At 44.3% G+C, this 144,179-nt stretch overlaps 1 protein-coding gene across 1 annotated transcript; it reads left to right on the top strand.

Annotated features, from left to right (window-relative positions):
- The first annotated feature begins 73,275 nt into the window (after positions 1-73,275).
- On the top strand, positions 73,276-126,241 carry LOC142657250 (platelet-derived growth factor subunit B-like). The gene is made up of 7 exons (XM_075832303.1): positions 73,276-73,632; positions 79,973-80,069; positions 119,847-119,939; positions 120,429-120,622; positions 124,378-124,522; positions 124,629-124,804; positions 125,414-126,241. The coding sequence occupies exons 1-6, from the start codon at positions 73,576-73,578 to the stop codon at positions 124,763-124,765; spliced, it is 723 nt and encodes a 240-aa protein (XP_075688418.1). The 5' UTR covers positions 73,276-73,575; the 3' UTR covers positions 124,766-124,804; positions 125,414-126,241.
- The last annotated feature ends 17,938 nt before the right edge of the window (positions 126,242-144,179 follow it).

Genomic DNA, 144,179 nt, shown 5'->3' with positions numbered 1-144,179 from the left:
GGGGATGAGCCCCTTCTAAAAGCGTATTCACACACTGACTTGGCAAATGGCAATGAATGAGAATTTCTAGCAGCCACGCCGCGGTGCACTCAGGGAATGCTGGGCATTCTAGTAGTACTACAAAGGCTGCCTGTATTGCAAGTTGGATTGTTATTTCTTATGTTAACAGCCGTGGATGAGCCCCTTCTAAAAGCGTATTCACACACTGGCTTGGCAAATGGCAATGAATGAGAATTTCTATCAGCCACGCCGTGGTGCACTCAGGGAATACTGGGCGCTGTAGTAGTACTACAAAGGCTGCCTGTATTGCAAGTTGGATTGTTATTTGTTATGTTAACGGCCGGAGATGAGCCCCTTCTAAAAGCGTATTCACACACTGGCTTGGCAAATGGCAATGAATGAGAATTTCTATCAGCCACGACGCGGTGCACTATGGGAATGCTGGGTGTTGTAGTAGTACTACAAAGGCTGCCTGTATTGCAAGTTGGATTGTTATTTGTTATGTTAACGGCCGGGGATGAGCCCCTTCTAAAAGCGTATTCACACACTGACTTGGCAAATGGCAATGAATGAGAATTTCTAGCAGCCACGCCGCGGTGCACTCAGGGAATGCTGGGCGTTCTAGTAGTACTACAAAGGCTGCCTGTATTGCAAGTTGGATTGTTATTTCTTATGTTAACAGCCGTGGATGAGCCCCTTCTAAAAGCGTATTCACACACTGGCTTGGCAAATGGCAATGAATGAGAATTTCTATCAGCCACGCCGTGGTGCACTCAGGGAATTCTGGGCGCTGTAGTAGTACTACAAAGGCTGCCTGTATTGCAAGTTGGATTGTTATTTGTTATGTTAAAGGCCGGGGATGAGCCCCTTCTAAAAGCGTATTCACACACTGGCTTGGCAAATGGCAATGAATGAGAATTTCTATCAGCCACGCCGCGGTGCACTCAGGGAATGCTGGGCGTTGTTGTAGTAATACTACAAATGCTGCCTGTATTGCAAGTTGGATTGTTATTTGTTATGTTAACGGCCGGGGATGAGACCCTTCTAAAAGCGTATTCACACACTGGCTTGGCAAATGGCAATGAATGAGAATTTCTATCAGCCACGCCGCGGTGCACTCAGGGAATGCTGGGCGTTGTAGTAGTACTACAAAGGCTGCCTGTATTGCAAGTTGGATTGTAATTTGTTATGTTAACGGCCGGGGATGAGCCCCTTCTAAAAGCGTATTCACACACTGACTTGGCAAATGGCAATGAATGAGAATTTCTATCAGCCACGCCGCGGTGCACTCAGGGAATGCTGGGCGTTGTAGTAGTACTACAAAGGCTGCCTGTATTGCAAGTTGGATTGTTATTTGTTATGTTAACGGCCGGGGATGAGCCCCTTCTAAAAGCGTATTCACACACTGGCTTGGCAAATGGCAATGAATGAGAATTTCTATCAGCCACGCCGCGGTGCACTCAGGGAATGCTGGGCGTTGTTGTAGTAGTACTACAAAGGCTGCCTGTATTGTAAGTTGGATTGTTATTTGTTATGTTAACGGCCGGGGATGAGCCCCTTCTAAAAACGTATTCACACACTGGCTTGGCAAATGGCAATGAATGAGAATTTCTATCAGCCACGCCGCGGTGCACTCAGGGAATGCTGGGCGTTGTAGTAGTACTACAAAGGCTGCCTGTATTGCAAGTTGGATTGTTATTTCTTATGTTAACAGCCGTGGATGAGCCCCTTCTAAAAGCGTATTCACACACTGGCTTGGCAAATGGCAATGAATGAGAATTTCTATCAGCCACGCCGTGGTGCACTCAGGGAATACTGGGCGCTGTAGTAGTACTACAAAGGCTGCCTGTATTGCAAGTTGGATTGTTATTTGTTATGTTAACGGCCGGAGATGAGCCCCTTCTAAAAGCGTATTCACACACTGGCTTGGCAAATGGCAATGAATGAGAATTTCTATCAGCCACGACGCGGTGCACTCAGGGAATGCTGGGTGTTGTAGTAGTACTACAAAGGCTGCCTGTATTGCAAGTTGGATTGTTATTTGTTATGTTAACGGCCAGGGATGAGCCCCTTCTAAAAGCGTATTCACACACTGACTTGGCAAATGGCAATGAATGAGAATTTCTAGCAGCCACGCCGCGGTGCACTCAGGGAATGCTGGGCGTTCTAGTAGTACTACAAAGGCTGCCTGTATTGCAAGTTGGATTGTTATTTCTTATGTTAACAGCCGTGGATGAGCCCCTTCTAAAAGCGTATTCACACACTGGCTTGGCAAATGGCAATGAATGAGAATTTCTATCAGCCACGCCGTGGTGCACTCAGGGAATACTGGGAGCTGTAGTAGTACTACAAAGACTGCCTGTATTGCAAGTTGGATTGTTATTTGTTATGTTAACGGCCGGGGATGAGCCCCTTCTAAAAGCGTATTCACACACTGGCTTGGCAAATGGCAATGAATGAGAATTTCTATCAGCCACGCCGCGGTGCACTCAGGGAATGCTGGGCGTTGTTGTAGTAATACTACAAATGCTGCCTGTATTGCAAGTTGGATTGTTATTTGTTATGTTAACGGCCGGAGATGAGCCCCTTCTAAAAGCGTATTCACACACTGGCTTGGCAAATGGCAATGAATGAGAATTTCTATCAGCCACGCCGCGGTGCACTCAGGGAATGCTGGGCGTTGTTGTAGTAGTACTACAAAGGCTGCATGTATTGTAAGTTGGATTGTTATTTGTTATGTTAACGGCCGGGGATGAGCCCCTTCTAAAAATGTATTCACACACTGGCTTGGCAAATGGCAATGAATGAGAATTTCTATCAGCCACGCCGCGGTGCACTCAGGGAATGCTGGGCGTTGTAGTAGTACTACAAAGGCTGCCTGTATTGCAAGTTGGATTGTTATTTGTTATGTTAACGGCCGGGAATGAGCCCCTTCTAAAAGCGTATTCACACACTGGCTTGGCAAATGGCAATGAATTAGAATTTCTATCAGCCACGCCGCGGTGCACTCAGGGAATGCTGGGCGTTGTAGTAGTACTACAAAGGCTGCCTGTATTGCAAGTTGGATTGTTATTTGTTATGTTAACGGCCGGGGATGAGCCCCTTCTAAAAGCGTATTCACACACTGGCTTGGCAAATGGCAATGAATGAGAATTTCTATCAGCCACGACGCGGTGCACTCAGGGAATGCTGGGTGTTGTAGTAGTACTACAAAGGCTGCCTGTATTGCAAGTTGGATTGTTATTTGTTATGTTAACGGCCGGGGATGAGCCCCTTCTAAAAGCGTATTCACACACTGACTTGGCAAATGGCAATGAATGAGAATTTCTATCAGCCACGCCACGGTGCACTCAGGGAATGCTGGGCGTTGTAGTAGTACTACAAAGGCTGCCTGTATTGCAAGTTGGATTATTATTTGTTATGTTAACGGCCGGGGATGAGCCCCTTCTAAAAGTGTATTCACACACTGACTTGGCAAATGGCAATGAATGAGAATTTCTATCAGCCACGCCGCGGTGCACTCAGGGAATGCTGGGAGTTGTAGTAGTTCTACAAAGGCTGCCTGTATTGCAAGTTGGATTGTTATTTGTTATGTTAACGGCCGGGGATGAGCCCCTTCTAAAAGCGTATTATCTATCCAGAAAGTCCAGCAGCACCGGAAAGATGTGGGTGCAAGCCAGCACTGGAGAGCAGACCAAGATCCCAGCTATACAGTAATCCAAAAAACAGGCAGCACACCGTAGTGGAAGTGTAAAAAATTAGGGTACTTTATCTCCCCATGTGCGACGTTTCAGCTCTATCCTCTAGAGCCTTTCTCTTTGCTTGAGAAAGGCTCTAGAGGATAGAGCTGAAACGTCACACATGGGGCAATAAAGTACCCTCATTTTTTACACTTCAACTACGGTGTGCTGCCTGTTTTTTGGATTACTATCTATCTATCTATCTATCTATCTCATATCTATCTATCTCATATCTATCTAGCTATCCTCGGCCGAAGCTGTGGCCGGGGATTCCGCTCCAGGAGAATTCCCTAACTTCACTGTCCCTATATGTATATAATCCCCGGCCACAGCTTCGGCCGATCATAGATAGATAGATAGATAGATAGATAGATAGATAGATAGATAGATAGATAGATAGATAGATAGATAGATAGATAGATAGATAGATAGATAGATATTCAAAAAATAGGCAGCACTCCACAGCATAGTAGTCAAAAAAGTGAAAAACTTTTATTCACCCATATGTCAGATTGCTGCTTGAGAAAGGTCCAGATTGGGACTGAAACGTAGCAATCTTACATATGGGTGAATAAACGTTTTTCACTTTTTTGACTACTATGCTGTGGAGTGCTGCCTATTTTTTGAGTTCCTAAATTTGGAATAGTGGTAGTGGTCTGAAGGCTTGCACACACGAAACCCCTGATAGAGGTGATTATTTCAAGATTCGTGGTGCGGTTCTTCTTTGTATTTCCTAGATAGATAGATAGATAGATAGATAGATAGATAGATAGATAGATAGATAGATAGATAGATAGATAGATAGATACAGGGGCGTAACTAGGAAAGACTGGGCCCCATAGCAAACTTTTGACTGGGGCCCCCCTTCCCCCGGGTGTCACACAAACCCCCTTGTAGATAGTGCCTTTTTTACAAACCCCCTTTTGATAACGCCATACAGCCCCCCTGTAGATAACGCCATACAGCCCCCTTTGTAGATATCTACAGAGGGGGATGTATGGCGTTATCTACGGGGGGCTGTATGGCGTTATCTACGGGGGGGGGGGGGCTGTATGGCGTTATCTACGGGGGGACTGTATGACGTTATCTACAGGGGGACTGTATGGCGCTATCTCCACTGGGGCTGTATGGCGTTATCTACAGGGAGACTGTATGGCGCTATCTACAGGGGGGACTGTATGGCGCTATCTACAGGGGGGCTGTATGGCGTTATCTACAGGGGGACTGTATGGCGCTATCTACAGGGGGGACTGTATGGCGCTATCTACAGAGGGGGCTGTATGGCGTTATCTAGAGGGGGGACTGTATGGCGTTATCTACGGGGGTGGGGCTGTATGGCGTTCCCTACAGAGGGGGCTGTCTGGCGTTATCTACAGGGGGGACTGTATGGCGTTACCTACAGGGAGTCTGTATGGCTTTCCCTACAGGGGGGGTCTGTAGGGAACGCCATACAGCCCCACCCCTGTAGGGAACGCCATACAGCCCCCCTGTAGGGAACGCCATACAGCCCCCCCCTGTAGGGAACGCCATACAGCGTCCCCCCCTGTAGGGAACGCCATACAGCGTCCCCCCCTGTAGGGAACGCCATAGAGCCCCCCCCTGTAGGGAACGCCATACAGCGTCCCCCCTCCCAAAAAAAGGCGAAATACAGTGTGATAAAGACTTTACAGACCTAATAAAATACATGTATCCCCTATCCACAGGATAGGGGATACATGTGTAATGGCTGGCATTGATAGGGAGAACGGGGGACTGAAAGTCCCCCAAGTTCTCCATGACTAACCTCTGACTTCCGGCGTCTGTGTCGGCAGCTCACTAAAAATGAAAGGAGCGCTGGTCACGCATGCGCACAAGCGTGACCGGCGCTTCATTCATTTCTCCGGAGCTGCCGACACAGACCCCGGAAGTCCGAGGTTTGTGATGGAGAACTTCAGGGGACTTTCAGTCCCCCGTTCTCCCTATCGCTGCCAGCGATCACACATGTATCCCATATCCTGTGGATAGGGGATACATGTCTTTTGTTTAATGGCAGAGCGGGGAGATACCTCCCTGCTCTGCCGTACTGTTCAGTGGTGTCCCGCTGTAGCAGCCATAGCGGCTGCTAGCGGAGCCTGCGGCCATGGTGGGGGCCCGTGCCGGCGGGCGACATGGGCCCCCTCATTCCGCGGGCCCCGTAGCAGCCGCTACTGCTGCTACGGCGGTAGTTACGCCACTAGATAGATAGATAGATAGATAGATAGATAGATAGATAGATAGATACAGGGGCGTAGCTAAAGGCTCATGGGCCCCGATGCAAAGACTCTTCTTGGGCCCCCCCCAATACTTCTCAGGGCCGATGGCCTGCAGCTTTCAGCTGCATCGCTGGGTCTCCTAAGTGATCCAACAATGCAGCACTAGCAGCCAGGGGCATCACTAAGGACTTAAAACATCAGGGGGAATAGCCCCAATACATATGTGTCCCGTCCCCTCGAAAAAAAAACATGTGTGTGTATGAATACGTGCATCTATCTATCTATCTATCTATCTATCTATCTATCTATCTATCTATCTATCTATCTATCTATCTATCTATCTATCTATCTATCTATCTATCTTCTATCTATCTATGAAACAGCATATCTATAGCACTATGACCCTAAAGATATGGATAAGATTAGATACAGCGGCTCAGGAGACAGTATCAGACATTATAGGATTAGATACAGTGGCTCAACAAACAGTATCACACATGATAGTATTAGACACAGTGGCTCAGTAGACAGTATCACTCATGATAGGATTAGATACAGTGGCTTAACAAACAGTGTCACACATGATAGGATTAGACACAGTGGCTCAGCAGACAGTATCACACATGGTGGGATTAAATACACAGCTCAACAGAGAGTATCACATATTATAGGATAAGATATAGGGCCCAGCAGACTGTATTACACATGATAGGATTTAGCAAACCGAGCAATGCCCCAAATTGTGCCGATGGTCACAGTGACTAATATAATAAACCAGAAAAAGAAGAAAAGTCACGACCAAGTATTTGCAAAATTACAAACAATCTTTATTTCAGTCAAAAATACACAGAAAAAACACATTACAATTATACACAATAAAAAGAATGAACCCTCATAAAGAGATGAAATCCGAACATGAAAGCAGCCTGGTCCCCCAGTTGTTAAAATGGTCAAAAGATCCCACAAAAAGCATAAATCAATATTTTTAGGCAGGTGCTAAGCATAGTACATTTGCACAGATAGATACCTAATAAAATACATGCAAAGTGCAGTCATAGGCAAACTAATGAGCAGTATACCTACACCTACATAGTGGAAAATGAGCAGGAAATCAGGACCGGGAGGGGAGACCGCTGCCAGACCCGACGCGCGTTTCGCTGGTGCTACGTCAGGGGTGATAGGATTAGATACAGTGACTCAGCAGACAGTATCACACATGATAGGATTAGATATAGGGCCCAGCAGACAGTATCACACATGATTGGATTAGATATAGGGCCCAGTAGACAGTATCACACATGATAGGATTAGATATAGGGCCCAGCAGACAGTATCACACATGATAGGATTAGATACAGCGGCTCAGCAGACAGTATCACACATGATAGGATTAGACACAGTGGCTTAGCAGACAGTATCACGCATGATGGGATTAGATACACAGCTCAACAAACAGTATCACATATTATAGGATAAAATATAGGGCCCAGCAGACAGTATTACACATGATAGGATTAGATATAGGGCCCAGCAGACAGTATCACACATGATAGGATTAGATATAGGGCCCAGCAGACAGTATCACACATGATAGGATTAGATACAGTGACTCAACAGACAGTATCACACATGATAGGATTATATGCAGTGGCTCAGCAGACAGTATCACACATGATAGGATTAGATATAGGGCCCAGCTCGCTGACATTGCAGCTCCAGCGCTGGACCCAGGAAAGGTAAGAATAATAATTATTTTCCTTTCTGACGTGATACTAATTAATTTTGTCTGTTTGTTTTTTTACAGGTTCGGTTGTTGGACTACTTCAGATTCGGGGACGACTTCGATAACTGTGTTTTTTTTTTATTCTCAATAAAATGGATAACGAGGGTTGTGTGGAATTTTTATTTCAATAAAATATTTTATCTATGTCTTTGTATTTGTTTAAACTTTATAACTACTGCCCTAGTAATTGTTTCTGGCTGATTCACAACGCCCATTACTAAGGGGGGACTTAATGTTAGACATGAAGAGGTTAACACTAATCCCCATTATTACCCTGGTACCCAGCGCCACCAGTTAGAGCCGGGTATGATCTAGTACCCGACCATCTGTAGTGACAGAGGGGCACTGGGGTGGCCGCAGTCTGGTATTATTAGTGTAAAGGATCTGCCAGGCACTACGTCTGTGGTTACTCCCAGGATTAATCAATCGACACCTGAGGCCGGACCTCTTAGACTGACTCCGGCTCCCACCAATCAGGGTGGCAGACTCAGGAGTGGGAGAGCCTATCGCGGCCTGGTCAGTCGGAGTTAGCTCCGCCGCCTGTCCATTTATACCTGCCGTTTTCTCTTCCTCATTGCTTGTGATTCTTCCTGGTTTCCTGGCCCTGCTACAGCCTTGCTCCAGCCTGCTACTGCCTTGCTTCAGCCTTGCTACAGCTTCCGCTTATCCTGCTTCGCTCTGACCCCGGCTTGCTTCCTGCTCCTTGCTCTGCGTTCGTATACTTCGTGACATCCTGATTCTGACTGGCTCGTGGACCACTCTGGTTTCCTCACGATGTTCCGTGGGCTACTGCCCCTTCCCTTGCTTGTTCCCTGTTTGTATTCCCTTGCACTTAGTCAGCGTAGGGACCGCCGCCCAGTTATACCCCGTCGCCTAGGGCGGGTCGTTGCAAGTAGGCAGGGACAGGGCGGTGGGTAGATTAGGGCTCACTTATCCGCTTCCCCTTCTTCCTGCCATAACATAATCACAAGCCTATACCTAGTCTACCCTTTCTTCTACTCTATCATGGACCCCCTTGAGACCCTGACCCAGCAGATGCAGGGCCTCTCCCTACAGGTCCAGGCCCTGGCTCAGAGGGTCAACCAGCCTGACGCTGCCATAGTAGTACCCCTCGCCTCACCTCTAGAACCTGACCTCAAGTTACCTGACCGGTTCTCAGGGGACCGTAAGACTTTTCTCTCCTTTCGGGGGAGTTGCAGACTTTACTTCCGTCTAAAACCTCACTCCTCAGGTTCCGAGAACCAGCGGGTGGGAATCATTATATCCCGACTCCAGGAAGGGCCCCAAGAGTGGGCCTTCTCCTTGGCTCCTGACGCCCCTGAACTTTCCTCCGTTGATCGTTTTTTCTCTGCCCTCGCACTCATTTACGACGAGACTGACAGGACTGCCTTGGCCGAGAGTCAGCTGGTGACCTTACGTCAGGGTAGGAGACCTGTTGAGGAATACTGTTCTGACTTTAGAAAGTGGTGCGTAGCTTCTCGGTGGAATGACCCTGCCCTAAGGTGCCAGTTTAGGTTAGGCTTATCTAACGCCCTGAAGGATCTGCTTGTTAGCTACCCCTCTTCTGACTCCCTAGACCAGGTTATGGCATTAGCAGTACGACTTGACCGACGTCTCAGGGAACGACAGCTTGAACGTTTCAGTGTTTTCCCCTCTGACTTCCCTGCGATTCCCCCCGAGGTCCTGTCTCCTCGCTCTTCCACGGAAGACTCGGAGGTACCTATGCAACTCGGGGCCTCCGTGTCCCCCCGACAACGTAGAGAGTTCCGCAGGAAGAATGGTCTCTGCTTCTATTGTGGGGATGACAAGCATCAACTGAACACCTGTCCCAGGCGCAAGAATAAGCAGCCGGAAAACTTCCGCGCCTAAGTGATCATCGGGGAGGTCACTTGGGCGCACAGGTATTTCCCGTTAATATGAAACACAATAAAATTTTGCTTCCCTTTCAGGTCTCGTTTGGTGGTCGGTCTGCCACCGGCAGTGCCTTCGTGGATTCAGGCTCATCTGCTAATATCATGTCTGTGGAATTTGCTATGTCTCTAAAAATGCCTTTTATTGATTTGCCTAATCCTGTCCCGGTAGTGGGTATCGACTCCACTCCTCTTGCTAATGGTTATTTTACTCAGCATACTCCTGTTTTTGAACTCCTTGTTGGCTCCATGCATTTGGAGCAGTGCTCTGTACTGTTGATGCAGGGATTATCGTCCGATCTGGTATTAGTTCTTCCCTGGTTGCAGTTGCATAATCCCACGTTTGATTGGAATACTGGGGATCTCACCAAATGGGGTAGTGAATGCCTGATGTCATGTCTTTCGGTTAACTCTATTTCTCCCCGTGAGGAGGTAAACACGCTACCTGAGTTTGTTCAGGACTTCGCTGATGTTTTCTCTAAGGAGGCCTCCGAGGTGTTGCCCCCTCATAGAGATTACGATTGCGCTATCGATTTGGTACCAGGTGCTAAGTTTCCTAAGGGTAGGATATTTAATCTTTCATGTCCTGAACGTGAAGCCATGAGGGAATATATCCAAGAATGCCTAGCCAAGGGTTTCATTCGCCCATCTACTTCTCCTGTAGGTGCTGGCTTCTTCTTCGTGGGGAAGAAGGATGGTGGTCTTAGGCCGTGCATTGACTATCGTAACTTGAATAAGGTCACTGTAAGGAACCAGTATCCCCTTCCTTTGATTCCGGATCTTTTTAATCAGGTTCAGGGGGCCCAATGGTTCTCTAAGTTTGATCTACGGGGGGCGTATAACCTTATCCGCATTAAAGAGGGGGATGAGTGGAAGACTGCGTTCAACACGCCCGAAGGTCATTTCGAATACCTGGTCATGCCCTTTGGGTTGTGTAATGCCCCTGCTGTCTTCCAGAATTTTATTAATGAAATTCTGAGAGATTACCTGGGAAATTTTCTTGTAGTGTACCTTGATGACATACTGGTGTTTTCCAAGGACTGGTCCTCCCACGTGGAGCATGTCAGGAAGGTGCTCCAGGTCCTCCGGGAAAATAATCTGTTTGCGAAAACCGAAAAATGTGTGTTTGGGGTACAGGAGATACCATTTTTGGGTCAAATCCTCACTCCTCATGAATTCCGCATGGGCCCTGCCAAGGTTCAGGCTGTGGCGGAATGGGTCCAACCTGCCTCCCTGAAGGCGCTACAGTGTTTTTTGGGGTTCGCTAACTATTACAGGAGATTTATTGCCAACTTCTCGGTCGTCGCTAAGCCTCTTACGGACCTCACTCGCAAGGGTGCTGATGTCCTCCACTGGCCTCCTGAGGCCGTCCAAGCTTTTGAGACCCTTAAGAAGTGCTTTATCTCGGCCCCTGTGCTGGTTCAGCCCAACTAAAGGGAGCCATTTATCGTGGAGGTTGACGCGTCCGAGGTGGGAGTGGGGGCTGTCTTGTCCCAGGGTACCAGGTCCCTCACCCATCTCCGCCCCTGTGCTTACTTCTCCAGGAAGTTTTCGCCCACGGAGAGTAACTATGATATTGGCAACCGCTAACTTTTAGCCATTAAATGGGCTTTTGAAGAGTGGCGTCACTTCCTGGAGGGGGCCAGACACCAGGTAACGGTCCTTACTGACCACAAGAATCTGGTTTTCCTAGAATCTGCCCGGAGGCTTAATCCGAGACAAGCTCGATGGGCGCTATTTCTTACCAGATTTAACTTTTTGGTTACCTATAGGGCTGGGTCCAAAAACATTAAGGCTGATGCACTGTCACGTAGTTTCATGACCAATCCTCCTTCGGAGAAGGATCCTGCTTGTATTTTACCCCCTGGTATAATCGTTTCTGCCACTGATTCTGATTTAGTCTCTGATATTGCGGCTGATCAAGGTTCAGCTCCTGGGAACCTCCCTGTGGACAAGCTGTTTGTCCCCCTGCTAAGGGTACTTAGGGAAAACCATGACTCCGCACTATCTGGTCATCCTGGCATCTTGGGTACCAAACACCTCATTACCTTAAACTATTGGTGGCCTGGGTTGCCTAAAGACGTTAAGGCTTACGTCGCCGCTTGTTAGGTTTGTGCTAGGTCCAAGACCCCTAGGTCCCGACCTGCGGGCTTACTACGTTCTTTGCCCATTCCCCAGAGACCTTGGACCCATATCTCCATGGATTTTATCACCGATTTGCCTCCATCTCAAGGCAAGTCGGTGGTGTGGGTGGTAGTAGACCGCTTCAGCAAGATGTGCCACTTTGTGCCCCTTAAGAAACTACCTAACGCCAAGACGTTAGCGTCTTTGTTTGTTAAACACATTCTGCGTCTCCATGGGGTCCCAGTCAATATAGTTTCTGACAGAGGGGTACAATTTGTTTCTTTATTTTGGAGAGCCTTTTGTAAAAAGTTGGAGATTGATCTGTCCTTCTCCTCCGCCTTCCATCCCGAAACTAATCGCCAAACGGAGAGGACTAATCAATCCCTGGAACAATATTTAAGGTGTTTCATCTCTGACTGTCAATTTGATTGGGTCTCATTCATTCCCCTCGCCGAATTTTCCCTGAATAACCGGGTCAGTAACTCGTCAGGGGTCTCCCCGTTTTTCTGTAATTTCGGGTTTAATCCACGGTTCTCCTCCGTTTCTCCTGGTATTTCCAATAATCCCGAGGTAGAGGTCGTTCATCGGGAACTGTGCACAGTCTGGGCCCAGGTTCAGAAGAACCTAGAGGCATCCCAGAGCGTACAAAAAATTCAGGCTGATAGAAGACGTTCTGCTAACCCCCGGTTTGTCGTCGAGGATCTGGCTTGGTTGTCGTCTAGGAACTTGCGCCTTAAGGTCCCGTCCAGGAAGTTTGCTCCCCGATTTATTGGGCCTTATAAGGTCATTGAAGTCCTCAACCCTGTATCCTTCCGTCTGGAGCTGCCCCCATCCTTTCGCATACACGAGGTCTTTCATGCCTCCCTCCTTAAACGCTGCTCCCTGTCCTGGTCCCCCTCGAGGAAACCTCCTGTTCCCATTCTCACCCCTGAGGGGGTGGAATTCGAGGTGGCCAAGATTGTGGACAGTAGGATGATCCAGGGCTCCCTCCAGTACCTGGTCCATTGGAGAGGATACGGGCCGGAGGAGAGAACTTGTGTACCTGCTCGAGATGTTCACGCTGGGGTATTGGTCAGGAGGTTCCACCTTCTCTTCCCCACTAAACCAGGTCCTCTTAGTAAGGGTCTGGTGGCCCCTCATAAAAGGGGGGGTACTGTAAAGGATCTGCCAGGCACTACGTCTGTGGATACTCCCAGGATTAATCAATCGACACCTGAGGCCGGACCTCTTAGACTGACTCCGGCTCCCACCAATCAGGGTGGCAGGCTCAGGAGTGGGAGAGCCTATCGCGGCCTGGTCAGTCGGAGTTAGCTCCGCCCCCTGTCCATTTATACCTGCCGTTTTCTCTTCCTCATTGCTTGTGATTCTTCCTGGTTTCCTGGCCCTGCTACAGCCTTGCTCCAGCCTGCTACTGCCTTGCTTCAGCCTTGCTACAGCTTCCGCTTATCCTGCTTCGCTCTGACCCTGGCTTGCTTCCTGCTCCTTGCTCTGCGTTCGTATACTTCGTGACATCCTGATTCTGACTGGCTCGTGGACCACTCTGGTTTCCTCACGGTGTTCCGTGGGCTACTGCCCCTTCCCTTGCTTGTTCCCTGTTTGTATTCCCTTGCACTTAGTCAGCGTAGGGACCGCCGCCCAGTTGTACCCCGTCGCCTAGGGCGGGTCGTTGCAAGTAGGCAGGGACAGGGCGGTGGGTAGATTAGGGCTCACTTATCCCCTTCCCCTTCTTCCTGCCATAACAATTAGGCTGGGAAAGGCCAAAAACTGTGACCCTTCCCACCCTGGTAATGCTAGGCTGCTGCTGCTATGTTGTATCTGGCTGGTTATAAAAATGGGGGAACCCAACATCGTGCTGTCCAATTATTTATTTTAAAAAAAATGACGTGGGGTCCCCCCAATTTTTCAGAACCAGCCAGATACAATAAAGCAGCAGCGGGCTAGCATTACCAGGGTGGGAAGGGCCACTGTTTTTGGCCTTTCCCAGCCTAATAATACCAGCCTGCGGTCACTCCAGTATCCGACCATCACTACAGATGGTCGGGTCCTGGATCGTACCCGGCTCTTCCTGGTACCCCTGGTGGCGGTGGGTACCAGGGTAATAATGGGGGTTAGTGTTAGCCTTTTCACCGGCTAACACTAAGCCCCGCCTTAGTAATGGACGCTGTCAATCTGTCAGCGGCCATTAGTAAGTTGGCAGCAATAAAGTTAAAAAAAATACAGAGACATAGAAAAAATAGATTTATTGAAATAAAACACCCCCACACAACACTCATTAACCATTTTATTGAGAATAAAAAAGCCGTCATCTAAGAAGTCCTCGAATCTGACGTAGTCCAACAACCGAACTTGTAAAAAAACACAAAAAAAAACCCATTAGTAAGGGCCTGTTCACATCGTGGGGTTAACCCCTCAACAGAAAGGCAAACTGAAACCTAAGCTTCAGTTTCCCTCACCATTGATCTCAATGGTGACAGAAACGTTGCTAAAGATTTCCGTTTCTCACCGCTGAGGCAGGGTTCCGTTGTTTTGCATTGTCGACTGCGCTATTGATTCCGCCAAAACAACGGAACCCGTTCACAACGGTGACAAACAGAAACCATTAGCAAAGTTTCCATCACCATTGAGATCAATGGTGATGCAAACGGAAGCGGAAGCTAAGGTTTCCGTTTGCCTTTACGTTGAGGGGTTAACCAGACGGAAACTTCTCAAAGGAAGGGCAGCAATGATGTGAACAGGGCTATGATACAGGGCCCATGTGCATGTGTGATACTGTTTGTTGGACCCTGTATCTAAGCCTATTGTAGGCTTAGATACAGGGTCCAGCAGACAGTATTCTTAGGCAGTATAAGCTGGGGCCCTGTATCTAAACCTAACACACGGTAGGCTTTAAAGGTTGTCCAGTCCCTAAACATTGATGGCCTATCCTCAGTATAGGCCATGAATAGCTGATGGGTTGGGGTCAGACACCCGGGACCCCCGCCAATCAGCTGCCTTTTAGGGGGTGCAGAGCGCTTACGAGTGCTGCTTCCCCTTCATTTCCCTAACTTGCTCACACTGTGAATTGCTGACAAGCCCGTGTTGGCGATTCAGTGTGAGAAAGTGACCGGAATGAAGGGGAAGTAGCACTCGTACGAGCGAGAGAGAGATAGATAGATAGATAGATAGATAGATAGATAGATAGATAGATAGATAGATAGATAGATAGATAGATTGATAGATAGAAGAGGCCGTACTGCAGACAAAAGAACAGAATAAGGGGAGGCCTCCATGACTGAAATAGATGGGAGGGGTAACGAGTTGGTTTGGCCTATGGGGGTTGGGGATAAGCTAGTAGGAGGGCTAGTAAGGAAAGGGGAGGGGGGAAGTAAGGGGACGTACCTTTCCCTGTGCTTTCTCTCCCTCTCTTCGCCAGGACGCTGAAGCAGGAACATGTCCCCGCCCGCCCTATTGTGGATTGGAGGGTCTCATCGAGGTTGCTGGATGGTGTTTTGATGGCTGGTGGTTTCCAGCCTGGAGGGTCGAAGTTTTATATATATATATATATATATATATATATATATATATATATGGTGGGATGGACACTGGTGTGAAGAAGTTCAAGTGTTCATCCTGGTTTTGTCATTGCAGCTGCGGGGGGGAGTCCTTGAAGTAGGTCGAAAAATGTGGTGGGGGGGGAATGCATCACGGGATGCACCCCCCAATTTTGTTGGAAATCGGCTTCTTAGGGTGTTACCCCTTTTGAAGGCTGTGACATATATGGTGGAGGTCATCTGCAAAAAGGTAATCGGTGCCCCCGAGTCGGGTTACGGCTGGGGGTAAGGTATTGGTGGGAAGATAGCCTGTAAATACAAAATATTGGTGGCTTCAAGGACTTGCCCCTGTCATTCTTTTGTTGACCCGGAGAGGGTCATATGTTTAAGTATGTTATGTTGAATTCCTCGGAGGGGAATTCAAAAAAGTTATGTTATATGGTTATTTAAAAAGTTATGGTTATTTATGATAATAATAATAAACGGCTGCTGTGGCCATTAAATTCCAACTCTGTTTCAGTGTCTGCTTTATAAAAGGGAAATAAAGGGGGGTACACGACTCGACTTATTTGAGTCTAGATAGATAGATAGCAGTGGCGTAGCTATAGGGGTCGCAGCGGTCGCAGTTGCGACCGGGCCCCTAAGCCTGGGGGGCCCACGGGCCCCCGTTGCCATACAGCATGTTTCCTAACAATCTTCTGTGCCGTGAAGCCGGCACTTCCTGGCTACGGTCACATGGTGTACCATGTGTACCATAGTGTACCATGTGACCGTGTTGTCACCTGACACGGCTTCCAGACGGAGCAGAAGAGTCGGTGCGGAGGACTCCAGGTAAGCTGCAGTGTAATGTTATGTATTGTAATGTAATGTTATGTATTGTAATGTAATGTATTGTGTTGTGATGCCTTGTAATGTATTGTGTTGTTTGCGGTGGAGAGGGGGGGGGGCGTTAAATAACAGCCCCCCCCTCCTCCACCGCAAACTGCACAATACAGAATAGTACACATGACTGAGAGCGGGGCTGCGGCTGTGTAATACAGTCACTGCCCCGCTCCTGAGTCCTGACATGTGCGCGCCGTCAGGATGATTCGATGCGGCCGGCGCTGCACTAATGATCTGCGGCACTGAAGACAGAACATGGCGGGCGCGCTACAAAACACCCCCATGTTCTGTCTTCAGTGCCTGCACCGCCGCTCATTAGTGCAGCGCCGGCCGCATCACCTCATGCTCACCGCGCGTGCACTTGTTGTCAAGAGCGGGGCAATGACTGTATCACACAGCCGCAGCCCCGCTCTATAACGGCGGAGATCAGAGAAACCTCTCATCTCTGCCGCTATTCTCCTGGATGCTGCGATCAAAGCTGACTGCAGCATTCAGGGGAAAATGAGAAGGGGGATGCCCCTGGATCGCGTCACGGGGAATTCCTGTGACGCGATTGAGGGACATACCATATATGGGCAGACAGCCCAGGGTCTATTGACGGACCCCAGGGCTGTCTTACCATATTTCCTGTTGTTAGGGCATACTGAGGTATGTCCTAACAACTGCCTGTGTACTATACATACACAGGCTAATGTACTGGCTTATAGATATAGGCCAGTACATTGAAGTTTAAAAATAAAGTAAAAACAAAGTAATGTTAAATAAAAAAAATACACATTCACCTTTTTTACAATAAACATTAAAATAAGTCTCAATACATAAAACATACACATAATCGTATTGGCGCGGCCGTAATAACCTGCACAACTATTTTTTTGCATCATTTATGTGTACTCTGTAAAAAAATAAAATAAAAATTGCTTTCTCTCACTTAGGCCCCATTCACACGACCGTGCCCGCAATCACGGCCTGCGATTGCGGGCACGGCCGGCCGCCGACTGCCACCCGCATTTTTGGGCCATGCTCCCATTCAAAGTATGGGAGCACGGCCCGAAAAATGCAAATGGACGGACATGTTCCATAATTTTCGGAACATTTCTACGGCACGGTCACCCATCCGTAGCGCTACGGAAATGTGTCCGCGCTCAATGAAAGTGAATGGGTCTATTTTTGCAGACCGCAATTGCGGTCCGCAAAAACGGAGGTTATCTAAGGTCGTGTGCATGGGGCCTAATTGTGAGACGCGAGGTGCGATGATGAATTTAACCTCCATGTGCCTCACATTAATAGTAATTAACCCCATCATGTACCTTACACATTAACCCATTATGACTGAGAAACATGATGGGGTTAATTACTATTAATGTGAGACATTCAAAATTCATCATCGCACCTCGTGCCTAACATTAGAAAACTAAAGAACTTTTTTTTTTTTTATTACTGTTGGCAGAGTAAACGAAGTATCGGTATCGAAGTCCAAATTTTGGTATCGTGACATCCCTACACTGTGGGTCGCGTCCCCCTGGGGGTTCGTGAGTCACTCACCGAGGTCCCGGTTCCAATCAATGCTGGAGCAAGGAGCTGACATCTCCTTGATCCAGCATTCCCTGTGCCCTGAGCGGCTCGACGCAGGCAGGCGGGATGTAGCGACATCATCGCGCCTGTCTGCGCTGAGTCACTCATACCACACACCGGAGGAGGCGAAGGATCCTCCACTCGACGTGGGAATGGGGATAGGTAAGTAATTATCCACATATGGGGGCATTATACTGTATGGGGGGGCTGATATTGTGGGGGGGGGCATTATACTGTATGGGGGGCTGATATGGGGAGCATTTTACGGTATGGGGCTGTTATGGGGGGGCATTATACTGTGTGGGGGCAGCTATGGGAGCATTAACTGTGTGGGGGCATTATACTATGGGGGCTGTTGGGCAAGGCGTCTGGGCATAGGCGCGCGCAGGGGTCTGATGATGATGTTGGTGCTGGGGAGGGGTAGGGGGGCCCAAGCTGAATTCTTGCACCCGGGCCCATGAGCCTTTAGCTACGCCCCTGATAGATAGATAGATAGATAGATAGATAGATAGATAGATAGATAGATAGATAGATAGACAGACAGACAGACAGACAGACAGACAGACAGACAGACAGACAGACAGACAGATAGATAGATAGATAGATAGATAGATAGATAGATAGATAGATAGATGGATATTAGATAGATGGATATTAGATAGATAGATAGATAGATAGATAGATAGATAGATAGATAGATAGATAGATAGATAAATAGATGGATATGTGATAGATAGATAGATAGATAGTGTCGGGATGCTGTGCGCAGCGCATAGCATCGTGACGTTATGCGCTGCGCACAGCGCTGTGATGTCAGAACCTCCGATGCGCTCCAGGAAGAGGAGGGGTAAGTACTGTCAGTTACTATAGTAACAGGGGCCCGTGTAGTTTATTACATAGGCCCCAGTTACTATAGTAACTTTTTATTGATGTGGTGCGGGGGGCTGCGGGCCCCCCTGGCTTCTGGGCCCGCTGTGACCCCTATAGCTACGCCACTGGATGGATAGATAGATAGAGAGAGATAGATAGATAGATAGATAGATAGATAGATAGATCTGGTTTCTACCATCCCCAGATATATATGTAGGCTTAGTCCCAGTTCTGGGTGTATGTGCTGAGTAGTTCCCCACCTTACAGAGGTCGCCTTGTCGTGGCAGGTGGGCAAACACTTTTTGATCAAAATGTGCACTAAGAACCTCCCTATTTGTAAGTAGATTCAGCAGTAATGCATATTTATTTATATTTAGTGGCTTAGGTGGCATTAGTGTTCGCAGTGTGCTGTCGCCATTTCTTTTTCTGCTAGATAGATAGATAGATAGATAGATAGATAGATAGATAGATAGATAGATAGATAGATAGATAGATAGAAGAGGCCGTACTGCAGACAAAAGAACAGAATAAGGGGAGGCCTCCATGACTGAAATAGATGGGAGGGGTAACGAGTTGGTTTGGCCTATGGGGGTTGGGGATAAGCTAGTAGGAGGGCTAGTAAGGAAAGGGGAGGGGGGAAGTAAGGGGACGTACCTTTCCCTGTGCTTTCTCTCCCTCTCTTCGCCAGGACGCTGAAGCAGGAACATGTCCCCGCCCGCCCTATTGTGGATTGGAGGGTCTCATCGAGGTTGCTGGATGGTGTTTTGATGGCTGGTGTTTTCCAGCCTGGAGGGTCGAAGTTTTATATATATATATATGGTGGGATGGACACTGGTGTGAAGAAGTTCAAGTGTTCATCCTGGTTTTGTCATTGCAGCTGCTGGGGGGAGTCCTTGAAGTAGGTCGTAAAATGTGGTGGGGGGGGGAATGCATCACGGGATGCACCCCCCAATTTTGTTGGAAATCGGCTTCTTAGGGTGTTACCCCTTTTGAAGGCTGTGACATATATGGTGGAGGTCATCTGCAAAAAGGTAATCGGTGCCCCCGAGTCGGGTTACGGCTGGGGGTAAGGTATTGGTGGGAAGATAGCCTGTAAATACAAAATATTGGTGGCTTCAAGGACTTGCCCCTGTCATTCTTTTGTTGACCCGGAGAGGGTCATATGGTTAAGTATGTTATGTTGAATTCCTCGGAGGGGAATTCAAAAAAGTTATGTTATATGGTTATTTAAAAAGTTATGGTTATTTATGATAATAATAATAAACGGCTGAGGTGGCCATTAAATTCCAACTCTGTTTCAGTGTCTGCTTTATAAAAGGGAAATAAAGGGGGGTATACGACTCGACTTATTTGAGTCTAGATAGATAGATAGATAGATAGATAGATGATAGATAGATAGATAGATAGATAGATAGATAGATAGATAGATAGATAGATAGATAGATAGATAGATAGATAGATAGATAGATAGATAGATAGATAGATAGATAGATATTAGATAGATAGATAGATAGATAGATAGATAGATAGATAGATAGATAGATAGATAGATAGATAGATAGATAGATAGATAGATGATAGATAGATAGATAGATAGATAGATAGATAGATAGATAGATAGATAGATAGATAGATAGATAGATAGATAGATAGATAAATAGATGGATATGTGATAGATAGATAGATAGATAGATAGATAGATAGATAGTGTCGGGATGCTGTGCGCAGCGCATAGCATCGTGACGTTATGCGCTGCGCACAGCGCTGTGATGTCAGAACCTCCGATGCGCTCCAGGAAGAGGAGGGGTAAGTACTGTCAGTTACTATAGTAACAGGGGCCCGTGTAGTTTATTACATAGGCCCCAGTTACTATAGTAACTTTTTATTGATGTGGTGCGGGGGGCTGCGGGCCCCCCTGGCTTCTGGGCCCGCTGTGACCCCTATAGCTACGCCACTGGATGGATAGATAGATAGAGAGAGAGAGAGAGAGAGAGAGAGAGATAGATAGATAGATAGATAGATAGATAGATAGATAGATCTGGTTTCTACCATCCCCAGATATATATGTAGGCTTAGTCCCAGTTCTGGGTGTATGTGCAGAGTAGTTCCCCACCTTACAAAGGTCGCCTTGTCGTGGCAGGTGGGCAAACACTTTTTGATCAAAATGTGCACTAAGAACCTCCCTATTTGTAAGTAGATTCAGCAGTAATGCATATTTATTTATATTTAGTGGCTTAGGTGGCATTAGTGTTCGCAGTGTGCTGTCGCCATTTCTTTTTCTGCTAGATAGATAGATAGATAGATAGATAGATAGATAGATAGATAGATAGATAGATAGATAGATAGATAGATAGATAGATAGATAGATAGATAGATAGATAGATAGATATGAGATCGATGGATATGTGATGATAGATAGGTAGATAGATAGATAGATAGATAGATAGATAGATAGATAGATAGATAGATAGATAGATAGATAGATAGATAGATAGATAGATAGATAGATAGATAGATAGATAGATAGATAGATAGATAGATATTTCCAAACGAATAGGCAGCACAACACAGGTTCCAATTCAGTGAAAAAAAGATTTATTCACCCATCTGTCAGTGCAACGTTTCAGCCCACATGGGCCTTTCTCAAGCATTTTTCTACTAGATAGATAGATATGAGATAGATAGATAGATAGATAGATAGATAGATAGATAGATAGATAGATAGATAGATAGATAGATAGATAGATAGATAGATAGATAGATAGATAGATAGATAGATAGATAGATAGATAGAGAGATAGAAAGTCCACAGTCCAGCAGCACCAGTCAAAGTTGTGGATGGGTGCGCGCCCTGGGAGCTTGATCACTGCTCCAAATCCAAGTATAGTCGTCCAAAGACAGGCAGCACTCCAAGTTTTAGTGAAAAAATGGCTTTTATTTAGCCCTTGTGCAACGTTTCGGCACAGCGTATGGAGCCTTTTTCAAGCATACAAAAAGTGTGTAAAACAGTGGTATTGTAATGACAGGGATTGGGAAACAGACAAGTGAGCCCTAATCTACCCGCCACTCAGTCCCTGCCTACTTGCAACGACCCGCCCTTGGCGACGGGGTACAACTGGGCGACGGTCCCTACACTCAATAAGTGCACGATAGACAACCAGACAAGGGAGCACAGAACAAAAGGGAAACGGGGCGGTTTCCCACGGCAACACCGTAAGCAACAAGAGTAGTAAACGAGCCGAGTCAAACCAGGAGAGTACGAGGTGCCAAACGCAGAGCAGGAGAGTAGTGAACAAGTCGAGTCAAACCAGGAGAGCACGAGGTACCAAACGCAGAGCAGGAGAGTAGTCAGCAAGCCAGGGTCAATACGAAGCAGGGACAAGTAGTTCAAGAAGCTGCAGCAGGGCCAGGAAACAAACAGAGAAGAATCACAAGCAAGGAGGAACAGGAAAGGCAGGTATACATAGACAGAGGGCGGGAGCTAGCTCCGTCTGACCAGGCTGTGATAGGCTCTCCCACTCCTAAGCCTGCCATCCTGAGTGGTGGAAGATGGAGTCAGTCTCACAGACATAGAAGCAGGTACAGTCTGATTACCTATGGGCATTGATACAGAAGCTGTGCCTGGCAGATCCTTTACAGGTATATATGGGGATCAGACACATGATCCCATTAACAGGTGATTAGCATAAACAGTAGATAAAAAACAGTAATACAATCATTACAATTTAAAAAAGCATACATGTGAATACATAGTGATCAATGTACAGAGTAAACCAGACGAATATAAATATCGCTGGATGTATAAGGAGCATAAGTGTTAATTGGTAAGCATACTATTAAACCCTCACATTTGTAAACCATAGGAAATAATTAAAAACAATATCAGGTGGTACTGTGGATCCGTTAAAGTGTGTATCCGGCATTCTAAAAGTTGATGGGGGTTTGTCAGTGACGCTGGTCCATGTATTTCCATGTGTCAGCGGCGCATTTCCGCGCATGCGTATCACGGTCTCGAAGCCAGCAGTGGCCATCTTGGTGAAGAAATCTACATAATGGTTTATTGTAGTATATCAGCGACGCACGCGCAGAGCGCTTCGAACGGCGAATTCCTCGCAACTGGGCATACATAAAGATAACTCCCTGAATGGGATCTATCACAATTTATCAAAATTATAAACAATTCAAAGCTAGATTTATTCTGTATATAAAGAGGATTGATTAAAGAAATACTCAATGATATTTCTATAGATGTATAATTTTACTTTGTTTAGAAGGGATATATTTCATAGGTATAAGTGTAAAAAATAAATACACCAAATTCCTGAAAAAACGCTGTGAAAAACGCACCATGTGCACAGTGACATAAGACACTGACAAATGCGTTAAGAAAAAACAAATATGCAAAATTAGCCATTTCAAAGACATTCAATGGTATTTCTATAGATATATGATTTTACTATGAATAAAGTAATAAATTTCATAAGTATAAATGTAGATAAGGACAATACCAAATTCCTGAAAAACCGCTGTAAAAAACGCACCATGTGCACAGTGACATAAGATACTGACATATGTGTTGGGAAAAGGCAATTTGCGAATTTTTACAAAATTCCTGAAAAACCGCTGTAAAAAATGCACCATGTGCACAGTGACATAAGATACAGGACAGACCGGACATTGGCCAAAGGACTTAAGGGAGGCCAGCATGACCAGGGGTGTAGGTAGGGAAGGGGTTAAGAAAATAGGGGAAGAAGAGAAGAAGAGAAGAGGAGGGGTGTGTTGGAGGGGTGGATATGGGCGTGAAAAGGGTGGATTATAAGGGGAGGCAGGGAGAGGCAGCGCCATTAACGGCTGAGACGGTGTAGGAAGTTGCCGCAGCCGACTTACCCGATGGATGCTTTACTGGTGCAGCTGCAGTGAGCGGTCAGGACTAGTGGGACCGGCAGGCAACATGGCTCCCGTCACTTCCGGGGCTCCAGCAGTGATTGCATCCTCTGTGAGGCGGCGCTCCCGGTGGTTGCGGCCTCCAGAAAGACTGAGCCCCGAAGACCTGCCGAGAGTCAGGCGTCGGGTACGGAGCCCCTCTAGGGACCCTCCAGGGTGGAGTCCCCGCCCTACTGCCAGGGGTCGGCGGGCTTCCTCTGTGAGGAATCCGAGATGCCGGCCTGACTCTGCGGAGACGGGGGGAGGGGATCCCTTGCCTCTGGGACCACCTCTCATCTCCTGTATGAATGTGCGTGGAGCTGCGGCAGGCTGTCTTGGCGATGCTCCGGTCGAGCAGCCCGCAAGACGTCATGAGGTCGGTGAGCCTGGTCGCAGGCGCGTGCCGCACTCGGCGGTGACGCAGAGGACTTCGGGTGGGCGGCGCCCCACTAGTGGCGCGGAGAGGGAGGTCCAGGACTATCGGGCGGAGAGGCCCAGGTCGTCACCCGTGGCTCAAGCGGTGTCCGGGGCGGGTCACAGCTGCAGATCGTGTGGCGCCGGTCCAGGTCTGGATGCGGCAGGCCAGGGGGATTTCGAGGAGACCGACAGACGTCCGGATGATTCCTTCGCCCCGGCTGGTGGGGATACAGCACCTGCGCAGCCCGGTGAGTCGCTTTCACCTACATTTTCGTTGCCTGCGATTTTTAGGTCCACAGGGGCGACGGGTGGTTCCCAAGGGGAGGCCGGTTTAGGTCTGGGGGGTAGTGCTGAGGTGCTGGCTGGAGGTACTGGGAGTGAGGTTCAGTAGTTGCTGGGTTGCGTCCGGGAGCTTCTGGCGCGCTGTGGGGGGGGGGTTGGCGGGCTCCCCGTCGCCGCTTCCCGCGTGGGTTCCGGCACCCAGGGGCCGGTGGTGGCTAGTAGCTCTGGGTTGGCTTCTAAGGAAGGGGGAGTGACGGTGTCGGTACAAACGGAGAAGGACAAGGAAGTGGACTGAGTGCGCCTGGACAATAAGGCAAAAGGGGAAGTGTATGTCTGTTTTGAAGGGGCATTGGGTGCGCACATGAAAGTGGAGGTTAGGGAAAAAATTTGGAGGGACGAATATGTGGAGATATTCTCGCTACTTCCGCTAGAAAAATTTAACTTAGATAAGGGGAAGCGTTTTGAGAGCAAGAAAGAGGAAGAGGAGAAGCGGCATTTGCCAATTGGCTACAAGCGTTTGCCCTTTTGGCAAGTGTTATTGGTGAGAAGGCGCCGGTGCATTGTTCCGCCCTCTTCGGGTATATGGACGCAATTGGGGAGGCTCATAGGGTTTACGGCGGCCAGACGTGGCTGCGGTATCACGACCAATTCCGGCAGCATAAAGCGGTGCGTCCTAATATTAGGTGGGACAACAAGGACATAGGATTATGGTTGCGTGTAATGGCGCTGGTTCGTTATGGTCAGTCCTTTCAGGGTGGGGCCGGTGCTGCCGGCCCCGCGACAATCCCTGGGCAAAGTGGGGGGGGGGGGTGTGTCAGGCAGTAAGCCAGGTTTCTGTTGGCAATTTAATGAGGGGCAATGTAAATATGGCCCGGGTTGTAAGTTCACGCATAGTTGCTCCTCCTGTGGCGGGACTTCACACGGGTCCGCCAAATGTTTCCGCAAAGGAAAAGGAAAGGGAGCAGGGGGCACTAGTCATGGGCCTGACTCCAGTGAGCTGGGAAAGGATGGAGCCATACTTAAATAGGTTTCCTGATAGGTCGTGGGCGGTGTTATTGCTTGATGGTTTTCGTTTTGGTTTTCATATTCCTTCCCCCCTCCATGAGGTCCCCTTTTCGTTCCGGAATTTACGTTCGGCCCTGCTGTATCCAGATGTGGTTTGGGATAAGTTGAGCAAGGAAGTGTCGCTGGGGAGGATGGCAGGCCCCTTTGGGGAAGTTCCTATTCCTGACTTGATTGTCTCCCCGCTCGGGGTGGTTCCTAAGAAGGAGAGGAATACGTTTAGGTTGATCCATCACCTTTCACACCCACGGGGGTTGTCGGTCAATGATGGCATTGCGTCGGAACTCTGTTCGATGGTATATACGTATTTTGATGCGGCGGTGGACTGGGTGCGGCGGTATGGGAGGGGTTCTCTCATGGCAAAAACCGATATTGAGTCGGCTTTCCGGCTCCTCCCGGTGCATCCTGACAGCCAACGGTTGCTGGGGTGCTATTGGGAGTGGGCTTATTTCATAGATAGATGTCTCCCAATGGGGTGCTCCATTTCCTGTGCTTATTTTGAAGCTTTCAGCTCTTTCCTTCAATGGGTAATTTGTGAGGTGGCAGGGGCCTCGTCAGTTATCCATTATCTGGACGATTTTCTCTGTGTTGGGCCAGGGAGTTCCCCGTTATGTGCTACGTTGCTGCGGACGGTGGAATGGGTTGCAAAGCTGTTTGGGGTCCCGTTGGCCCCTGACAAGACGGAAGGTCCGTGCTCATGTCTCATTTTTCTGGGAATCACCATTGATTCCGTTAAAATGGAGTGCCGTCTTCCTGCAGACAAGCTGGAGTCGTTGCGGGGGGAGGTTTGCCGGGCGCGCCATTTACGAAAAATCCCACTGAGAGAGTTGCAGTCGTTACTGGGCAAACTTAACTTTGACTGTCGGATTATGCCCATGGGGCGGGTCTTCTACAGGCGGTTGGCAGGGGCGACGGCAGGGGCAAGGGCCCCTCATCATTTTGTCCGGCTGACAGGAGAACATTGGGCCGGACTTGGGAGTCTGGGCACAGTTTTTACGGTTGTATAATGGGCGGTCGCTGATCATGTCCCCACTGGTGGATAGTTTTGATTGGGAATTATTTACGGATGCGGCCGGGGCAGGGGGGTTCGGGGCTTTCTGCAAAGGCCAGTGGTGTGCGTCGCGGTGGCCCTCGGCTTGGGTCGAGCTGGGGTTGGTAAAAAATCTTGCGCTCCTGGAGTTGTTTCCTATTCTGGTGGCGGTGGAGATTTGGAGTGAGAGGTTTCGGGATAGCAAGGTTCGTTTTTATTGCGACAACATGGGAGTGGTATTGGCTATTAACAACGTGACGGCTTCTTCTCCCCCGGTGGTAAGGCTTCTACGGCATTTGGTGTTGCGTTGTTTGTCGCTGAATGCGTGGATAGTGGCGGTGCACGTTCCTGGAGTACAGAATGATATAGCGGATGCTCTTTCTCGCTCACAGTGGGATAGTTTTCGTTTCCTGGCTCCAGAGGCGGACGTGGAGGGGACAGCTTTCCCGGCGTGGCTATGGGAGTTGCCTTACGAGCTTCAGGACATTTGATTCAGTCGGCACTGGCGCCTGGTACGCGGTCGGCTTATGAGGCAGCTTGGAGAGACTGGGAGGTGTGGTTAGCTGGTATGCCAGCGGTTGAGGGCGAGGAAGGCAGGGTGGTGGCGTTGTTGGGGTTTTTGGGACAGGCTTTGATTGCGGCCTGGTCGGTTTCCCGGGTGAATCGTTTTGCGGTGGCCCTGGCATTTGGTTTTAAACTCCGGGGGTGCAGGGATGTCACGAAGGATTTTCTGGTGGGCCAGGCCCTGAGGGGTTATCGTAGGGGTAGAGTCCGATCTGATGGTCGGCGTCCCATTTCTTTCGCATTGCTTGAGCGTCTGTGTGGAGTATTGGATGGTGTTTGTTTTTCGCTGTTTGAAGCGGTGTTATACCATTTGGCTTTTTCGTAGGCATTTTTTGGGGCCCTCAGGATCGGGGAGTTAGTCGCGCCTAGCACCAGGAAGGCTGGGGGGCTGCGAGTTGAAGATGTGTTGGTGTCGGGCCGGAAGGTGGCGTTTTGGATTAGACGATCGAAGACTGACCAAGCGGGTCGTGGTAGGAGAGTGGTGCATATGTGTCCGGTGGAATGTTTGGTACGCTACCAGGAGGTTTATCAGAGCGTTCATGGGCTGTTGCTGTGTCATGCGGACGGCTCTTATTTGTCGCGGTATCAGTTCACATGGGTGTTGCGCCGCTGTTTGGGGGTGTTGGGGCACGAGGGGGCCCGGTTTGCACCTCATTCATTCCGGATAGGGGCAGCAACGGAGGCGGTGGCTTGTGGATTGGGACCTGACGTGGTCAGGCGCATAGGTAGGTGGGAGTCCGGTAGTTTCCAGTCATATGTTCGTCCTCAATCTTTATAAGGTCAGGGGAATAGTGTTAGGTGTACCTGTGGTAGGCGTATAGTCGCTCACCTTTACCCCCCCCTCCCCCCTTTTTTCTTGTTTTAGGTTCAGCTTGGCGTCTGGTGTGGATAATCGGCCATTCTTATGTGCATTGGGGGCGGTTAGGGCCGACGTCCGCCCCAACGGGCAACAGTTGGGGTTTCCACGGATTGAGGTCTTAGTCCGCTGGCTCGGGCGCAGAGGTATGGTTTGGAGGCGGGTTCTGCCCGATTTCGATCGATTCGCGGAACTGGACAGGGCCCCGGACGTTTTGGTACTGCATATTGGCGGAAATTATCTGGGGGTGCGCCCGTTTAGAGAGCTCATGAGGGATATTAAATTTGACCTTTTACGACTGTGGGCTGTCTTTCCAGGGGTAGTGGTTGTATGGTCTGAAATTGTTCCATGGAAGTCTTGGCGGCATGCACGTTCGGTGCCGCGTATCAACAAGGCGCGTGTTAAGGTGAATCGGGCCGTGTCAGCTTTCGTGGTAAGGCATGGGGGAGTTTTTGTGCGGTACTATGACTTCGAGGATGGTCAGGGATGTTATTGGTTGGGTGATGGGGTTCACCTGAATATTGTGGGTATTGATCTTTGGGCACTTTGGATTCAGGAGGGGGTGGAGCGGGCTCTGTTGCTGGGTGGGGGCTCGCATACTTGAAGGTTTTCGAAGAGTGTTCGTGTGGCGGATTGGGGGTCTTTGGAGTTGGTGGTAAATTGTGTGGGGGGGATTCATCGTGGGTATGGTCCCTCCCGAATTATAGAATTGGTCTGGCTCAATTTGGGCTCCTGCTGGGTGGTGTCCCGGGGAGTGGTGGCATTTAAGAACAGCCAACTGCAGTTATAAGAGTGCCCCTGAGCTGGTGGGAGACGGCTGGGGACAAAAAATATGCAGATGGGAAAATGGTTGGGGGCCAGATTTTTGTAGCACCAAAGACCTCCTTTCCATGTTCAATTTATATGCTGATATGGTTATTGTTATTTATGTTTGTTAATAAAATGGCTGCTGTGGCCAAGATTTATCCAAACCAAAGTTGTCTCTGTTTTATGGGAGGGGTAAACACAGGGTTGGGTATTAGTGGCCATAAAGGAGGGAGAAAAAGGTTAAGAGGAGTGGAGAAAAGGGGGGGGGGGCTTAGTCTTTAACTGAACGATCTCTACAATCCCAGGGTCATGACATATGTGTTGGGAAAAGGCAATTTGCTAATTTTTACTAAATTTGCAAAATCAGCCGTTCAAGGACATTTAATGATATTTCTATAGATGTATAGTTTTACTATTTGTAAAAGTAATGTGTTTCATAGACATAAGTGTAAGTAATGAATACACCAGATTCCTGAAAAAAACGCTGTAAAAAACACACCATGTGCACAGTGACCTAGGACACTTACACAAGTATTAGGGTGGAAAAAACAAATATGCAGAATTAGCTGTTCAGTGTGGGTTCGATACTAAGACATAACTTCATAGAACATAATGTTTAGGAGACAAAAATAGCGCATAAACACCGTTAAGAAGGTGGAACAATATTAGTCGTTTTTTCACACCGGAAAGGAAGATCCAGAGTAGACATAGTAATCGCTTGTGAAGAAATTAATACAAATGATCTGAAAGAAATACGTAAAATGTTATATAAATTTTATACACTCAATCTTATACACAGTGAGCTTATAGCCCACGTATCCTTGCCTGTGGAAAGGTACATTTCTAGATCACACCAGATGTAACAAAATCAACATTGAGTCCGTTAGGTCTCAATGTATGTAGTCTCTCTATCCACTGTAGTTCCTTATATTTAAGTCATTTTATGCGATTGCCACCCCTACGTGGAATCGGTACGTGGTCTATCAGATAAACACGTATTTCCCTCTCCGTACGTCCTGCCTCTGTATAGTGTTTGGATACCGGGAGATCCAACCGTTTTTTTCGGATGGTATAACAGTGTTGGTTTAAGCGTGTCTTAAATTCAAGGGAGGTTTCTCCAACGTACAGGAGATTGCAGGGACATTCAAGAATATATATGACATGGTTAGAGATACAATTTGGATAAAACCTTATGTCATAGGACCGTTTAGAGCATGGATGAACAAATTTTGGTCCTTTTTGTATCAAAGGACAATTAATACAATTTAGACATGGGAAGCACCCAGTATTGCCATTGGTAAGGTAGGTCTGTCTGTTTGTTTTAGCGGAACCTATATCAGAGTTCAGCAATCGATCTTGTACAAGGGGGCTGTGTGGCACTACCTACAGGGGGTGTAATATCGGGGTAGGGAAACAGACAAGTGAGCCCTAATCTACCCGCCACTCAGTCCCTGCCTACTTGCAACAACCTGCCCTAGGCGACAAGGGTAGAACTGGGCGACGGTCCCTACACTCAATAGGTGCACGACAGACAAACAGACAAGGGTACAAAGAAGCCAGGGAAATGGGGAAGTTGCCCACGAGAACACCGTGAGCAACAAGCGAGGTGAACGAGCCGAGTCAAACCAGGAGATTAGCGAGGTACAAAAACGCAGAGCAGAAGTGAGGTCAGAAAAGCCAAGGGCAATCACAAGCAGAGGATCAGTAGTTCAAGAAGCTGCAGCAGGGCCAGGAAACCAACAGAGAAGAATCACAAGCAAAGGAGGAACAGGAAAGGCAGGTATAAATAGACAGAGGGCGGGAGCTAGCTCCGTCTGGCCAGGTTGTGATAGGCTCTCCCACTCCTAAGCCTGCCATCCTGGGTGGTGGAAGATGGAGTCAGTCTAACAGACATAGAAGCAGGTGCAGACTGATTACCTATGGGCGTCGACACAGAAGTTGTGTCTGGCAGATCCTTTACAGTACCCCCCCTTTTATGAGGGGCCACCGGACCCTTTCTAGGTGGACCTGGTTTACTGGGGAAACGAAGGTGGAACCTCCTGAGCAATACCCCAGCGTGAACATCCCGGGCGGGTACCCAAGTCCTCTCCTCAGGCCCGTATCCCCTCCAATGAACCAGGTACTGGAGGGAGCCTTGGACCATCCTGCTGTCCACAATCTTGGCCACCTCGAATTCCACCCCCTCAGGGGTGAGAACAGGGACCGGAGGTTTCCTCGAGGGAGCCAAGGACGGGGAGCAGCGTTTAAGGAGGGAGGCATGAAACATGTCTTGTACTCGAAAAGACGGGGGCAACTCCAGTCGGAAGGAGACAGGGTTAAGGACTTCAATGGCCCTATAAACCGGGGAGCAAACTTCTTGGACGGGACTTTAAGGTGCAAATTTTTTGACGATAGCCACACCAGATCCCCGACCACAAACAAGGGGTTAGCAGAACGTCTTCTATCTGCCTGAGTCTTTTGTATGCTCTGGGACGCCTCTAGGTTCTTCTGAACCTGGGCCCAGACTGTGCACAGTTCCCGACGAACGACATCTACCTCGGGATTGTTGGAACTACCAGGTGAAACGGAGGAGAACTGTGGATTAAACACAAAATTACAGAAAAAGTGGGAGACCCCTGACGAGTTACTGACCCGGTTATTAAGACAAAATTCGGCGAGGAGAATGAATGAGACCCAATCATATTGACAGTCAGAGATAAAACACCTTAAATATTGTTCAAGAGACCGATTAGTCCTCTCAGTTTGGCCATTAGTTTCAGGATGGAAGGCAGAGGAGAAGGACAGATCAATCGCCAACTTTTTACAGAAGGCTCTCCAAAACAATTAAACAAATTGTACCCCTCTGTCAGAAACAATATTGACAGGGACCCCATGGAAACGCAGGATGTGTTTGACAAACAAGGTAGCTAACGTCAGTTTCTTGAGGGGCACAAAGTGGCACATCTTACTGAAGCGGTCTACTACAACCCACACCACCGACTTGCCTTGAGATGGAGGCAAATCGGTGATGAAATCCATGGAGATATGGGTCCAAGGTCTCTGGGGAACGGGCAAAGAACATAGTAAGCCCGCTGGTCGGGACCTGGGAGTCTTGGACCTAGCACAAACTTCACAAGCGGCGACGTAGGCCTTAACGTCTTTGAGCAACCCAGGCCACCAATAGTTTCTGGCAATGAGGTGCTTGGTACCCAGGATGCCTGGATGGCCAGATAGTGCAGAGTCATGGTTTTCCCTAAGTACCCTTAGCCGGAATTGCAGGGGAACAAACAGCTTGTTCTCAGGAAGGTTCCCGGGAGCTGAACCTTGATCAGCCGCAATTTCAGAGACTAAATCAGAATCAATAGAGGAAATTATTATACCTGGAGGCAAAACACAAGCAGGATCTTCTTCCGAAGGAGGGCTGGCCATGAAGCTATGCGACAGTGCATCAGCCTTAATATTTTTAGACCCAGCCCTATAGGTGACCAAAAAGTTGAATCTGGTAAAAAATAACGCCCATCGAGCTTTTCTCGGGTTTAGCCTCCGGGCAGATTCTAGGAAAACCAGATTCTTGTGGTCAGTAAGGACCGTTACCTGGTGCCTAGCCCCCTCCAGGAAGTGGCGCCACTCTTCAAATGCCCATTTAATGGCTAAGAGTTCGCGGTTGCCAATATCATAGTTACTCTCAGTGGGCGAAAACTTCCTGGAGAAGTAGGCACAGGGGCGGAGATGGGTGAGGGACCTGGTACCCTGGGACAAGACAGCCCCCACTCCCACCTCGGACGCGTCATCCTCCACGATAAATGGCTCCATTTGGTTGGGCTGAACCAGCACCGGGGCCGAGATAAAGCACCTCTTAAGGACCTCAAAAGCCTAGACAGCCTCAGGAGGCCAGTGGAGGAGATCAGCCCCTTTGCGAGTGAGATCCGTAAGAGGCTTAGCGATGACCGAGAAGTTAGCAATAAATCTCCTGTAATAATTAGAGAACCCCAGGAAGCACTGTAACGCCTTCAGGGAGGCAGGTTGGACCGATTCCGCCACAGCCTGGAACTTGGCGGGGTCCATGCGGAATTCATGAGGAGTGAGGATTTGACCCAAAAATAGTATCTCCTGCACCCAAAACACACATTTTTCGGTCTTAGAAAACAGTTTGTTTTCCCAAAGGGCCTGGAGCACCTTCCTGACATGCTCAATGTGGGAGGACCAGTCCTTGGAAAACACAAGTATGTCATCAAGGTACACTACAAGAAATACCCCCAGGTAGTCTCTTAAAACCTCATTTATGAAATTCTGGAAGACCGCGGGAGCATTACACAACCCAAAGGGCATGACAAGGTATTCGAAATGACCTTCGGGCGTGTTAAACGCAGTCTTCCACTCATCCCCCTCTTTGATGCGGATAAGGTTATAAGCCCCCCATAGATAAAACTTAGAGAACCATTGGGTCCCCTGAACCTGATTGAAGAGATCAGGAATCAAAGGAAGAGGATACTGGTTCCTTACAGTGACCTTATTCAAGTTTCGGTAGTCAATGCATGGCCTAAGACCACCATCCTTCTTCCCTACGAAGAAGAAGCCAGCACCTACAGGAGAAGTAGAGGGGCGAATGTAACCCTTGGCCAGGCATTCCTGGATATACTCTCTCATGGCTTCACGCTCGGGACAAGAGAGATTAAATATCCTACCCTTAGGGAGCTTAGCTCCTGGTACCAAATCAATTGTGCAATCGTATTCTCTATGAGGTGGTAACACTTCGGAGGCCTCTAGAGAAAACATCAGCGAAGTCCTGAACAAACTCAGGTAGAGTGTTCACCTCCTCAGGGAGAGAAATAGAATTAACAGGAAAACATGACGTCATGCATTCATTACCCCATTTGGTAAGAACCCCAGTATTCCAGTCAAAAGTGGGATTATGCAATTGCAACCAGGGAAGGCCTAAAACCAAATCGGACGATAATCCCTGCATCACCAGTACAGAGCACTGCTCCAAATGCATGGAGCCCACAAGGAGTTCAAAAACAGGGGTATGCTGTGTAAAATAACCATTAGCAAGAGGAGTGGAGTCGATACCCACTACCGGGACAGGTTTAGGCAAATCAATCAATGGCATAGCTAGAGACATAGCAAATTCCACAGACATAATATTAGCAGAAGACCCTGAATCCACGAAGGCACTGCCGGTAGCAGACCTACCACCAAATGAGACCTGAAAGGGAAGCAAGATTTTATTACGTTTCATATTTACGGGAAATACCTGTGCGCCCAAGTGACCTCCCCGATGGTCACTTAGGCGCGGAAGTTCTTCCGGCTGCTTATTCTTACGCCTAGGACAGTTGTTCACTTGATGTTTGTCATCCCCACAGTAGAAGCAGAGACCATTCTTCCTGCGGAACTCTCTACATTGTTGGGGGGACACGGAGGCCCCGAGTTGCATAGGTACCTCCGAGTCTTCCGTGGAAGAATGAAGCAACGGAACCTCGGGAGGCATCATGGGGGAGTCAGAGGAGAAAACACAAACACGTTCAAGTCGTCGTTCCCTGAGACGTCGGTCAAGTCATATCGCTAAAGCCATAAACTGATCTAGGGAGTCAGAAGAGGGATAGCTAACTAGCAGGTCTTTCAGGGCGTTCAACAGACCCAATCTAAACTGGCACCTTAAGGCAGGGTCATTCCACCGAGAAGCTACGCACCACTTCCTAAAGTCAGAACAATACTCTTCAACAGGTCTCTTACCCTGACGTAAGGTCACCAGCTGACTCTCGGCAAAGGCAGTCTTGTCAGTCTCGTCATAAATGAGCCCGAGAGCAGAAAAGAAAAGATCGACGGAGGAAAGTTCAGGGGCGTCAGGAGCCAAGGAGAAGGCCCATTCTTGGGGCCCGTCCTCGAGCCGGGACATCATTATACCCACCCGCTGGCTCTCAGAACCAGAGGAGTGGGGCTTTAAGCGAAAATAGAGCCTACAACTCTCCCGAAAGGAGAAAAAAGTCTTCCGGTCCCCTGAGAACCGGTCAGGCAACTTGAGGTGGGGTTCAAGAGGTGAGGTGAGGGGCACTACCAGGGTAGCATCAGGCTGGATGTCCCTCTGAGCCAGGGCCTGGACCTGTAGGGAGAGGCCCTGCATTTGCTGAGCCAGGGTCTCAAGGGGGTCCATAGTAGTGTCAGGGACCAGGGTAGACTAGGTATATGGGCTTGTGATTATGTAATTTCGGGGTAGGGAAACAGACAAGTGAGCCCTAACCTACCCGCCACTCAGTCCCTGCCTACTTGCAACGACTCGCCCTAGGCGACGGGGTACAACTGGGCGACGGACCATACACTTAATAGGTGCACGACAGACAAACAAACAAGGGTACAAAGAAGCCAGGGAAATGGGGAAGTTGCCCATGGGAACACCGTGAGCAACAAGCGAGGTGAACGAGCCGAGTCAAACCAGGAGATGAGCGAGATACAAAAACGCAGAGCAGAAGAGTGGTCAGAAAAGCCAAGGTCAATCACAAGCACAGGATCAGTAGTTCAAGAAGCTGCAGCAGGGCCAGGAAACCAACAGAGAAGAATCACAAGCAAAGGAGGAACAGGAAAGGCAGGTATAAATAGACAGAGGGCGGGAGCTAGCTCCGTCTGGCCAGGCTGTGATAGGCTCTCCCACTCCTAAGCCTGCCATCCTGGGTGGTGGAAGATGGAGTCAGTCTCACAGACATAGAAGCAGGTGCAGACTGATTACCTATGGGCGTCGACACAGAAGTTGTGTCTGGCAGATCCTTTACAGAGGGGCAGTGTGTGGCACTACCTATAGAGGGCAGTGTGTGGCACTACCTACAGAGGGCAGTGTGTGGCACTACCTACAGAGAGCAGTGTGTGACATTAGCTACAGATGGGAGTATGTGGCATTAGCTACAGAGGGAAATGTGTCATTAGCTACAGAGGGCAATGTGTGGCATTAGCTACAGAGGGCAGTGTGTGGCATTAGCTACAGAGGGCAATGTGTGCCATTAGCTACAGAGGGTACTGTGTGGCATTTGCTACAGAGGGCAGTGTGTGGCATTTGCTACAGAGGGAAGTGTGCAAAAAATAGTTTTTATCTGCCGACACTCAGACCCTGTCATGTGAATAGAGACAGGATTTAAGCTGCTTTACAACTTGTAGACTTTTAAGAAATCTAATTTCAGCTGGTCTTAACAATCTTAACCCCTTCCCGACATTTGCCGTAAATGTACGTCATGGAAAGCATTGACTTCCGGCATCTTTCCGTACATTTACGCCGAATGTTTGGGACCAACTCAGAAGCTGAGCCGGTGCCATCATCACCGGATCTCAGCTGTATCTTACAGCTGACATCCGGCTATAACGGCGGGGACCGAAATTAGTTTCGATCCCCGCCATTAACCCCTTAAGTGCAGCGCTCAAACGCGATTGCTGCACTTAAGGTGTTTGCAGCTCATCGGAACCCCAGTAATGAAATTTCCGGGGTACCGGTGGCTGCAATGGCAACTAATACTGGCCTCCCGGTCTGCCTAGCACCGAAGCCGGTCAACATCCGCCCGGCGGCGGAGCCTGATCGGCTTCCGTAGCTGCCGGCAAGATGGCGCCGGGTCAGGAGCTGATCCGGGGTCATCAGCGGTGGAAGTCAGCTGTACTGTACAGCTGACATCCACCTGTAACAGCAGTAACCGGAGATATCTCCGATCCCTGCCATTAACCCCTTCGATGCAGCAATCGAAAGCGATTGCTTCATCGTAGCGGTTACTAGCAGATCGCCAGCCCTGACAGGCAATCGGGACTGGCGACTGCTGTTATGGCAACAGGAGACACAATGGTCTCCTGCTCTGCCATTACGGAAGCCGATTTAGGCCCCGCCGGGAGGCAAAGCCTAATCGGCTTGCTGTCAGTGAATGACTGACAGATCTAATACATTGCACTACATAGGTAGTGCAATGTATTAGAAAAAAAAAAATATGACCATTGGACCTTCAAGTCCCCTAGTGGGACTTGAGAAAAAGTGTAAAAAAAGTATAAAAAAGTGTAAAAAAAAGTGCAAATAATAAAAGTTTGAAAACAATAAGAGTTTCAAGTAATCAAATAAAACACAATCCCCCTTTTACTCTTATCAAGTCCTTTATTATTGAAAAATAATAATAAACCATATGTATTTGGTATCGCCGCGACCGTAACGACCTGAGGTATCAAAATATTATATTATTTATTGCACGCGGTGAACAGCGTAAAAAAAAAACGTAAAAAACTTTATCAGACTTTCTGTTTTTTGTCATTTTGCCCTACAAATGTTAGAATAAAAAGTGATCAAAAAGTCGCACGTATCCAAAAATGGTACCTATAAAAACTATAGCTCGTCCCGCAAAAAACAAGCCCTCATACACCTCCGTCGACAAAAAAATTAAAAAGTTATGGTTCTCACAACTTGACGACAGAAAAAATACATTCTTTTTACAAAAGTAATTTTATTGTGCAAAAAGTTGTAAAACATAAAAAAGTCCTATAAAATAGGTATCGCCGGAATCGTACTGACCCGCAGAATAAAGTTAACATGTAATTTATAACGCATGGTGAACGCTGTATAAAAAAAACGAAAAAAGCTGTGCCAGAATTGCGTTTTTTTGTTTACCTGGCATCCAAAAAAATAGGATAAAAGGTGATCAAAAAGTTGCATGTACCCCAAAATGGTACCAATAATAACTACAGCTCATCCCGCAACAAACCAGCCCTCATACCGCTACGTCTATGAAAAAAAAAATTAGTTATGGCTCCAATAAGTCAGGAAATAAAAAAATATGCAGTTGTGCCCGAGGGGAGCATTTCTTCTGTTTGAAGAGGCGATTTATCAAGGACCTAAAATTAGGGAACCAGGAAAGGGAGGGCCCAAACATATCCGCTGGAAGCGACGGTGCCCGTATTATACCAGGACAACACTTCCTAGCAAAATTCCCCAAACTACAAAGGCGCGGAGTGTGGATCAAAAGGGGGATAATAAAGGACGCCAGCGTAACACACATCTATGGATCATTTTATTGTTTTTTTTTTACCCCATTATTATACCACCTGACTATGCCCCTTATATACTCCGCCCGGCTTACATATGCCCTACATTGTAAACGGAAACACCAGTAAGACTCCAAACAAAACTACTACCAAGCAAAATCCACGCTCCAAAAGCCAAATGGCGTTTCCTCCCATCTGAACCCTACAGCGTCCCCAAACAGCAGTTTCCCTCCACATATATGGCACCGTCATACCCGGGAGAACACTTTTAGCAATTTTTGGGGTGTGTGTCTCCAGTGGCATAAGCTGGGCACGACATATTTGCAACTGAATGGCATATCTAGGAAAAAATATAAATTTCTAATTTGCACAATCCACAGCGCATTCATTTATGGAAAAGACCTGTGGGGTGAAAATGCTCACTACACCCCTTAATAAATGCCTTGAGGGGTGCAGTTTCCATAATGGGGTCACTTCCCAGGGGTTTATTTTTATTATTTCACATCTGAGCCTCTGCAGTTGTGATCCAATACTTTGTAAATCGCCAAATTAGGCCTCAATTTGACATGGTACGCTTTCACTCCTGAGCCTGGTCGACTGTCCAGGCAAGAGATTAGGGCCAGATGTAGGGTGTTTCTAAAACCAGGAAACCCAGCATAATAATTAGAGAGCTTTCTTGTTATGGTGGCACAAGCCGGGCACCACATATTGTCCACATATCTGTGGAAAAAATCCCATTTTCACTCTGCAACATCGAGTTCACACTAATTTCTACAAAACACCTGCAGGTTTAACATGCTCAATACACCCCTAGGTAAATGCATTGAGGGGTGTAGTTTCCAAAATTGGGTCACTTCTGGGGGGTTTCCACTGTTTTGGGCCCACAGGCGCCCAGAAATCAATCCAGCAACATCTGCACTCCAAATGGCGGTCCTTCCCTTCTGAGCCCTGCCGTGTGCCCAAACAGCAGTTTATGACCACATATGGGGTATTGCCGTACTCGGGAGAAATTGCTTTACAAATTCTATGAAACATCTGTAGGGTCAAAATGCTCACTACGCCCCTAGATGAATTCCTCAAGAGGTGTAGTTTCCTAAATGGTGTCACTTTTTGGGCGTTTTCATAGTTTTTTCCCCTCAGGGGCTTTGCAAATGTGACATGGCCGCCGCAAACCATTCCTGCTCAATGTGATCTCCAAAAGCCAAATAGCGCTCTTTCCCTTCTAAGCCAAGCCGTGTCTCCAAACAGCCGTTTATTACCACATGTGGGGCATTGTTTTACTTGGGAGAAATTGCTGTACAAATTTTGTGGTGCTTTTTCTCCTTCAGTCCTTGTGGAAATTAGTAAAAATAAGCTAAACCTACATTTTCTTTGAAAAAATGTTGATTTTTATTTTCAGGGCCTACTTCCAATAATTTCTGCAAAAAAACTGTGGGGTCAAATCGCTTACTATACCCCTAGATAATTTCCTCAATGGGTGTAGTCTCCAAAATGGGGTCACTTGTGGGAGGTTTCCACTGTTTTGTCTCCTCAGGGACTTCGTAAATGTGACATGGCCTCCGCAAACCATTCCTGCTAAATGTGAACTCCAAAAGCCAAATGGCACTCCATCCCTTCGAAGCCCTGCCGTGTGTCCAAACAGCTGTTCATTACCACATGTGGGGTATTGTTTTACTCGGGAGAGACTGGTTTACAAATTTTACGGTGCTTTTTCTCCTTCAGTCCTTGTGGAAATGAGAAAAAATTAGCTAAACCTACATTTTCTTTGAAAAAATTTAGATTGTCATTTTCAGGGCCTACTTCCAATAATTTATGCAAAAAACCTTTTGGGTCAAAACGCTCACTATAACCCTAGATAATTTCCTCAATGGGTGTAGTTTCCAAAATGGGGTCACTTGTGGGGGGTTTCCACTGATTTGTCCCCTCAGGGGCTTTGTAAATGTGACATGGCCTCCGCAAACCATTCCTGCTAAACTTGAGCTCCAAAAGCCAAATAGCGCTCTTTCCCTTCTCAGCCCTGCCGTGTCTCCAAACAACCGTTTATTACCACATTACTCGGGAGAAATTGCTTTACAAATTTTACGGTGCTTTTTCTCCTTTAGTCCTTGTGGAAATGAGAAAAAAAATCGCTAAACCTACATTTTCTTTGAAAAAATGTCGATTTTAATTTTCACGTCCTACTTCCAATAATTTCTGTAAAAAACCTGTGCGGTCAAAATGCTCACTGTACCCCTAGATAATTTCCTTGAGGTGTGTAGTTTCCCAGATGGGGTCACTTTTGGGGGAGTTTGACTGTTTTGGCACCGCAAGAGCCCTTCAAACCTGACATGGTGCCTAAAATTTATTCTAACAAAAATAAGGCTCCAAAATCCCCTAGGTGTTCCTTTGCTTCTGAGGCCGATGCTTCAGTCCAGTAGCACGCTACGGCCACATGTGGGATATTTCCTAAAACTGCAGAAACTGGGCAACAAATATTGAGTTGCATTTCTCTGGTAAAATCTTCTGTGTTATAAAAAAAATTGTACTAAAAATGTATTTCTGCAAAAAAATATGAAATTTGTAAATTTCACCTCTACTTTGCTTTAATTCCTGTGACATGAGTAAAGGGTTAAGACATTTTCTAAATGCTGTTTTGAATACTTTGAGGGGTGAAGTTTTTAAAATGGGGCGACTTTTTGGGGGTTTCTAATATATAAGGCCCTCAAAGCCACTTCACAACTGAACTGGTCCCTGTAAAAATGGCCTTTTGAAATTTTCTTGAAAATGTGAGAAATTGCTGCTAAAGTTCTAAGCCTTGTGATGTCATAGAAAAATAAATGGATGTTCAAAAAACAATGCCAATCTAAAGTAGACATATGGGGGATGTTAATTAGCAACAATTGTGTGTGTTATAACTGCCTGTCTTATAAGCAGATACATTTAAATTGAGAAAAATGCTAATTTTTGCAATTTTTCGCAAAATTTGGGTGTTTTTCACAATTAAATACTGAACATATCGAGCAAATTTTGCCAGTAACTTAAAGTCCAATGTGTCACGAGAAAACAATCTCAGAATCGCTTGGATAGGTGAAAGCATTCCGGAGTTATTACCACATAAAGTGACACATGTCAGATTTGAAAAATGACTCTCGGTCAGGAAGGTCAAAAGTGGCTAAAGAGGGAAGGGGTTAAAATATTGAAAGGAATTGTATTTATCCTGATTATCAACCCCTGTGATAAAGTATCACTTTAAAATGTCTATTTAAAGTGTTAGGGTATGTTTACACGGCCTATTTTCGGCTGTTTTTAAGGCCGTAAACGCCCGAAAAATTACCGAAAAATCGGAAGCAGAACGCCTCCAAACATCTGCCCATTCATTTCAATGGGAAACCGGCGTTCTGTTCCGACGGAGCATTTTTCGCTGCGTTTTTTACGCGTAAAACAACAACCGCGAAAAAGAAGTGCAGGACACTTCTTGGGACGTTTTTGGAGCCGTTTTCCATAGAATGTATTGAAAAAAGCTCCAAAAAACGGCCGTAAAAAACGCAGCGATAAACGCAGCGAAAATCGCGAGTGACCCAAAAAACGTTTGAAAATCAGGAGCTGTTTTCTCTTGAAAACAGCTTCGTATTTTGAGACGCTTTTGACTCTGCGTGTGAACATACCCTTAATCCCCATAACCACTCATCCACTCGTGTTATTTATGACACTCTCCTCTTTTGTCTGGTTATAAAAGGAAAAAAGAAAAGAAAAAAGGTGAATTAAGGAGATCAGAAAGGAAAAGCATGACATATGGACCTAACAGACGAATGTAACACAGCTCAACAGTCTAAGGCTACATTCTCACGAACATAGCACACCTCGGACCCGTGGACCACTGCAGGCCGTGATGTCACGGATCCCCCATAGACTACAGTCTATAGAGGGATGCATGACATGCAATAAAATAGGACATGTCCTATATTGCAACGGAGCGTTCACACGCTCCGTTGAAACAACGGTCGTGTAAACGGCCGCATTGAAATGCATGGGTCTGTGTGACATTGTTTTAACGGCCGTCACACGGATGAGATTCACGTTTGTGTGAATGAGCCCTAATAATGTAGAGCTTGTTGGGAATGTCAATGTTCGTTAAAACCTCAGTAACAGTGATCACTATATAGTTATATTTTACCTATACTTTAAAAACAAACACAGGCTGGGAGGGCAAAAACACTTACTTCAGGGGCGTAGCTAGGGCGGGGCAGGTGGGGCATGTGCCCCGGGCGCAGTTCAGAGGGGGCGCCAGCGCCACCTCCTCCTGCACTATAATTGTACGTGTGTCGCAAGGACACAGGTACAATTAGAAGCAATGAATGACCGGGCACGTTCCGTGCCCGGCCATTCAGCGCCTTTCCACGAATGAAGCAACTGGTACCTTTTGTACCAGTGAAGCTTCCGTCGATGAAAGGCGCTGACTGACTGACAGGGAAAGTCATCCTGCCCAGCCAATCAGCGCCTTTCATAGACGCTGTGTTCAACCCCTGGAGACCTGCGCAGAAGAGAGCAGGTCTCCATGGCTGCCGGACGGCGTGGGAGCGGGAATAAGGTGAGTTTGAATATTTTTAAATTGTAATAGAAGTGTGTGGCTGTATCTGCGGGGGGGGGGGACGACGACGACGACACGGGGGGCCTTTATCTACAAGGGGGACATTATCTACGGGGGGTGTCTATCTACAGGGGGACTATATCTACAGGGCTGGGCTATATACAGGGGGACTATATCTACAGGGCTGGGCTATATACAGGGGGACTATATCTACAGGGCTGGGCTATATACAGGGGGACTATATCTACAGGGGGGCTATATACTGGAGTGGGCTGTCTATAGAGCACCATATACAGGGGTGGGCTATATCTACAGGGGGCTATATAGTATATAGCCCCCTGTAGATATAGCCCACCCCTGTATATGGTGCTCCATAGATAGCCCACCCCAGTTTATAGCCCCCCCTGTAGATATAATCTCCCTGTAGATATAGCCCACCCCTGTAGATATAGCCCACCCCTGTAGATATAGCCCCCCTGTAGATATATTCACCCTGTATATAGCCCACCTCTGTAAATATAGCCCCCCTGTGTATAGCCCACCCCTGTAGATATAGCCCCCCTGTGTATATCCCAGCCCTGTAAATATGGTCCCCCTGTAGATATGGTCCCCCTGTAGATATGGTCCCCCCGTAGATATGGTCCCCCTGTAGATATGGTCCCCCTGTAGATAGCCCACCCCTGTATATAGTCCCCCTGTAGATATAGTCCCCTTGTAGATATAGCCCCCCTGTAGATATAGCCCCCCCCCTGTATATAGTCCCCCGGTAGATATAGCCCACCCCTGTATATAGTATCCCACAAATAGCTCCCCTTATAGTGCGCCACAGAAAGCCCACCCCTGTATATAGCCCCCTTGTACATATAGTCCACCCCTGTATATAGTGCTCCACAGATAGCCCACCCTTGTATATAGTATATACAGGGGTGGGCTATCTGTGGAGCACTATATACAGGGGTGGACTATCTAGTGGAGCACTATATACAGGGGTGGACTATATGTACAAGGGGGGCTATATACAGGGGTGGGCTATCTGTGAAACACTATATACAGGGGTGGACTATACAGTGGAGGAAATAAGTATTTGATCCCTTGCTGATTTTGTAAGTTTGCCCACTGTCAAAGTCATGAACAGTCTAGAATTTTTAGGCTAGGTTAATTTTACCAGTGAGAGATAGATTATATAAAAAAAATAAAAAAATCACATTGTCAAAATTATATAGATTTATTTGCATTGTGCACAGAGAAATAAGTATTGGATCCCCTACCAACCATTAAGAGTTCAGCCTCCTCCAGACCAGTTACACGCTCCAAATCAACTTGGTGCCTGCATTAAAGACAGCTGTCTTACATGGTCACCTGTATAAAAGACTCCTGTCCACAGACTCAATTAATCAGTCTGACTCTAACCTCTACAACATGGGCAAGACCAAAGAGCTTTCTAAGGATGTTCGGGACAAGATCATAGACCTGCACAAGGCTGGAATGGTCTACAAAACCATAAGTAAGATGCTGGGTCAGAAGGAGACAACTGTTGGTGCAATAGTAAGAAAATGGAAGACATACAAAATGACTGTCAATCGACATCGATCTGGGGCTCCATGCAAAATCTCACCTCGTGGGGTATCCTTGATCCTGAGGAAGGTGAGAGCTCAGCCGAAAACTACACGGGGGGGAACTTGTTAATGATCTCCAGGCAGCTGGGACCAGAGTCACCAAGAAAACCATTGGTAACACATTACGCCGTAATGGATTAAAATCCTGCAGTGCCCGCAAGGTCCCCCTGCTCAAGAAGGCACATGTACAGGCCCGTCTGAAGTTTGCAAATGAACATCTGGATGATTCTGAGAGTGATTGGGAGAAGGTGCTGTGGTCAGATGAAACTAAAATTGAGCTCTTTGGCATTAACTCAACTCGCCGTTTTTGGAGAAAGAGAAATGCTGCCTATGACCCAAAGAACACCGTCCCCACTGTCAAGCATGGAGGTGGAAACATTATGTTTTGGGGGTGTTTCTCTGCTAAGGGCACAGGACTACTTCACCGCATCAATGGGAGAATGGATGGAGCCATGTACCGTCAAATTCTGAGTGACAACCTCCTTCCCTCCACCAGGACATTAAAAATGGCTCGTGGCTGGGTCTTACAGCACGACAATTACCCGAAACATACAGCCAGGGCAACAAAGGAGTGGCTCAAAAAGAAGCACATTAAGGTCATGGAGTTGCCAAGCGACAGCCTCGAAATCTTAATGATTTACAGATGATCTGCAAAGAGGAGTGGGCCAAAATTCCATCTAACATGTGTGCTGATGATGCAGAAAAAAAGAGTCTCCAGGGGCGCTGCTGCACTTAAGAACGCAAATAGGCATAGAAGGTGGATAATATACAGGATGATTTATTAAGTACAAGAGGCCTTAATAAATCATCCTGTATATTATCCACCTTCTGGCGGCAGCAGCAACTGTTCTCTCAATTGTTTGTCGTCCTTATACCCTAGGTGAGCACCGATTTGGATATTTGGTATTTGTACCTCATTTGCCCGGGTAATCTACACTATGTGGCGCTGTGTTTTCTATTTCCTATCTATCTAACATGTGTGCAAACCTCATCATCAACTACTAAAAATGTCTGACTGCTGTGCTTGCCAACAAGGGTTTTGCCACCAAGTATTAAGTCTTGTTTGCCAAAGGGATCAAATACTTATTTCTCTGTGCATATAATTTTGACAATTTTGGCGATTTTTTTTTATATAATCTATCTCTCACTGGTAAACTTAACCTAGCCTAAAAATTCTAGACTGTTCATGCCTTTGACAGTGGACAAACTTACAAAATCAGCAAGGGATCAAATACTTATTTCCTTCACTGTATGTGGAGCACTATATACAGGGGTGGGCTATTTCTATAGGGGGCTATATACAGGGGTGGGCTATCTGTAGAGCACTATAGGGGGAGTTATTTGTGGGACACTATATACAGGTGTGGTCTATATGGGGGCACTATCTACAGGGGCTCTATGGCAGGCACTATCTACAGGGGGCTCTATGGCAGGCACTATCTAGAGGGGGCACAGTGTGTGTGGGTGTGTGCGTGCGTGTGTGTGTGTGTGTGTGTGTGTGTGTGTGTGTGTGTGGGACATGGTGTATGGTGCTATTATAATTAGAGGTGCAGTGTATGGTGCTATTATATTTAGGGGCGTAGTGTGCGGTATAATGATAACTTTATATTTATTTATAGGTGCAGAAATGTTGTAAAAGTGAGAAGCTGAAGACATGTGAGCGGCAAACTGCAGAAATGGGCTGTGACCGGGAGAAGTCATCATAGAGGTCTGGACCGGATGGAGAAAAAACTAGAATCTGAGACGTCACCGGTGAGTTACTTAATGTAAATGTTTATTCTGTCTCTAATCAGCACTGTAGTCACTGTATGATCTGCAGCGAGATGATGGGTGATATGATTATGATAGGATTTATTTTTTGTGAAACGGCATCTCCCAGCATATCCTTACCGTTGTTCGGGCCATGCTGGGAGCTGTAGTTTTACGCCGTACACACCTATACAGCAGGGGTTTCACTAAATTGAGCTGTATTTGTGCTGGTGTTGTATATATGTAGTGAGCTTGGTTCTGGTGTTGTGTATAGAACCATATTGCTTGTGAAATGTACAAATATTTTTATGCTTGCGTTCCATAAAAAGAAATGACATGTCGATTGGTAGAGAAAACAAACACGGCGAAGGGGAAGGAGATGTCGGGAAAGAGGTTGGGGGGGGGGGGCTCCAAACTGAATCTTTGCCCCGGGTGCTGGAGAACCTGGCTACGCCTCTGCTTACTTTTAAGAAGGCCAATTTCCCCAGGATGAGGGCTACAATTCAGGATATATATATACTGGACAGAACTAATGTCAAATAATAGTACAAATGATAAATGGGAGATTTTCAAATCTACTTTGGGTAATTATAGTGCAAAATGTATTCCTATAGGTAACAAGTATGAACGACTTAAATTGAACCCACATGGCTTACTCCTTCTGTAAAAAGGTCAATTCATGACAAAAAAAAGGGCATCTGAAAAATACAGATCTGAGGGTACAGCTGTAGCCTTTGTAAATTATAAAGAGCATAATAAAATCTGTAAAAAATTAATAAAATAAAAAAATACAAAATGAAAGGCAGGTGGCAAAGGAAGGATAAAACAAAGTAAAACAAATCCCCAAAAAATGCTTCAATATGTAAATGCAAAAAAGCCAAGGTCTGAACATGTAGGACCCCTAGATAGTGGTAATGGGGAGTTGGTTACAGGGGATCAAGAGAAGGCAGAGTTGCTAAATGGGTTCCTTAGCTCAGTATATACAACAGAAGAAAGAGCAGCTGATGTAGCTGGTGCCAGTGCTGTTAATACATCAATTAATATACTGAATTGGCTGAATGTAGATATGGTCCAAGCTAAACAAAATAAAATAAATGTGCACAAGGTCCCAGGACAAGATGGTCCCGACATTTGTCCTAAGTATACGTCACGGAAAGCCAGTGATTCCCGCAGAATGTTGTATATTTTCGACAAACGGGAAAACGGTTATAGTAAAAAATAATATCGTTTTGAAGTAAAGATGGCTGCTGTTCATAACAACAGGCTGCTGAGCTCCGATCAGTGACTGCCATCACTGCTCAGTATCTGTGCTCAATTTTTGGTGCAGGGTTTTTAATTTTTGGCCATATTTTTACTGCACCATCTTTTTCTGTGCGCCCTGCGGCTACTGAGTGCTGAGTCTATAATCAGCCTCAGTGGTAATTTGTTGATGCAGGCTTTTTTTGGGCCTCTTTTTTTTTATTTTATAAAACTGTAAAAAAGAGAGTAACATTAGGGCTTTAGAGTAGCAGACGTGTGCTGACATTCGTCTTGTAAAAAAAATATATAGCAAAAGTTTTAGCTATATATTTTTTGTACAGTATTAGTGTAGATTTACAGCTTATATTTAGCGTCAGTTAGTGATGGACTGACATTTCCATGGCTGCGGGCCGTCAGGTTCACTCACCTATAGACTTTGACCTGATCCCTGTTGGCCAGCTGCCATACCGCCAAGGCGGTACGCCCAGTGTGTCCACGAACCCTACGTGACAGTACGCTCAGGACATGGACCGCACTGGTCGATCCAAGACCAAGACTCCTGCAGGCCTTGAACATTCTCGCACATCGGCAGGAAGCACGAGCTGCCGTTCCTCCTACTACACTTACTGGCAGTACTGATCCTCAGACTACACCTCCTGGCAGTGTTGATCCTCGTTTTTCTTTGCCGCTTCCTGACCGCTATGAAGGAGACGCAGGTACCTGTCGTGGATTTTTTAACCAGTGCCAGATCCACTCCAGAATTTATCCTAGGGCATTTTCGTCTGATGGCACAAGGGTCACTTTCATCATCTCTCTTCTTATTGGCAAAGCCCTTGCATGGGCAAACCCTATCTGGGAGAGACAAGGCCCAGAGACCCGTGACTTCCAGGGGTTCCTCCGGACATTTCGCACGGTGTTTGAGGAGCCTGGACGAGTCTCCTCTGCTGTGTCTTCCTTGCTGAACCTACGCCAAAGAGACATCTCTGTGGGCGAGTACGCCATCCACTGACGCACTCCGGTGGGAAAACTGTTGTGGAACAATGAGGCCCTGGTGGCTACATTCTGGCATGGACTGTCTCCTAAAATTAAGGACGAACTTGCCGCTCGAGACCTGCCATCCACCCTGGATGACCTTATCCTTCTGGCTGCCCGGATTGATAGAAGGCTCCGAGAATGTCTCCAAGAGGTTCGTCAAGAGGGAGCTCTTCCTAGTCCAGTCCCTACCTTGCAGCAACCCCTGCCGTCCTCAGATGCCGATCCTCCTAAGGAGTCTGTGAGGATGGACCAATGTAAGCTATCTCCCCAGGAGAGACAACGCAGGCGCACTTCGGGACTCTGTCTTTAGTGCGGCCTCGGAGGCCATCTTGTGCGTCTGTGTCCCCAAAAGCCCCAAAGCCTAGGGTTGGTAGGAAAGACAACCTTGGGTAAAGAAGGACTCCCGTGTAAATTGTCCATACCCGTGACCTTAGTGTCTGGTGAGAAAACTCATCAGGTCTCTGCGTATCTGGACTATGGATCAACTGCTAATTTAATTTGTAGAGACCTGGTGGACCTTCTTCAATTACCCACTACCCCTCTGGAGAGACCGTTGATGGTTGCATCGGTAAATGGATTACCTCTGCCAGACCCAGTTATAGCTATAATCAAGCCTCTGAGGCTCCAAGTAGGGGCTCTCCACTCCGAACGTCTGTCGTTTTATGTCCTATCCAAAGCCGTTAACCCTGTGCTGCTGGGCCTGCCTTGGCTCCGACTACATGCCCCAGTCCTGGACTGTAACTCTGGAGAGGTTCTCCAGTGGGGCCCTGAGTGTCACAGTCGATGCCTGGCGCAGATTCGTTCGGCTCAGCCTTCTCTCCCTCGGTCACTGGCAGGATTGCCTGGTCTTTATGCTGCATTTTCGGATGTCTTCAGCAAAAGGGAGGCAGAGACACTGCCCCCACACCCGGCGTTTGACTGTCCTATCGAGCTAATTCCTGGTGCATCAGTTCCCCGTGGTAGGGTATATCCTCTCTCCTTGCCAGAGACTCTATCCATGTCCGCCTATGTTAAAGAGAACTTGGAGAGGGCCTTCATACGGAGCCGGGTTCTTCTTTGTCAAAAAGAAGGATGGCTCCCTGTGTCCTTGTATTGACTACCAGGGTCTCAACCAAATCATGGTGAAGAATAAGTGTCCGTTGCCACTGATCTCTGAATTGTTCCATCGTATACGTGGTGCCAAGATTTTTTACAAACTAGACCTGCGTGGGGCTTACAATCTAATCCGGATTCGCCGGGGTGACGAATGGAAGACTGCATTTAACACCCGTGATGGACACTATGCATATCTTGTAATGCCCTTCGGCCTGTGTAATGCTCCCACGGTCTTCCAGGAGTTCGTTAATGACATTTTCCATGACCTCCTCTATGTTTGTGTTGTGGTTTATCTTGATGACATCTTGATTTTTTCTCCAGATCCTATGACGCATCAGAGACATGTCCGTCAAGTTTTGCTGCGGTTAAGGGAGAATCGTCTGTACGCTAAGTTGGAGAAGTGCGTGTTTGCAAAAGATGCTCTACCCTTCATGGTCTAAATTGTCTCGAGTAGAGGTCTCAAGATGGATCCTGAAAAGGTAAAGTCTGTCCTGGAATGGCCACGCCCTCAAGTCTTGAGGGCCATACAGCGCATTCTGGGATTCGCCAATTTTTACAGACAGTTTATTCCAAACTTGTCCTCACTGACTTCTCCTTTCTCTAACCTCACTAAGAAGGGCATGAACGCCAAGGTGTGGACTCCTGAGGCAGAGTCCGCATTCGATAGCCTGAAGAGTGCCTTGATGTCAGCCTCTATCCTCCATCATCCAGATGTTTCTCTACAGTTCTCGTTGGAGGTGGACGCATCCTCTGTCGGTGCTGGCGCACTCCTGTTCCAGAGGGGTTCCAAGGGCAAGTCAATGTTATGTGGATATTTCTCTAAGCTCTTCTCTTCTGCAGAGCGCAACTACTCGATTGGGGATCGGGAGTTACTGGCCATCAAATTGGCTCTGGAAGAGTGGAGACATCTACTAGAGGGCGCAGCTCATCCCATCCTTATTTTTACGGACCACAAGAACCTCACCTATCTTCAGACGGCCCAATGGCTGAACCCTCGTCAGGCCAGGTGGTCACTGTTCTTTACCAGGTACCAGTTTGAGCTCCGTTATCGCCCGGCCGACAAGAATGTGAGGGCCGATGTCTTGTCCAGGTCTTTCGAGACAGAATACACCATGGAAATTCCACAGAACATTATTGATCTGTCTTGCATTGTATCTTTCAATCCCCTGCAAGTTGGGGACATTCCTCCAGGGAGGACCTTTGTGCGCCTGGCTGACAGAGGGAGAATCCTCCACTGGGGACACTCCTCTAGACTGGCAGGTCACGCAGGGACCCGTAAGACCCGGGATCTGATTGCCCATCATTTCTGGTGGCCCACGCTGCTCAAGGACATTATGGACTTTGTTTCTTCTTGCTCAGTGTGTGCAGCTAAGAAGGTCGCTCACTCCAGACCTGCTGGCCTGCTCCAGCCATGGCCTGTGCCCGATGCTCCCTGGCAGCATATAGCTATGGACTTTATCACTGACCTGCCTCTCTTTGCTGGATGCAGTACTGTCTGGGTGGTGATCGATCGGTTTTCGAAGATGGCCCACTTCGTTCCTCCTTCTGCTCCTCAACTGGCCAAGTTTTTCATCCAACACATCTTCCGCCTGCACGGCTTGCCGCAGCATATTGTGTCTGATTGGGGGGTTCAGTTCACCTCAAAGTTCTGGAGAGCCCTCTGCAGACTCCTAGGTGTAAAGTTGGACTTTTCCTCGGCCTACCATCCTCAGTCCAATGGTCAGGTCGACAGGATCAATCAGATCTCTACTTACGCCACTTCATTTCCAAGCAGTATGATGACTGGGTGCAGTTGCTCCCGTGGGCTGAATTCTCCTACAATAATCACAGCAGCAAGTCCACGAGGAATACACCGTTCTTTATAGTCTATGGCCAACACCCAGGAATTCCTCTACCGGTGCCTGATAATTCCGAGGTACCAGCTGCTGATACTGCTTTTAGGGACTTTCTGCAGATCTGGCAGCAGACTCGATCCTTCATCCTGCTGGCGGTCGACCGCATGAAATGGAAGGCGGATACAAGGAGAAGAGAATATCATCAATTTCTTCCTGTCACAAGGGTCTGGCTGTTCTCCAGGAATATTCGACTGAGGGTGCCATCATACAAATTTGCTCCCAGGTTCCTTGGACCCTTCGAGATCCTGCTGCAGATCAACGCTGTCGCCTACAAGCTTCAGCTGCCTCCTACCCTCAGGATCCGTATCTCCTTTTATGTCTCTCTCCTGAAACCAGTGGTTCTGAACCACTTTACCAAGACTCCTAGCCCTGCGGTTGCCTCCAGTGGTCCTGGGAGCCAGAGGGGAACCTCAGTTCTCCTACCCTTCTGAAGTTTCTCTCTGGCCCTGAAAAGAGGGGGCGTAAGAGGTGGGATACTGTCATGTCCATGGCTGCGGGCTGTCAGGGTCACTCACCTCCTGACAGTCGCAGCCATGGGTCGGCGAGAGCCGGCCCCAGTCTTCTCCTCAGGAGATGCCAGCGCTCACTTCCACTCACCTCGGCAAGGTCCTGTAGGGTACGCGCGCACGCTCGTGCCTGCTCTTAAAGGGGCCACACGCGCAACGGACTTTAATGCTAAATTAGCCCATGAGCCCCCTGAACAATAAGAAGGGCCCAGCCCCTTCCTGCAGTGCCTGAGCGTTGTTTGTTGCACCCTAGTTTGTCTAAGCAAATGGTCTCCCAGTGTTTTCCAGTTCCCAGTGTATCCTGTATCCTGTATCCCGTGCTATCCTGGTCAAGTGCCGTGCTGTGGTAGTGCTGTGCTTTATTCCACGTCTGTCCTGCTACTCCATGCCTGACGTCTATCCGCTGCCTAGAGTTTAATGCTAAATTAGCACATGAGCCCCTGGACTAAAAGAAGGGCCCAGCCCCTTCCAGCAGTGCCTGAGCGTTGTTTGTCGTATCCTAGTTTGTCTAAGCAAATGGTCTCCCAGTGTTTTCCAGTTCCCAGTGTATCCTGTATCCCGTGCTATCCTGGTGAAGTGCCGTGCTGTGGTCGTGCTGTGCTTTATTACACGTCTGTCCTGCTACTCCACGCCTGACATCTACCCGCTGCCTAGTCCCAACCGAGCCTGCTTTGATACTGTCCGAGCTGCCACAGGTACCCTATACAAACTATAGACTTTGACTTGATCCCTGTTGGCCAGCTGCCATATCGCCAAGGCGGTACGGCCCAGTGAGTCCACGAACCCTACGTGACATGGACATTCATTTTTTTTTAACTTAAGTTCATTGACTAAATTTTTGATAGCGTCGAGACAGTTTTAGCATAAATTTACAGCGTTATAGTTAGCGTCAGTTAATGACAGACATTTAGTTTTTTTTTAACTGAAGTTCGTTCACTAAATTTTTGATAGCATAGCGACAGTTTTAGTATAAATTTACAGCACATTCAGGTTTTTATTTAACTGAAGTTCGTTCACTAAATTTTTACAGCTTTAAGGTTCATTTGTTATTGTTAGGTAGCCAGGAATTTTTTACAGTTTTATATTGGACGTTCAGTAAATTTCTTTCTCCTAAATTTTTATCTTATTCTTTTCTTCTTTTTCTTCTTTTTCTTCACTTCCTTTTTTTTTCCTTTCTATAAATCACTACATACCCTTCTAATAAAAATGTCACAATCATTCCAAAGGGTCTACTCAGCCAAGGAGGCATACGCCATCCTGGCCTCTGACACTAAATGGGCCAACGAGGGAGAAGAGGAAATTACCCCATTCCTCTTGATTTCCTCCACCTCACCACCATCCTCATCCAGTCATGTGGAACCCCCGCAAAGGCGCCCCAGGACATGAGCTTAGGCAACCCCCCAAATGAGTGATACCATGTGGAACCCGCCCCCTGAGAATTATGAGCCTCACTTTCCGGATTTCACATGGAGCTCAGGAATTCGGTTAGAGACTGCAGGCCTCACAGAAATTGACTTTTTCAAGGTCTTTTTCTCTGAGGATTTTGTTAATTTAATGGTGACCCAGACAAATTAATACGCCCATCAATTTTTAGTCCAAAACCCCATGTCATCGTTTGCTAGGTGGACCCGCATCTCCGCAGCGGAGATGATGAAATTGTGGGGCCTTGTGCTACATATGGGCTTAGTAAAAATGACAGAGTTTAAGCAATACTGGAGTACGGACGTTTTATACAGCATCCCATTTAACCGCATGGCAATGACTCGGAATAATTGAAATAATTAAAAATGTTTTGCATTAAAGATAATGCACAGTGCCCGCCCCTTCATGACCCCACATATGACCGCCTATTCAAAATCAGGCCAGTCTTTGATCATTTCTGCACCAAACTTTAAGATGCTCACACCCCCGAAAAAAACATTGCAATAGATGAGTCCCTTGTACATTTTGAGGGGAAACTAAAATTCCGCCAATACCTGCCAAGCAAGGGGGCGAGGTACGGAATTAAGCACTCCGGGATAGAACCTCCAGGATTCCTCCCTGTCCAGGGAGTTAGTGGGAAAATAGTGTGAGATTTGGTGCACCCACTGCTGGACCAGGGTTACCACCTTTACGTGGATAACTTCTACACCAGCATCCCATTATTTAACTGCAGCATGCAGCACCGTGTGCAAAAGCCAGAGAGGCCTCTCCAAAAATCTGATTGGGCAACCCCTAAGAAAGGGAGAAAGCAGGGCACTAAACAGCTAGAACATGTTCCTGGTCAAGTATAAGGACAAGAGGAATATCCTTATGTTGACTACAATACACGGTACCAGCAGCGTCCCTGTCCAAGGTAGCACTACAATGACCCCCAAGCCAGATTGCATCCTGGGCTACAATAAGTACATGGGAGGGATTGATCTCTCTGATCAAGTACTAAAGCCATACAGTGCCATGGGGAAAACAAAGGTTTGGTACAAAAAGCTGGCCATGCACATGGTACAGATGGCATTGTATAACGCTTACGTGCTATACCAATGTGCAGGCAGGACACGGACATTCCTTAATTTTCAAAAGGTGGTTATCAAGGCCTTTGTATTTGGGAACCGGGAAGGGGAGGGCCCCAGTGTTTCTTGAAGCGATGGTCCACGTATTGTACCAGGACAACACTTTCCCAGCGAAACCCCCTCCACTGGTAAAAAGGGAAGTACTATAAAAAGGTGCAAAGTGTGTTACAAAAGGGGGAGAAGAAAATACACCATTTATCAGTGCGAAACCTGCCCCGACAAACCTGGCCTGTGTATAAAGGAGTGCTTCAAAGTTTATCACACATACATGGATTTTTTAATTGGATCATTTATTTAAATGCTCACTATGGGACTTTGCAAATGTGACATGGCCTCTGCAAACCATTCCTGCTAAATTTGAGCTCCAAATGGAGCTCATTCCCTTCTCAGCCCTGCCGTGTGTCCAAACAGCTGTTTATGGCCACATATCAGATACTGTTTTACTCGGGACAAATTGCTTTACAAATTTTGTGGTGCCTTTTCTCCTTTAGCCCTTGTGGCAATGAATTTTTTTTAGCTAGAACTACATTTTATTTGAAAAAAATTAGATTTTCATTTTCACTGCCTACTTACAATAATTTCTGCAAAAATCCTGTGCGGTCAAAATGCTCACTATACCACTAGATAATTTCCTCAAGGGGTGTAGTTTCCAAAATGGGGTCACTTGTGGGGGGTTTCAACTGTTTTGTCCCCTCAGGGGCGTTGCAAATGCGACAAGGCCTCCGCAAACCATTCCTGCTAAATTTGAGCTTCAAATGGCGCTCATTCCCTTCTCAGCCCTGCCGTGTGTCCAGACAGCTGTTTATTACCACATGTGGGATACTGTTTTACTCAGGAGAAATTGCTTTACACATTTTGTGGAGATTTTTCTCTTTTAGTCCTTGTGGAAATAAAAAAAAATTGCTAAACCTACATTTCATTGAAAAAAATTTAGATTTTCATTTTCACGGCCTACTTACAATAATTTCTGCAAAAATCCTGTGGGGTCAAAATGCTCACTATACCCCTAGATAATTTCCTCAAGGGATGTAGTTTCCAAAATGGGGTCACTTGTAGGGTGTTTCCACTGTTTTGTCCCCTCAGGGGCTTTGCAAATGCGACATGGCTTCCGTAAACCATTCCTTCTAAATTTTGGGCTCCAAATGGCGGTCTTTCGTGTCTCTGCCCTACCATGTGTCCAAACAGCTGTTTATAATCACATATGGGGTACTGTTTTACTCGAGAGAAATTGCTTTACAAATTTTGTGGATATTTTTGTCCTTTAGTCCTTGTGGAAATGAAAAAAAAAATTATATAAACCTACATTTTATTTGAAAAAATTTAGATTTTCATTTTCACAGCCTACTTCCAATAATTTCTGCAATAAACCTGTGGTGTCAAAATGCTCACTATACCCCTAAATAAATTCCTTGAAGAGTGTAGTTTCCCAAATGGGGTCAATTTTGGGGTATTTCTACTGTTGTGGCCCTACAAGACCTCTGCAATCCTGACGTGGTGCCTAAAATATATTCTAATAAAAAGGAGGCCTCAAAATCCACTAGGTGCTCCTTTGCTTCTGAGGCTGGTGCTTCAGTCCATAAGCACGCTAGGGCCACATGTGGGTTATTTCTTAAAACTGCAGAATCTTGGCAATACATATTGAGTTTCATTTTTCTGGTAAAACCTTCTGTTACAAAAATGTTTTATAAAATATGAATTTCTGCAAAAAAAAATAAATTTGGAAATTTCACCTCTACATTGCTTTAATTCCTGCAAAATGTCTAAAAGGTTAAGAAACTTTCTAAATGCTGTTTTGAATACTTTGAGGGGTGCAGTTTTTAAAATGGGTGACTTATTGGGGGTTTCTAATATATAAGGCCTTCAAAGCAACACCACAACTGAACTGGAACCCGTAAAAATAGCCTTTTGAAATTTTCTTGAAAATGTGAGAAATTGCTGCTAAAGTTCTAAGCCTTGTAACGTCCTAGAAAAATACAAGGATGTTCAAAAAATTATGCTAATCTAAAGTAGACATATGGGGGATGTTGATTATCGACTATATTGTGTGGTATAACTGCCTGTCTTACAAGCAGATACATTTAAATTTCGAAAAATGCTAATTTTTCCAATTTTTTTCTAAAGTTTGGTGTTTTTCACAATTAAATATTGAAGGTAACGGGCAAATTTTGCCAGTACCATAAAGTCCCATGTGTCACGAGAAGACAATCTCAGAATCACTTGGATAGGTAAAAGCATTCCGAAGTTATTACCACATAAAATGAGACATGTGAGATTTGAAATATGAGGCTTTGCCAGGAAGGTCGAAAGTAGCTGCAGCAGAAAGGGATTAAAGAGCTTAGTTCAGTTATTTTCTGTCCCCCTGTTCGTAATATTTAGAGATTCTATAGTGACTGGTATAGTACTAAGGGACTGGCGCAGGGCAAATGTGGTGCCTATATTCAAAAAGGACTCTAGGACTTCCCTGAGTAATTATATACCCGTTAGCTTAGCATCAATCGTGGGAAACATGTTTGAGGGGCTTTTGAGGGACTATATATACAGGATTATGTGACAAAAAATAGTATCATAAGTGACAGCCAGCACGGTTTTACTAAGGACAGAAGTTGTCAATCCAACCTGATTTGTTTATATGAAGAGGAGAGTAGAAGCCTAGACAGAGGGGCCGCTGTGGATATAAAGTTTTTGGACTTTGCAAAGGCATTTGACACTGTCCCTCATAGACGTCTAATGGGTAAATTAAGGACTATAGGTTTAGAAAGTATAGTTTGTAATTATATTGAGAATTGACTCAAGGACCGTATCCAGAGAGTTGTGGTCAATGATTCCTACTCTGAATGGTCCCCAGTTATAAGTGGTGTACCCCAGGGTTCCGAGCTGGGACCACTATTATTCAACTTATTTATTAATTATATAGAGAATGGGATTAATCGCACTATTTCTATTTTTGCAGATGACACCAAGCTCTGTAGTATTGTTCAGTCTGTAGAAGATGTTCGTAATTTGCAAGCTGATTTGGACACACTAAGTGTTTGGGCATCCACTTGGCAAATGAGGTTTAATGTAGATAAATGTAAAGTTGTGGATCTGAGTACCAACAATCTGCATGTATCATATGTCCTAGGGGGAGCTACACTGGGGGAGTCACTAGTTGTGGAGGATCTGGGTGTGCTTGTAAATCATAAACTAAATAACAGCATGCAATGTCAATCAGCTGCTTCAAAGGCCAGCAAGATATTGTCATGTATTAAAAGAGGCATGGACTCGCGGGAAAGGGATATAATATTACTACTTTACAAAGCATTAATGAGGCCTCATCTAGAATATGAAGTTCAGTTCTGGGCTCCAGTTCACAGAAATGATGCCCTGGAGTTGGAAAAAATACAAAGAAGAGCAATGAAGCTAATAAGGGGCATGGAGAATCTAAGTTATGAGGAAAGATTAACAGAATTAAACCTATTTGGCCTTGAAAAGAGATAACTAAGGGGGGGATATGATTAACTTATATAAATATGAAAGGCACATACAAAAAATATGGTGAAATCCTGTTCCATGTAAAACCCCCTCAAAAAACAAGGGGGCACTCCCTCCGTCTGGAGAAAAAAAGATTCAATCTGCAGAGGCGACAAGCCGTCTTTACTGTGAGAACTGTCAATATATGGAATAGCCTACCACAGGAGCTGGTCACAGCAGGGACAGTAGATGGCTTTAAAAAAGGCTTAGATGATTTCCTAGAACGAAAAAAAAATATCAGTTCCTATATCAATGTGTAGAATTTTTTCCGTTCCCTTTTCCCATCCCTTGGTTGAACTTGATGGACATATGTATTTTTTGAACCGTACTAACTATGTAACGATGTTGTTTCACAGAGTCTGAGATACTGATCTATTTAGAATTGTTTCTAGTATATGACACATAAGGATTACACAAAAATAACAATAAAGGAACATATATAAATTCTAACATTAATTCCCTCATTCTGAATTGTTACCAGCCAGTGTTTCAGTCTCAGTGTTTAAAGGTAAAATAAAAAAGACTGGGATGTTCTAAAGAACTCACTGAATTCAAGGATGGTACTGAAACAGGATGCCACCTGTAAAGGATCTGCCAGGCACAGCGGGGTTAACTCCCAGAACTAATCAGTCAGCACCTGAGAATACATCCCTGAGACTGACTCCTGCTTCCACCATTCAGGCTGGCAGGCTTAGGAGTGGGAGAGCCTATCGTAACCTGGCCAGACTCAGCTAGCTCCCGCCCTCGGTCTATTTAAGCCTGCACTTCCTGTCCCTCGGTGCTTGTTATTGCTTTTGTTTCTTTCCTTGTGGTTCCTGGCCCAGCTACAGCTCCTGCTATTTTTGATCCTGCTCCATACCGACCCTGGCTTACCGACTACTCTTCTGCTTTTCGTTTTGTACCTCGCACACTCCTGGCTTGACTCGGCTCGTTCACCACTCTGGTTGCTCACGGTGTTGCCGTGGGCAACGGCCCCTTTTCCTTGCTTGTGTTCCTTGTATGTTTGTCGTGTTTGTCGTGCACTTACTGAGCGCAGGGACCGCCGCCCAGTTGTACCCCGTCGCCTAGGGCGGGTCGTTGCAAGTAGGCAGGGACAGAGTGGCGGGTAGATTAGGGCTCACTTGTCCGTCTCCCTACCCCCTGCCATTACATAATAACAAGCCCATACCTAGTCTACCCCTGGTCCCTGACACCATTATGGATCCCCGTGAGACCCTGGCTCAGCAAATGCAGGGTCTCTCCCTACAGGTCCAGGCCCTGGCTCAGAGGGTCAACCAGCCTGATGCTACCCTGGTAGTTCCCCGCACCGCACCTCTTGAACCCCACCTCAAGCTGCCCGACCGGTTCTCAGGGGACCGGAGGACTTTTCTCTCCTTTCGGGAGAGTTGTAGGCTTTACTTTCGTTTAAAGCCTCATTCCTCAGGTTCTGAGAGCCAGCGGGTGGGTATAATTATGTCCCGGCTCCAGGAAGGGCCCCAAGAGTGGGCCTTCTCCTTGGCTCCTGACGCCCCTGAACTTTCCTCCGTTGATTGTTTCTTTTCTGCTCTCGGACTCATTTATGACGAGACTGACAGGACTGCCTTTGCCGAGAGTCAGCTGGTGACCTTAAGTCAGGGTAAGAGACCTGTTGAGGAGTATTGCTCTGACTTTCGGAAGTGGTGCGTAGCTTCTCGGTGGAATGACCCTGCCTTAAGGTGCCAGTTTAGGTTGGGTCTGTCGAATGCCCTGAAAGACCTGCTAGTTAGCTATCCCTCTTCTGACTCCCTAGACCAGGTTATGGCTTTAGCGATACGACTTGACCGACGTCTCAGGGAACGACAACGTGAACGTTTATGTGTTTTCTCCTCCGACTCCCCCATGATGCCTCCCGAAGCTCCGTTGCTTCGTTCCTCCCCGAAAGATTCAGAGATACCTATGCAACTCGGGGCCTCCGTGTCCCCCCAACAACGTAGAGAATTCCGCAGGAAGAATGGTCTCTGCTTCTACTGTGGGGACGACAAGCATCAAGTGAACAACTGTCCTAAGCGTAAGGTTGCAGCCAGAGAACTTCCGCGTCTAAGTGATCATCGGGGAGGTCACTTGGGCGCACAGGTATTTCCCGTAAATATGAAACGTACTAAGATCTTGCTTCCCTTTCAGGTCTCTTTTGGTGGTAGGTCTGCTACCGGCAGTGCTTTCGTGGATTCAGGGTCCTCTACTAATATCATGTCTGTGGAATTTGCTATGTCCCTAGCTATGCCTCTTATTGATTTGCCTAAACCTGTCCCGGTAGTGGGTATCGACGCCACTCCTCTTGCTAATGGTTATTTTACACAGCATACCCCTGTTTTTGAACTCCTTGTTGGCTCCATGCATTTGGAGCAATGCTCTGTACTGTTGATGCAGGGATTATCATACGATTTGGTTCTAGGTCTTCCCTGGTTGCAGTTGCATAATCCCACGTTTGACTGGAATACTGGGGAGCTAACCAAATGGGGTAATGAATGTTGTACGTCATGTTTTTCTGTTAATTCTATTTCTCCCCCTAAGGAGGCGAATACGCTACCCGAGTTTGTTCAGGACTTCGCTGATGTTTTCTCTAGGGAGGCCTCCGAAGTGTTACCTCCTCATAGAGAATACGATTGCGCTATCGAATTGGTACCAGGAGCTAAGCTTCCTAAGGGTAGGATATTTAATCTTTCTTGTCCCGAACGTGAAGCTATGAGAGTGTATATCCAGGAATCCCTGGCCAAGGGTTACATTCGTCCCTCTTCTTCTCCGGTAGGTGCTGGCTTCTTCTTCGTGGGGAAGAAGGATGGTGGTCTTAGGCCATGCATTGACTACCGTAGCCTGAATAAGGTCACGGTAAGGAACCAGTATCCCCTTCCTTTGATTCCTGATCTCTTTAATCAGGTTCAGGGGGCCCAATGGTTTTCTAAATTGGATCTACGGGGGGCGTATAACCTTATTCGCATCAAAGAGGGGGATGAGTGGAAGACTGCGTTTAACACGCCCGAAGGCCATTTCGAATACCTCGTCATGCCCTTTGGGTTGTGTAATGCCCCTGCGGTCTTCCAGAATTTCATAAATGAGATTTTGAGAAATTACCTGGGGATTTTTCTGGTAGTGTACCTTGATGACATACTGGTGTTTTCCAAGGACTGGTCCTCCCACGTGGAGCATGTCAGGAAGGTGCTCCAGGTCCTTCGGGAAAATAAACTGTTTGCCAAAACCGAAAAATGTGTGTTTGGGGTACAGGAGATTCCATTTTTGGGTCAAATCCTCACTCCTCATGAATTCCGCATGGACCCGGCCAAGGTTCAGGCTGTGGCGGAATGGGTCCAACCTGCCTCCCTGAAGGCGTTACAGTGTTTTTTGGGGTTTGCAAATTATTACAGGAGATTTATTGCTAACTTCTCGGTCATCGCTAAGCCCCTTACGGACCTCACTCGCAAAGGTGCTGATCTCCTCCACTGGCCTCCTGAGGCTGTCCAGGCTTTTGAGGTCCTTAAGAAGTGCTTTGTCTCGGCCCCGGTGCTGGTTCAGCCCAACCAAATGGAGCCATTTATCGTGGAAGTTGACGCATCTGAGGTGGGAGTGGGGGCTGTCTTGTCCCAGGGTACCAGGTCCCTCACCCATCTACGCCCCTGTGCCTACTTCTCCAGGAAGTTTTCGCCAACTGAAAGTAACTATGATATTGGAAACCGCGAACTCTTAGCCATTAAATGGGCATTTGAAGAGTGGCGCCACTTCCTGGAGGGGGCTAGGCACCAGGTAACGGTCCTTACCGACCACAAGAATCTGGTTTTCCTAGAATCTGCCCGGAGGCTAAACCCGAGACAAGCTCGATGGGCGCTATTTTTTACCAGATTCAATTTTTTGGTTACCTATAGGGCTGGGTCTAAAAATATTAAGGCTGATGCACTGTCGCGTAGCTTCATGGCCAGCCCTCCTTCGGAGGAAGATCCTGCTTGTATTTTGCCTCCAGGTATAATCATTTCCTCGATCGATTCTGATTTAGTCTCTGAAATTGCTGCTGATCAAGGTTCAGCTCCCGGGAACCTTCCTGAGAACAAGCTGTTTGTTCCCCTGCAATTCCGGCTAAGGGTACTTAGGGAAAATCATGACTCCGCACTATCTGGCCATCCAGGCATCCTGGGTACCAAACACCTCATTACCAGAAATTATTGGTGGCCTGGGTTGCCTAAAGACGTTAAGGCCTACGTCGCCGCTTGTGAGGTTTGTGCTAGGTCCAAGACTCCCAGGTCCCGACCAGCGGGCTTACTGCGTTCGTTGCCCATTCCCCAGAGACCTTGGACACATATCTCCATGGATTTTATCACCGATTTGCCTCCATCCCAAGGCAAGTCGGTGGTGTGGGTGGTGGTGGACCGCTTCAGTAAGATGTGCCACTTTGTGCCCCTCAAGAAACTACCCAACGCCAAAACGTTGGCTACCTTGTTTGTCAAACACATCCTGCGTCTCCATGGGGTCCCTGTCAATATTGTTTCGGACAGAGGGGTACAATTTGTTTCATTGTTTTGGAGAGCCTTCTGTATGAAGTTGGGGATTGATCTGTCCTTCTCCTCTGCCTTCCATCCTGAAACCAATGGCCAAACGGAGAGGACTAATCAGTCTCTAGAACAATACTTAAGGTGTTTTGTCTCTGACTGTCAATTTGATTGGGTCTCTTTCATTCCCCTCGCCGAATTTTCCATTAATAACCGGGTCAGTAACTCGTCAGGGGTCTCTCCTTTTTTTTGTAATTTTGGGTTTAATCCACGGTTCTCCTCCGTTTCACCTGGTAGTTCCAACAATCCTGAGGTAGAGGTCGTTCATCGGGAACTGTGCACAGTCTGGGCCCAGGTTCAGAAAAACCTAGAGGTGTCCCAGAGCGTACAAAAAACTCAGGCTGATAAGAAACGTTCTGCTAACCCCCTGTTTATGGTCGGGGATCTGGTGTGGTTGTCGTCTAGGAATTTGCGTCTCAAGGTTCCGTCCAAGAAGTTTGCTCCCCGGTTTATTGGGCCGTATAAGGTCATTGAGGTCCTCAATCCTGTCTCCTTCCGGCTGGAGTTACCCCCGTCTTTTCGGATACACGACGTGTTTCATGCCTCCCTCCTCAAACGCTGCTCCCCGTCCTTGGCTCCCTCGAGGAGACCTCCTGTTCCCATCCTCACCCCGGAGGGGGTGGAATTCGAGGTGGCCAGGATTGTGGACAGCAAGATGGTCCAAGGCTCCCTCCAGTACCTGGTCCATTGGAGAGGATACGGGCCCGAGGAGAGGACTTGGGTACCCGCCCGGGATGTTCACGCTGGGGTATTGGTCAGGAGGTTCCACCTGCGTTTCCCCAGTAAGCCAGGTCCACTTAGAAAGGGTCCGGTGGCCCCTCATAAAAGGGGGGGTACTGTAAAGGATCTGCCAGGCACAGCGGGGTTAACTCCCAGAACTAATCAGTCAGCACCTGAGAATACATCCCTGAGACTGACTCCTGCTTCCACCATTCAGGCTGGCAGGCTTAGGAGTGGGAGAGCCTATCGTAACCTGGCCAGACTCAGCTAGCTCCCGCCCTCGGTCTATTTAAGCCTGCACTTCCTGTCCCTCGGTGCTTGTTATTGCTTTTGTTTCTTTCCTTGTGGTTCCTGGCCCAGCTACAGCTCCTGCTATTTTTGATCCTGCTCCATACCGACCCTGGCTTACCGACTACTCTTCTGCTTTTCGTTTTGTACCTCGCACACTCCTGGCTTGACTCGGCTCGTTCACCACTCTGGTTGCTCACGGTGTTGCCGTGGGCAACGGCCCCTTTTCCTTGCTTGTGTTCCTTGTATGTTTGTCGTGTTTGTCGTGCACTTACTGAGCGCAGGGACCGCCGCCCAGTTGTACCCCGTCGCCTAGGGCGGGTCGTTGCAAGTAGGCAGGGACAGAGTGGCGGGTAGATTAGGGCTCACTTGTCCGTCTCCCTACCCCCTGCCATTACACCACCGTTCCAAAAAGTAAGTTTGTGTAGTTTCTTCCCTCCAAGATATTCCACGATCAACTGTGGTATTTTTGCAAAGTGGAAGTGTGTAGGAGTCAGAGCAATTCAGTCACAAAGTGGCAGACCATGTAAAGTTAGAGCGGAGTCATCGATTGCTGAGGCGCATAGTGCATAGGTCGCCAATGTAATGCTGACTCAATAAATGCAGAATTCCAAACCTCCTCTGTCATTACATCCACAAAAATTCTGTGCGCCTGACGCTTAATGGCATGGATTTCCATTTCCAAGCACCTGCATGAAAGCCTTACATCACCAAGCATATTGCCAAGCTTTGGATAGAGTGGTGTAAAGCAAGCTGTCACTTGACTCTGGAACAGTGGATATGTATTCTGTGGAGTGACGAATACCGTTTCTTTATCTGGCAGTCTGATTGACGAGCCTGGGTTTAGCGAATGCCAGGAGAACGTTACCTGCCTGACTGCACTGTGCCAACTGTACGATGCAAAAGTTTGGTGGAAGAGGTGTAATGCAATGTTTTTTTTTCAGAGGTTGGCCTAGCCCCTTAGTCCCAGTGAAGGGAAATCTTAATGCTTCAGCAAACCAAGACATTTTGAACAATTGTATGCCTCAAACTTTGAGGGAACAGTTTAGAGAAGGCCCTTTTCTGTTCCAGCATTACTGTGACCCAGTGCATAAAGCAAGGTCCATAAAGACAAGGTTGGGTGAGTTTGGTGTAGAAGAACTTGACTGGCCCGCACAGAGCCCTGACCTCAACACCATCAAACACCTTTGAGATGAACTAGAAGGGAAATTAAGAGTCAGGCCCTTTCATCCAATATCAGCGTCTGACCTCCCAAATCCTCTTCTGGATGAATGGGCAAAAATTCCCACAGACACACTCTAAAATCTTGAAGAAATTCTTCCCAGAAGAGTGGAAGCTGGTTAAGCTGCAAAGGGGGGACCTTAAAGGGTTAAATACATATTGGATTGTTTGTCTGATTGCTGGGACTTTCTTATGTCTATATCCTTTTTTATAAGCCTTTGCCTTGAAAACCTGCCAGTTGTGTACTGAACCATGGCCTTCTTGGTTGAGGCTGACTACAGCTATGCAATGACAAAATTGATAACATTATAAACTCTTGTGCTTTAAAATGAATGATCACTTTTTAAGGTTTCTATGCATAGATAGACATTGGTACAGAAAACTGTGTCCAGGCCCGCCATCAGGAATTTCTGGGCCCCATACAGCCAAAATGTCTGAGACCTCCTCCATTACCGGGGGTAGACATCGGAAAGTGTGGCGCTCATTTTTGTATATTATACGCGTTAACCGATGTTGGTGCTGACGTCAATTACAGTGAGCGAAACCATGGAGCAGGCAGTGACCAGGAGACGGGCTCCTAGCATCATAGTTATGTACGATGCCAGGAGTCCCTGCCTCGCTGCGGGAATACTGTCCCGTACTGTAATCAAATTTTCAGCACAGGACATTAGTGTGTTTGGTGCAACTTTGCTATTACATTTTATTAATAATAATTTTAACTTTTTAAGATACAGCTGCTTTGTGTACTGCATACAGATCAGCTGTATCATGCGTTGAGTCCAGTATCCGTCAGATCAGCGGGACTGATGGTTTCAGTGTCTGCGGGTCCGGCGTGTCTCTGACACGCAGGATCGAGCTGTTAGGGACGGATACGCTGCATAGAAATCGTGGGAACCCGGCCTTACCGATCACATCTAACTTATGTACAAAGATGTGATCGATAGCATCTTGATCCGACCGCTGTCACTGGACTTGTCAGTCCCGCTGACCTGATGAATTCAGGTCTCAGTGCACAATACACCTGCTCTGCATACAGGAAACAAAGCAACTGTATTTAAAAAAGTAAAAATACATTTTGAAAAAATGTTATTACAAAGTTGCACCAAACACACTGAGAGACATTTTTATATATATATAATTTTCAAATGTGTACATAGCCTTTAACCCCTTAAGGACACAACCAATTTTGGCCTTGAGGACAGAGCAATTTTTTTACATTTCCCTCTTTGCATCCCGATGCTCATAACTCTTTTATTTTTGTACGACGTAGTTGTATGAGACTTTGTCTTTTGCGGGACGAGTTGTACTTTATGTAGGTACCATTTTTTGGTACAAATACATTATCGTTAAATTTCTATACATTTTTATTTTGGCGAAAATGCAGAAAAAAAGCAGTTGCGCAGCAGGTCTAATATTTTTTTTTTTACACCATACACCGATCATCATAAATAATGTTATACATTTGTTGTACAGGTTGTTACGGTACCAAATATGTCTATATTATTTCATGTTTTGGGACTTATATTTTAAAAAGCTTATTTATTATAAAAAATTTGTGTTTCTGTGTATTTTTTTTTTACATTCATTTAACTTTTTTTTTTAATCCCATAAAGGGATTTATCATTTTTATTTTTATTTTGTAACTGTAATGTACTGGCATAGATCTATATACCAATACATTAGCCTGTTACTGATTGTACACAGGCAGTTGTTAGGGCATACCTCAGTAGCGGGGCCGTGGCTGTGTATTACAGCCGTTGCCCCGCTCTCGATCGCACGCAGAGACGGCTGTCACACAGGACGAGTATGCTCGTCCTAATGCGCGAAGTGCTCGCCGATCAGGACGAGCATACTCATCCTGTGTCGGCAACCAGTTAAACAGAATCTCCTCACCCCATACATAATATTTAGGGTCAGTTCACAGGTTGCGTAAATACTGCGGATTTTCCGAAACAGAATTCGTTGCGAAAAATCCGCAGGCAGTACAGTAAAGGGTACCTGAGGCAATGTAGACAGTAGCGGTGATTCAGGCTTAGGATGAGGCTCCGGTAGCAGACAGACACCTGGCGGGTGTGACATAGTAGATGCAGCGGAAGACGCAACTCGACTTCAACTCTAGATGGAACAGAGGCACGGTAGCACAGAATACAGGGTACAGGAAGCAGGAACGGGTAACACAGGGAACTGGAAAACACTAGGAGACCATTTGCAAGACAAACTTTAGGTAACACAACAATGCTCAGGCAATGAACAAGAGGGCAGAGCCCTTTTTATAGTCCAGCAGCATTCTGGGCTAATTGCAGATTCTCTGCAACTGGACGCGCACTGGCACTTTAAGGCTGTGCACGTGCAGGGGTACACGCCCTGCGGGAGACAGTCTCAGAACCAGGAAGTGAGTGCCGGCGTCTCTCAGGAGGGAGATGCCGCCGAGTACTCACACATCCACGGCCGCAGCCGTCAGAGTGTAAGTCAGAACGACGGTCCGCGGCCATAGAAGTTACACCCCCCTTCCCCCACAAAAACGTTTTACACAAATCCACTCCCCCACATATAGCATTTACAGCTAAGTCCCCCCTACCCCACAAAAAACTTTTACACAAATCTCCTCCCCCACATACCGTTTTTGTAGGGGAGGGGGTCCCCTACAAAAACGTTTTGTAAATAATCCCCCTTCCCCCACACATAACGTTACAGTTTCTTACCTGCCCAGAGCAAAATCTTTATCAGCTGCCTGGTAAAAGTTGCAGGCAGGAGGGGAGGAGAGCGGTGTGTCACTGCTCCTCTCCTGCTCTTCTTCCTCCGTCCTCCCTCACCTGGTTAAAAGGAGCTGTCTGGTGGGCAGCTCCCTCCACACGGAGCTTCTGTTTCCTGCTCATGCAGCATCTTCCTCTCAGGGCCCCAGCGTAAGTTACTTCACAGAACGGCCGGTTGCATTGCAGGGTCCGTTCCTTTCTCATTTAATTATTATTATTACTGTTCTCCCTCTCATGACATCGTGCCGGTAGAGGTTGAAGTTACAGCAGGTCTGCGGGCGCCTGCGAGGTAGGTGCCGCCAGTCCGGCGGGCCACTTTTTTTTTTTAGCCATGTGGCCGGGCCCCGGACAGCAGTACCACTAGTACTGTACTGATCGCTGCCCTGACTGTGAGATACAGGCCATCTAGTTACCGACGCGTAGCAATGTGTAGATGCTGTACGAGATACAGCAAGTTAGAAGTACATTTCAATCCCCTTTGCTGTTTTAGAATGGACTTGGTATGAAGACTAATTGAACAATTCTATGTGTCACTTCCAATATTAATCTCTTTTGTATCTTTATCACCATGTATTGTATTACAGTAAGCACTTCTGGATGCATGCAGAATTATTTCTATGTTTTTTCTCCTTAACAGCCATTATCTGAAGAAAATAGCAACAAAAGACAAGAATACAAAATGGTAATTCTCAAATTGGTAAATTGGTGTATGATCATGGATATGTACCAAAAATGTCAGTTGTATGAACGAAATACTGTGCCGAATAATGTTCTGGCAGCCATGTGACAGTCTCTCTGAAGATATTACCTTAAAGGGGTTGTCCGGTTTCAGAAAGTTGATGTTATTTTTTTGTATAATTAAGAGTTATGAAATTTTCCAATGTACAGTGAAGGAAATAAGTATTTGATCCCTTGCTGATTTTGTAAGTTTGCCCACTGTCAAAGACATGAACAGTCTAGAATATTTAGGCTAGGTTAATTTTACCAGTGAGAGATAGATTATATAAAAAAAAAAAAAGAAAATCACATTGTCAAAATTATATATATTTATTTGCATTGTGCACAGAGAAATAAGTATTTGATCCCTTTGGCAAACAAGACTTAATACTTGGTGGCAAAACCCTTGTTGGCAAGCACAGCAGTCAGACATTTTTTGTAGTTGATGATGATGTTTGCACACATGTTAGATGGAATTTTGGCCCACTCCTCTTTGCAGATCATCTGTAAATTATTAAGATTTCGAGGCTGTCGCTTGGCAACTCGGATCTTCAGCTCCCTCCATAAGTTTTCGATGGGATTAAGGTCTGGAGACTGGCTAGGCCACTCCATGACCTTAATGTGCTTCTTTTTGAGCCACTCCTTTGTTTCCTTGGCTGCATGTTTCGGGTCATTGTCGTGCTGGAAGAACCAGCCACGAGCCATTTTTAATGTCCTGGTGGAGGGAAGGAGGTTGTCACTCAGGATTTGACGGTACATGGCTCCATCCATTCTCCCATTGATGCGGTGAAGTAGTCCTGTGCCCTTAGCAGAGAAACACCCCCAAAACATAATGTTTCCACCTCCATGCTTGACAGTGGGGACGGTGTTCTTTGGGTCATAGGCAGCATTTCTCTTTCTCCAAACACGTCGAGTAGAGTTAATGCCAAAGAGCTCAATTTTAGTCTCATCTGACCACAGCACCTTCTCCCAATCACTCTCAGAATCATCCAGATGTTCATTTGCAAACTTCAGACGGGCCTGTACATGTGCCTTCTTGAGCAGGGGGACCTTGCGGGCACTGCAGGATTTTAATCCATTACGGCGTAATGTGTTACCAATGGTTTTCTTGGTGACTGCGGTCCCAGCTGCCTTGAGATCATGAACAAATTTGCCCCGTGTAGTTTTCGGCTGAGCTCTCACCTTCCTCAGGATCAAGGATACCCCAAGAGGTGAGATTTTGCATGGAGCCCCAGATCGATGTCGATTGACAGTCATTTTGTATGTCTTCCATTTTCTTACTATTGCACCAACAGTTGTCTCCTTCTCACCCAGCGTCTTACTTATGGTTCTGTAGCCCATTCCAGCCTTGTGCAGGTCTATGATCTTGTCCCTGACATCCTTAGAAAGCTCTTTGGTCTTGCCCATGTTGTAGAGGTTAGAGTCAGACTGATTAATTGAGTCTGTGGACAGGAGTCTTTTATACAGGTGACCATTTAAGACAGCTGTCTTTAATGCAGGCACCAAGTTGATTTGGAGCGTGTAACTGGTCTGGAGAAGGCTGAACTCTTAATGGTTGGTAGGGGATCAAATACTTATTTCTGTAAAGGATCTGCCAGGCACAGTTTGCCAAAACCGAAAAATGTGTGTTTGGGGTACAGGAAATACCATTTTTGGGTCAAATCCTCACTCCTCATGAATTCCGCATGGACCCCGCCAAGGTTCAGGCTGTGGCGGAATGGGTCCAACCTGCCTCCCTGAAGGCGTTACAGTGTTTTTTGGGGTTCGCTAATTATTACAGGACATTTATTGCTAACTTCTCGGTCATCGCTAAGCCTCTTACGGACCTCACTCGCAAAGGAGCTGATCTCCTCCACTGGCCTCCTGAGGCTGTCCAGGCTTTTGAGGTCCTTAAGAAGTGCTTTATCTCGGCCCCGGTGCTGGTTCAGCCCAACCAAATGGAGCCATTTATCGTGGAAGTTGACGCATCTGAGGTGGGAGTGGGGGCTGTCTTGTCCCAGGGTACCAGGTCCCTCACCCATCTCCGCCCCTGTGCCTACTTCTCCAGGAAGTTTTCGCCAACTGAGAGTAACTATGATATTGGCAACCGCGAACTCTTAGCCATTAAATGGGCATTTGAAGAGTGGCGCCACTTCCTGGAGGGGGCTAGGCACCAGGTAACGGTCCTTACCGACCACAAGAATCTGGTTTTCCTAGAATCTGCCCGGAGGCTAAACCCGAGACAAGCTCGATGGGCGTTATTTTTTACCAGATTCAATTTTTTGGTTACCTATAGGGCTGGGTCTAAAAATATTAAGGCTGATGCACTGTCGCGTAGCTTCATGGCCAGCCCTCCTTCGGAGGAAGATCCTGCTTGTATTTTGCCTCCAGGTATAATCATTTCCTCGATCGATTCTGATTTAGTCTCTGAAATTGCTGCTGATCAAGGTTCAGCTCCCGGGAACCTTCCTGAGAACAAGCTGTTTGTTCCCCTGCAATTCCGACTAAGCGTACTTAGGGAAAATCCTGACTCCACACTATCTGGTCATCCAGGCATCCTGGGTACCAAACACCTCATTACTAGAAACTATTGGTGGCCTGGGTTGCCTAAAGACGTTAAGGCCTACGTCGCCGCTTGTGAGGTTTGTGCTAGGTCCAAGACTCCCAGGTCCCGACCAGCGGGCTTACTGCTTTCGTTGCCCATTCCCCAGAGACCTTGGACAAATATCTCCATGGATTTTATCACCGATTTGCCTCCATCCCAAGGCAAGTCGGTGGTGTGGGTGGTAGTAGACCGCTTCAGTAAGATGTGCCACTTTGTGCCCCTCAAGAAACTACCCAACGCCAAGACGTTAGCTACCTTGTTTGTCAAACACATCCTGCGTCTCCATGGGGTCCCTGTCAATATTGTTTCGGACAGAGGGGTACAATTTGTTTCATTGTTTTGGAGAGCCTTCTGTATGAAGTTGGAGATTGATCTGTCCTTCTCCTCTGCCTTCCATCCTGAAACCAATGGCCAAACTGAGAGGACTAATCAATCTCTAGAACAATATTTAAGGTGTTTTGTCTCTGACTGTCAATATGATTGGGTCTCATTCATTCCCCTCGCCGAATTTTCCTTTAATAACCGGGTCAGTAACTCGTCAGGGGTCTCCCCCTTTTTCTGTAATTTTGGGTTTAATCCACGGTTCTCCTCCGTTTCATCGGGAACTGTGCACAGTCTGGGCCCAGGTTCAGAAGAACCTAGAGGCGTCCCAGAGCGTACAAAAAACTCAGGCTGATAGAAAACGTTCTGCTAACCCCCTGTTTATGGTCGGGGATCTGGTGTGGTTGTCGTCTAGGAACTTGCGTCTCAAGGTTCCGTCCAAGAAGTTTGCTCCCCGGTATAAGGTCATTGAGGTCCTCAATCCTGTCTCCTTCCGGCTGGAGTTACCCCCGTCTTTTCGTATACACGACGTGTTTCATGCCTCCCTCCTTAAACGCTGCCCCCCGTCCTTGGCTCCCTCGAGGAGACCTCCTGTTCCCGTCCTCACCCCTGAGGGGGTGGAATTCGAGGTGGCCAAGATTGTGGACAGCAAGATGGTCCAAGGCTCCCTCCAGTACCTGGTCCATTGGAGAGGATATGGGCCCGAGGAGAGGACTTGGGTACCCGCCCGGGATGTTCACGCTGGGGTATTGGTCAGGAGGTTGCACCTGCGTTTCCCCAGTAAGCCAGGTCCACTTAGAAAGGGTCCGGTGGCCCCTCATAAAAGGGGGGGTACTGTAAAGGATCTGCCAGGCACAGCTTCGGGGTTAACTCCCATAATTAATCAGTCAGCACCTGAATCTACATCCCTGAGACTGACTCCAGCTTCCACCATTCAGGCTGGCAGGCTTAGGAGTGGGAGAGCCTATCGCAACCTGGCCAGACTCAGCTAGCTCCCGCCCTCGGTCTATTTAAGCCTGCCCTTCCTGTCCCTCTGTGCATGTGATTCTTTTCGTGTGGTTTCCTTGCCCAGCTACAGCTCCTTCTATTTTTATCCTGCTCCATACAGACCCTGGCTTACTGACTACTCTTCTGCTCTTCGTTTGGTACCTCGCACACTCCTGGCTTGACTCGGCTCGTTCACCACTCTGGTTGCTCACGGTGTTGCCGTGGGCAACTGCCCCTTTCCCTTGCTTGTATTCCCTTGTATGTTTGTCGTGTTTGTCGTGCACTTACTGAGCGCAGGGACCGCCGCCCAGTTGTACCCCGTCGCCTAGGGTGGGTCGTTGCAAGTAGGCAGGGACAGAGTGGCGGGTAGACTAGGGCTCACTTGTCCGTTTCCCTACCCCCCGTCATTACAATTTCTTTGTGCACAATGCAAATAAATCTATATAATTTTGACAATGTGATTTTCTTTTTTTTTTTGTGTATAATCTATCTCTCACTGGTAAAATGAACCTAGCCTAAAAATTCTAGACTGTTCATGTCTTTGACAGTGGGCAAACTTACAAAATCAGCAAGGGATCAAATACTTATTTCCTTCACTGTATATCCTGTATTAATTCTTAACTGTTTTCAGGTTCTCTGCTTGTTGTTGTTCAGTAGGAACATTTATAGTTTATTTTAGTGGATAAAATTCTGTCCATGGTCATGTAATGGACACACAGGTGCTGGGATTGTTAGACGACACAGCTCTAATATACATACTGTAACTGCAACGAGCCGTGCACCTGTGTGTCCATCACATGACCAGGACAGAATTTTATCCAGTAAAAGTAAACAATAAATGTTCCTACTGAATGACAACAAGCAGAGATCTTAAAAATCTGTGAGGAATTAATACAGATAGTATATTGGAACATTGTGTAACTTTTAATTATACATAAAATAATAATAGCTTGCTGAAAGTGGACAACCCCCATTAAATGCTCTGGTCTATTGTGAACATTACTGCTTAAAGGGGTTGACCACTACCAGACAAGTGATGACCTATCTACCGGATAGGTCATCAGTACATGAACTGTGGGGGACCGACACCCGGACCCTGCACGGTTAAGCTGCTCCGGCTACCGGACGTCCGGGCCGGAAGCACATAGCTCCGATCATGGAATAGCGGCCGAGCTGCAGTACTGCAGCTCTGCTCCTATTCAAGTTAATAGGAGCAGAGCTGCAGTTCGGCAGCACAGCCCCTATGTTATGTATGGAGCCAACTGCTTCCGACGCCGAACATTTTATAATGTGCAATAACATCCGGTGCCCACAGGCCACCGAAGCAGCTGAACGGTGCGGGGTTCTTGTGTCGGACCCGCACCGATGATATACTGAAGACCTATCCAGTGGATATGTCATCAACTGTCCAGCAGCGGACAACCTCTTTAACACATTGATATACATGCCCCGAGTCTGCCATGCTGAGCGTGCTTTCAACAGCATAAATGCTTTACAATGTACTGCAGCTCTGTGAAGCAGCAACCATGCAATGTGTGAGCTACTGATCATTAGCACAGTAGCAGCAGATGAAGGATTTGTAAATGATTTTCCCTTATCATTCCTGTACATGTTGTGTCTGCACCGTTAAAGGGTGTTGACTGTCCCTCCTACTTGTAGAGACATCACTCCATCCTACAACACCTTTCCATACAGTTCTGACTATACCACCCCCCCCCCCCCCTTAGTAGCCGGCCCTTCCCCTCTAGCACACGCCTCTTGACTGGGACAACTAAAGAAAACTGCACACTTAGAATTTGTGTCAGTGGCTTTGGTTCAGCTCTGAGCATCTGATCTGGAAGGAAACCCTTGACCTACATGACAGTCTGTGTCACCCTGCTGGAATACTAATGCCACCTATCACCTTCCAAATTTTGTTTCTCTCTTTCTACATAAGACCTTAGAATTCTACCTGAAACAACAATATCAACCCTACAGACTTTGGAATAAGGAGACCTTTTTTGGGGGAGGGGTATCCCCTACTAGGAGGGTGCCAGCCTTCCTGCTATTCACTATCTGAGAAGATCTGACATCTGCTATATACATGTTCCACATATTCTCCCTTGGACTACAGGATGAATCTTGGGGGTCTGCTAATGTCTATTTGGCTTCTACATGTGGTTCGTGCTGAGGTAAGAATCAGAACTGATAGGATTGTGTTTACACCTTCAGACTATGAACAATGAGACACATGTAAATATTTATCCCTTTTAAAGGTTTTTTTGGAGACAGTTCTTGAACCTATCAATTCTGAATCTATGGAATAGTCTACCGCAGGAGCTGGTCACAGCAGGGACAGTAGATGGCTTTGAAAAAGGGTTAGATAATTTCCTAGAACAAAAAATATAAGCTCCTATGTGTAGAAATGTTTACCGTCCCTTTTCCCGTCCCTTGGTTGAACTTGATCGACATGAGTCTTTTTCCAACCGTACTATGTAACTATATAACTATGTAATATTTGAAATTCTTTTCATCGCTAATTCCCAAACATTCAAATCAGATGGATGCACAGAAAAAGCAGAATCCTCAAGAATTTATTTACCACTACTTGGCGATCATCATGTAGCTTCAGGATTATCAGTCCCTTTTATTCCTCATTAAAACAGAGAGCAATAATGAAATCCAAGAGATGTTTATAGCCTGAGAATTGCCGCCTTGTAGCTGGAGCATTTCATGCAGTTATATATATAAGCAAGATTTTATGTATTACCTGGAAACTACAGACTATGCACTGCGCTTATTACAATTCCTGTCCATGTGCCACCTGAGCACTAACCCTGGGAAGGGCTGTAACATGGGGAGTGTTGTGTGGTATTGGATGCCACTTGTAGAGGTGACCTGCCAGCAGTGCCTGTGTGTATGCGGAAGGTGTATGGCCAGATGCCTGGAACACACAGTATTTGCAGCCTCAGGGAGAGTGAAGGGGACAGGTCACATTACAACACACGCACATGTCTGTCAGGCAGGGAGAGAGCAGCATGGAGGGAGGAATACACATGTACAAGAGGAGAGGTTGCAATATAGGAGAGAGGGAAAAATATCTGAAAGACACAATTAGGTGTGCACTTGTCATGGGGTAAACTGTCTGTTTCTCAATGCAGCAGAGCTGAGTTTGTCATTTTTCCAATAAAGTATCCTACTGTTGAAAATCGTATCAATTGGTGCAAATGACAGAAATTAATAGTTACTTTGTGGAAAAAATCTAAAATCTTCGTTTCTGATCAAGTTGTTTAACCACCTTTTATTTTCAATTCTGAAAAAGTTCTATAAATAGAAAAAAAAATCATTACTTTCTATATCCAAGTAAAATAAATCTGTGTGTTGTTTGAGAATCAACCTTAATTTTAGGAGCGCATTCCATGTGCCCCACCATATACCAATGTACAGGACCACTAACTATAAATACATTCTGACACCAAAAAGGAGACAGGGTCGGACTCCCCATCTCTTCAGGAATTCTAGCTCGACTCTATGCACTAGCTGGCAGAATGTAAACATGGGGCAGTAGTGATGCATGTTCTTTGGATGACTTCCAATACAGGTGCATTATGTCAGGCTGTCTGGACCTCCTGTCTACTCAAGCCTTCCTCTTTGTTTCTTTGTTCATTGAATGTTTACTTTAAAACACACACACACACACACACACACACACACACACACACACACACACACACACACACACACACACACACACACACACACACACACACACACACACACACACACACACACACACACACACGCACACCTTATATATATACATAGATGTACATGTATATATATAGATATATATGTATGTGTGTGTGTGTGTGTGTGTGTGGCACATTGCAATATGGTACTTTATCTAAAGCAAAGAGGTTACTTTTATCTGGCCCTTTCCACTCTTGCAATGTTTTAGTCTCTATGTCCACTGCTATTTGTCAAGCTTCTCACTTTCTCCGCTCAGCCCTCTCACCTCTCTCCACAAGGGGACTTTGTTTTTTTTGAAGAACAATAGTTGCATCTCTCCCTACAGTGCCGCTATTTCTTTCCTAGAAAGGTTGCCTGCCAACATTTTCTTTGTCCTAGCCTGCTTATTCTCTAGGTTGGGATTTTCTCTCTGAGAGAATTTAGTATGTTGCTCTAACCACCTTATTAAGGCTATGTTCACACAGAGTTTTTTTGCAGGTGGAATTTCTGACTCAAAATTCAGTTTGGAATTTTGAGGAAGATTTTCCTCTCCCTGCAATGGGAGGTCAGAGGCGTAAACGCCCGAAGATAGGGCATGTCCCTTCTTGCTCCCGCGAGACGGTTTTACTGCTCTCGGGAAAAAGACGCCTCCGTATCCAATTGAAATCAATGGGAGGCATTTTCAGGCCATTTTTGATGAGTTTTGCGGCGCGGTTTCCGCTTCAAAAAACTCGTCAAAATAACTCTGTGTGAACGTAGCCTAAAGTGGAGAATGGTCTTGAAAAATGTGGTGTTAATAAATGTTATCTTGGTCATGAACTGCAAACCAGAGTAATATTTCCTCACTTCAGTCTGTGTCTCTCAAATGTGCTGATATTAAAAAGAAAAGTTTAAATTGACTTGGAATGTTTTGGTTTACAAAAGTCAGAGGCGTGGCTAGGGGGAGGCAGGCGGGTTATGTGCCTTGGGCACAACTAAGAGGGAAGTTGGGGGGCGCCAGGGCTACACCGTCCTGCTGCATCTCTGAGGGGGCGGCGGCGCCAATGAAACCAGACGCCGTCACACGCTCCTGCACTATAGGCGATAAACGGCCGGGTACGTTCCGTGCCCGGCCATTGAGCACTTTAAACAACTCAAGCAGGGCGGTTACTGCTTTCTGCCGCTTGAATCTTTGAAAGGTGCTAATTGACAGGGCAAGTCATGGTGCCCTGCCAATCAGCGCCTTAAATAGATGCAAGCGGCGCGATGACATCATCGCACCGCTTGCGTCATTCAACCCCAGCAGACATGCTCAGAAGAGAGCAGGGCTGCATTGCTACCGGACGGCGCGGGAACGGGATTAAGATGAGTATGTAATTTTTTTTTTTTATTCTAATAAAATTGTGAGTGACATTGTCTACACAGGGGGCTCTATCTACCAGGGGGTGCTATATACAGGGGTGGGTTAGATGTGGAGTACTATAGAGGGAACTATATGTGGATCACTATAGGGGGAGCTATATGTGAGGCACTATATACAGGGACGGGCTTTATGTGGAGCACTATTTATAGGGGGAGATATATACAGGGCACTATCTACAGGGGTGGGCTATATGTTGGACACTATATACAGGGGGGCTATATACAGGGGTCGGCTATATATGGATTGCTATAAGGGGAGCTATATGTGAGGCACTCTATACAGGGGTGGGCTATATGTAAAGCACTATTTATAGGGGGATATATATTCAGGGCACTATCTACAGGGGTGGGCTATATGTTGGACACTATATACAGGGGGGCTATTTACAGGGGTATATAGAGCACTATAGGGGTAGCTATATGTGAGGCACTATATACAGGGGTGGGCTATATGTGGAGCACTATTTATAGGGGAGATATATGTAGGGCACTATCTACAGGAGTGGGCTATATGTTAGACACTATATACAGGGGTGGGCTGTATATGGAGCACTATCTACATGGGGGCTATATGTGGGGCACTATCTATAGGGGGGCTACATGTGGGATACTATATACATGGGGCTATATTTGTGGCACTATCTACAGGGGTGGCTATATGTGGGCACTATCTACAGAGGGCTGTATGTGGGGCACTATCTACAGGGGCTCTATGGGGTCACCATCTATAGGGGGCACTATGGGGGGGGGGGCTCTACCTACAGGGGGCACATTGTGTGTGTGTGTGTGTGTGTGGGACACAGTTTATGGTGCTATTATAATTAGAGGTGCAGTCTAAGGCGCTATTACATTGTATATTTAGGGGCAAAGTGTCTGGCACCATGAGAACTTCTCTTTGTTTATAGGTGCAGAAATGTTTGAGAAGTGAGAAGCTGCAGACATCTGAGTTGCAAACTGCAGAAATGGCCTGTGGCCTGAGAGAAGTCATCATAGAGGTCTTGACCGGATGGAGAAGAAGAGAGAAAAAGAACTAAAATCTGGCATCGTCTGTGAGTCATCTAAATGTTTATTCTGCCTCTAATCAGCACTGTAGTCACTGTATGATCTGCAGCGAGATGATGGGTGGTGTGATTTTTTATGTTGGTAAACCGCATCTCCCAGAATATCCTTACCATTGCATTGCTGGGAGCCGTATACAATTTAGTGCAAACCTATAAGGCAGGGGTTACACTAAATTGAGCTGTATTTGTGCTGGTGTTGTATTTATGTACTGAGCTTGGTTCTGGTACAGTATATATGTATGAGCTTTGTTTTGGTGCTGTATGTATGTACTGAGCTGGGCTCTGGTACTGTATATATGTATTGAGCTTTTTTCTGGTACTGTATATATGTATTGAGCTGGGTTCTGCCACTGTATATATGTACTGATCTTGGTGTAATGGCAGGAAGGAGGTGAAGGGAAAGTGAGCCCTAATCTACCCACCGCCCTGTCCCTGCCTACTTGCAACGACCCGCCCTAGGCGACGGGGTACAACTGGGCGGCGGTTTCTACGCTGTCTAAATGCACGGGAGAACAAACAGGGAACGCGCAAGGGAAGGGGCAGTAGCCCACGGAACGCCGCGAGGAAACGGAGCGGTGAATGAATAGTCAAGACCAGGATGAAGTGGAGTATACCAACGTGAGCACGGAGAAGGAAGCAAGCCAGGGGCAAAGCGAAGCAGGTTAAGCGGAACTGCAGCAAGGCAGAAGCACGGCAGAAGCAGGCTGGAGCAAGCAGCAGTGGGGCCAGGAATCCAGAAGAATTACAAGCACTGAGGAAGAGAACACGGCAGGTAATAAAGGACAGGGGGCGGAGCTAACTCCGACTGACCAGGCCGCGATAGGCTCTCCCACTCCTGAGCCTGCCACCCTGGTTGGTGGGAGACGGTGTCAGTCTAACAGGTCTGGCCTCAGGTGTGGATTGATTAATCCCAGGAGTATACCTAGACGTAGTACCTGGCAGATCCCTAACACTTGGTTCTGGAGCTGTATATATGTACTGAGCTTTGTTCTGGTGTTGTATTTATGTACTGAGCTTTGTTCTGATGCTATATATATGCACTGAGCTTTGCTCTGGTGCTGTATATATGTATTGAGCTTGGTTCTGGAGCTGTATATATGCACCGAGCTTTGTTCTGGTGCTGTATATATATACTGAGCTTGGTTCTGCTGCTGTAAATTTGTAATGAGCTTGATTCTGGTGTTGTATATATGTATTGAGCTTTGTTCTGGTGCTGTATATATATAATGAACTTGGTTCTGGTGTTGTATATAGAACTATAATGCTTGTAAAATGTACAAATGGCTTTATGCTTGAGTTACATGAAAGAAAATGACACCTCATTGATTGGTAGAGAAAACAAACATGGTGAGAGGGAAGGCGATGTCGGGAAAGAGGTTCAGGGAAGGGGGGCGCCAAACTGAATCCTTGCCCTGGGTGCTGGATAAGCTAGCTACGCCTCTGTACAAGTGTTTCCATGGTGTTGGGACTTTCTAATGCTTTGCAAATCTGCAAATCTACAGACATATGTTATATTTAGCTGAACAAAATCTGGTATGAAGCGATCATTCCTGAATTTGACAGATCTCATGATACATATATATATTAAATACTTCATGCGGTTGTTGGTGTTTGCTTTTAATATGTAGACTTGATACATTTATACTAGTTGTCTGTGATTGTTAAAATAATAAATACTGACATTAATGCTAATTGTTACATTGCTTTCAATGATACAATGCTCTATGCTTTGTTCGAGTGCAGCACATTTATACACTCACATGCATTTAGCAAGCATCACTTGAAAGGATGACAGCTGCAATGATGATGTATTCATTTTGTAAATAAAATAGTAAATACTACAGTTAAAAGTAATAGGGAGCTATGACAAAAAGACAAGTACGGAATGCATATTCCATAAAAAAAAAAAAACTATAGGACATGAACAACTATTTAAACAGGGTTTATAACAAATCTATAGTACCTGTACTGTATATCCGTGGAATACAGTATGATGGGAAATTAGTAACAGACTATCTCCTATCCCAGTGGACCCATTGAGGGCCATTGGAGGCTATAAAGACAAAATATACTGGACTATGAACACAACCCCCTTGGGGCAGTAAATATGATGTATTGGTATGGTTTATAGACGTTTAGTCCAGTTCATCCACTAAAATATTCCAAGAGTAGGAATAATTTGTTGGTGAACGAGATTGTGAATATGCAAGATGAGTACTCTAATGTTTGATATTGTAATTTTAGAATACGTGATCATTTTGTTCATCTAATGCCATGTCTGTCACACATTGGCTGTTCTACCTACGCTATTTCATAATATTTGTGGTTCGTCTATTACTAGGGGGACCCCATTCCAAGTGAGATGTACGAGAAGATCACAGGAGGATCTGTCAAGTCTATAGCAGATATAAGAAGGTTGCTGCAGATAGAATCCATAGGTAAATCTCTACAGAATTGCGTCTGATGTTGACCATTACAATATGCTATACACTAAGGTGTACTATCAGGGCCGTATTTAGAGTTGATGCTGGCCTAGGCACTTTTAGTGCCAACACCCCCGATAACTCCCGAAGTTATGGAAACAGCGTAGCTCGCTGACATTGCGGCTCCAGTGCTGGACCCAGGAAAGGTAACTAATAATTTTTTTGATTTTTTATGTGTTACTAATGTTTTTTTGTGTTGGATTGTTGTTTTTAATATAGGTTCGGTTGTTGGACTACTTCGGATTCGAGGACTAATTAGATTACGGTGTATTTATTTTCAATAAAATGGTTAATGAGGGTTGTGTAGGTTTTTAATTTCAGTAAAATATTTTTTCTGTGTGTCTATGTTTCTTTTTAATTTTATTACTACCGCCTTAGTAATGGCTGCTGGCTGATTGACAGCGTCCATTACTAAGGCGGGGGTTAGTGTTAGCCTGTCAAAAGTCTAGCAGTAACCAACCATTATTACCCTGGTACCCACCGCCACTAGGGGTACCGGGAAAAGCCGGGTACGATCCAGAAGTGGTGGTTGGGTACTGGGGCAGCCGCAGGCTGGTATTAGGCTGGAAATCACAAAAATAGTGGCCCTTCCCACCCTGGTAATGCTAGGCTGCTGCTATGTTGCATCTGGCTGGTTATGAAAAATAACCCCATGTTGGTTTTTTCAATTATTTATTTGAAAAAATAAAAAACGATGTGGGGTCCCCCCCCCATTTTTCATAACCAGCCAGATATAACATAGCAGCAGCAGGCTAGCATTACCATGGTGGGAAGGGATCCTTTTTTTTGGCTTTCCCAGCCTATTAATACCAGCCAGCGGCCACCCCAGAGCCCGACCATCGCTGCAGATGGTTGGGTATTGGATCATACCCGTCTCTTCCCAGTACCCCTGGCGGCGGTGGGTACAGGGGTAATAATGGGGGCTTACTGCTAGTCTTTTCACCAGCTAACACTAAGCCCCGCCTTAATAATGGAGCCATTACTAAGGCAGTAGTAATATATTTTTTTAAAAAAAGCATCAACACATTAAACATATTTTATTAAAATAAAACCGCACACACAACCCTTATTATCTTATTGAAAATAAAAACGCAGTCATAGGAGTAGTCCTCGAATCCGAAGTAGTACAACAACCGATCCTGTAATAAAACACAAAAAAGAAACACCAAAAAAACTTTATACTAATAAATGAATAAGAAAAACAATTATTATACTTACCTTCTTGGGTTCGTGACAGTTAAATAAGCAGTGACAGCTTTAAGCTGTCATTGGTTAGTTTACATCACTAGGTCCCAGGTTATCCCTGGGTCATTCTCCTACTTTTAAAAGCAGGCCAATGAATTTAGGTAACTGGTCACCATGTGATGTAAACTATCCAATGGCAGCTTATAGCTGTCACTGCTTAGTTTACTGAGCCTTGTAAGTGGCGCAGGATCACACGAGATGCGCCAGAATTTTGTTGCATCTCGGGTGCGTATGCCACTATAAACCTAGTCCTGGACTCCTTTAGATACAAAGGAACCCTCACGCTAGGAGTTACTAGCATCTGCTCGGGATCACCATTTACGTATGCTGTTGATGCAGGCCGGGTCTCTTCTGATCGGGCCTGCTCCAGTGGAATGATGCCAGATGGTGCGATGACTTAATCACGCCCCCTCGCCACAAGAAAAGTGCCAAATGGCGAGGTGGGGAACTGATGGTTCACTTGCCTCATCTGCGCTTTTAATTAAATTTGTGTCCTAAGGACGCAGATACAATTGAAGCAACCCTCTGGTCCCGGGGACTGTGACATAACTACATAGTTACATAGCTTGAAAAAATACATAGGTGCATCAGGTTCAACCTTTCTCAATAAATTCCCATCATTCATTGCTTATTACCCGTCATTCATTACTTGATTAATTATAACCCTCAATGCCATTCGTAAGTAAGTAAGTAAGCGATGTGCAGCCACATAAACAGAGATTAACGTTAATCAAGTGTCCTGATAATGAATACACATGATCATCCAGCCTGGACATCATGTGTATTCAGAATCCTGACACTTCTGACTCTTTTCTTTGAGATTTCTAGCAAGAGAAACGAAATCTCGCGAGATTACGGAGATTTCGTTTCCCTTGCTGCAAATCTCACAGAAAAGATTCAGAAGTATCCTGATAATGAATGCACATGATCATCCAGCCTGGACGTCATGTGTATTCAGAATCCTGACACTTCTGAATCTTTTCTGTGAGATTTGCAGCAAGGGAAACAAAATCTCGTTTACCTCTGTAATCTCGCGAGATTTCGTTTCCCTTGTTAGAAATCTCAAAGAAAAGAGTCAGAAGTGTCAGGATTCTGAATACACATGACGTCCAGGCTGGATGATCATGTGTATTCATTATCAGGAGTCAGGACACTTGATTAACGTTAATCTCTGTTTATGTGCTGCACATCGCTGCTGTGTAAATCAATGGAGATGAGTGTATGATGCTGACTGGTCACTGATTGGTCAGCGTCATACACGTAAACACGCCCAGTTAAAAACACAATACACGCCCAGTTGTCCATTTCAAACCTCATTTGCATATATATATATATATATATATATATATATATATATATATATAAAATAGCTCATAACTTGGCCAAAAATGTTACTGTTATCTACATTGCAGCACCGATCACATGCAATAGGAGATAGGGATTTGAGAATCTGGTGACAGAGCCTCTTTAAATATTGGTACAACATCAGCCGTCCTCCAATCCTGTGGCACTGATCCTGTTACAAGAACGTCTAAGAAGATGAGATACAATGGTCTGTCCAATACTGAGTTTAATTCCCTTAATACTCGTAAATGTATGTCGTATGGGCCAGGGGATTTATCAATATTTAATTTGCTCAGACGTAGCTATACTTCCTCCTGTGTTAAGCAGGTAATATTGGGTGGGGAACCTTTCCCCCTGAATATCTGGTACTGGCAGCTCATTAGAGAACACAGAGGAAAAGTATGTGTTTAATGTCTTAGTCCTCCCTTTATCATCTACAATTGCATTTCCATGCTCATTTTTAAGAGGGGCAATATTATCAGATTGTAAAATAATACATACCTTAGCTGGTGCCCTCCAGTTGTGCCGTGGATCCGCTGTTTCCCTCAGTTCTGTCCACAAATGGCTGCAGCACTACTTAAACTATAAGTCTGAGCAGGGCCGGCTTTAAAGAAGCACTCCACTTGTTTTTTAATTGCACCCTTCATTTGTACATTGGTGTTTCATTTGGGTGCAGAAATACTTACTGATCCCCGTATCTTGACGTTTTTCGGGTCCATCGCCGCTTACATGATCTTCATTCTGACCTGGTCTGGAATCGCTGCTTTTCAGAAAACCGGCAGTAAGGCTCTCAATGCATTCCTATGGAGCCTCGTTCTGGCTCCCATAGGAATGCATTGAGAGCCTGAATTCTAGTTTACTCAAGAGCACAGTGACTCCAGAAAAGTCAGAGGGAAGATCACGTCCGAGGCGCTGGACCCGAAAAAGACAATATGCGGGGATCGGTAAGTATTTCTGCACACGGCACCCCACTGAAACACCAATGTACAAATGGAGGGTGCAATAAAAAAAAGTGGAGTGCTTCTTTAAGTTGGATGGCGCCCTATGCAGAACTCTCTATTGCTTCCCTACACAAATCAAAAATTAACCACATATATACTGAACGGATGTTGCCATCTCTATCTTGACTCTGATAACTTGCTCCAGGGTGATATCACACAACAAAAGCCATTGTAAATCAATTTAAAAAGTCAAGTTAAAGTTGCTTGACACTGTGTGTTTAATGCGTTTAAAGTAAAGATATAGGTGGCTACATCTGTACATACATAAAGGCACATATTTAGACATTGCATATAGACACACATATGTACACACACATGCACATAAATATACACATACTGGAACATATACAAACACATAATTGAAAAAATGTACACACATAGGAACACATGTACACATACAGACCTATATATACCCACAAAGGCAGACATATACACAGTACAGATAGTGTAGTAGACATTGCCTGCAGTCCTATGTAACACCACAGATAATACAGTGATAACTCTGATTACAGATAATGTAGTAGATGTTACCTGCAGTCCTATGTAACACCACAGATAACACAGTGATAACTCTGATTACAGATAATTTAGTAGATGTTACCTGTAGTCCTATGTAACACCACAGATAACACAGTGATAACTCTGATTACAGATAATATAGTAGATGTTACCTGCAGTCCTATGTAACACCACAGATAACACACTGTAGGGGCTAGGCAATTAATCAAATTAATTTGATTAATTCATCCTTTGATCGAAGCATGATTCTGATTCTAATCAGAGTCGTCAAATTGATATTAGACCTGACCCTATGGCAGCGGCTTCTCATTATGGTAGGCGGGGGCGCTGGAGGAAGAAGCCGCTAGAGCAGCAGCGACTCCAGCTCCAGCAGGCTCTCCGAACTTAAACCCTCCTGACCTCGAGCTGTTTAGCATCAGCTTCCTCTGACGTCTTCCATCTCCTCGGCGTATAGCACAAACACGATGTGAATGTGGTCTAAGGCCACACGCACACGACCGTAGCCATGTGCGCGGCCGTGATTTTCGGGTCGACTGGCCACGGAGTGTCAGCCGCAAGCCGCCCATTATTTTCAATGAGCCCGAACCGTAATAAGGCTTGCCCGTTCTTTCTGCGGTCCGGGCTCTGGGGCAATGCACGGAGCGTGGAAACCACGGTCGTGTGCATGGCCCCATAGGAATGAATGGGGCCGCAATTCTCCCGTGGATTTTCGAGGGAATTGCGGCCGCAAAAGCACGTTCGTGTGCATGGGGCCTTAGTAGTAGGAGTAAAACACAGTGATAACTCTCTGAGTACAGATAATGTAGTAGATGCACATACAGAAATATATACACATACAGACACATATATAGGCACTTAGACACACAAATACACACACAGAGACACATATACACACATACTAGAACTTATACACATACACACACACAGAGACATACATAGTTACATAGTTACATAGTTAGTACGGCTGAAAAAAGACACATGTCCATCAAGTTCAACCAAGGGACGGGAAAAGGGAAGGAATACATTTCTACACATAGGAGCTAATACTTTTTTGTTCTAGGAAATTATCTAACCCTTTTTTAAAGCCATCTACTGTCCCTGCTGTGACCAGCTCCTGCGGTAGGCTATTCCATAGATTCACAGTTCTCACAGTAAAGAAGGCTTGTCGCCTCTGCAGGTTGAACCTTTTTTTCTCCAGACGGAGGGAGTGCCCCCTTGTTTTTTGAGGGGGTTTTACATGGAACAGGATTTCACCATATTTTTTGTATGTGCCATTAATATATTTATATAAATTAATCATGTCCCCCCTTAGTCGTCTTTTTTCAAGGCTAAATAGGTTTAATTCTTTTAATCTTTCCTCATAACTTAAATTCTCCATGCCCCTAATTAGCTTAGTTGCTCTTCTTTGTATTTTTTCCAACTCCAGGGCAACCTTTCTATGAACTGGAGCCCAGAACTGAACTGCGTATTCTAGATGAGGCCTCACTAATGCATTGTAAAGTGGCAATATTACATCCCTGTCCCGCGAGTCCATGCCTCTTTTAATACACGACAATATCCTGCTGGCCTTTGAAGCAGCTGATTGACACTGCATGCTGTTATTTAGTTTATGATTTACAAGTACACCCAGATCCTTCTCAACAAGTGAATCCCCCAGTGTAGCTCCCCCTAGGACATATGATGCATGCAGGTTGTTGGTACCCAGATGCATAACTTTACATTTATCTACATTAAACTTCATCTGCCAAGTGGATGCCCAAACACTTCGTTTGTTTAAATCTGCTTGCAATTCATTACCATCTTCCATAGACTGAACTATATTACATAGCTTGGTGTCATCTGTAAAAATAGAAATAGTGCTATTAATCCCATCCTCTATATCATTAATAAATAAATTGAATAATAGTGGTCCCAGCACTGAACCCTGGGGTACACCACTTATTACCGGGGACCATTCAGAGTAGGAATCATTGACCACAACTCTCTGGATACGGTCCTTGAGCCAATTCTCAATCCAACTACAAACTATATTTTCTAAACCTATAGTCCTTAATTTACCCATTAGGCGTCTATGGGGGACAGTGTCAAATGCCTTTGCAAAGTCCAAAAACACTATATCCACAGTGGCCCCCCTGTCTAGGCTTCTGCTCACCTCTTCATAAAAACAGATTAGGTTAGTTTGACAACTTCTGTCCTTAGTAAAACCGTGCTGGCTGTCACTTATAATGCTATTTTTCGTCACATAATCCTGTATATAGTCCCTCAATAGCCCACATAGACAAATAGAGGCACAAACAGCAGACAGATTGAGCACTTACCATCTCCTTCCTCAAAGACTTCTTGCAGGACGGGCTGTGAGCAGAGCTTCCTCCTCTTGCTTCTTCTGCTGTGTATCCTCCATGCCGGCATGTGTCAGAAACACTACAACTGTTCTTGGACTGGATACAGTTGCTAATGTGAGCAGTTCTGTCCAATCCATGAGCATAGGGCGTGTCTCAAAAGCGCTGGGGTAGCCACCCCCACTGCTCCTACCCTGTGAGTGATCTGACCACTGGTCAGTCAGGTCACAAACTTTATTTTCTTAGGAAAAAAAAAACTATCCTGGAGACTTCCCGTCCCGTGCTTGACGCCCTAGGCTCTGCACCCACAGTAGTATCACGGAGTGGGAACTCTACATAAAACATAACCTTTAGGGTATGTTCACACGGCCTATTTACGGACGTAAATCGGGCGTTTTTGCCCCGAATTACGCCCGAAAATAGCGCCTCAATAGCGCTGACAAACATCTGCCCATTGAAAGCAATGGGCAGACGTTTGTCTGTTCACACGAGGCGTATATTTACGCGCCGCTGTCAAATGACGGCGCGTAAATTGACGCCCGCGTCAAAGAAGTGACCTGTCACTTCTTTGGCCGTAATTGGAGCCGCTATTCATTGACTCCAATGAATAGCAGCGCTAATTACGGCCGTAATTGACGCGGCGTTCAAGCGCCTGCACATGCCGGTACGGCTGAAATTACGGGGATGTTTTCAGGCTGAAACATCCCCGTAATTTCAGCCGTTACGGACCCCCGCCGTGTGAACATACCCTTATTCATTATTAAGATTAAAATACTCTGGGTAATTCTTTTGAATGCAAATACCCTTGATACAACCAGGGTTGAATCAAATAAACAATTCACAGTAACCACCTGCAGTATCCAGAAAATGATATCTAGAAGGCATCTTAATAATGAATAAAGGTTATGTTTTATGAAGAGTTCCCACTCTGTGATACTACTTGTTTCTTTGAGGAACCCACATATTTATTTCAGTGATAATACTGCACCCACAGTGCCTAGTGGCAAATACGGGGCTTTATACTATGGATATTACTCCAAACAAGGGTTTGGCGTTATAGGGTCTTTAGGATTATAATACAGTATTCAATTTCATATAAGTGGTCCAATGATTCTTTACTTTTTATATATGCACGTTTTACCAATGATAAATGCCAGTTTTACATATTATTTATATAATAAGCGTGGGAAGATTATCTCTACAAATGTCCTTTGTGGTTGGCATTCAACCAATATTCACACATTTAAATGAAATCTAAAATAATATGTTACATTATGTTGGTATATTTACATTTATAGGCCAGGTTCCCACGGGTCGGATACACTGCGTAAAAACCACGTAGCAGGTCCAACCTTGAACCCGCAGTACATTCTGGCCGAAAAAATCTCACCATTGTGGTGCGGTTTTTCGGACTGAGTTTCCGCTGTGGGAAGCAGCGGTTAAAAAAAAAAATGTTTTACCCCCTCCCTCTTCTTTGTGCGTAGTCTGGCCTCCTACAATGACGTTGCAGGCCATGTGACACTGCAGCCTGTGATTGGCTGCAGCGGTCACATGGGATGAAACAACATCCCAGGAGGCCAGACTGCTGGAAGAAGGAGGGCATTCTGGGTCAATATGATTTTTTTTGTTTTCCATAGTTGCAATTTTTGTGGCATAATCGCTGCGCTTACGCCACAAAAGTCGCAGCACTTGACTTTTTGTTGCAAGTTTTGCATCCCCATTGAATTCAATGAGAAAAAGCCACAACAGAAAATCAACAAAAACGCAGCATAAATTGACATGTTTTCTAATTAAATTCCGCACCGCAGGTCAATATATTAACTTTTACGCTGCATTTTTTTTCCACAGCGTGGACATGACATTTTCTAAATCTCATCCACTTTGCTGCTACTGTAAAGTCTGCGGAATTTTTCACTGCGTGGGAAACCGGCCATAGTCAACCTTCAAAAACATCTCACATGGTGCACAATACATATCTTAGCTCCATAAATAATTCAGCACAGATATTGTTGGCAACATCCCAGGAGAATTTCGAATTTTACGCAACGGGCTGCTGATGTTAACATTAACCATAATTCAGTCATGTTCTGTACATACTGTATGTTATTGGCTTTTTATCAGCATGTTAGTGCATGAATATTTCAAAGAACCAGGTGTCTACAATTATTTGCAAGTTACAATATGCAGTCTTAAACATACAGGAATGTACTCGGCTAAATTATAATGTAGATGTGTTTGGGCAATGGTTTTCACCTTAGTGTAGGGGTTAATCACCATACACATAGAGCTGGCCTGAGTGTGCATAAAGTCAGAGTTTGCTATGTTTACTGCAACCTCCCTCCTTGCTATTGTCTCCTTGCACACGTCAGACTCCTGCACTCCGCTCTCTGTGTCTGGACACAACTTCCCCTCTTTGTTTCATGTGCCAGTCTCAAACTCTGGCTTGTGCTTGAAAAGAATTCCTTGCAAACCCACCCCTTTGCAAAACCCGCCCTCTAACTTTCCAGACAACATCCTGCTTCTGCAGCTGTATGTTCTATTAATACCCACCAAGCACATCAACCTTCAACCTGGCAGTTCAAGTCGGTTGTGAAGTCGGTTGTGAATAGGAATTTTTTAGCATTGGGAACACTAGCATTGTTTGTATACCTCAACACTAGGAGCTTCCGGTGCGGTTATCACGGACTCTAGTGTGAATTAGGGTCAAGACTATTGTTATGCCCATTTTTCAAATGCTGATTCCGTATTGATATTCTTGTTGAACACTGAGCTATAGTAGGTTCACAATTGAATTAGAACTCAGAGTTTATTATTTAATACGTTTTTATACACACGGTGGGGCTTTTTCACAGTGGTGATTGTACCCCTGTTTTTAGAGAGTTATAAATAAATGTTATATTTTACTCATATATCACACCAGTGAATCCTTTAAAATTGTTATGTTGTGGGAGCACAATTGAATGTATCTTTGAAATACAGTGAATTCATGAAATTGTAAAACCTGGCATGTAATGGTACCGGAGGCCATATAAGTTAGGTGAGGGTACCTTTTGTGTTTCCAGATTTTCAAAAGATCCATTTATATTAGGGAATCAGAAATAATCGAGTTAAAGAGGCTCTGTCACCACATTAGAAGTGCCTTGTCCCTACATAATGTGATCGGCACTTTAATGTATGTGACAACAGTGGTTTTTATTTAGAAAAACAATCATTTTTGAGTAAGTTCCAAGCAATTTTAGATTTATGATAATTACTTTCTTAATGCCCAACTGGGCGTTTTTTAATTTTTGACCAAGTGAGCGTTGCAAAGAGGAGTGTATGACGCTGACCAATCAGCGTCATAAACTTCTCTCCATTCATACTCAGCACAGCGTGAGCTAGCGAGATCAGTCTGTGCTGTCACATACACCTACATTAACTTTACTGAAGTGTCTTGACAGTGAATAGACATTGCCTCCAGCCAGGACGCAATGTCTATTCACAATCCCGACACTTCGGTAAAGTTAATGCACTTACAATGTGGTGACAGAGCCTCTTTAACCGGTTAAGGACTAGGCTGTTTTACAGCTAAATGACCAGAGCAAATTTCACAATTTTGCTATGCGCTTCTTTAGATGACTATAACTCAGCAGGTGAATAAAGTTCATCTTTGAATTTTACACTCTTTTTAAAGGACAGATAGGGCTTTGTTTTAGTGGCATTTGTCAGTATATATCATTTTTATTTTTTTCTCTAAAGTGGGCAAAATTGGAAAAAAATGCAAGAATTTAGCAATTGCGCCAGTTTATGCTAGCATTTTTCACACACGGTATGGACCACGGCCAAAATTAATCTCCTTTCACATTCTTCCACTTCTCCCGTGCATGGGGATACCAAATATGTGAGCCTTATTCACTGTGCGGGCATGTGCCAGGGCTTGGCATAAAAGGAGGCTTTTTGGCCTTTTCGGTCCAGGAATTTTGCATTTGATTTTATAGCCGTATACTGTTTTCTGGGGGTCCTAATGCTGCTGAAACATTAGAAACACCCGATAAATGACTTCATTCACACAAGTAGACCCCACAAGGTTTCCTTCAAGGGGTTTATCATATTTTTAGCAAGTCCAGTTTTCTTCTGAAAGTTTCTTGAATAAGATGGAACAAAATAAAATCAGGACTTTTTTAGCAAATGCGTCAGTTTAGGCTAGTATTTTTCACACACGGTATAGTCCACGGCCAAAATTCATCTCCTTTCATGTTCTTCCACTTCTCCCGTGCATGGGGATACCAAATATGTGTGCCTTATTCACTGTGCGGGCATGTGCCAGGGCTTGGCATAAAAGGAGGCTTTTTGGCCTTTTCGGTCCAGGAATTTTGCATTTGATTTTATAGCCGCATACTGTTTTCTGGGGGGCCTAATGCTGCTGAAACATTAGAAACACCCCATAAATGACTTCATTCACACAAGTAGACCCCACAAGGTTTCCTTCAAGGGGTTTATCATATTTTTAGCAAGTCCAGTTTTCTTCTGAAAGTTTCTTGAATAAGATGGACCAAAATAAAATCAGCACTTTTTTAGCAAATGCGTCAGTTTAGGCTAGTATTTTTCACACACGGTATAGACCACGGCCAAAATTCATCTCCTTTCACGTTCTTCCACTTCTCCCGTGCATGGGGATACCAAATATGTGTGCCTTATTCGCTGTGCGGGCATGTGCCAGGGCTTGGCATAAAAGGAGGCTTTTTGGCCTTTTCGGTCCAGGAATTTTGCATTTGATTTTATAGCCGCATACTGTTTTCTGGGGGTCCTAATGCTGCTGAAACATTAGAAACACCCCATAAATGACTTCATTCACACAAGTAGACCCCACAAGGTTTCCTTCAAGGGGTTTATCATATTTTTAGCAAGTCCAGTTTTCTTCTGAAAGTTTCTTGAATAAGATGGAACAAAATAAAATCAGGACTTTTTTAGCAAATGCGTCAGTTTAGGCTAGTATTTTTCACACACGGTATAGTCCACGGCCAAAATTCATCTCCTTTCACGTTCTTCCACTTCTCCCGTGCATGGGGATACCAAATATGTGTGCCTTATTCACTGTGCGGGCATGTGCCAGGGCTTGGCATAAAAGGAGGCTTTTTGGCCTTTTCGGTCCAGGAATTTTGCATTTGATTTTAGAGCCGCATACTGTTTTCTGGGGGGCCTAATGCTGCTGAAACATTAGAAACACCCCATAAATGACTTCATTCACACAAGTAGACCCCACAAGGTTTCCTTCAAGGGGTTTATCATATTTTTAGCAAGTCCAGTTTTCTTCTGAAAGTTTCTTGAATAAGATGGAACAAAATAAAATCAGCACTTTTTTAGCAAATGCGTCAGTTTAGGCTAGTATTTTTCACACACGGTATAGACCACGGCCAAAAAAAAATCTCCTTTCACGTTCTTCCACTTCTCCCGTGCATGGGGATACCAAATATGTGTGCCTTATTCTCTGTGCGGGCATGTGCCAGGGCTTGGCATAAAAGGAGGCTTTTTGGTCCAGGAATTCTGCATTTGATTTTATAGCAGCGTACTGTTTTCTGGGGGGCCTAATGCTGCTGAAACATTAGAAACACCCCATAAATTACTTCATTCACACAAGTAGACCCCACAAGGTTTCCTTCAAGGGGTTTATCATATTTTTAGACAGTCCAGTTTTCTTCTGAAAGTTTCTTGAATAAGATGGAACAAAATAAAATCAGCACTTTTTTAGCAAATGCGTCAGTTTAGGCTAGTATTTTTCACACACGGTATAGACCACGGCCAAAATTCATCTCCTTTCACGTTCTTCCACTTCTCCCGTGCATGGGGATACCAAATATGTGTGCCTTATTCGCTGTGCGGGCATGTGCCAGGGCTTGGCATAAAAGGAGGCTTTTTGGCCTTTTCGGTCCAGGAATTTTGCATTTGATTTTATAGCCGCATACTGTTTTCTGGGGGTCCTAATGCTGCTGAAACATTAGAAACACCCCATAAATGACTTCATTCACACAAGTAGACCCCACAAGGTTTCCTTCAAGGGGTTTATCATATTTTTAGCAAGTCCAGTTTTCTTCTGAAAGTTTCTTGAATAAGATGGAACAAAATAAAATCAGGACTTTTTTAGCAAATGCGTCAGTTTAGGCTAGTATTTTTCACACACGGTATAGTCCACGGCCAAAATTCATCTCCTTTCACGTTCTTCCACTTCTCCCGTGCATGGGGATACCAAATATGTGTGCCTTATTCACTGTGCGGGCATGTGCCAGGGCTTGGCATAAAAGGAGGCTTTTTGGCCTTTTCGGTCCAGGAATTTTGCATTTGATTTTAGAGCCGCATACTGTTTTCTGGGGGGCCTAATGCTGCTGAAACATTAGAAACACCCCATAAATGACTTCATTCACACAAGTAGACCCCACAAGGTTTCCTTCAAGGGGTTTATCATATTTTTAGCAAGTCCAGTTTTCTTCTGAAAGTTTCTTGAATAAGATGGAACAAAATAAAATCAGCACTTTTTTAGCAAATGCGTCAGTTTAGGCTAGTATTTTTCACACACGGTATAGACCACGGCCAAAAAAAAATCTCCTTTCACGTTCTTCCACTTCTCCCGTGCATGGGGATACCAAATATGTGTGCCTTATTCTCTGTGCGGGCATGTGCCAGGGCTTGGCATAAAAGGAGGCTTTTTGGTCCAGGAATTCTGCATTTGATTTTATAGCAGCGTACTGTTTTCTGGGGGGCCTAATGCTGCTGAAACATTAGAAACACCCCATAAATTACTTCATTCACACAAGTAGACCCCACAAGGTTTCCTTCAAGGGGTTTATCATATTTTTAGACAGTCCAGTTTTCTTCTGAAAGTTTCTTGAATAAGATGGAACAAAATAAAATTAGCTTTTTTTTTTAACAAATGCGTCAGTTTATGCTAGCTTTTTCACACACAAAATGGACCACGGACAAAATTCATCGCATTTCACATTCTTCCTCTTCTCCCGTGCATGGGGATACCAAATATGTGTGCTTTATTCATGGGCATGTGCCAGGGCTTGGCATAAAAAGAGGCTTTTTGGCCTTTTCAGTCCAGGAATTCTGCACTTGATTTTATAGCCGCATACTGTTTTCTGGGGGGTGTAATGCTGCTGAAAGATTAGAAACACCCCATAAATGACTTCATTCACACAAGTAGACCCCACAAGGTTTTCTTCAAGGGGTTTATCATATTTTTAGACAGTCCAGTTTTCTTCTGAAAGTTTCTTGAATAAGATGGATCAAAATAAAATTAGCAATTTTTTAGCAAATGCGTCAGTTTATACCAGCATTTTTCACACACAGCATAGACCACGGTCAAAATTAATCTCCGTTCACATTCTGCCACTTCTCCCGTGCACGGGGATACCAAATATGTGGCCTTATTTATCACATAGAGATGTAGGAGGGCGGAGGATAGAAGAAGATTATTTCACATATCGCTTTTTTTCAAAGCTGGTTTTACAAAACTCAACAGAGTTTCTATAACACTTCCAAAATATCTGCTCTTGAAGCAGAAATCCCAAAATATTCATCTAGGGGTATAATGGGAATTTATTTTTTGGGGTTTTCTAAAATAAGAAATTGCAGGTTAATGCAAATGGAGCTCTCTAGCAGATGAACTTTAGAAAACATCAAACATGACATCCACCCCCCACCCATTCCCTCCCTCACCCTTGGAGTAAAATCATGGGAAAAATAAAAACGTAATGTAGGGCAAATATATTTTCAACAAATTAACTAAAATCTAATAATTCAGAACAGTGTGGTATTTTTTAAAACATGGCTCAATGCACAGGCCTGGTTGCGAGGGACATGAGGGACAGAAATATCGGGAATCTTTGCGGTGCCCGTCTTTTCTGCAGACGCGGCACTTTTTCTGGGGGTTGCTTCTGGTTGCTGTTGGGGGAATCCGACTGATGAAGTGTCTTTCAGTCAGTCGCGTGACATCCTCAGACTGGGGGCATTCTCGGGTGTCCTGAACATCAAAAATGAGGCCTTCAATAATTTTTTCCTGGAAATCCAGGTATGTGTCTCTGCCTCTGTTTTTTTTATACAGCACAAATGAATTGTGGATTGCCACCTGTAACAAATAAATGGCCACTTTTTTGTACCAGGTTTTAGTTTTGCGTTTTACTAAATAGGGCTGTAAAACCTGGTCGCTTAAATCCACCCCCCCCATGTACTTGTTATATTCGGACACGCTCACTGGTTTGTGCTTGTCCGATGTTGCCCCCCTTTCCCTCACTGCCACTGTTCCTGTGGTATGAATCGTGCTTAGCACATACACATCTTTGCGATCCCTGAACTTGACCGCCAGCAATTCTTCAGATGCATAAGCACAGGAGTTCCCCTTTACCATGCGCTTCCCCACTAATTGCTGTGGAAAACCAATTCGGTTTTTGCGCATGGTACCACATGCCCCAGTCCTTGCAGCATGCAAATGCCTAAACAGGGGTACACTAGAATAAAAATGATCACAGTACAGGTGGTACCCTTTGTGAAGCAGAGGCTGCATTATCTCCCACACAATCTTACTGCTGGTGAAAAGATCAGGGGGGCATCCAGGAACATTACTTGTACGGTCCCGCCCTTCATAAATCCTGAAGGCGATGGTATATCCTGACCCGCTTTCACACAATTTGTAGAGCTTAACGCCATATCTTGCCCTTTTGGAAGGTAGATATTGGCGAAAGCTAAGTCTGCCATGAAAGTTGAGGAGGGATTCGTCCACACTTACATTCTGCTCAGGGGTGTAGAGTTGCAGAAATAAATTATTCAGGGAATTTATTAGCGGTCTTATTTTGAACAACCGATCCCGGTTTGCATCGGTACTTGGGGGGGCCTGTGCGTTGTCATTGAAGTGGAGGAACCTCATTATTGTCTCATAACGAGACCTGGGCATTACTGCAGAATATACTGGGGTGGCTTGGGCGGGTCTTGTTGACCAGTAAGACCTAATGGAGGGCTTTTTGACAATACCCATATTTAGGGTGAGCCCCAAAAAATTTTTTAATTCCTGCAAATTGGTGGGCGTCCAATCTCTGGCATGGGTGGATGAAGGTTTCTGCCTTATATATTGCGTGGCATATAAATTTGTTTCGTGGACAATCTGATTTAGGATGTCGTCCGTTATAAATAAATGGAAGTAATCCATTTGGACAAAATTTGTATTGTCCACGGTTATGCCAGGAGTGGCCGTAAATCCGTGGATTCTAGGCCCAAAAGATGGGGCAGGTGCCCATACAAGAGCCTGGACTGGAGGGACCAGGCTGTCCCGTGCTACAGCGCTACTTGGCCCTGCGCTTTCATGTTCTGCAGATTCGACTGCATCAGGGACAACGTCCCCTGAAGATGAACCTGAAGTGACGCTGTCATCGTCACTACCTAAAACAGGTTCCATCTCGGACGCCATCTCTGATGCGGTCTCCGACTCAGACCACAGCATGGCGTATGCCTCCTCGGCGCTAAACAACTTCCTCGCCATAACGTAACTAACACTAACACTAACTAAACAAATTTTTTTTTTTTTTTTATAAAACACACAAACTAACTGCTATATATATCTACACTACCGCTAACAAAAAAATAAACCGCTATTGCTATATATATTATATATATGTGGATATATATATAATTATATACTCCCTACCTGCCTATTCTAATAGAATAAAAGAAAGAAAGGTAGATAGATAGAAAAAAAGATAGATGGATAGATAGATTGTATAGATAGATAGAAATCTATCTATACAGAGAATGTTTTAGAGTGTAACTGTATTTTTTTGTAACTGTAATCTTCTGGCAGCAATTCTCTCGAGTCTCTTCTTCTCCTCAAACTGAAACAATGTTTGAGGAGAAGAAAAGAGGCAGGAGATTTACTGCCAGAAAAGTCAAAATAAAACAAATGTGGTCGCTGTGATAGGTTTTCACAGCGACCACATGTTCAGGGACCATCAGATTGGTCCCTGATACTCTGCCCAGTGCCCAGAGCTGTTGGTAACAGCGTGGGCACAGGGCTGTGTGCACGCGATCGCGTGCACACTGTTTTATAAGCAGGAATGCATGTGATCGCTGTGATTGGTTGTCACAGCGACCACATGTTCAGGGACCATCAGATTGGTCCCTGATACTCTGCCCAGTGCCCAGAGCTGTTGGTAACAGCGAGGGCACAGGGCTGTGTGCACGCGATCGCGTGCACACTGTTTTCTATGCAGAAATGCATGTGATCGCTGTGATTGGTTGTCACAGCGATCACATGTTCAGGGGCCAAAAGATTGACCCCTGACATTCTGCCCAGTGCCCATGGCTGTTAGCAACAGCCAGGGCATAGAGCTGTGTGCACGCGATCGCGCGTGCACAGTCTCTGAAGTGCGGCCGTATATATACTATACGCCGGACTTCAGAGACCCTGACCGCTGGCCGTATATTTACGGCCAGCGGTCGGGAACCTGTTAAAGATATTGTTAGAAAGGCAATACTTTTGTTCTTATGTTCTCTTGTCATTTATATTATGTAAACAGGGTAGTTTTGTCAAATGATCATCACAATCTTCCCTTAACCCCTTCCCTCTTTAGCCACTTTTGACCTTCCTGACCGAGCCTCATTTTTCAAATCTGACATGTGTCACTTTATGTGGTAATAACTCCGGAATGCTTTCACCTATCCAAGCGATTCTGAGATTGTTTTCTCGTGACACATTGGACTTTATGTTACTGGCAAAATTTGCTCGATATGTTCAGTATTTAATTGTGAAAAACACCAAAATTTAGCGAAAAATTGCAAAAATTAGCATTTTTCTCAATTTAAATGTATCTGCTTGTAAGACAGGCAGTTATACCACCCAAAATTGTTTCTAATTAACATCACCCATATGTCTACTTTAGATTGGCATCGTTTTTTGAACATCCTTTTATTTTTCTATGACCTCACAAGGCTTAGAACTTTAGCAGCAATTTCTCACATTTTCAAGAAAATTTCAAAAGGCCATTTTTACAGGGGCCAGTTCAGTTGTGAAGTGGCTTTGAGGGCCTTATATATTAGAAACCCCCAAAAAGTCACCCCATTTTAAAAACTTCACCCCTCAAAGTATTCAAAACAGCATTTAGAAAATGTCTTAACCCTTTACACATGTCACAGGAATTAAAGCAATGTAGAGGTGAATTTTAAAAATTTCATATTTTTTTGCAGAAATAAATTTTTAGTACAATTTTTTTTATAACACAGAAGGTTTTACCAGAGAAATGCAACTCAATATTTGTTGCCCAGTTTCTGCAGTTTTAGGAAATATCCCACATGTGGCCGTAGCGTGCTACTGGACTGAAGCACCGGCCTCAGAAGCAAAGGAGCACCTAGTGGATTTTGGGGCCTTATTTTTGTTAGAATATATTTTAGGCACCATGTCAGGTTTGAAGGGCTCTTGCGGTGCCAAAACAGTCAAAATCCCCCAAAAGTGACCCCATCTGGGAAACTACACACCTCAAGGAAATTATCTAGGGGTACAGTGAGCATTTTGACCGCACAGCTTTTTTACAGAAATTATTAGAAGTAGGCCGTGAAAATTAAAATCAACATTTCTTCAAAGAAAATGTAGGTTTAGCGATTTTTTTTCTCATTTTCACAAAGACAAAAGGAGAAAAAGCACCGCAAAATTTGTAAAGCAATTTCTCCCGAGTAAAACAATACCCCACATGTGGTAATAACCGGTTGTTTGGAGACACGGCGAGGCTGAGAAGGGAAAGAGCGCTATTTGGCTTTTGGAGTTCACATTTAGCAGGAATGGTTTGCGGAGGCCATGTCACATTTACAGAGCCCCTGAGGGGACAAAACAGTGGAAACCCCCCACAAGTGACCCCATTTCGGAAACTACGCCCATTGAGGAAATTATCTAGGGGTATAGTGAGCGTTTTGACCCAACAGGTTTTTTGCATAAATTATTGGAAATAGGCCCTGAAAATGACAATCTAAATTTTTTCAAAGAAAATGTAGGTTTAGCTAATTTTTTCTCATTTCCACAAGGACTGAAGGAGAAAAAGCACCGTAAAATTTGTAAACCAATCTCTCCCGAGTAAAACAATGCCCCACATGTGGTAATAAACGGTTGTTTGGAGACACGGCAGGGCTGAGAAGGGAAAGAGCGCTATTTGGCTTTTGGAGCTCAAGTTTAGCAGGAATGGTTTGCGGAGGCCATGTCACATTTACGAAGTCCCTGAGGAGACAAAACAGTGGAAACCCCCCTCAAGTGACCCCATTTTGGAGACTACACCCATTGAGGAAATTATCTAGGGGTATAGTGAGCTCTTTGACCCCACAGGTTTTTTGCAGAAATTATTGGAAGTAGGCCCTGAAAATAAAAATCAACATTTTTTCAAAGAAAATGTAGGTTTAGCTTATTTTTACTCATTTCCACAAGGACTGAAGGAGAAAAAGCACCACAAAATTTGTAAAGCAATTTTTCCCGAGTAAAACAATACCCCACATGTGGTAATAAACGGCTGTTTGGAGACACGGCTTGGCTTAGAAGGGAAAGAGCGCTATTTGGCTTTTGGAGATCACATTGAGCAGGAATGGTTTGCGGCGGCCATGTCACATTTGCAAAGCCCCTGAGGGGAAAAAACAATGAAAACGCCCAAAAAGTGACACCATTTAGGAAACTACACCTCTTGAGGAATTCATCTAGGGGCGTAGTGAGCATTTTGACCCCACAGATGTTTCATAGAATTTATTAGAATTGGGCAGTGAAAATAAAAACAATACTTTTTCTTCAATAAGACGTAGCTTTAGCGCAAATTTTTTCATTTTCGCAACAAATAAAGGAAAAAAAGAACCCAACATTTGTAAAGCAATTTCTACCGAGTACGGCAATACCCCATATGTGGTCATAAACTGCTGTTTGGGCACACGGCAGGGCTCAGAAGGGAAGGACCGCCATTTGGAGTGCAGATGTTGCTGGATTGGTTTTTGGGCGCCTGTGGGCCCAAAACAGTGGAAACCCCCCAGAAGTGACCCCATTTTGGAAACTACACCCCTCAATGCTTTTACCTACGGGTGTAGTGAGCATGTTAACCCTGCAGGTGTTTTGTAGAAATTAGTGTGAACTTGATGTTGCAGAGTGAAAATTGGATTTTTTCCACAGATATGTGGACAATATGTGGTGCCCAGCTTGTGCCACCATAACAAGACAGCTCTCTAATTATTATGCTGGGTTTCCTGGTTTTAGAAACACCCTACATGTGGCCCTAATCTCTTGCCTGGACATTCAACCAGGCTCAGGAGTGAAGGGGTACCATGTAAAATTGAGGCCTAATTTGGCGATTTACAAAGTAATGGTTCACAACTGCAGAGGCTCAGATGTGAAATAATAAAAATAAACCCCTGGGAAGTGACCCCATTATGGAAACTGCACCCCTCAAGGCATTTTTAAGGGGTGTAGTGAGCATTTTCACCCCACAGATCTTTTCCATAAATGAATGCGCTGTGGATGGTGCAAATTAAAAATTTATATTTTTCCTTAGATATGCCATTCAGTAGCAAATATGTCGTGCCCAGCTTATGCCACTGGAGACACACACCCCAAAAATTGCTAAAAGGGTTCTCCCGGGTATGACGATGCCATATATGTGGAAGGAAACTGCTGTTTGGGGACGCTATAGGGTTCAGATGGGAGGAAATGCCATTTGGCTTTTGGAGTGTGGATTTTGCTTGGTAGTAGTTTTGTTTGGAGTCTTACTGGTGTTTCCGTTTATAATGTAGGGCATATGTAAGCCGGGCGGAGTATATAAGGGGCATAGTCAGGTGGTATAATAACGGGGTAAAAAAAAACTAGGGCTTGTTTTTTGCGGGACGAGCTATAGTTTTTATAGGTACCATTTTTGGATACGTGCGACTTTTTGATCACTTTTTATTCTAATATTTGTAGGGCAAAGTGACCAAAAAACAGAAACTCTGGTAAAGTTTTTTACGTTTTTTTTTACGCTGTTCACCGCGTGCAATAAATAATATAATATTTTGATACCTCCGGTCGTTACGGTCGTGGCGATACCAAATACATATGGTTTATTATTATTTTTCAATAATAAAGGACTTGATAAGAGTAAAAGGGGGATTGTGTTTTATTTGATTACTTGAAACTTTTACTGTTTTCAAACTTTTATTTTGTGCACTTTTTTTTACACTTTTTTATACTTTTTTTACACTTTTTCTCAAGTCCCACTAGGGGACTTGAAGTTCCAACGGTCAGATTTTTTTTTTTCTAATACATTGCCCTACCTATGTAGTGCAATGTATTAGATCTGTCAGTCATTCACTGACAGCAAGCCGATTAGGCTTCGCCTCCCGGCGGGGCCTAAATCGGCTTCCGTAATGGCAGAGCAGGAGACCATTGTGTCTCCTGTTGCCATAACAGCAGTCGCCAGTCCCGATTGCCTGTCAGGGCTGGCGATCTGCTAGTAACCGCTACGATGCAGCAATCGCTTTCGATTGCTGCATCGAAGGGGTTAATGGCAGGGATCGGAGCTAGCTCCGGTTCCTGCCGTTACAGTTGGATGTCAGCTGTACAGTACAGCTGACTTCCACCGCTGATGACGCCGGATCAGCTCCTGACCCGGCGCCATCTTGCCGACAGCTACGGAAGCCGATCAGGCTCCGCCGCCGGGCGGATCTTGACCGGCTTCGGTGCTAGGCAGACCGGGAGGCCAGTATTAGGCCTCCGGTTGCCATTGCAGCCACCGGAACCCCGGCAATTTCATTACTGGGGTTCCGATGAGCTGCAAACACCTTAAGTGCAGCGATCGCGTTTGAGCGCTGCACTTAAGGGGTTAATGGCGGGGATCGAAGCTAATTTCGGTCCCCGCCGTTACAGCCGGATGTCAGCTGTAAGATACAGCTGAGATCCGGTGATGATGGGACCGGCTCAGCTTCTGAGCCGGTCCCAAACATTTGGCGTACATGTACGGCAAGATGCGGGAAGTCAGTACTTTCCATGACGTACATGTACGGCAAATGTCGGGAAGGGGTTAACCTAGCGACACATTCCCTTTAACCTCTTAAGGACGCAGCCTTGTTTTGGCCTTAAGGCTCAGAGCCCATTTTTCAAATCTGACATATTTCACTTTATGTGGTAATAACGTCGGAATGCTTAAACCTATCCAAGCGATTCTGAGACTGTTTTCTTGTGACACATTGGGCTTTATGTTAGTGGTAAAATTTGGACGATATATTCAGCGTTTATTGGTGAAAAATTGCAAAATTTAGAGAAAATTTATTTTTCAGAATTTAAATGCATCTGCTTGTAAAACAGACGGTTATACCACCCAAAATAGTTACTAGTTCACATTTCCCATATGTATACTTTAGATTGGCATCGTTTTTTGAACATTCTTTTATTTTTCTTGGACGTTACAAGGCTTAGAACATAAACAGCAATTTCTCATATTTTTAAGAAAATGTCAAAAGCCTTTTTTTTTAAGGTACCTGTTCAGATCCTTAGTGGCTTTGAGGGGCCTATGTATTAGAAACCCCCATAAAATACCCCATTTTGAAAACTAGACCCCTCAAAATATTCAAAACAGCATTTAGAAAGTTTATTTAACCCTTCAGGCATTTCTCAGAAATTAAAGCAAAGTAGAGGTGAAATTTGCAAATGTAATTTTTCTTGCTGAATTTCAATTGTATTCAATTTTTTTTCTGTAACACAGAAGGTTTTACCCGAGAAACACTACTAAATATGTATTGTCCAGATACTGTAGTTTTTAGAAATGTCCCACATGTGGCTCTAGTGTGCTTGTGGACTAAAACACAAGCCCCAGAAGCAAAGAAGCACCTAGTACATTTTGAGGCCTCTTTTTTATTAGAATATATTTTAGGCAGCATGCCAAGTTTGAAGAGGTGTTGAGGTGCCAAAGCAGTAGAAATCCCACAAAAGTGACCCCATTTCGGAAACTACACCCCGCGAGGAATAAATTTTTGGTTGTTGTTACCATTTTGACCCAACAGTTTTTACACAGCACGCATTTGAATTGGCCTGTGAAATTAAAAAAAATGACATTTTTTCCAATAAGATGTCATTTTTGATAAAAATGTCTTATTTTCACAGGGAACAAAATACCCCATTTTGTTGCCCAATTTGTCCTGAGTGCAGCAATATTCCATTTGTGGTGATAAACTGCCGTTTGGGCCCATGGGAGGGCTCAGAAGGAAAGGAGCGCTATTTGTTCTTTGGAGTCCAGATTTTGCTGGATTGGTTTTCGGGTGCCATGTCGCATTTGCAGAGCCCCAGAGGTATCAAAGCATGGAAACCCACCAGAAGTGACCCCATTTTGGAAACTACACCCCTCAAGGAATTCATTTATTGGTGTTGTGACCATTTTGACCCCATAGTTTTTTCACATAACTTATTTGAATTGGTCTGGGAATTCAAACAAAATTTATTTTTTCCAATAATATGTCATTTTGGCTGAAAATTTCTTATTTTCACAAGAAATAAAATATCTCAGAAGGAAACGACCACCATTTGGCCTATGTGGGATTTTCTGATGCTAAGTCATGTATGCAGAAGCCCCTGAGGTACCAGTACAGTTGAAACCCCCAAAAAGTGACCCCGTTTTAAAAACTACACCCCTTAAGGCATTCATCTAGAGGTGTAGTGAGCATTTTTACTGGAGACATACACCCCATAAACTGTAATGTGGGTACTCACGGGTATGGCAATACCCTACATGTGGCTGTTATCAGCTGCCTGGGCACACAGCAGGGCTCAGAAGGGAAGTTGAGGGGGATAAGATGTGCGGAGGGCATCAGGGTAAGTAAAACTGGGGTAGATTAAAAATCAAGGGATGTATGATACATTTTGAAGCACTCTTTCATACGGAGCCTTAGTTTTTCGGGACACGTGTCACATTGATATATTGTGTCCTCCCTTATCCCCCTCTTATAGCAGACTTTGTACCTCTTTTGTCTTTTTCCTTTCTTGCCAGTTTGGGGAACTTCTCCTGGAAAGTGTTGCCCTGGTACGATGCGTGTGGCCCCGCTTCCAGAAGTACTGGGTGCCCCCCCTTCTTGGTCCCTAAAAATTAGTTTCTTGATAACCACCTCTTGAAATTCCAGGAAAGTTCCCGTCTGGCCTGCCCATCGACGTAGCACGTACACATTGTACAATGCCATCTGTATGATGTGCACGGCCAGTTTCTTATACCACACCGCATGGCGCTGTAGGGCTTCAGGACTTGATCTGACAAGTCCACCCCTCCCATGTACCTATTGTAGTCCAGGATGCAGTCTGGTTTGAGGGTGACTGTACTGGTACCTTGTACAGGTACATGGGTACTGGTGTGGGCATCTCTCTTGTCCTTGTACTTGACACACAATATGTTGCTGCTAGATTGTGCCCGGCTCTCACCTCTTCAGTGCCGCATGCCTCAGGACTTCTGGAAGCGAGGCACTTGAAGAGTGGGACGCTGGTATAAAAATTATCCAGGTAGAGGTGGTAACCCTGGTCCAGCAGTGGGTGCACCAAATCCCACACAATTTTTGCATTAACTCCCAGTAAGGGGGGGCATTCTGGGGGCTGAGCACTGGTGTCCTTCCCTTCATATATCCTAAATTTGTAGGTATACCCTGATGCACTCTCGCACAGCTTATACATCTTCACACCATACCTTGCCCTCCTACCCGGAAGGTACTGGCGGAATTGAAGCCTCCCTTTAAAATGTACCAAGGACTCATCAATAGAAATACACTTCTCGGTGGTGTATGCTTGGGAAAACCGGGCACTGAAACGGTCTAATAAGGGTCTCCGTTTATACAAACGGTCAAAACTGGGGTCATCTTGGAGTAGGCAATGCTCATTAGGAGAAGCGAAGTATTGCCTCATCTTTATTTTTTTTAGGTTCCAGTTCAGTTCTGAAGCTGCTTTGAGGGGCCTATATATTAGACACCCCCATCAAACACCCCATTTTAGAAACTAGACCCTTCAAAGTATTCACAACAGCATTTAGAAAGTTTATGAACTCTTTAGGTGTTTCACAGGAATTTAGAACAAAGTAGAGGTGAAATTTACATATTTATTTTTGTCATAAAATCCTTTTTATACCATTTTTTTCTATAACACAAAAGGTTTTACCAGAGAAACGCAACTTAATACTTACAAATGGACACAGCCAGGTCAGAAACGCTGATGAATGGGTGAGCAGGTGTTTTAAATAATAATAGCCACTCCCACTGGTCTTGAGGGGAGTGGTGTGTGGTGCATGGGATGTGTAGTAAGAAATAATAAATGAATAGTGTGTGTGCAAGTGTAATACTATAAGTGAAATATAGGGGGCAGTAATGAGTGAAGTGCCTCAATAGAAATAAATGGATAATGGGGTGCAGGTGAGTGAAACATGGAGGGATAGTGTGTACGTCATGAGGCACAACGTGTATAGCCAGGTAGAAGCCTATTTGTGACGCCTTGATAATTCATAGAGCGGGCTACCCTGCTTGCTATGCCAAACAACAACACACCATGCTCTCCCAGCATCAAAGACCCGGCTGTGTCCAAGAGAAGCGAATATACATAATAATGAAAAATACCTGGGGTATTGGTAATCATTTTGGCCAAAAGGACGCAAGCTTGCAATCCACGACAAGGATCCCCAGACTTGCGAGTCCCTAACTCCTAAACTGGAACAGAACGTTCCTGAGGCACAAACAGAACCGATAAAAACAAGGGGACATATACAAAAACACCGAAAAAGGCCATACTTACAAATGGACACAGCCAGGTCAGAAACGCTGATGAATGGGTGAGCAGGTGCTTTAAATAATAATAGCCACTCCCACTGGTCTTGAGGGGAGTGGCTCCATTGTGTGGTGTCCAGTTGCCATAGTTACAATCACCGGCAGCTATCGTGTAGCAGGCCGGCGATTGTAACTTGACCCCTAAAAAGCCGCAATCTCTATTGAACGCGGCTTTTAAGGGGTTAATCAGCGGGGACACAGCGATCGGTCCCCGCTGAAAGAGCTGCGGCAGCTGCTGTATGAGACAGCAGCTGTCACAGCTCCTGTATGTGTCGGGAGGACGGCCGAAAGCCGTTACTCCCGAGATATACTATTAGGTTATGGAGCGCGAACGATACAGCTACCATGACCTAATAGTACATCCAGGAGCGGGTAAAGGTTAACCCCTTTAGGACGCAGCCTGTTTTGGCCTTGTGGACACAGATGATTTTTTCAAATCTGACGTGTCGATTTATGTGGTAATTGCCTTGGAATGCTTTAAACTATCCAAGCGATTCTGAGACTGTTTTCTCGTGACATATTGTACTTTATGTTAGTGAAAAAATGTGGTCAATAAATTCAATATTTGTAAAAAAAATTCACATTTTTGAGAAAATTTGCAAAAAGTAGCATTTTTCTAAATTTAAATGTATCTACTTGTAAAACAGATAGTAATACCACACAAAATAGATACATTACCCATAAGTCTACTTTATGTTTTTATCATTTTTTTCACGTCCTTGTATTTTTCTAGGACGTTACAAGGTTTAGAACTTTAGCATCAATGTCTCACATTTTCAAGAAAATTTCAAAAGGCTATTTTTTCAGGGACCAGTTCAGATGTGAAGTGACTTTGAGGGCCTCATATATTAGAAAGTCCCCATAAATAACTCCATTTTGAAAACTGCACCCCTCAAAGTGTTCAAAACAGCATTCGGAAAGTATTTTAACCATTTAGGCGTTTCACAGGAATTAAAGCAAAGTAGAGGTGAAATTTAAAAATACAATTTTTTTTTGCTTAAATTCATTTGTAATAAAAAAAATTCTGTAACACAGAAGGTTTTACCAGAGAAACGCAACTCAATATTTATGGCCCTTTTTTTAGGAATATATTTTATGCACCATGTCAGGTTTGAAGTGGTCTTGTGATGCCTAAACAGTCGAAGTAACCTCCCGCAATGACGTATAGTTACTGAGTGGGACGGGTAGGGTTTAAGTGGACTAGTTGTCACGTTCACGACGCAGCCCCATTTTTCAAATCTGACGTGTCACATTGTGTGGTAATAACTTTGGAATGCTTTTACCTATCAAAGCGATTCTGAGATTGTTTTCTCGTGACACATTGGACTTAGTTACTGGTAAAATTTGGTCGGTACATTCAGTATTTAGTTGTGAAAAACACCAAAATTTAGCGAATAACTGCAAAAATGTGCATTTTTTTCTAAATTTAAATGTATCTGCTTGTAAGACAGGCAGTTATACCACACAAAATATTTTCTAATTAACATTTCCCATATGTCTACTTTAGATTGTCATCGTTTTTTGAACCTCCCTTTATTTTTCTAGGATGTTGCAAGGCTTAGAACTTTAGCAGAAATTTCTCACATTTTCAAGAAAATTTTAAAAAGGCTATTTTTACAGGCATCAGTTCAGTTGGGAAGTAATTTTGAGGGGCCCATACAATACAAACCCCCATAAATCACCCCATTTTAAAAACTGCACCTTCAAAGTATTCAAAACCGCATTTAGAAAGTTTCTTAACCCTTTAGTTTTTTCACAAGAACTAAAAGCAATGTAGGTGAAATTTACAAATTTCATTATTTATTTTTTGCAGAAATTCATTTTTAGTCCTTTTTTTCTGTAACACAGAAGGTTTTACCAGAGAAACACAACTGAATATTTATTTCCTAGATTCTGCAGTTTTACTGAAGCACAGGCCTCAGAAGCAAAGGCGTACCTAGAGGATTTTGGGGCCTCCTTTTTATATATTTTAGGCACCATGTCCGGTTTAAAGAGGTCTTGTGAGGCCAAAACCATAGAAACCCCCCAAAAAAGACACCATTTGGCATACTACACCCCTCAAGGAACTTATCAAGGGGTATAGTGTGCATTTTGAGCCTACAGTTTTTTTGTTGAGTTTAGTAGAATGAGGCCGTGAAAATAAAAATCTAAATATTTTCCAATAAAACGTAGACATTTTCAAAGGCATAAAGGGGAAAAACACCCCAACATTTGAAAAGCAATTTCTCCCAAATATGAAAATACCTCATATGTGGTAAAAAACTGCTTTTTGGAGATACGAGAGGGCTCAGAACAACACCATTTGGCTTTTGGAGCTCAAGTTTTGCTGCAATGGTTTTCGGGTGCCATGTCGCATTTGCAAAGCCCGTGAAGGACCAAATTAGTGTAAACACCCCAGATTTAGCTCAGAGTTTTCAATTTTCACAATAAATAAAGGAGGAAAAGCACCCCAACATTTGTAAAGCAACCTCTTCTGAGCATAGCAATACCACATATGTGGTAATAAACTGCTGTTTGTACCCACGGCAGGGCTTAGAAGGGAAAGAGCACCATTTGGCTTTTGGAGCTCAAATTGTGCTGGAATGGTTTGTGGCGCCATGTCACATTTACAAAGCTCCTGCGAGACCAAATCAGTGGAACCTCCCCAAAAGTGACCCCATTTGGGAAACTACACCCCTGAAGGAATTTATCATTGGGTATAGTGAGCATTTTGACCCCACAGGTTTTTTGCTGAATTTAGTGGAATGTGGCCATGAAATTGAAAAGCTAAATTTTTTCAGATAAAATGTGGACACTTTCAATTTTAACAAGGAATGAAGGAGAAACGGCACCCCAACATTTGAAAAGCAATTTCTCCCGATTACGGCTATAACCCATATGTCGTCATAAACTGCTGTTTGGACAAACGGCAGGGCTCAAAATGGAAGGAGCACCATTTGGGGGTCAAATTTAGCTGGAATGGTTTTCGGGAGCCTTGTCACATTTGCAAAGCGCCTGCGGGCCAAATCAGTAGGAACCCCCCAAAAGTGACCCCATTTTGGAAACTACACCTCTTAAAGGGGTTGTCCACTTTCTGAAACTAATGACCTATCCACCAGATAGGTCATCAGTATATGATCGGTGCATGTCCGACACCCGGACCCTGCACCAAACCGGCACTCCGGCAGCCTCCGGGCTACGGACGATGTTGCCGGAAGCAGCTGGCACCAGTCAAAGAATAGAGGCCAAGCTGCGGCTCCGGCTCCCACTACTGCATACCGTTCTAAACAGCCGGAGTTGTGGATCGGTGCGGGGTCCGGGTGTCGGACACGCACCGGTCATATACTGATGACCTATCCGGTGGATAGGTCATCAGTTTTCAGAAAGTGGACAACCCCTTTAAGGAATCTATCTAGGGTATAGTGAGCATTTAGACCCCACTGGTCTTTTGCAGAATTTATTGTAATTGTGATGGCTTATTTCTTGCTGGACAATCTGTAGTTTTCATTAGTACAGTTTTCGGGTACATGCAATTTTTTTGATCACTCGTTATTCAATTTTTTGCCATGCAAGGTGACCAAGAACCAACAATATTTTCTGTTCTTTCTTTTATTCCACAGTGTTTACCGTGGGCTATAAATGACAATTTTACTTTATTCTGGGGGTAGATACGATTACGGAGATACTAAATTTATATAGCTTTTTCTGTTTTGCAGCGTTTGCACAATAAAATCACTTTTTTTATTTTATTTCTTTTTTTGTCACCATATTCTGAGAGCCAAAACTTTTATATTTTTCAGTCAAAAAAGCTGTGTAAGGGCCTTTTTTTTTTGTGGGACAGGTTGTAGTTTTTATTGGTACTGTTTTGGGGTACATGCGACTTTTTGATCACTTTTTATTCTTTGTTTTGGACGGGGTGGTGACCAAAAAATAGTGATTCTGGCATTGTTTTATTTTTTTTTTTGTGGTGTTCACCATGCGGGACAAATAACATTATATTTTTATAGTGTGTGTCGTTACGGACGTGGTGATGCCAAATATGTGTACTTTTTTTTTAACATTTTCATTTTTCTCCTATAATAAAAACTTATTATTGGATAAAAGGAGGTTATTGTTTTTATTAACTTGAAACTTTTATTTTGACACTTTTATTTAACGTTTTGTAACTTTTTTTTTTTGTCCCACTAGGGGACTTGGCACCTCTGATCTTTACTGTAATACAATGTACTACCCACGTAGTGCAATGCATCAGAGCTGTCAGTCATTCACTGATGGCAATATATAACCTACAAAATACCTCCAAGCTCAAAACACAAAAAAGGACCTCTCAGTAGCAAGTAGACAACATATACAAAACCAGAAAAGGAGCACAAAATAGCAAAAATATCAAATCTTTATTATACAGAGATCAAACATATCTATACTAAAATATATATGAAACTGTTGAGCCCTTTGGGGCGAAGCCATTTTTTATTTATTTTTTTCGTTTTTCACTCCACGCATTCCAAGAGCCATAACTTTTTTTTATTTTTCTGTCAATAGAGTGGTGTGATGGCTTATTTTTTGCGGAAGAAGTTTTAGTTTCTTTTGGTACCATTTATAGTTCCTTATAATGTACTGGGAAACTGAAAAAAAATTATTTGCGGGCTGAAGTTAGAAAAAACTGTGATTTTTTGGGTTTCGTTTTTACAGCTTTCACCGTCCAGTAAGAACAGCAGCTTATCTTTATTCTGTGGCTCGATACGATTACGTGATACCAAATTTATATACTTTTTTTTAAGTATTTTCCTATTTTTATTGATAATAAACTTTTTGTTAAAAAAAAATGTTTTGTGTCGCCACATTCTGAGAGTCCTAACTTCTTTATTTTTTCACAGATTGAGCGGCATGATGGCTTATTTTTTGCGGGACAAGCTGTAGTTTTTATCAGTACCATTTTTTTGTATGTAGAACTTTTTGATCACTTTGTCTTAAAAAAATTTGTTAGAGTTAAGTTGACCAAATTTTCTTTTGTTTTTACGGCGTTTACCGTGCACGTTAAACAATGCTATATTGTAATGGTTCAGACTTTTATGGATGCAGCGATACCAATTTTGTTAACTTTTTTTATAGTGTTTATATAGTATGTGCAGATTGATGAATCACTCATATAAAGTGTATGTGTATAAAAAGTGTATATATGTAGGCAATTATTATATATATATGTTTTGCAAAAAAGCAAGTTGCAGATAAATAGTGAATACAAAAGAGATATATATACGAAGAATTATAATAAAGACATTTAAAAAAAGTATATCTAATGACGGATCGACAATAGTTTCGTAGACAGCAGAAGAAAGGGCATCACTAGGCTCCATTGGTCCTCATCAGAGAGAACGGTGAAAAGTTGAACTATCAACAAATATTAATATTTTATTAATAAAAGATAAAAAAACAAAAGACAAAACCCCAAGGATAATTAAAATTCACACTAGCTGTAGAATTACAAAAAGGCTTGAAGCTAGTAGCCTCGTTCAGATCGAAAGGTGCAGTGGTATTAAGTAAAGTTATCCATTTAATTTCCTTACGCAACAAAGCTATGCGGATGTCACCACCTCTACATCCCAACATAACTTTATCTATACCCCGAATCTTAAAACCGATGGGATTACAGGAGTGAAGATCACGAAAATGACGGGGTATAGGTTGAAGTTCATCCAGTTTAACATTGGCAGCAGATTTAATCTTACTGACATGTTATAGCACCCTAACTTTGAGGGATCTACTAGTCAACCCTATATAGATAAACTCACAGGGGGCATATTGCGAAATACACCACAGCTTCTGTATTACACTAAATGTAAAACACAGCTGACATCTGCAGTGTATGGAGCGGGCTCAGCGCGTGAGCCCGCTCTTCTCCAAACATCATCCCCTCCATGATGTGCCGACACATCACATGTCGGGAAGGGATTAAGTAAGAAGCGGTCAGGGGGCCCGGCGCTGCCGGGTGCCTTGACTGCCGACTATAAGAGGCAGGGACTTTTTAGCAGGATTTATTACTAAAAATAAAACTGTGTCTTATAGCCTGAAAAATATGGTATGTCGTCGCCTGGTCAATTTCTATTTAGATAGGGTCATATAATGATTTGTGACATGTGCTGTGTAAGGCTATATTCACACTACACGTCATCGCGCTGCCTTCGCAGATCCCGTGAAGATGAGAGACTACACCTGAAGAAGACGGCGGTGCATCGGTGAATATGTAGGGCAGACGAAAATTAAAAGGAGTGTATTGTTGCGCTCACTACATTGTTCATAGTGGTCAACTGTAATGAATTTTCCGGGACTGTCCAGAATTTACAGGGACAGTCCCTGAAAATTCCTACAGGGAGGGGGGAGGGTGTTTGTGGCATCATCTACAGGGGGTCTGTGTGGCATCATCTACAGGGGGTCAGAGTGGCGTCATCTACATCGGGGCTGTGTGGCATCATCTACATCGGGGCTGTGTGGTATATACATGAGATTTGTGTGGCATCATCTACAGGTGGTCTGTGTGGCATCATCTACAGGGAGGCTGTGTGGCATCTACAGGGGGGCTCTGTGGTATACACAGGGGGGCTGTGTGGCATATACAGGGGGTCTGTGTGGGATCATCTACAGGGAGGTCTGTGTGGCATCATATACAGGGAGGCTTTGTCATCATCTGCAGGGGGTCTTTGTGGCATCATCTACAGGGGGTCTGTGTGGCATCATATACAGGGGGTCTGTATGGCATCAACTACAGAGGGGCTATGTGGCATATACAGGGGGTCTATGTGACATCATCTACAGGGAGGCTGTGTGGCATCATCTACAGGGAGGCTGTGTCATCATCTGCAGGGGGTCTTTGTGGCATCATCTACAGGGGGTCTGTGTGGCATAATATACAGGGGGTCTGTATGGCATCATATACAGGGGGCTGTGTGGCATCATATACAGGCGGTCTGTATAAATGGAAATAGGAAAAAGAGAAAATAGTGTCTAGGTGAACATGTGACCTTCCTTTGGGTGTTTTCAGGGGGTTGGGACAAAGAAAGCGTGACCAATGAAATTCATCAGTTTTTTTAACGACCATGAAAAACGGATGTGAAACGGCCATTAAAAACTGACAGACGGACTGGAAATGGATGAAAATTTAGAGACACACTGATGCAAAATGGCTATGAAGAACTGACAGTTAATCAGTTTTTAATGCCCATTTTTTTTCACTGTCGTGTGAATGTAGCCTAAGGCCTCATTCACACGACAGTGAAAAACGGCCATGTGATGGCCGTCCTTTTAACGGCTTTCAGATGGCCGTTTTCAGAACAATGATATTCTATGGGTGCATTCACATGGCCGTTTTTTTAACGGCCCGTGAATAATGGGCGTCAAAAAATAGGACATGTCCTATTTTTGGCCGTTTTAACGGCCTGACGGCCCCCATAGAAGTCAATGGATCAGTTTTTAACGGCTGTCAATACATGTAACAACCGTTAAAAACGGATCTGTTACATGGGGATTGGCAAGGGAACTACTAGTTCCCTTGCTGGCTATCGTTGGCATACTCACGTTTGCGGCGCTTCTTCAGGTGTGGTCACTCGTCTTCACGGGTTTGAAGGCGCTTCGATGACGTCACCCCCCTGTTGCGCTGCCTTGCCAGATCCCGTGCCCGACGCGTGACCACACCTGAAGAAGACAAGAGACGGCGCTGCTCTCGTGAGTATGTGGCACGATCTACAGGCAGGCTGGTGTGGCATCTACAGGGAGGCTGGTGTGGCATGTACAGGCAGGCTGGTGTTGCATCTACAGGCAGGCTGGTGTGGCATCTACAGGGAGGCTGGTGTGGCATCTACAGGGAGGCTGGTGTGGCATCTACAGGGAGGCTGGTGTGGCATCTACAGGCAGGCTGGTGTGGCATCTACAGGCAGGCTGGTGTGGCATCTACAGGGAGGCTGGTGTGGCATCTACAGGCAGGCTGGTGTGGCATCTACAGGCAGGCTGGTGTGGCATCTACAGGGAGGCTGGTGTGGCATCTACAGGGAGGCTGGTGTGGCATCTACAGGGAGGCTGGTGTGGCATCTACAGGCAGGCTGGTGTGGCATCTACAGGCAGGCTGGTGTGGCATCTACAGGGAGGCTGGTGTGGCATCTACACGGAGGCTGGTGTGGCATCATCTACAGGGAGGCTGGTGTGGCATCTACAGGGAGGCAGGTGTGGCATCATCTACAGGGAGGCAGGTGTTGCATGATCTGCAGGGAGGCTGGTGTGGCATCATCTACATGGAGGCTGGTGTGGCATCATCTACAGGGAGGCGTGTGGCATCATATACAAGGAGGCGTGTGGCATATACAGGGAGGCGTGTGGCATCATATACAGGGAGGCTGTAAATAGTGTCTAGGTGAACATGTGACCTTCCTTTGGTTGTTTTTAGGGGGTTGGGACAAAAAAAGCCTGACCAATGAAATTCATCAGTTTTTTTAACGGCCATGAAAAACTCATGCAAAATGGATGTCAAACGGCCATTAAAAACGGACAGATGGACTTGAAATGGATGAAAATTTAGAGACACACTGATGCAAAATGGCCATGAAAAACTGACAGTTGATCAGTTTTAAATGGACATTTTTTTTCACTGTCGTGTGAATAAGGGCTGAGGCCTTATTCACACAGCAGTGAAAAATGGCTGTCAATTTTTAATGGCTGTCAATACATGTAACAACCGTTAAAAACTGATCTGTGTCATGGAGATTGGCAAGGGAACTACTAATTCCCTTGCTGGCTATCGGCGGCTCGATGACACTCACCAATGCAGCGTCGACCTCTTCAGGTGTGGTCTCTCGTCTTCATGGGTTCTGTGGAGGCGACGCGATGACATCATCGCACTGCCTTTGCAGATCCCGTGAAGTCGAGAGACCACGCGTGAAGACGAGCTGCATCGGTGGGTGTCATCGCGTCGCCGCAGATCCTGTGAAGACGAGAGACCTTACCTGAAGAAAACAGCGCTGCATCGGTGAGTATGTTGGGCATTCATGTTGGGCTGTGTGGCATCATATACATCGGGGCTGTGTGACATATACAGGGAGGTGTGTGGCATCATATTAAGCGGGCTGTGTGGCATATACAGGGAGTCTGTGTGGCATATACAGGGAGGTGTGTGGCATCATATCCATGGAGGTGTGTGGCATCATATACAGGAGGTGTGTGGCATCATATACAGGGAGGTGTGTGGCATATACAGGATGTGTGCTGCATCATATACAGGAGGTGTGTGGCATCGTATATAGGGAGGTGTGTGGCATATACATGGAGGTGTGTGGCATCATATACAGGTGTGTGCATCATATACGGGAGGTGTGTGGCATCATATACGGGAGGTGTGTGGCTTCATATACGGGAGGTGTGTGGCATCATATACGGGAGGTGCGTGGCATCATATACAGGGAGGCTGTTAATAGTGTCTAGGTCAGGGGTGGGCAAACTTTTTGACTCGCGGGCCACAATGGGTTCTAAAATTTGACAGAGGGGCCGGGCCAGGAGCATTTGGAGGGAGTGTTTGGGCCGGATATACTAAAGCATTAAATGTAGTGTGTGCAAACCTCATAGCACAGTAAGAACACTACAACCCAATTTATTAACTGTCTTTCAAATGTGAAAAATAGCCCTTATCAGTTAATAAATTTGTCTCAAGGAATATGCAAGATATGGCATTTACATACTATTTCGCAGATACTGGGAGGAGGAAATGTAAATAGATTAAAATAACATACGCACTGTGATTTATCAAGAAAAAAGTTCTGTTGACTCTGTAAATTAGCTGCCAACCTCTGAGCAGTAGCCGCCCGTTCTTGTGTTGACTGCTTGCTAGCATAGTTTGCATGCTTCGTGGCAAAGTGACGGCTGATATTGTACTCTTTGAAAACCGAAGGGCTTAATGGTGACGTGAAACGAAGTGAAAATTAAAGTGAAATAAAGAGAAATACGCGCCACATTAACCCCTTAATGACCGGGCCATTTTGCACGTTAATGACCAAGGATTATTTTTTGTTTTTCCACGGTCGCATTCCAAGAGTCGTAACTCTTTTTTTATTCCGTCGACATAGCCGTATAAGGGCTTGTTTTTTGCGGGACGAGTTGTATTTTGTAATTGTACCATTTTTAGATGCTTATAACATATTGATTAACTTTTATTAACTTTATTTTAGGAGAGAATTGAAAATAAGCAGCTATTCCAGCATTAATTTTCACGTTATAAATTTACGCCGTTTACTATGCAGCGTAAATAACATGTTAACTTTATTCTATGGGTCGGCACGATTACAGGGATACCAAATGTGTAAAGGTTTTATATGTTTTTTCTACGTTTGCACAATAAAAACCCTTTTAGAAAAAAATTACTTGTTTTTGCATCGCCGCGTTCCAAGAGCCGTCATTTTTTTATTTTTCCGTCGATGTGGCCGTACGTGGGATTGATTTTTGCGGGACAATGTGTAGTTTTCATTAGTACTATTTTGGGGTACATAGGACTTATAGATGAACTTTTATTTTATTTTTTATGGGGGGAATGGGAGAAAAGAAAGAATTTTGCCGTTGTTTTTTGCGTTTTCTTTGGACGCCGTTCATCCGGCGGTTTAATTAATGTGTTCATTTTATTGGTCAAGTTGTTACGATCGCGGGGATACCATATATGTGTATGTGTGATTTGTTTTGACCGTTTTATTAAATAAAACCACTTTTTGGGGCAAAAAAGTAGTTTTATTTGACTTTGACTGTAATTTTTTTTATTTTTTTTTTCACAAACTTTATTTAACGGTTTTACTTTTTTTTTTTTTAGTCCCACCAGGGGACTTCACTATGCGATATGCCGATCGCATATATAATGCTTTGGTATACTTCGTATACCAAAGCATTATTGCCTGTCAGTGTAAAACTGACAGGCAACCTATTAGGTCATGCCTCCGGCATCGCCTAACAGGCAGATGCTGAAGACAGACCTGGGGGTCTTTGTTAGACCCCCGGCTGTCATGGAAACCCGACGGCGACCCGCGATTTGTTTGCGGGGGCGCCGCTCGGGAGACAGAGGGAGTTCCCCCTTCTGTCAAACACATTAAATGCCGCTGTCACTGTTGACAGCGGCATTTAATGGGTTAAACTGCCGGAATCGGCGCGTGCTTCGATTCCGGCAGTTGCAGCAGGAGCCAGGCTGTGTATAACAGCCGTGCTCCTGCCGCTGATCGCGTGGGTAAACTGTCAGTACCCGCGCGATCACAGGACGGATATATCCGTCCTCCTGCGCGAACTAGCAGCTGCTGAGGACGGATATATCTTGGACAAGTTCGGCGGGCCGGATTAAAAAGCCTAACGGGCCGTATGTGGCCCGCGGGCCGTAGTTTGCCCATGTCTGGTCTAGGTGAACATGTGACCTTCCTTTGGGTGTTATCAGGGGGTTGGGACAAAGAATGCCTGACCAATGAAATTCATTAGTTTTTTTAACGACCATGAAAAACTAATGCAAAACGGATGTGAAACGACCATTAAAAACTGACAGACGGACTGGAAATGGATTAAAATTTAGAGACACACTGATGCAAAATGGCTATGAAGAACTGACAGTTAAACAGTTTTTAATGGACATTTTTTTTCACTGTCATGTGAATATCGCCTAAGTAGTGAGCCTGTGAATGGCCAGACCCCAGCGTCTCCAGGCCTATTCAGTGTTTGTCCTTGGTGTGTTCTCATACAGACAGGGTGTGGTAAGCAGCTGTTTTGGAAACGCAGCTTTCTAAGTATTATCTAACATTTAAATAATAGCCATTGTCTTGTCTTATTCCTTTCCCAGAAAGGGACTTTTTGTATTAAAACAGTTCATACAAAGTACAAACAAAGTTATTTATTGGCTTTTTAGACAAATGCAACCAATAACTAATTCATCTCTTGTTATTAGGTTACTTACTTTACATAACCCATAGTCTACATATTCTTCTCTATCCCTTTTCATGTAATGTATGCTTAAATTTAATTTATTAGCAAGCTGACTAGATCTACCCTGCAGGGCAGCTCATTGTAGTAATTTGTAGGGATGACATGTATACTGTTTGTCACGATCTGTGGGTATGTGGACCCATTAGGCTGCACCGCCGTAGCGGGGAGGCAGCTGGCCAAATAACAGAGTACGCAATAAATACAAAGTCCAGCACAAGGGTACCTGAATAGTCCAGACAGTCGCAGTAGCTAGGCACAGATGGAACTTTAGAAGGCAGATGATGCCACACATGGCGGAGGATATCAGGTGTGGTAGGTGACACCAGACGTGGTGTACGACAGCAGAAGAGACCGATGACAGAACACGATTCCAACACTCGATAGGGCTCAGTAACTAACAAAGCACAGAATACAGGAACAGGCAGTAGGGCACGAGAACACTTGAGAACATGATAACACTAAGGGACTATTTGCAAAGACCAATATGGGAATTACAAACAGCGCTCAGGCAGGGAGTGAATGGGGAGGGACCCTTTAATAGTCTAAAGAGATTAGGGCTGATTAGTAATAAAATTCATGTGCGCGCACAGGCCCTTTTAGGCACAGGCACGAGCGTGTGCGAGCACCCTACGGGACACAGCCGAACAGAGCAGAAGTGAGTGCTGGCGTCTCGTAGGAAGAAGATGCCGGCCAACACTCACACATCCATGGCTGCGACCGCCGATTGTGAGTAGGAACGGCGGTCTGTGGCCGTGGACGTTACACTGTTATCTCTTTTATGACGATGTTGCTTGTACAGGTGTCTAATAAAAAGTGCTATAATATTGTTACTAACCCAAGTGTATCTCTTTAACATAAATATCCCACTAAACACAATTGATCTCTAGTTTCTTTGAAATTGTATAAAAAGCCCAAATTATCTTAAGAAATTGAGTAATTGTGTCTACCGAGGTTTGGTATTCGGTGTATATTCTGCAGCAAACAGCACTGTTTTCAGACTCACTGGAGTACTTTCCTAATATTGTAATTCCAAGTGTCGGAGAGCCATTGTCCTTGATCATTTGGTGTAAGTCAGTGTGTCCTTATTCCGGGATTCTAAGTGTTAAGACCCTATTACACAGTGTGTCATTGTTCTTGCTCCATTGTTGCAGGTCAATGTGTCATTATGATGGGGCTCCAAGTATCCGTATACCTTTGTTCTTGGCCCAATACTCTCACTCATTTTGTCATTATTGGACATTAGACCCTAAATGCCATTGTGCCATTCTTGTTGGACCCCACATGTCAGTGTCACAGCATGTTATTGTTCTGGGACCCTAAATTTCAGTGTGTCATTGTTCCATAAAAACAATAGTATGGTCCTATTATAATGTATTTTTATACACAAAAAAAGGACAAAAATCTAAAAACTACAAGTAGCCCACAGATTGCATGTCCTACAAATAATAATAATAATGTTCGCAAAATACTATATAATGTCTACTAATAGCTAATGTATTTTCCAATATGGAGCAAAATTAGAGACACCTTATTGAAATAATAGCTAGCTGGAGAAATGTGACCATAAACGATTTGGATTCCCCGTGTGATCTGCCTACATAACTGATGGCTTAACATTTGCATGATGGTTTTTCCATGGAATCTCTCAGCAGGTTACGTTTTCGCTAAAGCCAGATTCCTTGGGGAAAAGAGTGATATCATTCCATCCCCTTGGACATGCTTTCCTTTGTAAATGTTTTAATTACTTTTACATACATTTCTGTAGAGAATGCCAAAACAGCATGGAACGGTTTTAATTATTGTCAGCCAGGGAGGCATGAGCTTAATTTTGCAGCTGTAGTTTACCCAGATCTTTCATAATGGTCCGATATAGAGGTTCATGGAAAATGGCCATCTCTTTGTTTCCTAGTTTACATAGCAATAGATGTATATGCTATACATTAGAATAGAGTCACTAAAAAGAACTATATTTGGGTTAGGGTTAGTCGAATAAAAATATTATTCTTTGCTATCAAACAAAATGTATTTATTCAGAATTGTAAGAACAGATTCACTTCACAAGCTGTTAATAGACATAATAATATTTTGCAAGCAGAGTTACTTAAAATCTGGGGTCATAATCATAACATCTGACTAGCCAATGTCGCAACAATCTGGTCCAGGCCCCACAATTAGTAGTGTCATGTGATTGGGGGTCATTTGTTGAGTCACACAATGCAATTTCATGTGATACTTCAATAAAAGTCAATATAACGGCTGTGTGATCACCACATAAGATCTGTATTTTGGATGTTTATACATGATATTTTTGTGAAGAAAACCTCTCCCTTTAAACTTGAACAGTAATATTAGTTTTTACAATAACTTGCCAGAAAATGTGTGATATTTTCAGTATGAAAACTAAAGCTAACTGTGTCTTTAGTGTTAGAATCACCATCTTTTTGTTTTGTATCGGATATTATGTCTTTTGTAATCTGGTAAACAAAATTTTTTATACCATTTAAATTCAATTTGTGTCTCTCCATTAGATGATGAAGAGGATGTATATGAACTAAACAGGAATGCAACAAGAAGCTTGCCTAGGGGCAATTCCAGCCACTCCCGGGTCATTCGTAGCTTAGGTAGGAGAAAGTCCCTGGGCTAAACCCTAACGCAGTGACTACGAGGCATAATTCAGGAGTAACATCATGCATTACAATTTTTATGGATATCCACTAATTTCATAATCATACTAAAGCTATGTATTGGTTCACAGCTCTGATGTTTTGAGGGTTTTAGTGACTACACATGTGCATCCGTGTGCGGTGCGTGGTATTCACACACCCATTGACTTTCCCATTGAAAACGCACCAATATAGGACATGCAGTGAGTTTCACGCAGCGGACTCGCGCTGCGTGAAAACTCACGCATGTGTGAGCGGCCCCATTGAAATCGATGGGTCCGTGTGCTGCGCGTTATTTCCATGCGCAGCACACGGACGTTATTTACGTTCGTGTGAATGGGCCGTAACACTTAAATTTCACAAACTTGTACCTCGTCTCGTCTATGGCTTAGAATTTTGACATTTCTTCTGATTTTACGTAACTGACTTTTTACTTTTTTCTTTCAGGTGCTGAACAAGCTCAGCTTGCACAGTGCAAAACAAGAACAGAAGTTTTTGAAATCACCCGAAATCTGGTTGATCCGACCAATGCAAATTTTGTCGTTCAGCCACCATGTGTAGAGGTGCAGAGGTGCTCTGGCTGTTGCAACACAAGGAACGTGAAATGTGTGCCACTTCGCATACATATCCGGCATGTCCAGGTAACTGAAGCAGCTGACTTTAGTTTACGATATGAATTTAAGTTAAATTAAATTGTGTTGCTGGCTATCGTCCCCACCATGCTGTCGAACAGCAAGCAGACATGATTGCTGGCAATATGGAAACTATGCAATGCCGCTATCCTCAGCCTCTTGGTATATCCAACCGTTTGGAAAGGTTCATGTAAGGATCTGATTTTACTCTTTGGGTGACTAGTTCATACTAAAGCAATTAGAAGGTAGAAGAAGTACATACAGACGTTCGGTACTCCTCCATTTTTAAGTATCACATATGTCATAAAGACGAATATATTTAAATATGAATTAAATTGAGGATAATAATTAGATTGTGAACTCTACTCAGGACAACATTCTTTGTACAGTGCTGCAGAATGTCAGTGCTATAAATCCGTAGATCAATGATAACTATATTAATCTTGCCAAGCTGTATTTTATAAATGTATTAACTTATGGCTGGGTAGTCAGGGAGTGTATTGCAGCAATTAACAACTATAATGTAACAGACGTGATTAGAAAATCATTTATGAATTAGTACTAAACCATTACAGCACTTTTCTGTAAATTCATAAAAAAAAAAAATTCCCAATCATCACTGGAAAGGAACAAAATACCCTACTTCAAATGCCATATCCCTCCTGCCCAATTTCCATAAAAATCAAAGCTGCAGTATGTTATATTTGACTTTCTGCCAAACTTCCTGCCAGCATGGAGTGCTCAGCCGAGCTGCAAAGATGATGGACATTTTAGATGTAATGTTTTTAAATGATTGCAAATATCCAGTCCAACGATCAACATTAAAATAAATATTCATCTGCAAATGTTAATAACTTTTTTTTTTAAAAGATAAGCAATGCATTGTCCATATTTACACTCTACTGTGTTGTAACAGAATAGAGAATCTCTTCCATTGTGGTGCTAATGTACCTCCGCTGTCAGGGGTACTTTCCAGGAAATGATTGTGCTTTGGAAAAGTAAAGTATTTTTTATGGAACATTCCTGGCTGGATATTTGTGTGATGGAATATGTAGTTGGACAATGGAAACATCTAGTACATACATGGTATGATCATTCAGTGTAATGTGAGTCTCATATAGCACGGATTGTCAACCTGTGTCATTTAATAAAATTGAAGTTTCTACTAATTATAGAGAGTAATGCTTATGGCACCTTGGTAATAAATATTAAGCCCTTCCCACTTTGGCCCCTTTTGACCTTCCTGACCGAGCTTCATTCTTCAAATCTGACATGTTTCACTTTATGTGGTAATAACTTTGGAATGCTTTTACCTATCCAAGCGATTCTGAGATTGTTTTCTCGTGACACATTGGACTTTATGTTAATGGAAAAATTTGCTCGATACATTCAGTATTTATTTGTAAAAACCACCAAAATGTTGAGAAAAATTTCAGAAATTAGTATTTTTCGAAATGTAAATGTATCTGCTTGTAAGTTAGGCAGTTATACCACACAAAATTGTTGCTAATTAACATCCCCATATGTCTACTTTAGATTGGCATCGTTTTTTGAACATTCTTTTATTTTTCTAGGACGTTATAAGGCTTCGAATTTAAGCAGTAATTTCTCACATTTTCAAGAAAATTTCAAAAGCCTATTTTTACAGGGGCCAGTTCAGTTGTGAAGTGGCTTTGAGGGCCTTATATAGTAGAAACCCCCAATAAGTCACCACATTTTAAAAACTTCACCCCTTAATGTATTCAAAACAGCATTTAGAAAGTTTCTTAACCCTTTAGACGTTTCACAGGAATTAATGCAAAATTTACAAATTTCATTTTATTTTTGCAGAAATTCATATTTAATCCATATTTTATAATCCTCTATGCACAGGATAGTATCGCACTGATAAATGGTGTCCCTTCTTATCCCTCTTTTGGTCCACACTCTGCACCTTTGCAGTTTGAGGAATTTTGCTGGAAAGTGTTGTCCTGGTATAATACGAGCACCCTCGCTTCCAGCAGATATGTTTGGGTCCTACCCTTCCTGGTTCCCTAATTTTAGGGCCTTGATAAATCGCCTTTTGAAACAGAAGAAATGTTCCCCTCGGGCCTGCACAACTGCATATTTTTCTTTCCTGACTTATTGGAGCCTTAAATAATATTTTTTTTCATAGACGTAGTGACATGAGGGCTGTAGTTATTACTAGTACCATTTTTGGATACTTGTGACTTTTTGATCACTTTTTATCCTACTTTTTGGGAGGCAAGATGACCAAAAACCAGCAATTCTAGCATAGTTTTTTACGAGTTTTTTTTACGCTATTCACCATGCGTTATAAATTTCATGTTAACTTTATTCTGCGGGTCAGTATAATTCCAGCGATACCAAATTTATAGCACTTTTTATGTTTTACAACTTTTTGCACAATAAAATTTGTAAAAAGAATGTAGTTTTTCTGTCGCCATGTTGTGAGAACCATAACTTATAATTTTTTTTGTCTACGCAGCTGTATGAGGGCTTGTTTTTTGCAAGACGAGCTTTAGTTTTTATAGATACCATTTTTTAATATACGTGCGACTTTTTGATTGTGTTTCTTTTTCAAATTTTTGTTGGGCAAAGTGACCAAAAAACAGAAATTCTGGCAGTTTTTTTTACAGGTTTTTTCACTGCGTGGAATAAATAACATAATATTATTATAGTTCAGGCCGCTACGGATGCGGCGATAACAAATATGTATGGTTTATTTCTTTTTTTCAATAATAAAAAACTTGATAAGTGAAAAAGGGCAATTGTGTTTTATTTTATTGCTTGAAACTTTTATTATGTTTTTTTTTAGTTTTTTTTATTTTATTTATCTTTTTTACACTTTTTTTTAAACTTTTCTTTAGTCCCACTAGGGGACTTGAAGGTCCAACTGTCAGAGTATTTTCCTAATACATTGCACTACCTATGTAGTGCAATGTATTTGATCTGTCAGTCATTCACTGACAGCAAGCCGATTAGGCTTCGCATATGGGCGGGGCCTAATCGGCTGCCGTAATGGCAGAGCAGGAGGCCATTGTTAGGCCTCCTGTTGCCATAGCAGCAGTCGGCAGCCCTGCTATAGAATGGCAGGGCTGCCGATCTGCTACAAACCACAAAGATGCAGCGATCGCTTTTGATCGCTGCATCTAAGGGGTTAATGGCAGGAATCAGAGCTAGCTCTGGTTCTTGCCATTACAGGTGGATGTCCGCTGTAACATACAGTTGACATCCACTGCTGATGTAGCCGGCTCAGTTCCTGAGCCAACACCATCTTTCCGGCGGCTACGGAAGCCTCTTAGGCCCTGACTCCGGTGGGGCCGGAAAGTTGTCCGTACTAGGCATACCAGGACGTCAGCCACCTGCACCCCGGCAATGTCATTGCTGGGGTGGTGATGAGCTGCAAACACCTTAAATGCAGCGATCGCTTTTGACAGCTACATTTAAGGGGTTAATGGCCGGCATCAGAGCAAACTCCGGTCCCCGCCATTACCCCAGGTTGTCAGCTGTAACATGTAGCCGACACCCAGGGATGATGGCACCAACTCAGCTTCTGAGCCGGTGTCCACCATTTGTCGTATGGATACGGCAAAATGCGGGAAGCACTGACTTTCCAAGACGTATCCTTACGACAAATGTCGGGAAGGGGTTAAACGGCTTAACTTTTTATAGTTTGTTTATATTTGATATTAACTAGTGTTGTGTCCAAGCGCTTATCACTTACCACTGAACTTGTGTTTATGACTGCCCTGTTTGTACAGGTGAAGAAGATAGTGATTTATCGAACCCAGAAAAGTATCACACTTGTTCCGATTCCATTAGAAGACCATTTGGAGTGCAAGTGTGAGCCTGTCAATCCTGTGTCTAGAAGTCATCACACTGTCAATGAATACAGGATGGTTGCAGGTAATTATTATTCCTTCCTTTTGTGTTTCTTACTTCATTGATACCTTCAGCTTTCTTAAACTTTAATCCTTGAATGGCCATTTCATTTTCTGTTTGTTGATGATAGGGGTAACTGCGACTACTTCACCTCCACCCACTGTAAATCGTAAAGAGGAGTCTCAACTTCGACTGTTAAAACGAAAAAATAGAAAGTTCAAGCACCTACCCAGCAAAAAGGAGCAGAGACATTTTTTATCCACGTAGTGACTGTGGAAATTGTTCTTTGCATCTGTTACTGAGCAGGTGAGATGCGATATTCTCCTCCCAATTTTTAATACATTAAATTAATCCTAAAGGTGTTGGGAGGGGGGGGGGGGGGGGTTACAATTACTTGTAGGATTAATTACACTGGAATTGCAAAGCAATCCTTAGCCACTTAAGGAACTGCTATATGAATGGAGTAACAATCCTTTAAATCTACAGGACTAATTAACAAACAGTTATGAGATTATCTCTAAATATCTAAGCATAATATATGTAGCCTACAATCATGTTTAATCCTATTATATCATTTTATGCAATGGCATCTTATGCTACCATACAGGTTACTATGATGTCACTTCACAGGTATGAAATGTCCAACAGTGAATGATGAATCTTAGTATTTCATTAAATGATGACATGCACAGCCTGTTATTAGTCATCACACAAGAATGTTTTGCAATCTATGATCTCTATATGTTTAGCCAACAGTCAACCACTTTCCTCCATATTTGCTTTAATATTATAGTTTCGAATGTTGAGTTGTTTTTGCCATTGTATTATAATCAGAGGCTATATTTAAGTTTACACTCAGATCTTAAACCATACCTAATAAAGTCTAAATATACCTGTATTTTTTTTTCCCCACAGGATACACAGCAAGGTAAAATTTGACCCCCATGGGGTCCTCGGTTTTCTGCCGAAATGCTTTATATGCCGGACTTGGTGCCGCTGGCGCTTTGCAGAGACAAAAAAAGACTATTTTACAGTCGTACCCACTGCTCCCACTATAGATTTCTACTAACAACGGAGATGACGAAATGTGTTTCTTTGACTGCAGCAAAGAACTCACTGACAAATTCTACGTTTCAACCTCTGAATTTCAGGGATGATGGGAAAAGTAAGGGGTATACAAAGCCACTCTCGGTCTCACTGGATGTATTTTGTCGCCTTATTTAATGTACTTGATGTTGTATGTATATTTATATATATATACACACATATTTTTGTAAAAAGTGGTTTCCTTTGCTCAGATTGCACGAGGCAGGACAGAGACTGAAAAAATAGGAATATGACTGATTTCTTAGTAACCCTTATCACCATAGCCCAGTATTTATGTTGCAACCACTGAGAAGGAATAAACCACATGGTGGATATACCAGGTGCATTTCTGATTTAAGCTAATGGAATACACCATGTACCTGAGTACACCATGCAACCTGATATCAATCAGCTACAACATAAAATCCAACAAGTGTTGTAGTTTGACATTAACCAATAGAGAACCACACGTTGCCTCATCATTTGACAGTATTTATTTAATATATAATGGCAAACAACTGTTAAAATGTTGGTCCTTTAATTTGTCCATCTTAGTGTTTTCCAGTATTTTTGAAATGACATAACCATCTCTTTCCTATTACTCTAAATTCCTATCTCTTTGCACACAGCTCTGCCTGTCAATAAAATAAAAAAATATTGGTCTATTATGTAAAGTAATTTATATTCAATGTTTAAATTGTACAAAGAAAACTCCAACCAAATTTAAATTTGTATTATAAAAGGATTTACATTTGTATTAAAAAAGACAAGAAAGTTTTCGAATCTGTTGCGTTGTTTTATTTATTTTTATTTATTCAGGGAAAAAAAGGGACCCCACTACGGTGGGGTTTCATCCAGTGGTCTAAGTCAGCCAGCCATGGGCTTTTTAAAAAGGTGATGAACCAGTTTGGTCGCACATCTTGGTACTTCGCACAATGACTAGGTTAGATCTCTTCAGATATGGATATAACTAAGGCCTTATTCACATAAACGTGTCCGTTTTGCACACGTATGTCATGCAGCTTTTACGTCAGCAAAAATAAAATTAAGGGGGTGTGTTTTTTCACTTTTAAAACACCCCCTTTCATATCACCTGTTCGCTGGAAGCACATATTCTATAGCTTTTGCAGCATAGAAATCACTGTGAGATACCTCAGCATTGTCCGTTTTGGATTAGCCTGCATTTTTCAACGTGAACATGGCCTACAAACCTGTCGACCATGTTCTACTATCGTGGCTTCTGTTACGTAGATTTGGAGTGCGACGCTAGATGCTTCAGGAAGAACCGCGGAGGAGAAGGAGTCTATGGATTGATCCTATTGTCTCACAACGGATCTCCAAGGGGCACTTCCACATCCTGTATCAGGACTTTGAGAGCATGCCGACAAATTTCATTCATATTGCCGCATGTCTGGCTAAATTTGACCAGCTGGAGGAATGACTCATTGTGACCTTAAGGTAAGCACACCAAATGTTAAAAATCTAACATTAAATGGATGCAACAATTTAACTAGTCCCACCTGCCCCATTGTGGCCTTATCATTGTAATGTAATAATGTTTTTTGTTCATGTTATAATATAAACATTTTAATGCACATATATTGTTGCCCGACACAACATGTTTCTGATAGATGACTTGTTAAATATTGTGTGTTTATTTGTTAACTTCTGCATTTGTGTTAATTAATTTTTGGTTTTCCTTAAAATTTTATATTCCTGGCCACCGGAAAGAGATTCCATTCGCTCCATTTTGAATTACAGCATGTTAATGATGTTTTGTTTACAATATTTTCACTTTATTGGTTAATGTAGGGACTCGCAAGACAATGAGGACCCTTGACGTGGGTTGCGAGTTTTAATCTTTTTTATAAAATTTCAGAACGGGGTGCATAATTTCATTTTTACGTACATGTACTGTCTGATTTCAAAATATTATATACTTACAGTATTACCCTTGCCAATGACATTTTTGTAAACGTAATTTTTTTTTTAGGAAAAACTGAAATGTGACAACAATATCATCCAATACCTTATTTTTTGTTATTCTACCATAACGTTTGTATAACATGTGTGTGCGTAGATGTAATTTATTGTTATTTTTAAACTAGTGTCTAATATTAAAATAAAAATCACATTAAACAACCACTATGATTGATTTTGCCCTGTAAGGACACTGAGTGATAATGGTATAGTTAGGTCCAGAATTATTTGGACCATGACACAAGTTTTTGCATTTTAGCTATGGTATGGCATAACTTACTAAAATGTCTCTGTTGTAAGCCATACAGACTACATCTTGTTCAGGAGCTGAAACCAGACGACAAACCGAAACACAGTGAATTTTGCATTGACTTGCAGGGCCTATTGGAAGAGGACGAATTTGCTGATGGGCTCCCTTTTTTTTGATGAGGATACTGTCACTGGCCACTCCTACCTGGACATGTTAAAGGAATGGCTTATGCCACAGATGGACTACGTTAGGCAGATCTTCCTCTATCATAAAGATATGCACATTTCCATTTGGATGTTCGCTGATGCCTGAATGAAACTCTACTGGAACGTTGGATCTGGCCTCCAGGATTGCTAGATATAACACACTGCAACTTCTGTCTGTGGGGCTACATCAAAGACTCAGTGTATCTGCCCCACCCCCTAGTCACAGGATCTGAACGACCTGAGACAACGCATCAATGAAACAGTGGAGTCCATATCTGAGGATATGCTGACACATGTCTTGACAGAACTGGACTACCGTCTAGATATCTGCTACGTCATATAATTTTGCACCATCCTCTATGAATCACCGTGTATGTATGTATATATATATATATATATATATATATGTATATATATATATATATATATATATATATATATCTTAAAAGGCTTCTGTCTAAAAGTCTAACATTTTGGTCTGTAAAAATAATGCTGAAGCATTGCCAGTCTTTGTATGGGTTAAACTTAGCTTCTCACTGTCTGCTCACATCGAACCTGACCCCGCAGTCTCAGTAGGAGGAGTAGGTGATGTTCTCCCATCCTATTTCTTGGCAATGCTGCTGTGTTACAGGAGCAGCTGCTCTCAGCCTGCCCAGTTTCTCTGCCATCTGTAAAATCCCTTCTCAGTTTCTTAGGGATATAGCTGCCTTTCGTAGCTACCTGATCCTTCCTACTGGAGTGGAGTTACCTCTGCAGCTGCTGTCTTCTATCAGCAGCCACCAGAGGTTGTAACTCCTTCTTAGGAGATACAGTATTTCAATTCTTACTCGAAATAAAAATGAATATTATGCGAAGACCCTTGTCAATGCAAGAAAACCATGAGCCATAGCTACAGTACTTTCTTAGAGATGATTATAAACAGGACAGTTTACAAGCCCATCCATACCCTGACTAGTCATTTTGATAAGACCTGTTAGTTGCCATTATTTCTTCACTTGTATCTGTGGCTAGACAATTCCTAAGGGTGAAGAAATAAGTTGACATGGTATGACTGGAAACCTTGTACAAAATATTTATTTTATATTAGTTAGTGTAATTATGACAGTATTATAACACAAAAATTCAGCTCAAGAAACAATGATATTTATTATTGAATTACGAAAATTATATGAAACGTTCGCAATTACTTCCATTGCTACCACAAATACCACAGCTGTACACATTTCCAGGGTGTCACAGCAAGAAAAATGAAACGTGAATAAGTGAAAACAATAATAAAAAAGGTTGCCAAATTTTTCTCAAATACAATTTTTTTTACTTAAATCTCGTCTGCTAACTTTTTTTTCAGATGACAACTTTCTAAAGAAGTTACTATAGTTTTATATATTAGATGAGTTTTGCCCCATCTAGCATATTTTAGCAGGAATAGGCAACAGAATTATTCACTTTCCACAAGAGAAATAGGAAAAATTGTATTTCAATCATTACCGTTTCATCTTCGTTGGAACTAAATCTGGCGAGTTGTGCTCCCCTCGTCATGCGAAGACATCAACAAAATTCTAGAAGGCATGTTTATAGAAAGATCTTTTGATAGTTGGGACATTCAACCATACTGGGGGGAACATAGAGGTAAGGGGGCCCCATAGCAAAATATTAAATACCACACCTCTAACTACCTGGGACCGGATAAACCATTACACTCCTTACCTTAGGAGGACTTGGCACTTGTTGGCATCCCCAGCTCCTTTCCATTATTCTTGGGTTAATTTCCCACACGTCTCTTTGCTTATATTTTAGGGCAGGTGGAGAGGTGGTATGTGCACCACCTGTTTAAATAAGACAGCCAATCAGGGCATTATAATGGCCACATGGACTTCTTGTATGGTACATATGCCCTTGGTATCATAATCTCATGTTGACGACTAGCAGCAGATTTGTGCTGCAGTGCACATAGCTACAAATGCAAGACAACAAGCTTAACTTGCGTTTTTTTTCACGGACACCACACGTACCTATGAAATTCAATGGGGCTGTTCAGACATGCACTGTTTTTCAGGCAGCGTGTGTCCGTTGCGTGAAACTCACAGAATGTCCTATTTTGGTGCGTTTTTGCGCATCATGCACCCATTGAAGTCTATGGATTGCGTGAAAAAAATGGACATCACACTGATGGCATCCATGTGGTGTCTGTTTTTCACGCATCAGTTGTTAAAGAAATGGGGGAAAAAAGGTGCAACCAGGAAGTGTTTGTGCAACACCGTGGACCACAGGAGATCCCAGCAAAGAAAACTGCAGCCATGCCAAAAATCCTGGACGTTGAAAGATTGATTACGATGGTCCAGGAGAGGCCATTTTGGGATTCAAGGGGGAAATCATACCATGACAGGATTAAAAAGGATGCTGCCTGGGATGAGATAGCCAAAGACTTATTGTCAGAATTGTGGGAGAAAAGATCCAGCGGTCAGCGTGAAGAAAATTGGTAAGTTTGAACATACATAAACATATTAAAAAACTGTATATTTTGCAGGTGTGATTGATTTAAATGTAACCTACACTCTTGTCCGCCCTCTGTCACTGTTTCATAAACTAGTGATAAATGTGTCCCCCTGGCCTGTACGTTACATACTAGTGATAAATGTGTGCCCCTGGACTGTATGTTACATACTAGTGATAAATGTGTGCCCCTGGACTGTACGTTACATACTAGTGATAAATGTGTGCCCCTGGACTGTATGTTACATGCTAGTGATAAATGTGTGCCCCTGGGCTGTATGTTACATACTAGTGATAAATGTGTGCCCCTGGACTGTATGTTACATACTAGTGATAAATGTGTGCCCCTGGACTGTATGTTACATACTAGTGATAAATGTGTGCCCCTGGACTGTACGTTACATACTAGTGATAAATGTGTGCCCCTGGGCTGTATGTTACATACTAGTGATAAATGTGTGCCCCTGGGCTGTATGTTACATACTAGTGATAAATGTGTGCCCCTGGCCTGTACGTTACATACTAGTGATAAATGTGTGCCCCTGGGCTGTACGTTACATACTAGTGATAAATGTGTGCCCCTGGGCTGTATGTTACATACTAGTGATAAATGTGTGCCCCTGGCCTGTACGTTACATACTAGTGATAAATGTGTGCCCCTGGGCTGTATGTTACATACTAGTGATAAATGTGTGCCCCTGGGCTGTATGTTACATACTAGTGATAAATGTGTGCCCCTGGGCTGTATGTTACATACTAGTGATAAATGTGTGCCCCTGGGCTGTATGTTACATACTGGTGATAAATGTGTCCCCCTGGCCTGTACGTTACATACTAGTGATAAATGTGTGCCCCTGGGCTGTATGTTACATACTAGTGATAAATGTGTCCTATATGTTCCACTTCTTCAGTTTTATATATTTTGTTTTGGTTTCTAAATTGATTATGTGTATTTATATATTTACATTGTTTTAGTTGATGACGTGGACTAGGTGGCGAAGTACCTGGGGCCAATTTTGCTGTGAATACGCTGCAAGGGGCTAAAGTGGTGATGGTGGTAGTAAAAAAAGAAAATATATGTACACCAAGCAGCTAATGTTCCTCAGGGATATTCTAGAAATTAGATCGTAAGTTTTGTTTTTAATTAAATATGTAATTATTCATGTTTTTTTTTTAAATGACATTTTCTGAATGTTTCACGCGCCGCACCGCTGTCTCTATTGCTCCCGGTGTTCATGTGACTGGTCACATGATCGCCGGGTGCCGTTAGTGACAGCCTGCTGCTGGGTTTTACTAGACCCATCACAGCCCTATTAGGGCTTATTCAGACGAACGTAAAATACGCGCGTGCAACGCGCGTGATTTTCACGTGCGTTGCCCGTAGCTATATTAGACAATGGGGCCGTGCAGACATGGCAGCGTTTTTTGCGCAGCGTTGCTCCGTTGCCAAAAACTCACGACATGTCCGTTGATTCAGCGTTTTCAACGCATCACGCACCCATTGAAGTCAATGGGTGCGCGAAAACCACGCATGTCGCACGGAAGCACTTCCGTGCGAACTGCGTGTTTGCGCAACAGCTGTCAAAAGGATGAATGTAAACAGAAAAGCACCACGTGCTTTTCTGTTTCCGAACATCCAAACGGAGTGTCTTTGCGATTAGCGAACCCCGACAACCGAAGCTAACTTCACCGGGTTCGGCCAAACTCGTTTTGGCCGAACCCGGCAAAAAAATTTCCGGTCCGCGACGTCGGGAGACATTCACTGTGCATGGTGCTGAAAGAGTTAAACTTGCGATCCCAAAATACATGAACCTGTAAAAAAAACCGAAGTTCTAACTTACCGATTACTCCTGTCTCCTTCCTGCAGTCCGACCTCCCGGGATGACACTTCAGTTCAAGTGACAGCTCCAGCCAATCACAGGCTGCAGCGGTCACTTGGACTGCCGCGTCATCCAGGGAGGTGGGGCCCGATGTCAAGAGAGGCGCGTCACCAAGGACGCGTCACCAAGGACGCGTCACCAAGGCAACGGCCGGGAAGTTCTCGGTAAGTAGGAACTTTATCTTTTTTTTACAGGTTTTTCGCTGTTGTGTTCGGCATTCACTGTCGAGGGTGCTGAAAGATTTAGCTCTTTCAGCACCTTGGACAGTGACGGGCGTCGACAAGCCTCATCTCTATGATGCCGGCTGCGCGAAAATCACGCAGCCGCGCATCAGACACGGATGACACACGCAGCTGTCAAATGGTGTTTGCGCGCGCAAAACGCTGCGTTGTTTGCGCGCGCAAAAACGCAACGCTCGTGTGAATCCAGCCTTAGTGACAATAGTCACTATGAGAGGGCTGATTTCCCCTGTAACTGGGGCTGCTGTACACCTCCAGTTACAGTGGAAAAGCATGGTGTAAAAGAAAGAAAAAAAATATATAGAGTTCCCCAAAGGTCTTTTTTTTACCTTTGAGGGACAGACCATAGTAATAAAAAAAATTAAAGTAAAGTAAAGTGCAAAAAAAATTAATAATAAATACACATAAAATACCCACACCAAAAAAAAACTTTCCCCCCGCCAATCATTGTTGTAACGCTAGCGCTGACCCAATTACCCTAATATAGACATGTAATATATTAAAACTTATGGTAGACAATGACGATCACAAATAAAAGGTCTATTTTAGGGTAAAACTATGTTATTACCAAAAAAAAAAAATTGTTGAAACGTAAAAAAGCTTATTTTTTACTATTATTTTCAAACTTTAAGAATAAAAATTCTAAAATAGCAAAAAGGATGTGTATAAAAACGATAAAAAAATAAACCTGCATTGTCTACGGAAAAAAACATCACAAAAATCACATCGTTAGCCCAACAAATTAAAAAGTTACACTGCCTGTCTAAACGTTTAAAAATACAATTTATTAAATGTTTAATGTAAAAAATAGGGCACTAATTGCCAAGGATCTGAATACAGGCGTTGGCAACACAGATCATGGACGCTTTGTGGAGTGTGAACGGTGGCCAACCACTGAAGACACTAAATTGAAAGTGTATAACAGTTAGAACATGATCAGCCCATCACTACACAACTCCACAAATGTAGTAAATAAATAATAGTTTGTCTAGTTGCCACAAATAAGCAAGATTCCCAACGCGTTTCTGCGCCTCTAAATAAAAAGAGGAGCGTCCTCAGGGGTATAAATTGCCTTGATTTGTCACAATGCCGGTCAGCAGATATTATGCTGAACGATTCCGGCGATTGATCTATCTAACTGCCGGTCAGCACATATTATGCTGCAGGATTCCGGCGAGGATTTCTAACTGACTATCGCTCAGCACATGTTATGCTGTAGTATTTTTGTTTCAAACTGCATGCACTAGACACTGTTTGGACCCACGGCAGAGCTCAGAAGGGAAGGAGCGCTATTTGGCTTTTGGAGCTCAAATTTAGCTAGATTAGTTTTTGGGTGTCATGTCGCAATTGCAAAGACCCTGAGGTACCAAAACAGTGGAACCACCCCAAAACTGACCCTATTTGGGAAACTACACCCCTTAAGGAATCTTTCTAGGGGTATAGTGAGCATTTAGACCCCACAGGTCTTTTGCAGAATTTATTAGAATTAGGCTGTGAAAATGAATATCAACATTATTTCCACAAAATAAAATAATATAGGATAGGATAAAGAAGAAAAGGCACCCAAATCTTTGTAAAGCAATTTCTCCCAAGAACGGCAATACCCCACGTGGTCATAAATGTTTTTTCATTAGAAATTAATTAACCCTTTCAGGACTGATCCATTTTTTGTCTTTTCATTTTAGTTTTTCCCTTCCTGCTTTTCAAGGGCCATAACTTTTTTTATTTTTCCATCAGTAGAGTGGTGTAAGGGCTTATTTTTTACAGGAAGAGTTGTAGTTTCTATTGACAACATTTAAAGTACCATTTAATGTACTGGGAAAATGAAAATAAAATTCTTTGCAGCCTAAGGGCATGACCACACGTGGCGGATTTCCTCCGCAACTGTCCGCATCAATGCCGCACAGAATCTGCGTTGCAGATTCTGCTGCGGATCTGCACAAAATGTGCAGTACATTGATGCGGACTATCTGCTGCGGACTGCGGGAAAAGTGCTTCCCTTCTCCCTATCAGTGCAGGATAGAGAGAAGGGACAGCACTTTCCCTAGTGAAAGTAAACGATTTTCATACTTACCGGCCGTTGTCTTGGTGACGCGTCCCTCTTTCGGCATCCAGCCCGACCTCCCTGGATGACGCGCCAGTCCATGTGACCGCTGCAGCCTGTGCTTGGCCTGTGATTGGCTGCAGCCGTCACTTAGACTGAAACGTCATCCTGGGAGGCCGGACTGGAGACAGACGCAGGGAGTTCTCGGTAAGTATGAACTTATATATTTTTTTACAGATACATGTATATTGAGATCGGTAGTCACTGTCCCGGGTGCAGAAACAGTTACTGCCGATCGCTTAACTCTTTCAGCACCCTGGACAGTGACTATTTACAGACGTCTCCTAGCAACGCTCCCGTCATTACGGGAGCCCCATTGACTTCCTCAGTCTGGCTGTAGACCTAGAAATACATAGGTCCAGCCAGAATGAAGAAATGTCATGGTAGTAAAACCAATACGCTCCGCAGCACACATAAGATCTGCGGACTTCATTGCGGAATTTTGACTCTCCATTGAAGTCAATGGGGAAATTCCGCCATGAGTCCGCCACTGCTCCGCAACAGACAGAGCATGCTGCGGACACCAAATTCCGCTCCGCAGCCTATGCTCCGCAGCGGAATTTTACGCCTCGTCTAAACGAACACTGCTAAATTAAAGTGTAAGTCAATGGACAAACGGCTCCGCTGCGGATTAACGCTGCGGAGTGTCCGCAGCGGAATTTAAGTGAAATTCCGCCACGTGTGAACCCAGCCTTAAATTGGAAAAAGCTGCGATTTCTACATTGGTTTTTGGGTTTCGCTTTTACGGATTTTATCGTGCGGTAACATTTTTATTTGAGACTTAACCCCTTAATGACCGGGCCATTTTGCACGTTAATGACCAAGGATTATTTTTTGCTTTTTCATGGTTGCATTCCAAGAGTCGTAACTTTTTTTTTATTCCGTCGACATAGCCGTATAAGGGCTTGTTTTTTGCGGGACGAGTTGTATTTTGTAATTGTACCATTTTTAGATGCTTATAATATATTGATTAACTTTTATTAACTTTATTTTAGGAGAGTATTGAAAATAAGCAGCTATTCCAGCATTGATTTTCACGTTATAAATTTACGCCGTTTACTATGCAGCGTAAATAACATGTTCACTTTATTCTATGGGTCAGCACGATTACGGGGATACCAAATATGTAAGGGTTTTATATGTTTTCCTACGTTTGCACAATAAAAAGCCTTTTAGAAAAAAATTACTTGTTTTTGCATCGCCGCATTCCAAGAGACGTAACGGTTTTATTTTTCCGTCAATGTGGCCGTATGGGGGCTTTATTTTTGCGGGCCAATGTGTAGTTTTCATTAGTACTATTTTGGGGTACATAGGACTTATAGATTCATTTTTATTTAATTTTTTTATGGGGGGAATGGGAGAAAAGAGCGCATTTTGCCGTTGTTTTTTTGTTTTTTTTTGGACGCCGTTCATCGGGCAGTTTAATTAATGTGTTAATTTTATTGTTCAAGTTGTTACGATCGCGGGGATACCATATATGTGTATGTGTGATTTGTTTTGACACTTTTACACTTACTGAATAAACTCACTTTACTGAATAAAAGTTTTATTTGATTTTCACTGTAATAATTATATATTTTTTTTCACCAACTTTATTTAACTGATTGACATTTCTTTTTTTTAGTCCCACCAGGGGACTTCACTATGCGATCTGCTGATCGCATATATAATGCTTCGGTATACTTAGTATACCAAAGCATTATTGCCTGTCAGTGTAAGGGCATGGCCACACGTGGCGGATTTGCTCTTGAATTCCGCTGCAGACACTCCGCAGCGTTAATGCGCAGCGGCGCCGTTTCTCCATTGACTTCCACTTCTATTTAGTAGTGTTCGTCTAGACGATGCGTAAAATTCCGCTGCGGAGCATAGGCTGCGGTGCGGAATTTGGTGTCTGCAGCATGCTAGGGCTGTTGCGGAGTAGTGGCGGACTGGTTGCGGACTCATGGCGGAATTTCTCCATTGACTTCAATGGAGATTCTAAATTCCGCAATGAAATCCGCAGCTGTCATGAAAATGTTATATGTGCTGCTGATGTGTCTTGCTTTTTTGACATGACATTTCTTCATTCTGGCTGGACCTATGTATTTCTAGGTCTACAGCCAGACTGAGGAAGTCAATGGGGCTCCCGTAATTACGGGAGCGTTGCTAGGAGACGTCAGTAAATGGTCACTGTCCAGGGTGCTGAAAGAGTTAAGCGATCGGCAGTAACTGTTTCTGCACCCTGGACAGTGACTACCGATCCCAATATACAGCAACCTGTCAAAAAAATAGAAGTTCATACTTACCGAGAACTCCCTGCTTCTGTCTCCAGTCCGGCTTCCCAGGATGACGTTTCAGTCTAAGTGACGGCTGCAGCCAATCACAGGCTGCAGCGGTCACATGGACTGCCGCGTCATCCAGGGAGGTCGGGCTGGATGCCGAAAGAGGGACGCGTCACCAAGACATCGGCCGGTAAGTATGAAATTCGTTTACTTTCACTAGGGAAAGTGCTGTCCCTTCTCTCTATCCTGCACTGATAGAGAGAAGGGAAGCAGTTTTCCCACAGTCCGCAGCAGCTAGTCCGCATCAATTTACTGCACATTTTGGGCAGATCCGCCGCAGAATCTGCAACGCAGATTCTGTGCGGCATTGATGCGGACAGTTGCGGAGGAAATCCGCCATGTGTGGGCATGCCCTAAAACTGACAGGCAACCTGTTAGGTCATGCCTCCGACATCGCCTAACAGGCAGATGCTGAAGGCAGACCTGGGGGTCTTTGTTAGACCCCCGCTGCCATGGAAACCCGACGGCGACCCGCTATTTCTTTGCGGGGGCGCCGATGGGATGACAGAGAGAGCTCCCTCCCTCTGTCAAACACATTAGATGCCGCTGTCACTATTGACAGCGGCATTTAATGGGTTAAACTGCCGGAATCGGAGCGCACTTCGATTCCGGCAGTTGCAGCTCGAGCCAGGCTGTGTATAACAGCCGTGCTCCTGCCGCTGATCGCGTGGGTACAGTCTCAGTACCCGCGCCATCACAGGACGGATATATCCGTCCTGCGCGAACTAGCAGCTGCTGAGGACGGATATATCCGTCCTCCGGCGTTAAGAGGTTAATACGATTAAGGTGATACCAAATTTATAACTTCTTTTACAAAGCACATTTTTTTTTTTTTTTTAAACAACGTTTTGTTTCACCACATTCCGAGAGCCATAACTCCTTTTTATTTTTTGGTCGATTAAGTGGTGTGAGGGCTTATTTTTTGCGGGACGAGCTGTAGTTTTTATTAGTACTATTTTTTGGTACATACAACTTTTTGATCACTTTTTATTATTATTTTTTTTAAAAGCTAAGGTGACCAAAAAACAGCGATTTTGGCGTTTTAAATTCTTTATTTTTCACAATGTTCACCGTGCGAGTTAAACCCCTTCCCGCCCAATCACGTACATTTACGTGATTAAAGCTGGTGGCTTACCGCCTTTTCACGTAACTGTACGTGATGGAGATGAAGCTGGCTCAGGAGCTGAGCCAGCGACATCACCGCCGGGTGACCGCTGTATGTTACAGCTGTCACCCTGAGGTATCGGCCAGGGCCGGAACTAGCATCCGATCCGGCCGATTAACCCCTCACATGCTGCGTTCAATAGAGATCGCAGCATGTGAGGAGTTTATAGCCACCGGCACCCCAGCAACGTGATCGCTGGGTTGCCGGTGGCTGCAAAGGCGATCGGAGGGCTAATACTTACCTCCCAATCAGCCTGTAACGGAATCCTCCTATGCCCCATCGTCGGCGGGGCCCCGGAGGCTTCCGGTACCATCGGCAAGATGGCGCCGGCTCAGCAGTGGGTGTCCGCTGTATGTTACAGCGGACACCCCGATCTATCGCCAGGAACCGGAGCTAGCTCCGATTCCTGGCATTAACCCCTTCGATGCAGCGATCCATTGTGATCGCTGCATCCTAGAGGTTTGTAGCAAATCGGCAGCCTTGCCACACGATGGCAAGGCTGGCGACTGCTACTATGGCAACAGGAGCCCTAACAATGGACTCCTGTCTGCCATTACGTAAGCTGATTAGGCCCCGCCCAGAGGCGGAGCCTGATCGGCTTGCTGTCAGTGAACAACTGACAGTTCCAATACATTGCACTACATAGGTAGTGCAATGTATTAGAACATCAAACAAACAGTTGGACATTCAAGTCCCCTAGTGGGACTAAAAAAAAGTGTAAAAAAAAAGTGTAAAAAAAGTAAAAATAAAAGTTGTAAAACATACAATAAAAGTTTCAAGTAATAACACAAAACACAATCGCCCTTTTTCCCTTATCAAGTCATTTATTATTGAAAAAAATAATAAAGCCATACATATTTGGTATCGCTGCGACCGTAACGACCTAAACTATAAAAATATTATGTTATTTATCCAGCGCAGTGAACGCCGTAAAAAAAAACCCTCAAAAACACTGCCATAATTACTGTTTTTTTGGTCACCGTCTTCCAAAAATTGAAATAAAAAGTGATCAAAAAGTCGCATGTATCCAAAAACGGTACCTATAAAAACTATAACTCGTCTCGCAAAAACAAACCCTCACACCGCTCCATCGACGAAAAAATGTAAAAGTTATGGCTCTCACAACATCGCGACAGAAGAAATCCATTCTCTTTCCAAAAGTAATTTTATTGTGCAAAAAGTTATAAAAAAGTTATATAAATTAGGTATCGCCGGAATCGAACTGACCAGCAGAATAAAGGTAACATGTAGTTTATAACGTACGGTGAACGCTGTATATAAAAAAATCAAGCTATGGCAGAATTGCTGTTCACCTGACTATGCCCCTGACTGATGTACTCTGCCCAGCTCACATATGCCCCACATTATAAACGGAAACAGTGATACTCCAAACAAAACTATTACCAAGCAAATTCCACGCTCCAAAAGCCAAATGGCGCTCCCACCGATTTGAGCCCTACAGCATGCCCAAACAGCTGTTTATGTCCACATATATGGCATCGCCATACCCGGGAGAACCCTTTTAATAATTTTTGAGGTGTGTGTCCCCAGTGGCACAATCTGGGCACGACATATTTGACAATGAATTGGCATATCTAGGGCAAAATTTTAATTTGTACCTTCGGCAGCGCAATCATTTATGGAAAAGACACGTAGGGTGAAAATGCTCACTACACCCCTTAATAAATGCCTTGAGGGGTGTAGTTTCCAAAATGGGGTCACTTCTCAGCGGTTTCTTTTATTTCACATCTGAGCCTCTGCAATTGTGAACCAATACTTTATATGTCGCCAAATTAGGCCTCAATTTTACATGGTACTCTTTCACTCCTGAGCCCTGTCGAATGTCCAGGCAAAAGATTAGGGCCACATGTAGGGTGCTTCTAAAACCGGGAAACACCGCATAAAAATTGAGAGCTGTCTTGTTATGGTGGCACAAGCCGGGCACCACATATTGGCGTATCTAAGGAAAAATTCCCATTTTCACTCTCCCACATCGTGTGCACACGAATTTCTGCAAAACACCTGTGGGGTTAACATGTTCATTACACCCCTAGGTGAATACCTTGAGGGTGGTGTTTCCAAAATGGGGTCACTTCTGGGGGGGGACTGTTTTGGTTCCACAGGAACTTTGCAAATGCAACATAGCGACCAGAAACCTAATGCAGCAAAATCTGTACACCAAAAGCAAATGGCGCTCCTTCCCTTCTGAGCCCTGCCGTGTGTCTAAACAGCAGTTTATGAACACGTGTGGGGTATTGCCGTACTCCAGAGAAGTTGCTTTACAAATGTTGGGGTTCTTTTTTTCCTTTATTTGTTGAGAAAATTAAAAATTTTGAGCTAAAGCTACGTCTTATTAAAGAAAAAGGATTTTTTTTATTTTCACTGCCCAATTCTAATAAAATCTATAAAACACCTGTGGGGTCAAAATGCTCACTACACCCCTAGATGGATTCCTCAAGGGGTGTAGTTTTCTCAATGGAGTCATTTTTTTGGCGTTTTCACTGTTTTGGTCCCTTAGGGGCTTTGCAAATGCGACATGGCCTCCGCAAACCATTCCTGCTAAATTTGAGCTCCAAAAGCCAAATGGCACTCTTTTCCTTTTAAGCCCTGCCGTGTGTCCAAACAGCTGTTTATTACCACATGTGGGGTATTGTTTTACTCGGGAGAAATTGCTTTACAAATGTTGTGGTGCTTTTTCTCCTTTAGTCCTTGTGGCAATTAGAAAAAAATAGCTAAACCTACATTTTCTTTGAAAGAATGTAGATTTTAATTTTCACGGCCTACTTCCAATAATTTCTGCAAAAAACCTGCGGGGTCAAAATGCTCACTAGACCCCTCAAGGGGTGTAGTTTCCCAAATGGGGTCACTTTTGGTGGATTTCCACTGTTTTAGCACCGAAAGAGCCCTTCAAACTTGACATGGTGCCTAAAATATTTTCTAATAAAAAGGTGGCCCAAAATCCACTGGGTGCTCCTTTGCTTCTGAGGCCTATGCTTCAGTCCATTACCACACTAGGGCCACATGTGGGGTATTTCTAAAAACTGCAGAATCTGGGCAATAGATATTGAGTTGCGTTTCTCTGGTAAAAACTTCTGTGTTACAAAAAAAATAGATTAAAAATGAATTTCTGCAAAAAAAAAATTACATTTGAAAATTTCACCTCCACGTTGATTTAATTTCTGTGAAACATTTAAAGGGTTAAGAAACTTTCTAAATGCTGTTTTTAATACTTTGAGGGGTGAAGATTTTAAAATGGGGTGACTTTTTGGCGGTTTCTAATATATAAGGCCCTAAAAGCCGCTTCACAACTGAACTGGCCCCTGTAAAAATAGCCTTTTGAAATTTTCTTGAAAATGTGAGAAATTGCTGCTAAAGTTCTAAGCCTTGTGATGTCATAGAAAAATAAAAGGACATTCAAAAAACTATGCAAATATAAAGTAGACATATGGGGGATGTTAATTAGCAACAATTTTGTGTGGTATAACTGCCTGTCTTACAAGCAGATACATTAACATTTAGAAAAATGCTAATTTTTGCAATTTTTCACAAAATTTTGGTGTTTTTCACTGATAAATATTGAATTTATCGACCAAATTTTTCCACTATCATAAAGTCCAATGTCTCACGAGAAAACAATCTCAGAATCGCTTTGATAGGTAAAAGCATTCCGGAGTTATTACCACATAAAGTGAAATATGTCAGATTTGAAAAAATGGGTCTGGTCCTGAAGGCCAAAATGAGCTTGGTCCTGAAGGGGTTAAATAATGATATATTATCACATAGTCAGTACGGCTGAAAATATTGTAATAGTTCAAACTTTTACAGATGCAGCAATATCAATTTTGTTTATTTTTTTACATTACTTTAGGGGAAAAATGGGAAAGGTTTTTCTTTGGACTTTAAATATATTATATTTTTTTTTTCACTAATAATAACAACTTTATTAACTTTTTTTTTTACACATTTTATTAGTCCTCCTAGGGGACTTGAACCGGAAATAATCAGATCGCTGGTACAATACACTGCAATTACTAATGTATTGCAGTATAATGTCATTTTTACAGGCTTCTGTAACAGTGCAATCGCTGTTCTTGTCCGTTAGTCCCGGGTGTCACCTGTAATACACAGCTGACACCTGCAGCACATTGAGTGGGCTCAGCGCATGGGCCCGCTCCTTATATAACCGCCAGCACCACGACATGCTATTAAGTCGTGGTGCACGAATGGATTAATGCACAGCAATTGATGCAAAGTGAAAATTATAATTTTTCACTGATATGCCATTTTAGTGCACAATATGTTGTGCCCAGTTTGTGCCACTGAAGACAAAAAACCTAATACATTGTTGAGCGGGTTTTCCCGGGTATAAAATGTCATATATGTGGACGTAAACTGGTGTTTGGGCACGCTGTAGGGCTCAGAAGGGAGCGAGCTTGGCTTTCGGCGTGCAGATTTTGCTTGGTAGTAGTTCTGTTTGGGGTTTTGCTGGTATTTCAGTTTATAACGTGGGGGCATATGTAAGCTGAGCGGAGTACATCAGGGCATAATAAGAGGTTATAATAATGGGGTAAATAAATAATTTTTTCATAGATATGTGGCTGGTGTCACATTCATAAATGGTGCCCAATCTTAACCGCTTATGGAACGCTGTGCACAATTTCTGTCTCTATATTCTGAGAGCCAGAACTTTTTTCGTTTTCACCACCGGAGCTGTGTGAGGGCTTATTTGTTGCGGGACAATCTGTAGTTTTCGTTGGTACCATTTTAGGGTACATGCAATTTTTTTTATCACTTTTTATTCCATTTTTATGCAAGCAAGGTGACAAAAAAACATAAATTCTGACAATTTGTTTTTCCTTTTTTTTTAGTGTTCACCGTGCGCTATAAATGACGTTTTATTTAATTCTGCGGGTCGATACGGTTACGGCGATACCATATGTATATAGTTTTTTTAAAGTTTTGTGGCGTTTGCGCAATAAAATGACTTTTCTATAGTTATTTATTTTTTCTGTCACCATATTCTGAGAGCAATAACTTTCTTATTTTTCCGTCAAAAAAACTTTGTAAGGGCTTTTTTTTTGCAGGATGGGTTGTCATTTTTATTGGTACTATTTTTGGGTACATGCGACTTTTTGATCACTTATTTATTCTATATTTTGGGAGGGGTGGTGACCAAAAAAATTGTGATTCCGGCATTGTTTTTTAATTATTTTTTTTTGCGGTGTTCACCGTGCGGGAAAAATAATATTACATTTTTATCGTTTGGGTCGTTACGAACGTGGTGATACCAAATGCGTACTTTTTTTAACGTTTTCATTTTTTTCCTATAATAAAAGACCTGTAGGATAGAAAGCATTTTTTGTTTTTGTAACATATAACTTATTTTTACACTTTTATAAAACATTTTTATTACCTTTTTTCTTACTTTTTACTTGTTTTACTTGAAGACCTGCAGCTCTGATAGCTGCTATAATACATTACACTACCTAGGTAGTAAATATATTATAAACTGTCAGTGTGACGCTGACAGTCACACTGGGAGGAAACCGGAGGCTGGTCCTCATTGGCTTCCGTGCATGGCTGACTCGGAGGCCGTTGTATGGCCTCTGGTTTTTCCATGACAACCAATGGCAGCACCTGCAATCGGTCCCCGAGAAAGTTTGTTGTAGCAACAAACTTTTCAGTTTGGTGCTGCAACAAACTTTCCCTGCGATCACATAATCGGGCCTGAACCAATCAGGTCCCGATCATGTCTGCGGGGATTAATAGAGGGAGAACATAGCATTGACAAATGGAAGAGGAAAGCCAAATCTGCCAAGAGTGGCACGGATATATGACCATCTGCTTTTACAGCATCAGTCCCTAACAATACTAGTGGGAGGTTTTTGGAAGAAGCATAGTGGATCAAATTAATTAGTCTAGTCATGTTGTGTTTGCCTTCTCTCAGGACAAAGCCC

This window comes from Rhinoderma darwinii, chromosome 7 (assembly GCF_050947455.1).
Source record: "Rhinoderma darwinii isolate aRhiDar2 chromosome 7, aRhiDar2.hap1, whole genome shotgun sequence".
Taxonomy (NCBI): Eukaryota; Metazoa; Chordata; class Amphibia; order Anura; family Rhinodermatidae; genus Rhinoderma; species Rhinoderma darwinii.
Note: the sequence above shows the minus strand (reverse complement) of the source record. Positions and strands in the feature narration are given on the sequence as shown.

Coding starts and splice junctions, on each gene's coding strand:
- LOC142657250 (XM_075832303.1), top strand. CDS start 73,576: ATGAATCTTGGGGGTCTGCTAATGTCTATTTGGCTTCTACATGTGGTT. Junction 80,070..119,846: donor GCTGCAGATAGAATCCATAG/GTAAATCTCTAC, acceptor TCTCTCCATTAG/ATGATGAAGAGGATGTATAT. Junction 120,623..124,377: donor TACATATCCGGCATGTCCAG/GTAACTGAAGCA, acceptor CTGTTTGTACAG/GTGAAGAAGATAGTGATTTA.